This window comes from Gopherus flavomarginatus, chromosome 1 (genome assembly GCF_025201925.1).
Source record: "Gopherus flavomarginatus isolate rGopFla2 chromosome 1, rGopFla2.mat.asm, whole genome shotgun sequence".
NCBI classification, from domain to species: domain Eukaryota; kingdom Metazoa; phylum Chordata; order Testudines; family Testudinidae; genus Gopherus; species Gopherus flavomarginatus.
In genome coordinates, this window is record NC_066617.1 from 340,318,339 (window position 1) to 340,462,517 (window position 144,179).

The following is a 144,179-nucleotide window of genomic DNA, read 5'->3' on the forward strand; positions in this document are numbered from 1 at the left end:
CAAAGGTAAGTGTAATACAGCCAAGGAAATTCAAAAGCTAGGACAGTTCCAGCATTTTCAGTAAGAGGTGATAGAAGAGAAACCAAGAGAAGCATGAAACTGACATCAAACAGAATTGTTGACCGAGAAGCATAGACGAGTCTGTAGTAGTTTGGAGTGGGGCTATCAGATGAAAAATAAGAGATGCAACATTTACCTGGCTGCTCCATGGATTATTGATAATCAGATCATTTTCTACAACATACCTTTTACAAATGTAATAGAATTTATTAGCAAATCTGGAAAACCATGAAGATAGGAGATTAGTTTATACATAATCTTAACCTGAGTAGCAAAATAATCTCTTTTCCATGTCATTTTAATTAAATATACAGTACATTTACAACCAGCAATAGACTCATTAAAATGTGAGGTATTTCCATTCTTTCAAAATACAATATTTTACAGTAAAGTGCATAATAAAATGTCTTAAATGTAAATTAGTTAACTGACATTCATTACTTGTGTTACTGTTTACATCTTTACATTGTGGTTGATTTTATAGCGTGTAGTGTTTTGAATACAAGTATACATTACATAAAGAACACGAGGCGGTATTAAAATAAAATCCAGTGAAGCAGCCTTTGTTAGTCCATGTCAGTATCTTCTCTGTAGTCGTGCTAGAGTATCAGCTGACATACTCCGATACCGTCGCATGGCTAATGGAGGGTCCACAGAAGGGGAGGACGCAGATTGCTGAATGTTCTATAACAAATTGAAGAATAATGCTTTTATATGTGTAACATACTGCTGGGGATACCCAGAGCTGTGAGCTATTGTATTATCCCTCTGCCTCAGCAAGAGCGATTTTTGCTGGCTAGTAGACAGTGTGTCAGTTGCCTGCTAAACCAGTCTGTCTTCCTCCCGGCAAACTCCTCAAGGCTCTCCCAGCCCAAACCTCGCCTAGTACATAGTAATCAGTGAACTCTAGCCCCTGAGCTCCTCAGAGATGTTTCTCTGCAATGTGCAGTCCCTACACTGTGCATTCACAGAAGATATTACGTTTTCTGGTCTGTTAAAGAGTCAATCACACTTTATTAATTTAACTGTGGTAAATATAACTCTTCAAACACAGCACTGAATTGGTTTATAGTAAAAGTAAAACAAGTGTACTAACAAAAGAGCATGGCTTCTGACTCTGGCTTTGATCTTTGGTGTGACTCCCAAGTGCAATCCCAATGCCACCTCTGGTTCTGACCACTAGGTCAGACAGCCCTGTTATGAACACTATCCCATGCAAATGGCACTCTGAAATTCTAGCAACTCAGTTAATCCTAAAACAAATCAACGTCAATACTGTCTAAGTCAGAAAACAGTAAATCTAAATGCTTACCAAAGGAGAGATTATCTGTAAAACACTTGACGTGGATAGGTTTTTGGCAATGGTTTCTTGGACATCTAAAAAAACAGTACAAAACTATGATGCAACAATTATATAAAACACATGCTAGAACAAAAATATGAACAACAGTCAGCAAGTCGGTACCAGCCTTCCTAAAGATTGTGGAAAATACAACAATTTTATTGCAATTTAACAAGTTAACTATTTTTCTTTGGCCTGAGGGAGGTTGAAACATCTACTTTATTTGTATTTTTAAAATTTGAAATTGTAAATTAAACATTAACATCTAAAAAGAAATCCAAATCTGAAAAAGAGAAGGCCAGTTCCTCAGGGATGGAATATCAAAAAAACAAAACAAAACACCACTCAGAATGGGTTATCCATTTACATGGCCATGTTGAAGGCAAACTGTCTTGTAGTTTGAGTCTCGGATTTAGATTTTCTGTAAAACAAAACAATAAAGGGAGCGGATTCAACAAAACCCTGGCATCTCTGTCAAGAATGCTTTTTTTGCCAGCTAAACCTGGCCAGAAAGTTGTCACCTTTTCTTTCAGATATGGACTTTGACATTGTCATGGTACAATTCCCCACTCTGAACCTTAGCGTCCAAAAGATGGGGTACCAGCATGAATTCCTCTAAGCTCAATTACCAGCTTAGAACCTGTAGCGCTGCCACCAACCAGGAATTCCAGTGCCTGGTACACTCTGGTCCCCACAAAACCTTGCCCGGGGACCTCCAAGATCCAGACCCTCTGGATCTTAACACAAGGAAAGTAAACCCTTTCCCTCACCGCTGCCTCTCCCAGGCTTCCCCTCCCTGGGTTACCCTGGAAGATCACTGTGTGATTCAAACTCCTTGAATCACAAAACAGAGAGGACAATTCACCTTCCTCCCTCCTTCTCTTTCTCCCTCCCAGACTCTTCCTGAGAGAAAGTAATCCTGGCACAGAGAGAAATCAGCCTCTCTCTCTCCCTCTTCCCTCCTTTCTCCCCACCAATTCCCTGGTGAATCCAGACCCAGTCCCCTGCAGTCTCACCAGAATAAAAAAAAATTAGGTTCTTAAACAAGAAAAGCTTTTAATTAAAGAAGGAAAAACAGTAAAAACTATCTTTGTAAATCTAAAATGGAATAGGTACAGGGTCTTTCAGCTATAGACACTGGGAATACTCTCCCAGCCTAAGTATACAAGTACAAATTAAAATCTTTTCAGCAAAATACCAATTTGAACTCCTTTCAACCAAATACACAATTAAACTCCTTTCAGCCAAATGCACATTTGCAAATAAAGAAAACAAACATAAGCCTAACTCGCTTTATTTATCTAGTACTTACTATTTTGAACTTATAAGATCCTGTATTCTAGTACGTACTATCTAGTACTTACTATTTTGAACTTATAAGATCCTGTATTCTAGTACGTACTATCTAGTACTTACTATTTTGAACTTATAAGATCCTGTATCAGGGAGATTGGAGAGAAACCTGGTTGCACGTCTGGTCACTCTCTGAACCCAGAGTGAACAACAACCAAAAACTAACAGCACACACAGAAACTTCCCTCCCTCAAGATTTGAAAGTATCCTGTCTCCTGATTGGTCCTCTGGTCAGGTGACAGCCAGGCTCACGGTTCTTATTAACCCTTTCCAGGCAAAGAGATATGAAGCACTTCTGTTCTATTAACTCTTACTTATCTGTTTATGACAGACATAGTGATCCATGTCTCTGTCACCTCCAGAATGGATTACTGCAACACATTCTATCTAGAATTACATAACTTGGAGATAATACCACTTGGACATGCATCTGAAAAGATGGTTACTCACCTTTGTAACTGTTGTTCTTCGAGATGTGTTGCTCATATCCATTCCAGGTAGGTGTACGCGCCGCGCGTGCACGTCTGCCAGAAACTTTTTACCCTAGCAACTCCAGTGGGCCAGCAGGTCGCCCCCTAGAGTGGCGCCACTATGGCACTAGATATATACCCCTGCCGGCCCGCCCGCTCCTCAGTTCCTTCTTGCCGGCTACTCCGACAGTGGGGAAGGAGGGCGGGTGTGGAATGGATATGAGCAACACATCTCGAAGAACAACAGTTACAAAGGTGAGTAACCGTCTTTTCTTCTTCGAGTGATTGCTCATATCCATTCCAGGTAGGTGATTCCCAAGCCTTACCTAGGCGGTGGGGTCGGAGTGAGAAGTCGTGGCCTGGAGCACTGCCGAACCAAAGGCCGCATCATCTCTGGACTGCTGGACCAGGGCGTAATGGGAAGCAAATGTATGGACCGATGACCAGGTCGCCGCCCGACAGATCTCTTGGATCGGGACGCGGGCGAGGAAAGCCAGCGATGACGCCTGTGCTCTGGTGGAGTGAGCAGTCACACGGCCCGTCGGAACTTGGGCCAGGTCGTAGCAGGTCCTGATGCAGGAGGTAACCCATGAAGATAACCATTGGGAGGAAATCGGCAGCCCCTTGACCCGGTCCACTACTGCCACAAATAACTGGGGGGACTTGCGGAAGGGTTTGGTCCTGTCCACATAAAATGCTAGTGCTCGACGGACATCTAGCGAGTGAAGCTGTTGCTCCCTACGTGACGAATGGGGCTTGGGAAAGAAGACTGGGAGGAAAATCTCTTGGTTCACATGGAAAGCTGAGACCACCTTGGGAAGAAAGGCAGGGTGAGGTCTCAGCTGTACCTTGTCTTTGTGGAAGACGGTATACGGTGGGTCCACCGTGAGGGCCCTCAGCTCTGACACTCGTCTAGCTGAGGTAATGGCCACAAGGAAGGCGGTCTTCCACGAGAGATAGAGCAGGGAGCAAGTAGCTAATGGCTCGAATGGAGGGGCCATGAGCCGAGCCAGGACCAGATTGAGGTCCCATGAAGGGGCCGGAGGGCGAATTTGCGGATAGAGCCACTCCAGCCCCTTCAGGAATCTCGCCACCATAGGGTGAGAGAAGACCGAACAGCCGTCCACTCCAGGATGAAACGCAGAGATGGCGGCTAGGTGTACTCGGAGGGACGACAGTGCCAGACCCTGGGTCTTAAGGGACCAGATATAGTCTAAGAGAGTGGTGACAGGAGTCTTCGTAGGACGAAGAGCTTTCTCTGAACACCAGCAGGAGAAACGCTTCCACTTAGCTGCGTAAGTAGCTTTGGTGGAAGGCTTCCTGCTGCCCATGAGAACCTCGCGAACCGGGGTGGAACATCGCAACTCAGAGTCTGTCAACCATGCAGGAGCCATGCCGTCAAGTGAAGAGACGGAAGGTCTGGGTGACAGAGCCTGCCGTGGTCCTGAGTGATCAGGTCCCGATGAAGGGGCAGGGTAACTGGGTTGGCTACAGAGAGGTCCAGCAACATGGGATACCAGTGCTGTCTGGCCCATGCTGGAGCTATGAGGATCACCCGGGCTCTGTCTCTGCGCACGTTGATGAGAACTCTGTGAATCAGCGGGATGGGCGGGAAAGCATAACACAGGTGGGCTGTCTATGGGATCAGAAAAGCATCCGCTAGAGACCCTGGCTCCCGACCCTGGAAGGAGCAGAATGTTCGACACTTCCTGTTCACCCTGGACGTGAAGAGGTCCACCCGGGGACGACCCCACCTCTGGAAGAGTGAGAGGGCGACGTCCGGACGGAGGGACCACTCGTGTGAACGGAAGGATCTGCTCAGCCGATCCGCCAGGGTGTTCCGCACTCCCGGGAGATAGGAGGCGGAAAGGTGAATGGAATGGGCTATACAAAACTCCCAGAGACGTATTGCCTCGAGACAGAGTGGAGAGGACCTGGTGCCGCCCTGCTTGTTGATGTAAAACATGGTCGTTGTGTTGTCGGTGAAGACTGCGACACAACGACCTTGAAGGAGATGGACAAACGCTTGACAAGCAAGGCGGACCGCCCTCAACTCCCGTACGTTGATATGGAGGTTGATCTCTTGTGGTGTCCACAAGCCCTGGGTTCTCTGGGTGCCGCAGTGAGCCCCCCATCCCAGATCGGAGGCATCCGTGGTGAGGGATGCCGAAGGCTGGGGCGGATGGAACGGAAGCCCCGCACAGACTACCGATTGGTCCAGGCTCCATCGAAGAGAGTCCAGCACACTCTGAGGGACGGTGACGACTGTGTCCAATGACTGTCTGGCCGGCCGATACTGCGCAATGAGCCATGATTGGAGAGGTCTCATGCGGAGTCGAGCATATGCTGTTACAAACGTGCAGGCTGCCATGTGGCCTAGGAGGGCCAGGCACGTTCGTACAGAGGTCATCGGGGCCGCTCGCAAATGTAGAATGATGTCCGACAAGGACTGGAACCTGGGCAAGGGTAACAAGGCCTTGGCCAGGGTAGAATCTAGAACGGCCCCGATAAACTCTATCCGCTGCGTGGGAAGTAGAGTAGACTTGTCCACATTGATTACGAGGCCCAGGGTCGCAAAGAAGGTGCAGATCCTGTCGACATGGTCGCGGACCTGTAGCTCCGACGTGCCTCGGATCAGCCAGTCGTCCAAGTAGGGGAAGACGTGGATGCGGCAACGTCGAAGATGTGCGACGACGACTGCCATGCATTTTGTAAAGACTCTCGGGGCCGTAGAGAGGCCAAACGGAAGGACCGCAAATTGGTAATGGCGGCGGTCGGCCACGAAGCGGAGGAAACGCCTGTGTTGGGGGGCAATCGAGATATGAAAGTAGGCGTCCTGCATATCGAGGGCGGCGTACCAGTCTCCGGGATCCAGGGAAGGGATGATGGTTCCAAGGGATACCATGCAGAACTTCAACTTCACGATATACTTGTTGAGTTCCCACAGGTCGAGAATGGGCCTGAGGCCGCCCTTGGATTTGGAGATTAGAAAGTAACGGGAATAAAACCCCTTGCCCTTCTCGTTGTCCGGAACCGCCTCTATGGCTCCCTTGGCAAGGAGCGCGTGCACCTCCTGACGGAGGAATTGCTCGTGAGAGGGGTCCCTGAAGAGGGACGGGGAAGGTGGGTGGGAGGGTGGGGGCGAAGAAAATTGCAGGCGATAACTGGCCTGCACCGTATGCAAGACCCAACGGTCCGACGTTATTTGGGTCCACGCCGGGAGGAAAAAGGAAAGGCGGTTGGAAAACTGCAGGGAAGGATCCGGAGGGGAAACTGGTACTGCGCCCCCGGGCGCACCTTCAAAATGAAGGCTTAGGTCCTGGAGGGGCCTTGGTGGAGCCTTGGTTCTGCCCCGTTTGCCCACCAGACTGCCTGCGGCGGTTGTTCCTGCCTTGGCGCCTCGAAAGGTCCTGCCGTGGGCGGAATTGAGAGTATGGCCGCCGCTGCTGCTGCTGGTTTTGTTGCCTGAACGACCTACGTTGTGTCGCCGGGGTATGCATGCCCAGCGACCTTATGATGACCCTGTTGTCTTTTAGATCCTTCAATCTAGGGTCTGTTTTATCTGAAAACAGGCCCTGGCCTTCGAAGGGGAGGTCCTGGATTGTGTGCTGGAGCTCCGGCGGAAGGCCAGAGACCTGCAGCCAAGAAATCCAGTGCATCGTAAGCCCCGAAGCTAGGGTCCGAGCGGCCAAGTCAGCAGCATCAAGGGAGGCCTGTAGCGATGTTCTTGCTACTTTCTTGCCCTCGTCCAGGATGGTGGAAAATTCCTGGCGTGCATCCTGGGGCAAGAGCTCCACAAACTTCCCCGCCGCTACCCAGGAATTGAAGGAGTAGCGGCTGAGGAGGGCCTGTTGGTTTGAGACCCGGAGTTGCAGCACCCCCGCCGAATAGACCTTGCGGCCCAGGAGGTCCATCCGCCTCGCCTCCTTCGACTTGGGCGCTGGGGCCTCTTGCCCGTGGCGCTCCCTATCGTTCACTGACTGGACCACCAACGAGCAGGGCGTCGGGTGAACATATAAGTATTCATAGCCCTTTGAGGGGGCCATGTACTTCCGCTCCACCCCTCTAGACGTCGGAGGGATGGAGGCCGGTGACTGCTAGATGTTAGTGGCATTAGTCTGGATCGTTTTTATGAAGGGCAGGGCCACCCTGGTGGGAGCATCGGATGAAACGATGCTCACCACTGGGTCCTCCACTTCCGACACCTCCTCTGCCTGCAAGTTCAGGTTCTGTGCCACTCGGCGGAGGAGGTCCTGGTGCGCCCTCAAATCCAGTGGGGGGGGGGCTGGAGGACGAGGTGCCCGCCACTGCCTCATCCGGAGACGAGGACGAGGAGACTCCGGGCAACAAGGTGTCTACGGGGGGTTCCGTGAGGGGCTGCACCTCCGTTTCCGGAGGGAGCTCTGGGTCCCGGTGAGTACCGTCCATCTCCGGGGAGTGAGGGGGTCTAGACGCCGCTGCCTCCGGTGGTCTGCGCTTCGCCATAGGGCGGGGGGTAATGTGTTGTGGACCCTGGGCCTGAGAGTATGCCCATGGGGTCCAAAACCCCCACTGTGGAGGCCCTCGTTCTTGTGGCGGAGGGTCTTGGAACAGGGCCGCGTGCCTGTCCTGTGCCATGGCATAGACACTGTCAGTGTGGGAGGAAACCGATGGCTCCCTAGAAGGCCAGAGGGGCGCCGAGCTTGGTTGATATGCAGCCCTATGCGCCGTGACTGACGCTCCCCTCGGTGCCGAGGCTCGGTGCCGCGACCCACATCAGTACCGGGATCGGGACCGGGAACGGCGTGATGATCTGTGCCGAGATCCCGACCGGGAGCGGGAGCGATGACGGTGCCAGGAGCGGGACCGCGACCTTCTGTGAATGCGGTGCCGGGCCAGCAGCGGAGACCGGGACCTACCACCAGCGCGGTGCCGGGAGGTCGACCGGGTTCGGGACCTGCCACCGGTTCGGTGCTGGGAGGTCGACCGCGGGGCCGAACGCCGAGGCGAACGGCTCCTGGAGTCTCGGTGCCGGTGGTGAGATGAGCCTGACCGGGACCGTGCGGATGGTGATCGGTGCCGCGAGTACGACCGGTACCGTCTGGGCGACCGGTGCCGGGACTCCGAGCGGCGCCCCGAGCGTGAGCGTTCGCGCCTCCGGGGTGATCGGTGCCGGGACTCGGGAGACAGCGCTCGAAGCATCGGCTTACCCCTGGAAGTTATGCATCCCAGGGGTGCCGGCTGAGGCTGAGATGGCTCCGTAAGTGCAATTAAGTCCTGAGCCGAGGCGAAAGTCTCCGGCGTCGATGGGACCCTTAGCTCGACCCCTGATCTTACGGGGGAGCTAGGTGGAGCTGGACTCGACGGACCTTCGGGGCCCGGAGTCGACAGCAGTCCTGCAGGTGGTGCCGCGGCTAAGGTAGGTGCCGGGCGGTCCGCTCCGGCCTGCCTTGATGGTGTCGCAGACGCCGAGGGACGCAGATCTGTTCCCGGTGCCGGAGATGGTCGGTGCCAGGGAGTCTTGCCGGTGCCGGCGCGGTCCGGTGCCGTAGTAGAACTGGCTGACTGCACCGCCAGTGCCGGAGACAGGGCTGCTTCCATGAGGAGAGCGCAAAGTCTTTGGTCTCTCTCCTTTTTAGTGCGAGGCTTAAAGGCCTTGCAAATGCGGCACTTGTCGCTAATGTGCGATTCCCCCAGGCACTTAAGGCACGCGTCGTGGGGATCGCTCGTAGGCATCGGCTTTTTACACGCCGAGCACTGCTTGAAACCCGGCGAGCCAGGCATGGGCCCGGTGCCGGGTGCCGGGGAGGGCAACGTCCCACCCGCAGGCAACGTCCGATAACTATTTACAAGATTCTAACTAACTACTCGACTAAAGAACTATTTACAACTCAACTAAGAACTATCTACAATCAAACGACGAAGACGAACAGGAGAGCTAGGGACGTGGAGGTCAGCAAGCCGCACTCCACAGTTCCAGCAACCGACACGGCGGTAAGAAGGAACTGAGGAGCGGGCGGGCCGGCAGGGGTATATATCTAGTGCCATAGTGGCGCCACTCTAGGGGGCGACCTGCCGGCCCACTGGAGTTGCTAGGGTAAAAAGTTTCCGGCAGACATGCATGCGCGGCACATACACCTACCTGGAATGGATATGAGCAATCACTCGAAGAAGAAGAAGTGGGTATTCACCCACGAAAGCTCATGCTCCAAAAAGTCTGTTAGTCTATAAGGTGCCACAGGATTCTTTGCTGCTTTTACAGATCCAGACTAACACGGCTACCCCTCTGATACTTGGAAATGTCAGGTGGTGATGGATCGTACTCATACTACAAAGTGGCTGGATTCTGGCTATAAATTGTCTTTAGATAATTTGTCTTGTGGAGATGAACTCCTTGCTGAGGTAAAGCTGGCAGAGTCGACTTCTGCACCAGCCACCTTCCCCTGCCTCTGCTATAGGGGTCCATCAGGGGAGGGAAAGAGCATAATGTGGATGGTGCCGGGACCTGTCAGCTACTTAACCTACCACCCGTGTGGGTAGACTCACAATTAGGGAGCCAGATCTGAAGGCCACCCCCTTGTTACACCTAATGGAGCTTAGATAAAAAGGGGAATTGAGCCCACGATGTCTGATAAATTTGGAATACAATGTGCAGTAGTTAATTGCACACTAGCAATGTTTTACTTTAGTTTTTGTAATTGTATAGTTTGCAGTCATTACTTTTACATTTCTTTCATTGTTCCCTTAATATTCCTTGTTGGACTTCTCCTTTTTACTTTCTAGTTTACTTTACTTTTTCTCCATTTTAATTATCTTCTGTCTGTTGCTTTGCTATCTTCTTTAGTTTCACTGTCTCCTGTCTCTTTCCTATCTGCCTCTATGTGTGTGTGTGTCTTTCTTTTTCCTTTATAGTTCATAGAGTATTTTCTTTTCTACTTTTCTGTGTTTCTCATTTAATATCTCCTTCTGCCTAATCCAGAGGACATCATACTAAAACTGCCTCTTAAAACAGAGAAGTTTGAACTGGTGTTTTTCTGGGATCAGTGACTCTGTGCTACAGCTAAGCAGATTCCCAGTGATTGCAAGGTTACTCTCCTCTGCTTTTGCCACTCCTATGGGAAATGGGAAACCTGAATTCCTTTTCAGAAGTTGTATTGATATGTCATTCAGGCTACCATATCTTGTGGGACCAGTCAGCATACACAAGTTTAACGGGGGGACAAATCCAAATATCTTACTTAGTTTTCACTCAGGCAAAACTCCCATTGTTTTAAATGAGATTTGCCTGAATAAGGGTTTTGTACTACTGTTTGGTATGTTTACTAAATAACAAATGCAACAGGACAGAGCATATGCACCTATAGGTCTTTATAGCCACATAGTTTATGTTTATATATGTCACTCAAACCATTATTTAAAATGTAAGTTATTACTATGTTAATACTATATATCAAGGATTGGCAACCTCTGGCACATGGCTCACCAGGGTAAGCCAGGCCGGTTTGTCTACCTGCCGCGTCTGCAAGTTCAGCCGATCGCAGCTCTCACTGGCCACTATTTGCCGCTCCAGGCCAATGGGGGTGGCGGGAAGCAGTGGCCAGCACATCTCTCGACTTTCCGCAGCCCCCACTGGCCTGGAGCAGCAAACCGTGACCAGTGGGATCCCTGCTATATATTGTACTTACTCTGCAACCTTTGATTGAGACGATCAAGTGACTGAAGAATCTTCTGTTCTTCTAGTGACAGTGCACTCATGCCTCGTCGCTTGGCCTTGTTAAGCACCATGGTTTGTCCAGGTGGTTGCACTGTTTCCAAAGCAGCCAGGATTTCACCTTCTGTAACTGATGTACCTGCTAGATTTTCTGCCAGCAAAAACTGGGCAGTGCTTTCTGAAACTAAAGATTTTACAGAGCTGGTCACAGTCTGAACTTTTTCATGGATATACTGCACACAAAAAGCCACATTAAGACAATATTAATGTCGCAAAGTCATGCATTCAAAAGTTATGAAACACCAGAATTAAGGTTGCCTATGCTCCTAATATGGGGCAGAGGAAGATAGTTGGTGGAGGAGCCAGTCTTGCCAGCTTTACAGCCAGCTAATAGTGACATACTGTGCCTGTACATGTAGCTGTCATACACTTAAAAAAATACAACACTAGAGGAATAGAGACTTTATTTTTTTCATGATACTCTTCTAAATCTACCAATCAGATATAAGTGATATTGTGCTGTGCTGCATTAACTTTTAGTGGAAAGATCTTTATTTCCAGCTAACAGACCATACTTTCTGATTCAGAATAATTGATGCTACAAGGCAACAGCTGATGTACAGTGCAACTATTTTATCTATAACAAAGAATGGAACTGAAATGAACTACTGTACCTTCATCAGAATTAGGGATGCCACTCACAGTTTGCACTGGCTCAAATGCACATTGAAATGGACTTAGCTGGATAGTATGTACTGTATTCTGTAAAAATTGATCACTTTATCAGAATATTATTTAAAATAAGGTTAACATTTCTGGAGATTTTTAATATTTTAGTTAAGATATTTATGTTACTGAAGTTTACAGGCTGTGTGTTTTCAAGTTCAAAAGCTATTTTGAAAAATATGAGCAATTAATAAAGCTTTTTTAAAGCACACAAAAATATCTATAAACCTTTGTCTATATCAGGGGTCGGCAACCTTTCAGCAGTGGTGTGCCGAATCTTCATTTATTCACTCTGATTTAAGGTTTCGCATGCCAGTAATACATTTTAATGTTTTAAAAGCTCTTTCTATAAGTCTATAATATATAACTAAACTACTGTTGTATGTAAAGTAAAGAAGGTTTTTAAAATGTTTAAGGAGGTTCATTTAAAATTAAATTAAAATGCAGAGCCTCCCAGACTGGTGGCCAGGACCCGGGCAGTGAGTGCCACTGAAAATCAGCTCACATGCCGCCTTCGGCACCCATGCTATAGGTTGCCTACCCCTGGTCTATATTGTGGATTGCTAAGCAACAGTCTGCACTGGAGAAGTGTGGAGAGGATCCATAGTAGCAAGAGACCTTAGAGGCATTCTGATTGACTTTTGTTTTACACTCTAACTAGATTGTACTCACATAGTTTGGTATTTTTATAGTCTCTTTATTGTCATCATTGGCAATTTTTAAATCAAGATTAGATGTTTTTTCTAATTGATAGTGTATACAGGAATTATTTCAGTGAAGCTCCAGAACCTGTGTTTTGCAGGAGGTCAAACTAGATAATCACAACAGTCCCTGCCGGTCTTAGAATCTATTAATCTCTCCCGAATGTGCATTTTGTAAAATCCTCTGACTGATTTTGATTTATTAACACTTTTATTTATTCATTTCTTTTACAAATATTTAAAAACAAGGAGCCCAGTGACTATTAGAAATTTTATTTAAAAGTTCTAATCAAAACTTTGAGCATTTTTATATGCCTATCTGTCTAATGCATTTAGCTCTGAAATCAATGACAAGTAACCTGGTGCCAGTAACAGCATCCACGATGTCAATCATATCAGATGACCCTAAACTAAATCACATTCCAGTAAGCTGTCACTACCACTACAAGTTTTTACAGCCACAGCAATATTTAATTCTGCTGTGTATACTTTATGTATGCAAAATGATGAAAACAAAATGTTTTTATGCAAAGGAAACATTTATATTTGGCATAAACAATGATGATTAATGAATCTCATAACAGCTGTATGCCTTCTATAAAGATATTTGGTAACATTTGGTCTATGTATTTCTGGTGACTGGTTTATAGCAGTAAAACCCCCAAAGAAAATAATACATCTGTTGTAAGGGAAGATAAAGTATTTCACTGTGACAATACACCTCTACCCCATTATAATACCACCCAATATAACATGAATTCGGATATAACGTGTTAAAGCAGTGCTCTGGGGGTGTGTGCGGGGCTGCGCGGTCCGGCGGATCAAATCAAGTTAGATATAATGCGGTTTCACATATACTGCGGTAAGATTTTTTGGCTCCTGAGGACCACGTTATATCAAGGTAGAGGTGTAGTTAAAAACTTTTGAGAATGTGCAGAGAAATTATTTTTATGTTTGCAGGAATGTTGGACTTTCTCATTCATTTTCAGTGGAAGATTCTTTGCACTTGTGACTTTCCTTTTTAGTTTCCTGAAAGTGCTTGTTATTTTTCACTGGTGATGTAATCTGATAGACACGTAAGCCATAGGAAACTTCTGAGTTGATCCAGCCAAGTGATTTTTCTTTGTGAACAAAAGGTTCTCTTAAATTAACAATACATATAATCAACAAGTAACTAATTTTAGTACCTTGCATGTTGCTGGTGTTTTATAATACTCATGATAATATAAATCTTGGAAAGAATTAAGTAAGTTTGGCCTCAATCGATTTTAGGCCTCAATCCTGCAAGCACTTCCCACACTTTAACTTTATTCACGTGAGTAAAGTTAAACATGTGCAGGATTGGGACTTTGGTTTGGCCTTCTCAAAGTTCTCATAAATCTTATGACATGAAGTTCTATTATGTGTAACTAGTGCATGCAATTTCCATTCTCAACTAAAATTCAAGGTTAAGGTAAAATTCTCCTCTCTGACTGTCAATGTAGATTTCTGTTGTACATTCTGCATTTGTTTTGCAGGGAGAGCTCCCCTATGCCCATGGAAAATCAATGTGCAAAATAAGTGCAGATTATTCAATAGTGCTCTACAACAAAACTCAGATAGAATTTTTTTCCCCTAATATATTAGCTGCACACCAATTCAGTGCTCCAAATACACATGAATGCCATACAGGCTCTTCTTGGCAGCATCACATATCAGCACTCCATTTCTCTATCCAAGCCACTCTCTTGTTAGGTTCAAACTAGCATTAGAGGGCAGCAAAGGAGAAAGGCCACATGCCCCTAAGAAAAGTTCCAGGCTTGGGAACTGGACTATCATAATCATGGATAGCAGAAGGAGATATGGGTTGAGAGAGAGGGAAAAGTTGTGAGGAAGCAAAGAGATTTGAGGAAAGTAGGGAGAGAAACAGAGACTGAGGGAGAAATAGAGAGAACAGTAGAAAAAAGGGGAAAAGAGAAAACTGTGTGATAATAAAAGGGAAAAATTAAAGTGAGAGAGGAAAGGAGAAAAAGAAGGGAATAAGAAGTAAAAACAGAAAAAGAAAAAAAAACCACCCCAAAGACACACAAACTTTTGAATTGGTACATTTATATTTAATGTATTCATATTACATGCTTTCCCAGGCAAGAAAAAGAGACAAAGGAGGGAGAGGCTTCAGCTGTTGTCCTGAAGAAAAAGGCAGAAGAATCATGAGGATGAGCACAGTGCTGGGAGGAATGAGGGAAATGTAATTGCATTTTTAGTTTGTTAATTGGGGTACCGCATGAGTTGTTACACATATTTTCACATATTTGTCTATACCTCTTATTTAAGCGAGCTGAGAGTGTGCCAGGGGCAGCTCTAGACATTTCGCCACCCCAAGCACGGTGGCATGCCGCCCCAAGCACGTGCTTGGTGTGCTGGGGCCTGCAGAGGTGTAGCGAGCGTCCTCTGTACCCTCCGACCGGAGGGGGCCCCGCAAGGAAGGGGGCCCCTAAAAGTGGCAAAAAAAATGTAAGGTATAACTAGGTAAGTGACATTTATTGATGCTATTACACAGTCCATGTCGGTTTTACTGACAAAACTGTGAAGTCATTATGATAATGCTATTGGCTACATCAGTTGTCTGTCGGTCAGTTTCGAATTTTAGTTGGACCCATTCAAAGAACGTGTATTTGCTTTCATAATGGCGCTCGGCGGATAAATGTTATTAATTTAGTCATTTAGTTTTTTATCGTTTCCAACTCAGAAGCGTGCTTTGTGATGTCTAAGAGAATGTATAAGAGCAGAGCTAGTATACGAAAGGCAGCAAAAGATGCCGAGAAGGAACTTGAGAAAATTCCAAAGTTGTCAATGTATTTTGCGCTGCAATCCAATGTACAGGTACAGGCACATGAAACGAACAGCACTAGCAGCGACGAATCGTATCCAGAAGTATCCAGAAGTGCTTCAAGTGAGGTCGAAGGTGAAGCCAGCTGTTCTACCAAACAAACTGTGACAGATATACCAGCTGCTGCCGGGAAAGAAGTATCTGAATCTGAACCACTGACTGATGATCCATGAGATTGGCCGTCTATAATATCGGACAGGCAAGTGTGTGACATTATTGCACGTGGCCCACCGCAGCAGAATGAAAGTTACGAATTTCCATTTAACGAGGAAAGACGGAGGTTCACAAGTACTCATTTCTATCGAACCATGGCAAATGACAAGAAAATAAGACGTTCATGTTAATGTACTCAGTTCAGAAAGATGCCCTTTTTTGTTTTTGTTGTAAATTATTTGGCACTGGTGACATACCGCTATGTCGTGGAACATCTGCTTGGAAAGCACTGTCAAAAAGACTTCAGCAGCATGAAACAGGCAAAGGTCATCAAGACTGTATGGTGAAATGGTTTGACCTTCAGTCAGGCATAGTAAACTGTACATCTATTGACCAACTTGAATTGCAGGCTTTTCTGAAAGAAAGAGATTTCTGGAGAAATGTTGTCAAACGCATGGTTGATGTCGTTATTTTCTTGTCCGAAAGAAACTTGGCATTTCGAGGAAGTAATGAAAAGCTCGGCGATCCTTCAAATGGCAACTTTTTGGGACTGTTTGAATTGCTAACAGAAACCAGGGTGCAACGTAAGAAGAGAATGTTTGATTACGAATGTGCTGATGATTCGAGTCGTCTTTCTGCCGAAGAAAAATTCAAATCGCAGTTCTTTCTTGTTCTCACTGATCAGGCTATATCTTCTGTTTCGTCGCGATTTGACCAACTCGTGGAGTGGTATAAGTTGTTTGGATTTCTGTACAACGCTAACAGCCTGAAGCAGTGTCACAGAGAAAATGAACTGGAGAATCACAGCAAAAATTTTGAAAGAAAAATGGGAGACATTGATGCCAACGAACTCATAATGGAATTGAATTGTTTTATTTATGTCATCGAGAAAGAGAGAGGACCTGTCACGGCAAACAATTTTTTACCATACATATACAAGAACAGTCTTCAGGAGATATATCCGAATCTTTGCATTTGCATCAGAATTCTTTTAACCACACCAGTTACTGTCGCTGGTGCTGAAAGGAGCTTCAGCAGAATGAAACTGATCAAGAATATCCTGCACTCACCCATGACAGATGACAGGCTTTCTGCGCTTGCAGTTATCTCAGTCGAAAACAAGATTGCCAGATCTCTGGACTATGACGCATTGATTAACCAATTTGCGGAGAACAAGGCTCGAAAGAAGCGCTTTGCATAAATACGGAATACATGTACATTGTAGGCCTATGTATACATAATATGAACCCTGTATATTGTATAAAATAAATACCGCATTCCAGTTTCTGCATGTAAGGGGTCCCGGACATATGTTCGGAGGGGGCACGTTCTTTGTTGCTACGGCCCTGGGGGCGTGGGGCTGCCCCTGGAGTGTGCACCAGCCAGTTAGATTGCTATATATATATTTAAATTCAGCCAGGGAGTTGTATGGCTAGTCGTCTACTGGCTAAAGAACACTAAATATGTTCTTTAAGACAATCAGAATGCAGCAGGTCAATAGAAGGACATTGAGTAATTCTCACATTATTGTATCACTATCCATCAAACAAAGTCAATGTATCTGCATCAATCATTTGCTAAAATAACTAGTCATAGAATCAGAATTTCCTGTTTTAAAATTAACATCTTGACTTTACTTCAATATTTATTTTCCATTATTCCTCCAACAAGTATACAGCAGTAGGAAACTATTCTTCTGTGACAACCTTTGACTGACATTTGCAGTTCAACATCCCAGAAATTGATATCTACCTGCGCATGATGAGTGGGTCTCCTTCCTGCAGAGGCTACAGTTTGTCTTCTCTGTTCTAAAAGAGCTCTACGTTTATTTTCGCTGTTGTCAGAAATTTGTTTTCGTCTTGTAACAGGAACAGCACCTAAAATGAGAAACACAAAAAAGCATCCAGTATGTAAAGCCATGCTAAATAGAGAGGTGCAAAGATTATTGGCACTTTGATATTACAGTAGAACTTCAGAGTTATGAAGACCTCGGAAATGGAGGTTGTTCGTAACTCTGAAATGTTCGTAACTCTGAACAAAACATTATGGCTGTTCTTTCAAAAGTTTACAACTGAACATTGACTTAATACAGCTTTGAAATTATTATGCAGAAGAAAAATGCTGTCCCCCACCCCTTTTTATTTTAAGTCTAACACTGTACTGTATTGTATTTGTTTTTGTCTCTGCTGCTGCCTGATTGTGTACTTCTGGTTTCAAATGAGGTGTGTGGTTGACTGATCAGTTTGTAACTCTGGTGTTCCTAACTCTGAGATTCTATTGCAGGATTTCTCAAACAGGGGTTGCTGCTTGTGTAGGGAAAGCCCCTGGCAGGCCAGGCCAGTGTGTTTACCTTTTCCATCTGCAGGTCCGGCCGATCGCAGCTCCCACTGGCCGTGGATCACTGATCCTGGCCAATCCGCTCCCATTGGCCCAGAGCAGAGATCCGCGGCCAGTGGGAGCCATGATTGGCCAGAACTCCGGATGAGGCAGGTAAACACACTGGCCCGGCCCGCCAGGGGCTTTCCCTACACAAGCGGCAACCCGTTTGAGAAACCCTGTTCTACTGTATAGTGACTAATCCTCTATAAATGCCTAAGGTTGATGAAAATATAATAGCTAGCTAACTTCTGAGTTACCTTTGTGATATAGCATTGTCTAATGACATGCCAAACAATAATTCCATTTTATAAGATAGGCAATATTTAGGAAACTACCTTAGGGCCTAACTATCCAGGGTAATCAGTGCTTCCTACTAAAGGCTGCATGGTCTCAGCTCCCATTGGATTTAACAGTAATTACGAGAACTCAGCACATTGTAGGGGATGCTCACAAGTTCACAGAATTGAATTTACTTGACTAAGTTTCATTGCATGAGATTTTACTACACTGCTGTACATATTAGAGCTCCTTAGCTATATTTGTTTTTGCCTTGCTAATTTATGAGTATTTGTACTCATTTTAATGTATTTAAAACAAACAAACAAACAAAAAAACACTGAAGCAATTTTCTTCAGACGCATAAGCCTAAAGTAGATACTATAGTGCAAACTTAATTCAGTTTTCTTCAGTTTTTTAATACATTTTCAAAACTCAGCCTCTAACCTACACCTGCAGGGAAAAATACATCTGCACATGGAATTTGCAGGTGCAAATCAGGAACTTGCATACCCAGATATTATATGCCATTTTGTACTTAGTTACTTGATGTGAAAATGTAGGTTCTGCGTGTGCAATTACAGGTGTGCTTGACCATTTTTTGTGTACACAATTTTGTAAGGTTTTGAAAATTTGCCCCGGAATGTGTTTTGGTGCTTTTAACAGCATTTTCTCTGTCATTTTTACTACAGTGATATCTAACAAATAAGGTCTCTTACCATTTGATGAAGAGAAAAATCCATTCATTCTAGATGATTTAAAAGTGGTCAGAAGGTTGCCACCATCAAGAGTAACATGGGATACGTTAGCTTTAATAGGTTGCAAATTAGTGCTACAGGAATTATTGTAACGAGCATCGTAATGACGGAAATCACCTGAAACGAAACTGAATGTAATGAAGTTGCATTCATTATATACTGAGGAACATTAAAAATTTTAAAATGCTGAATTATTAATCAAGTAACACATTTCTGAAAAACAGTGAGAGTTGGAAGTGAACTTCTTGATCAGCACCAAGATTAGTTTTATTGGTAAGTAAGCCAAGATGTATTTAGATCTATGAAGAAACTATGGACTAAAGTTTTAGTGAGACTTACCCAACATAGTAATAGAATACGTTAGGACTCAATCCTTCAAGGTATTGAGGACTCTATCCTGATATAGCAAAGCACGTATGCAAGCATTTAACTCGGAGCATGTAAGTTAGTCCCACTGACATCAGTAGTACCATTCCAGTGCTTACTGTTAAGCATATGTTTAGTGCTTTGTTGGATAAGGGCCAGAGTGCTTAGCACCATGTAGGATCAAACCCTTAGGGAATACTATGCCTTGGTCAGTAAATACATCACTTGATGCTTCCAGTTCCATTTAAAACATTTAAAAAAAGACCCTGATAGCTGATCATTTTGTTTATGGAAATGAACATTTTGCTCCCTGACTGCTCTCCCTATTGTGTTTTTCTTTAATATACACTAGGTTGTATGTTGCAGTAAATAATATTTTTTGTTTTCTAAGCTGCTCACCCACACTGCTGAACTTCAGGATATTGTTGCAACACTATATGTCATTAAAGAAGAACAGTGCAGGATTTGTTCTCTCTTGGAAAGAGCTTTAGGACAAGGATTGTGTCTTCTCATATACCTGTCTCCTAGAACTGGAAGGGACCTTGAAAGGTCATTAAGTCCAGCCCCCATGCCTTTGCTAGCAGGACCAAGTACTGATTTTGCACCAGATCCCTAAGTAGCCCTGTCAAGGATTGAACTCACAACCCTGGGTTTAGCAGGCCAATGCTCGAACCACTGAGCTATCCCTCCCTGCATGCTTGTACAGTGCTGAGAACATTTTGGACACTACTGAAATATAAATAATGAGTCACTAAAACCAAATTTGGGTATTTAATATAAATAATCTGACTTAAAGAATGCAATAGACATAATGAATAGATACCGAAAGAATACCACCACTGATTTTCAAAGAAAAGGGAATGACTCCATCTATCCCTCCAGTATGTAGGTGTGTATGGTGGGGAGACGCAGGGGAAGAGGTTTAAAATATTTGCATGTGACATGTAAAATCTGTCTCTAAAAGTTACAGTGCTCAGTTGTATGAAGATACAGAAGGGTAGGGAAACAGAACTCTTCCCTCTCTCTCTTCTTGCCTCTTTACTACAAAATATATTCAAAGCACTCTGCTCTTCCCCAAAGATGTAGTTTTTGAGACATACAGCGTATGTACTGTACATGAAGTGACAGGCACAATAAGGGACATGGAAGCTCTTTATTTTAATAGAAGGGGGCTCTGCACCAGCTTGAGTGATCGTCAGGATGGTCACAACAGTATGGTAGGAGGCACAGACGTGGAGTTGGTGGAGTCATGGACTCTGCCTCTGGAAGAGGTTGCAAGGCTGGAAAACCATACAGCAGCTCAGCTGGGTACAGTGTGGGGACTCAGGATTCCATTATTGTTCCAAAGCACAGAACTTGGCTAGAGTGCAAAGGGGTTACTGGGAAAGCATTTGAAAATATAAATTAATCAGTCTGAAACATGCTTTAAAAGTTAATTAGCAGGAAGATATGATTTATTCTCTTAAATTTTCTTGTGTGTCTTTTGCTCTGTCTTGCCTATAGTTATTTCTACAGTAATGTTCCCAGAAAACGTTTTTGTAAAGCATGTAATGCTTTTATAAATTCTCTCTGACACAAATATTTGCCAGCACAGTGACATATGGCTGTCAGAAATTTCTTCCACTTTCTTTACTCTATTAACATGGGCAACTTTCTTTGAAACATTCCGTGTGTTAGCGAGACTGAGAGTCTTCCCAATACCAAATATTTACAGAGCAATCACTTTAAAAACATGGCAGATTAATGGCTCTTTCATGAGATCCTTTCAAAACACATTTTCTCAAATGACAGAGTCCTGCCAGCTGATAGTGGCTGGCAGGTGGTGAGTTATAGTTTACCATGTAAAACCCACTCATTTTACTGTTAACTTGTTCTCTGCCTTCCTCCTCCCACATCTATTTGTTTCATCCGCCTGTCTTTGGGGAAGGGATTTTCTTTTTATTTAATGCTTGTAATGTACCCAAGAAAATGGGGCCCTCATCTATGACTGGGGTCTCTAGGAGATAATAGATAACGATAAAAGTAGAAACTCTTCAAATTGTTGTGTGAAAGGGTGAAAACAGTATGTGTAACTGAATGCAAGATCCTGTTATCATTAAAACACCCTATTTTTAAAAAAACAAAATGATTCTTACCAGCAGCATAATCCTTTTGAGCTAGGGCACTGTGCACACCCTGCCACAAAAGATTTATTTCTTCATCAGTTGGTGTACGATCAAGACGTAGTCCATTTTCTGCACATACAAGTTTCCTTTTGGTACCAGTTATCAAGCTGTCTTGTTGGGCAATTGTCTGAATATTATTTACAGTATAATTTGTCTTTTCCAAAGGCTCACTTGGAGATACGTTGTAGGAAGGTGGGGGTACCAATTTCTCAGTGACCAAGTCAGAACTGCAAGTAATACTCTTATTATTTTCTATAGTGGTTCTATTTAAAACTTGATCTGCTGGCAAAAGGTGTCTTGCATTTACATAGTTACCATTTGTAGTGTTGGATTGACATTTGGAAGAATTTACTGGTTGACACATAGTGTCTGCTACATTCTGATCTGGCCTATTGCCTGGTACAGGTTTAGGTGGTGGATGAGGTACAATGATTTTATCCTGAGATTTTATAACCTTATGAACTTCACTAGCAGACTGCGGTCGGATTATAGTGCCCTTTCTATTCTTAGGTGTAAAACCTGATTGGGTTTTGGCAGATCTTGGTCTTCTGATTATCTTAGTCTTACCTTTACACAGATTACCTTTCTGAATTTTAGAGTCACCACTATATGCACGGGGTTTACTTTCATCACCCTTTGATGCCATCCAGGCTTGTTTAGCAAAGTGGTAACCTGTAGATACAAAACAACGCAGAGGCATACAATCTCTTTCTGAGCCTCCAGCAGCAACAATTTTTGTGGATATTGGGGGATAATCCTGGTGATTTTCTGTGCAGATAGACTCTGTAGTGCAAGTGGGAATACTTCTTAAATTATTGTTAGCATCGAGTTTACTTTGAACATAAGATGGCTGCAACTGTGTCTGAGATACTCCTGTGGTGTACTTTTCTGAACAATTTTCATCATCTTCTACTACTATTTTGTCAGTTTCATCAAACCATCTGAGTTTCTTATTGGTCTTTTGATTTTCTGCATCTTTCCCTTTTATTTTTGCCAATTCTAGACTGTCTCTGATAGATGATACAGTTTGATTCCCAAAACTGATCCTTCGGTTCAAAACTACTGCTTTGAAACAATAATTCTCATATTTAGATTCTTTCTTTAAAATGCTTTTGGGCAATTTCACTCTCTTTCGCTCATGCATGTTATTTTTCAGGTATCTGTGATGTTCAGACAATTCACCACTAAACTTTGCATTAGACAAAGGTGACATGGCTTCAGCCACATTTCCCTTTTCTTCTTTTTTGTCCTCTTCTTGATCAGTGTTGCACAAAATGGAAGCATTAGATGTGTCTTGAAATAAAGATGATCCCTGATTAATACCATTAAAATTTTTTATGTTTTCATCTTTTGTTTCTGACAAATTGTCTAGATTATCAGTACATGGCACTGTATTTGTATTTTTGCCCTTTTGTAAAGGATTAGATGAGAAAGTACTGTTGTGAACACCAGTTGAACTCCACTGTTTCGGAGGTAAGATTACAGGTGTTGCCATAGGCTGATTTGAGGTTTGTACTGATGAGGTGGTGGTTCTCTCTTGGGTCAGTTCAGAACTCTGCTCCTGTACAGAATCTAGAACTCTTTCTCTTGCAGTAGAATCAGAGGTGACCCAGGCTTTGCTGGATTTGAACACAGGGTTATCAGTGGCTAATGAACTCTCTCTACGAACCATTCCAGAAGATGGAACTTTCAACATATTGTTTTTTTCCTCTTTCCTATTTTGCATAAAAGTACACGGACTGTTTACAAAGGTTATTTGATTATCAGAAGTACACATGTCTGTTGTTCTTTTTTCTGTTCCACTAAGAACAAATGATTTCTGTTTTGGATTGTGTACATTTTCAGCAGGAATTAGAACATTTTGCTTAGCTAAAGTGTCATGAAAAGGAGTGTTTGGCTGGCTATTTTGGGTATCTAAATTTATCAGCCAATTATTTACATGCTGATTTTTAGAAAAAGTTAGCTCAGGTGTATCAAGGAAGCTCTTATTCATAGACTGTGAATTCTGTGAATTGTAGGGTATAGAGTCGTCCCACTGTGTAGTCAAAGATGTTTCACTGGGTGTTGTATAATTTTCATTTTGTTCTCCTGCCTCAAGACTGTCCAGGCTTGATGGGCTGTCAGAATTTGTTATTTGGTTGACTTCTTGGTGAAAATTCTGAAACACAGAAAAATAGGACTTGTTACAGTCATAATATGCTATTGTATTGATTGGTACAGTTTTGTTCTTTACATTAATTAAAGCTTAGGTTAAAATCAGATAAACACTACTATACTTTTCGTAATGGAGTAATGGAAGTTATTTTCACTCTTATGTTCACAGCATCATCAATTGCCTTGAAGTATTCTCATTCAAATCAATTAATATCTGGGCATTTATAACAAAAGAAAAGAATGAACTTTTGAGATCACATTCTAAGGAAACAGATGTCTAATTCAAGGATTTTATTTCTGTGTTTTTATATCAGTTCTTCAAGAGCAGAATTAAAAAATATATTAGTGTATTCATGGATCTATTGCCACTGTCTAATCCTCAAAACTTCCCTGGGTGCTAAGACACAAGGAGCATCCTGGAGATCTGGGCTTTATGGAATTGAAGGGACAATACACATAGGTTTCCTAAATTCTGCTGCCATCCATGCAGTGAAATCACAATAGTTCTGCTGTGGTCAGGGACATATACATCTGTGGGGTTGTGGGGCTACAAAATACTTAGTCTCTTGCACTGAACTGATCTCATTTTGTTTGACCCACAAATTACATTACTTTCCAATAAGATGGTTACTGTCAACACTAAGCAGTGAAATGCCAACAATTAGGCGTTTTTATTTGTTAAGATATTTTACAGTCAATACATGGTGAGAAATGCAGCTCCCATGTGTACTTTCAAACTGGCCCACTTAATAAAACAGATGCATGTTATTTTAAATATTCAAGCCCTGACTCTCCACCATGTTCAAGCACTATGCTGCCCCTGACAACTTTCACCTGGTACAGTGTTCCCCTATATGAAGGGAATGCTCTACTTGCTATCTTCATTTAGTGGACAGGAGAATCCAATAATCATTTTTTTCCACAGTGTGCAATTAAATTCACCTTAAAAGTTTATTGCTAATACCAAATATCTGATGGTAAAACCCTCATCACTTCTAATCCTAAGAACATAAGAACGGCCGTACCGGGTCAGACCAAAGGTCCATCTAGTCCAGTATCTGTCTATCGACAGTGGCCAATGCCAGGTGTCCCAGAGGGAGTGAACCTAACAGGCAATGATCAAGTGATCTCTCTCCTGCCATCCATCTCCATCCTCTGACGAACAGAGGCTAGGGACACCATTCTTTACCCATCCTGGCTAATAGCCATTTATGGACTTAACCACCCTGAATCCTCTGAAATTTTAGAATCTCTGCAGGGGTAGATAATTGGGTTGTGAATTAGGAATCATAACAGCAAAAAGCATAGCTTCTAACTTCTAGTATACTGTACTGTATTTATGAGGAAATTTTACTTAAGCTACCTTTCCATCCCCTTTACACTTCTGGAGCAGCACAAAGAAGACGGAGTAAGGCCATGGCTATAACTCAGACTGGAATTTGTCCATAATATTGGAATGAATATCCTTATGCAAAGTGTCATGAAATCTTTTCCCAATACTAGCGGTTAGAACTTAACCACCTATGATCTTATACAACATTCATCACTAGAGTATCTTAACACAACACATTTTAAAAGAAATACATAAGATCTTGATTTCTTTCTTTTTGTCTCTCAGGAGAAAGGAAATTACATCACATTCAAAAGCATACAGTAGTGCAGTGCCATCCACTTCCCCAAAACACCTTAGTGAGACACTAATACGGTAATATTTCAGAGGAAGGAGCGGAACCTACTCAATCATCAGTCATCTCTTTCAATACCTAGGTGTTCGGTGGATGTCTTTCATTTCAGTACTGCCCAAGCCTGAACATACATAATTTATGACATCTAATGGGATCATTACACAAGGTAGTATGTCTGAAACTGTACACAAACAATGAAAGAAAAATTGCATTTTAATTATTTTCCTATTTTCTCTCTACTTCTTTTTGTTATAGTCAAAATGTCCTGCAGGGCTGGTGCAAGGATATTTTGTGCCGTAGGAGAAACTTCTACCTTGCCCCCAGCCCCCAGCATCGCTTATTAAAAACTTCCAAAAATGAATACTGCATAATATGGCATTGTTCATTAGAATTAATACATGTTTTGATTGAAAATGTATTAATTTAATTATTTAGTCTACATATTTAATGAAAATAAATGAATAACCTGACAGTGCTGACATTGTTATTGTTTTCACTTTGCACGACATAGCATGGATCTTAAAATAAATCACATACGTTATACACAATACATTGTCACAGAGTAACACTAATAATTTAGAATTTATTTTTCCACGGGGAAGGAAAGCAGACCGGGTTCAGTCAGTGGGGGTTCAGGTTTGGCTGGGGAGTGCAAGGGAAGCAGGCCGGGTTCAGTCAGTGGCGGTTCAGGTTTGGCTGGGGAGTGCAAGGGGAGCAGGCCGGGTTCGGTCGGTGGCGGTTCAGGTTTGGCTGGGGAGTGCAAGGGGAGCAGGCCGGGTTCGGTCGGTGGTGGTTCAGGTTTGGCTGAGGAGTGCCAGGGGAGCAGACTGGGTTCGGTCAGTGGGGGTTCCGGGTTGGCTGGGGAGGGGAAGGGAAGCAGACTGGTTTGAGTCAGTGGGGTATTGGGTTGGGGGGGAAGAGAAGCACACCAGGTTCAGTCAGTGGCAGTTCAGGTTTGGCTGCGGAGTGCAAGGGGAGCAGGCCTGGTTCGGTCAATGGGGGTTTGGGTTTGGCTGAGGAGTGCAAGGGGAGCAGACTGGGTTCGGTCAGTGGGATATCGGGTCTGGCTGGGGAGGGGAAGGGAAGCAGACCGGGTTGAGTCAGGGGGGTATTGGGTTAGGTGGGGAAGAGAAGAATACTGGGTTCGGTCAGTGGGGGTTCAGGTTTGGCTGGGGAGTGCAAGGGGAGCAGGCCTGGTTTGGTCAATGGGGGTTTGGGTTTGGCTGGGGAATGCCAGGGGAGCAGACTGGGTTCGGTCAGTGGGGGTTCCGGGTTGGCTGGGGAGGGGAAGGGAAGCAGACTGGGTTCAGTCAGTGGGGGTTCAGGTTTGGCTGGGGAGTGCAAGGGGAGCAGACCGGGTTCAGTCAGTGGCGGTTCAGGTTTGGCTGGGGAGTGCAAGGGGAGCAGGCCGGGTTCAGTCAGTGGCGGTTCAGGTTTGGCTGGGGAGTGCAAGGGGAGCAGGCCGGGTTCAGTCAGTGGCGGTTCAGGTTTGGCTGGGGAGTGCAAGGGGAGCAGGCCGGGTTCGGTCGGTGGTGGTTCAGGTTTGGCTGAGGAGTGCAAGGGGAGCAGACTGGGTTCGGTCAGTGGGATATCGGGTCTGGCTGGGGAGGGGAAGGGAAGCAGACCGGGTTGAGTCAGGGGGGTATTGGGTTAGGTGGGGAAGAGAAGAATACTGGGTTCGGTCAGTGGGGGTTTGGGTTTGGCTGGGGAGTGCAAGGGGAGCAGGCCTGGTTCGGTCAATGGGGGTTTGGGTTTGGCTGGGGAGTGCCAGGGGAGCAGACTGGGTTCAGTCAGTGGGGTATCAGGTCTGGCTGGGGAGGGGAAGGGAAGCAGACCGAGTTGAGTCAGGGGGGTATTGGGTTAGGTGGGGAAGAGAAGAATACTGGGTTCGGTCAGTGGGGGTTCAGGTTTGGCTGGGGAGTGCAAGGGGAGCAGGCCTGGTTCGGTCAATGGGGGTTTGGGTTTGGCTGGGGAGTGCCAGGGGAGCAGACTGGGTTCGGTCAGTGGGGGTTCCGGGTTGGCTGGGGAGGGGAAGGGAAGCAGACTGGGTTGAGTCAGTGGGGTATTGGGTTGGGGGGGAAGAGAAGCTTACCGGGTATGGTCAGTGAGGGTTCAGGTTTGGCTGGGGAGAGGAAGGGAAGCAGTCCAGGTTTGGGTGTGGAGGGGGGCGGTGGGCAGGATAGGATTCAAAGAGCCGCAAGGTGAAATGGGCACTATCCTCTCCAGTCCCTGGCATGCAGCGGGCCAAGTGCACTTGCAACAGGGCAATGGAAGTGCGTGGCCTGCTTTGCCTTAACGAGTCCATTCTGCGCCTGGGATGGGGCGTTGAATGCTGGGCTCTTGCTCTGGCAGGGGGGTGTGGGGCAGGCAGGACTGTGAGGCAGAGAGTGCGCGACCCTTATGCCAAAGCAGGGTCGGGAGGGTAGAAAGCTGGGGCACAGGGAGATGGGTTAAAGCGGCTTAGCCGCCCCTCCACAAAAGAGAGCCCATAGAGCTGCCAGTCATGGTGTCCCTCCCTTCTCTCCCCAGAGAGCAGAGCCTCTGCCCTGGAAATCCTGCAGCCCGCTCTCCGAGGAGCATGCCATGTGCAAGCTGGCCCCGCTTGCAACACACTGATAGTACAGCTCAGCCCCAGCGGGGTGTCTTACATCTCCTGCTGCAAGCTGCTCCACTCTTCTTCGGGCTGCTGCTGTGCAATCTACAAGACCGAGGAGCTAGTACTGTAATAATGTACTGTGACAGACCCAGACCAGTGGGGTACAGGAGTCTGGTAGAGGGCAAATATAGTGGTCACTGGATGAGTAGTTTTCTGTTCCCTGAGTGACCAGAGCAGGGGCTGCACTACAGTAATCAGGAATCTGCTAGAACCAATTAAGATAGGCAGGATAATTAAGACACCTGGAGCCAATTAAGAAACTGCTAGAATCAGTTAGGGCAGGCTAGCTAATGGGGGCATCTGAATTTAAAAAGGACCTCACTTCAGTTTGTGGCATGCGTGTGAGGAACTGGGAGCAAGAGGTGCTTTGAGCTGAGAGTTAGAGGGTGTGCTGCTCGACGACTGAGGAGTACAAGCGTTATTAGACACCAGGAGGAAGGTCCTGTGGTGAGGATAAAGAAGGTGTTTGGAGGAGGCCATGGGGAAGTAGCCCAGGGAGTTGTCGCTGTCATACAGCTGTTACAGGAGGCACTATAGACAGCTGCAATCCACAGGGCCCTAGGCTGGAACCCGGAGCAGAGGGTGGGCCCAGGTTCCCCCTCAAACCTCCCAACTCCTGATCCGATACAGGAGTTGAACCAGACTGTGGGTTCCACCAGAGGGGAAGATCTCTGAGGTGCGCAAATCCGCCAATAAGCGCAGGACCCACCAAGGTAGAGGAGGGACTTTGTCACAGTACCTACCAACACAGCAATCTGTAAAATTATCGATTCACAATCAAAGGACTTTGCTGGCTTTCTAAATGGCAGGAGTTGGAGAGCAATTCACTGGGAGTGTGGTTCTTATCACCTCCCTATAGTCTGCGATCTAATCAAAGGACTTCCCTAATTGCTGGCTGTCTAAATGGCTGGAGAGCAATTCATTGAGAGCGTGGTTCTTATCTATGTCCTCCCTACAATCTGCGATCTGCAGCCTGCGTCTTGATTGCTATCTGGTCCTATTTTCAGGCACTGCTTTTCAGAGCCCCTCAAATCTCGGTGTCGTAGATGGCCGCCTAGTTTGCCTAGTGCTTGCACCGGCCCTGATGCCCTGATTCAACACTGTAGACTAGACAATAGATTTCAGAATCTAACCTGAATTAAATTTAGGGTTACCAACTTTCTAATTGCAGAAAACCGAACACTCTTGCCCTGCCCTTTTGCCCCTTCCCCGAGGCCTCACCCCACCACTTCTTTGAGGGATGTGGGAGGGGGATCTGGGCTGGGACAGGGAGTTGGGATGTGGGAAGGGTTGCAGGCTCCGGGAGGGAGTTTGGGTGCAGGAGGGGGCTCAGGACTTGGTTGGGATGCAGAAGGGGGTGAGGGGTGCGGGTTCTGGGTGGCACATACCTCAGGCAGCTATCAAGAAGCAGCAATGTGTCTCTCCAGTTCCTAGGGGGAGGGCCAACCAGGGGACTCTGTGTGTCATCCCCACTTGCAGGCGCTGTCCCTGCAGATCCCATTGACCGTGGTTCCTGGCCAATGTGAACTGCAGAGCCGGCACTTGGGGTGGGGGCAGTGTGCAGAGCCCTCATGGCTGTCTCTCTGCCTAGAAGCCAGAAGGATATGCTGGCCTGCTTCCGGGAGCGGGGCAGGGAGCTTGCCAGCTCTGCTGCTCTGGTAGTGCAGCCAACCAGTCTTTTAATGCCTCGGTCAGCGGTGCTGACCAGAGCCACCAGGGTCCCTTTTCGACTGGGTGTTCTGGTAGAAAACAGGATACCTGGCAACCCTAATTACATACTGGTGGGGAAAAAGGGTAGGAGATGCATTAAGAATAATAGTGCGAGCCCTATTTTTTTTTTGTCTTGTGACTTTAAAGGGAAACATTTGCAAATTGCAAGAAACAGGACTAACTGAAGTAAGAATTTATAGCTCCTTTAACAATTATGTTGAAAGTTGAATTTCTGAAGGCTTATTAAGGAAACCACAAAAAAAATCTGTTAATAAATAAGCACATCTTTTCCCATCAGAATGCTATTTAATTTAATATTAATGTTATTGTTAAACTACAATATTGCATATTTTAATTTAAAGTTGTTCAACGATTTTCAATTGTAAAATAAAAAAATTAGAGCGCTCTTTTGATACAAAAGTATCTTGAAAGACTTTTTATGGTTGAATTAAATCTTATCTTGCACTAAATGTTCAGATGTGGGTGCAGGCTTATATTATAGTTATGATCTGAGATAAAGAAACCAAATACAAGAACAAAGAACCAAAGTAAGACTATGCAAGCTGGTGTCTTTCTAGTAAAACAGAATATATAGAGCTTTGTTAGTTACTTATTAACGTTTCCTTTTAGCCAAATTATATTTTAACCTCTATTTGAGCTTCACAGCTGAAGAAAGAAGGGAAAAAATGGGAAAAAATTCCTCTCTAAATTTTCTACATAAGACTACACCTTGGGAATAGCTGTAGCGTTTCCATCTGGGAAAAATGTTGCACCTAAAGTTGCACCATATTAAGTAAAGGTGTATTTCTAAACTGATTTAGTTAAACTGAGGCAGAACTTTGTGTGGACACTATTATATCAGAGTAAACTTGGCTTACATCAATTTAGTTGCATTTGTAAATTTATAAGTTGCAAGCTAAGTAACTAGATGCAGTTTTAAACTGATACAAGTTTGTCCATACAGAGGTTTGCCTGAAAACTTCAAACAGGAATTGCTATTGTGTTTATATAAATGAATTATTTTCTCCCAGCCTGCAGAATAATTCCTTATAAAGAGCATCCATCTAATTCCAGTCAAATCAATCCCCAAGAGACAATTTAGTAGCTAAATAAGTTGAGGCTTTCTGATTTACAGACAGAAAATTTTACTTAGTTCAGCCTTGCAAAAACATCATGAAACTGTACCAGCCCAGGCATAACTTCTATTTGTCTACCTTACCCATCAAAATATATTATTCACTCAAGCAAGAAAAATTCTGCAAGTGTGACTTAAATTTAGACAAATCAAAGTATTATGTATCTTATAGATTCATAGACTCTAGGACTGGAAGGGACCTCGAGAGGTCATCGAGTTCAGTCCCCTGCCCTCATGGCAGGACCAAATACTGTCTAGACCATCCCTGATAGACATTTATCTAACCTACTCTTAAATATCTCCAGAGATGGAGATTCCACAACCTCCCTAGGCAATTTATTCCAGTGTTTAACCACTCTGACAGCTAGGAACTTTTTCCTAATGTCCAACCTAAATCTCCCTTGCTGCAGTTTAAGCCCACTGCTTCTTGTTCTATCCTTAGAGGCTAAGGTGAACAAGTTTTCTCCCTCCTCCTGATGACACCCTTTTAGATACCTGAAAACTGCTATCATGTCCCCTTCTCAGTCTTCTCTCTTCCAAACTAAACTAAACCAATTCTTTCAGCCTTCCTTCGTAGGTCATGTTCTCAAGACCTTTAATCATTCTTGTTGCTCTTCTCTGGACCCTCTCCAGTTCCTCCTCATCTTTCTTGAAATGCGGTGCCCAGAACTGGACACAATACTCCAGTTGAGGCCTAACCAGCGCAGAGTAGAGTGGAAGAATTACTTCTCATGTCTTGCTCACAACACACCTGTTAATGCATCCCAGAATCACGTTTGCTTTTTTGCAACAGCATCACACTGTTGACTCATATTTAGCTTGTGGTCTACTATAACCCCTAGATCCCTTTCTGCCATACTCCTTCCTAGACAGTCTCTTCCCATTCTGTATGTGTGAAACTGACTGTTCCTTCCTAAGTGGAGCACTTTGTACTTGTCTTTATTAAACTTCATCTGGTTTATCTCAGACCATTTCTCCGATTTGTTCAGATCATTTTGAATTATGACCCTGTCCTCCAGAGCAGTTGCAATCCCTCCCAGTTTGGTATCATCTGCAAACTTAATAAGCGTACTTTCCATGCCAACATCTAAGTCGTTGATGAAGATATTGAACAGAGCCGGTCCCAAAACAGACCCCTGTGGAACCCCACTTGTTATACCTTTCCAGCAGGATTGGGAACCATTAATAGCTACTCTCTGAGTACGGTTATCCAGCCAGTTATGCACTCACCTTATAGTAGCCCCATCTAAATTGTATTTGCCTAGTTTATCGATAAGAATATCATGCGAGACCATATTAAATGCCTTACTAAAGTCTAGGTATACCACATCCACTGCTTATAACAGAAGAGATTATCACAACTTTTCTATTAAAAATGCACACAATACTTTATTTACATAGCATCATAGAAACAGCTAGCATTATTGTTCACTCGTTTTGTTCCTGCTCAGAAGCTCATATTACAGTACACATTAATTAGGAATGGAACACACCTACTAGTTCATTTTCTGCAATGCAGGCTCTCCTAATAGAGGATGAACTATCTGTAAATCTCATGTGCATCTAATTGTATGGGTGACAATTTTCACACTGGCACTTATTTGATAGTATTTAGATGAGCACAGGGTATGAAATGTTTAGAAAATGTTGCCTTTGATTAGCTAACATTTTAAAATCAAATTTAAAAAGGCACTAAGTCTGGTAGGCATTAAGGTAGACAGGCCTAGATTCGCCAGTCAACCAAGTTTATTTTGTGCCATATAACTGGACCAAAGTGAACCTGAAATAGCTGGAGATTTTCACTGGAGAATTCCACTACACGGGGGGAATAGCCACATAAAGATGCTAATATGCCAGAAACTCTCTCTCCCTCAACATAAGAGAAGGGAGGAGTCTGTCAGGAGCAGACTGGGGGCATGGCAGGGTGTGTGTGGCAGAGTGAGGGTCTGCTATGCCTGACTGCCCACTGGGGTAAGGTCCTTAAGGGAACATTTCATCAATGGTGTAATTTAAAGCTACCCACCTGCAGCTGTAACTTGTGCTGAAGCTGGCCTCTGTCTTCCCTCATTCACTGCACCCAAACACAGAGTGAGTGCAGTGGAGAATTAAGCTCTCCATATTAAATGATTTATTCTGTTGCTTGTTCTGTTACATTAAGGCTTGGTCCTGCATAGACCTTGTGCAGAGATTGCTTATGTAAGTGCAAAGTAAAAAGCAATACGCAAGTCAGGGAATCCAAAGGAATCTGAACCTCTATTAACTGAGAGTTTTGTTGCACAACTACTAAGTTACACCTCCAAAGAAGAGGCAAATACATTTAAGCAGCTCATTACACAAGGACAGCACTTTAGCCTTTGATTCCTATGACATAATCATTCTCTTCCCATCATCTTCCCTGTCCATACAATGTGCACTGCAAGTAAGGGAAGAGGTAAAGGCAATCTGAGGCTTACTGCCAACAACAGTGAAGACTGTGTGTAGCATTTAATACTAGTTGCTTCCTTGTGAAGCCTCTACTTGTATTTGTTTTGTGGGCTTCTTTGAAATGCAAGATTGACTCTACAGTCTATATTGTACATTACATTTTTGATGTTTTTCAACACCGAGTACAATAACCATCACCTAACGCTAGCCTACTTTTAAACAAAAGTGTGTAAGAACTGAGAACCTACTGTTTATCATCTACTGAAAATACTATTCTTCTTTTCTCCTTTTTTCTAGCACTCTTCTTGCTTTCACTACATAACAGGTTCCAATTCAGCAAAGCACTTAAGCACATGCTTAACTTTAATCTCATGCGTAGTCTCTCTGTGCTTAAAGTTATGCATAAACAAATTAAGGAAATGCAACCTAGATGGAGCTACTATAAGGTGGGTGCAAAACTGGTTAGAAAACCGTTCCAAGAGAGTAGTTATCAGTGGTTCACAGTCATGCTGGAAGGACATAATGACTGGGGTTCCACAGGATCAGTTCTAGGTCTGATTCTGTTCAATACTTTCATCGATGATTTAGATAATGGCATAGAGCAGTGGTTCTCAAACTCTTTTTTTCTGTGGACCACTTGAAAATTGCTGAGGGTCTTGGCGGACCACTTAATGTTCTTTCCAAATGTTGTTTGCACAGTTAGTTAACTATTGTAAAGCACTTTGGATAAAAGTGCTATAAAAAAACCTTAATAATGAACATTTTTTTGTTCTACAAATAAAAGCACACAACTCATATTTTAATAACAGTTGTCTTACCTTTATAATGCGATGGATGTGCCCTCTCTCCCCCACTGCAACAGCTCCTGAGCTGGGGCTGAGAAGGAGGGCTGTCTCTCCCCGGCAGCTGCAGTCTTGGAGCTGGGGAAAGGAGCCTTTTTCTCTGGCCCTCGCAGCCCTGCATGTCCCAAATTCCCCCCACCCTGTCTTCTCATCCCACTGCCTGCTCTCATCTACTCCCTATTTTCTCAAAAGCCACCACCTCACCTTACATGTACATCTTTTCCAGGGTCTAGGCACTTAGTTAGTGGAGCCATGCCTGCGTGGCTCCACTAATTAGGTGGTTGGCCCTTCATTCTCCTGTATGTGGCGGCCCAGGCACGCACCTTAGAGGGAACTATTCACGGACTACTGGTTGTCCGCGGACCACAGTTTGAGAAACGTTGGCATAGGAAGTACACTTATAAAGTTTGCGGATGATACCAAGCTGGGAGGGGTTGCAAGTGCTTTGGAGCATAAGATTAAGATTAAAATTAAAATTGATCTGGACAAACTGGAGAAATGGTCTGAAGTAAATGGGATGAAATTCAATAAGGACAAATGCAAAGTACTCCATTTAGGAAGGCGCAACCAATTAAACACATACAAAATGGGACACGACTGCCTAGGAAGGAGTACTGCAGAAAGGGGTCAAAGTGGACCACAAGCTAAATATCAGTCAACAGTGTAATGCGGTTGCAAAAAAAAGTGATCATCATTTTGGGATGTATTAACAGGAGTGTTGTAAGCAAGACACAAGAAGTAATACTTCCGCTCTACTCTGCAATGATTAGGTCTCAACTGGAGTACTGTGTCCAGTTCTGGGTGCCACGTTTCAGGAAAGATGTGGACAAATTGGAAAGAGTCCAGAGAAGAGCAACAAAAATGATGAAGGGTCTAGAAAACGTGACCTATGAGGGAAATTGGAAAAAATTGGGTTTGTTTAGTCTGGAAAAGAGAAGACTGAGAGGGGACATGATAACGGTTTTCAAGTACATAAAAGGCTGTTACAAGGAAGAGGTTAAGAAAAACAATTTTTCTCCCTCCGAGGATGGGACAAAAAGCAATGGGCTTAAATTGCAGCAAGGGAGGTTTAGGCTGTATATTAAGAAAAATTCCTGTCAGGGTGATTAAGCACTGGGAGGTTGTGGAATCTCCATCACTGGAAGTTTTTAAGAGCAGGTTAGACAAACACCTCTCAGGAATGGTTTAGATAATACTTAGTCCTGCCATGAGTGCAGGGGACTGGATTATATGACCTCTCAAGTGACCAGACAGCAAATGTGAAAAATCGGGACAGGGAGTCGGGCGTAATAGGAGCCTATGTAAGAGAGAGACCCAAAAATTGGGACAGTCTCTATAAAATAGGGACATGTGGTCAACCTTCTTTCAATGTCCCTTTCAGTTCTATGATTCTAAGATTCTATGTGCTTCAAAGCTTTGCTGACCCAGGGCCTGATGGAAAAATTTTCACCAGCATCTAAGTCCCACTTTGAAAGATACCTAAGTTTGTGTTTCAAGCTTTTGAAAGTGTTATTCTTAATATTCAGTAAAAGGGCTAAATTATACCTTCAGTTTTTAAGCAGGACTCCCTCACTTTCTTTCAAGGGTAACTTCTCCTTAAATATCAATGAGCGCAAAGTGGTCCAAAGTTTGGAAGCATTCTGAGGGATTTTGAATCTGTAACAATTTTTCTTGCGAGAGCTCTGAAATTGTTACACTGTATTACTTCAAACTTCAGATACTGGACATACGGAATTTGAATTATCCAGAGTCTTCATAGTTCAGCCTAATCCTATTAATCTCATCATCCCAGACACATACGATGCACATTAAGTCAGGATTTTATCATTGCTTTGGATCTCTCTCTCTGATTTTAAACTTAACTGATTTCTCCTTCACCCTCTGCTACTTTTGATACTGCTCTGTTGCCTCAGTGGACCACCAAATGCACGGTAATTTAACACTAAGTGGTTTCCTTCAGTCTTCTAGGTTTGTTAAATAGTTTTTAATTAACTGAGTCACTTCCCTAATTTGCTGTTGCTGTGGTTAAGTAATCTGCAGGATGTCAAAAGCCTTTCTTGTATCATCATGTTTTTTTTCTGTCCATAAGTAACAATGTATTTTCTCTTCTTATATAAAAGTAGGCTTGGGAGAATTGGATTTTTTAAAAATTTTGAGGGATAGTATTAATTGTTGGAAGCATTTCATTCAGTTAAATTTTCACAGCTGCAGAAAAATATGGGGGGATCAGACAATAATAATTTATTGACAGTAGACACAGACTCAAAGTTAAAGCTTTATAACCATTAAAATATTAGTTGTCAATATCATGACAAAATATACAAAATAAATATTGGTAAATCAAACTCAAATTCTAAAGCAGCATTTTTCTTACTTTGACTATCTGTAAATTTCAGTTATTCGTGGAAATATTTTTTGTAAATTTCTGTATGTCTGATTAAATCAATGTTTACCAATATTAACCAATAAAAATCAAATCCTTCCAAACCTACATATAAGCAACTTAGAAATATGAAAACAGAATGTACGAATATTGAAAAAAAACTACTAGAGATTGTCTTAATATTTATTTTGATATTTGGAAAAGATATCCTGCACTGGGGAAAAGTTTGATTTTAACTACAGCATTTTCCAGTGAATAATTTCTACTAAGGTGAAACCAAATATTCAATCCCCATCATGTATGTTCTGGGACTGAGAATTTCATTAACAGTACTCAAATCCTAAATTCTTTTCTGCCTGGTTTGGAATTGAAAAATCCAATGTCTTTCCAACTACTGTCTCATTTTTGTACCACTGATTATATAAGTAGGATGGCAACAAATACCAAAGGTTGGGTCTTAAAAAGCACCTCTATGAGGTAGGTGCATAACTCTCATTGAGTGTTAATGGGACTTAAGTGCTTTTGAAAATTTTACCCCAAACCTATGTTTTCCCAGCTGTCACAAACACGGATATCCTGAAGCTTCTAAATTGATCAGAGATTTGAAAGGCTTTGGTCAGACCCAGTAATTCATCTTCTACACTCAGTTATGAGTATGCTTTCTATATTCTGCATTTGCTAATACCCTTTGTGGAATATATTTCATTATGACAGTGTGTAATGTATATGGAATTCAGTGCAAGTCTTAGAGGCAATGCCCCACAATAATTTAAATCTCACTTCAAAGGCTACTGCCAGTAGTTTTAGACTCTATTACCATTGAACTCCATGTGGTGTCCCCAAGGGTCATTCTGTGGCTCATGTTATTTGCTATTTACATATAACCATTTTCACAGTTATGCAAATGATTGATGTGTGAGGAGGTAAGGTAGTCTGTTTGTCCCTGTGGGATAAGACCTGCTATTGCAAATGGCTGTGAATTTCCAGAAGCACAATATATTATCCAACATTTTAATATTTACCCATTTATGTTTAAATTTAGCTTTGTAACTTAAATATGCATTTCAGATGGAACCCTACTTGAGGAACCCTTAGGGAAAAGTCCTACAGAACAAAATGAAATGAATATAAGTCTTATAGAAATGTGTCTAAAATCCTGTAAACCCTGTAAAATCTGGTAGAGAACAATATCTTTCATAAAGGTTTTTGGAATTACATGTAACACACATAGTAACACCTATAGTTAAAGCTATACAAAACTTTACAAGACCAGAGGGGAGGCAGAGGGTCAGGATTTGTGGAGTGGATAGGATAAAAGCAGGACCGCGGACCACAGTTTGAGAACCTTGGATATGGATGATAATGGCATTGTACTTCTACTAGTTTCTCCATTAGCTCAAGTGGTGGAAGGCTATACTGTAGATCTAAAGAACACAACCTTGCTAATGACCCATAGTCACAATATGGGGTCCACATGAAGACATTTATTTATTTTAATTTTGGAAAAATTTTAGGAAATCACATTAAATAAACTATATTAAAAGAATGTTAATGTTGCAAAGTCAAGCACTCAAAAGATAGGAAAAGCCAGAATTAAGGTCCCTTTGGAACCTTGATTTGGCTCTCTTGTGTGTATGCATTACTATACAGCAGAGATTCTCAAACTGTGGTCTGCGAGCTGCATTCACGTGGTCCACGAATAGTTCCCTCTAAGGTGCATGCGTGAGTGGCCGCACACTAGAGAATGAAGGGCCACCCACCTAATTATTGAAGCCACATAAATGCATAAAGCCACAAACTGAATGATGAGGATGGAAATACATATTGAATAGGTGATTATTCAGTCCATCCTGTGCACTGAATTAGGGAAAGCTCCTGTGGAAAAAAGTTTGCAGTCGTGTAATTGAAGACTGTATCATAATGCACATGCACAAAGAAACCAAACAGATTGTGTGGGCAACCTTAATTCTGATGTTTCCTAACTTTCAACTATCCTCCTGAATGCATTCATTTATAAAACTAACCTCTCCCAGCACAACTACTTCACCAAACAAACACAACTACTAGCGCTGGGGAAAAAATAATCTGGCAAATGGGAGTGTGCAGAAAAGCAAAAGGGATGGGGTGGTGGTGCACATTTAAAGTTGTGTTCATAATTGTTGTAAAGATAAGGTGTGTACTTGTGGGTGGAAGAGTTGACAGTTATGCACTGTTAGGTGTCTTAACTTCTCATTTCCTTGCTTTTGTAGTTTGTGCCAGGCATGTTGTGTAGCAACCATAATTTCTTCACAAGAAAGTGCTTTGAGGTATTAATTAATCTGTGAAGTAGATTCCTTTCATTTGTGGTTTGCTATGTTGTGGCCCCTACCCTCATAAGTATTTGCTAAAGTAGACCCCTGTTATCTATGCAAGGTACCCTTGAAATCACAAGCCCAGACTGTCAGATCTTGAGTGAAGGTGTGATTCCATTCTATGAATCAAGAAAGCACATGTTATTGGAACCAACTTTAATTTCACTAACATAAGAATAATCTGAGAAATACACTGGCAGCTATATTTTACTTTATATTAGTTATAACCCTTTATTAATCAAAGTTTACTTTAGCGTCATTTGGAATAGAAAAATAATCTGGTTTACATTGCTATATTGCAGGATTGAATGAGAGCCAACAAAAACTTGATGTCATTCACCTTCCTAAGAGGAAAATTAATATAGAGGTCACCTGATTCTGTCATATCACCAGCACATTCAATTTTAGCTATCAGTCTTAACCTATAAAAATGGCCATTTCTTTGAATGTAACTCTTCATCAAAATTAAACTTGATTTCTATGCAAATTCCATGTACTCCCTACCACTTCTTTTAAGAAACTGTTTTCCCTAATTAGCCCAAGAAACTATATGACTTCTTAGAAAGACAAGGTAGGTGAGAAAATATCTTTTAATAGTAATATTAATAAATTAAATTTAATGTAATATTTAATATATTTTAATATTTAGTCCAATAAAAGTTATTATCTCACCCACCATGTGTCTCTAATATCTTGGGATCAACACGGCTACAACAACACTGCAAACATACAACTTTTTGACACTCGGAAGAAAGGTATAGAATGGAATGCTCTTTTTTTTTTTTTAATCTCAGTCACGTCTAGATCTCTGAACAAGGCAGCATGATAGAACATGCACTGAAGATGCAACTGATGATGCAGGCCAACTCCTTCCACAGTAATGCAAAGGTACTGCAAAAATGAATTCAATTTTCCCATGAATTACTTTTAAAATGTTAGTTTTAAAGAAGTATAGTTCAATTCTGCAAATACACAGGAGAAACTTTACTAATGCAGTCAATGGCCACATGAATCAACTCAATGAGATGCAAGCAAGGTTACCCACATGCATAAGTATTTGCAGGATTGGTCTTCTGAAGGTTGAGTTTATCAACTCAACATGAAATAAAAACAAAACACGTTTTTCATTATTTCCCATATGTTTAATACAATGAAAATTTATATATGTGTAGTACAGATCAGGTACTATTTTTCTACAGGTTTCTGCCTTGTTCGGTAAATGGGGATTTAATTATTCAATATTTCTTTTTATTCCCCTCATTCAATGTGTGGACCATGCCTTTTTATGCACACCCTCCAAACCTGAGTTGAATGCAAAATTATTGATTTCCTAAAGTAGGGTTTCTCAAACAGGGGTCGCTGCTTGTGTAGGGAATGCCCCTGGTGGGCCGGGCCGGTGTGCTTACTTGCCATGTCCGTAAGTCCAGCTGATTGTGGCTCCCACTGGCCACGGATCGCTGCACGGGGCCAATGGGGGCTGCTGGAAGTGGCCCCAGCAGCCACCACTGGCCCGGAGCAGCGATCTGCAGCCAGTGGAAGCCACAGTCCCCATTGGCCTGGAGCAGCGATCCACGGCCAATGGGAGCCGCAATCAGCTGGACCTGCAGACTGGGCAGGTAAACACAGCGACCTGGCCCATCATGGACTTTCCCTACACAAGTGGTGACCCCTGTTTGAGAAACCCTCCCCTAAAAAGTGTTTTTATGATGCTCTCACAATTATAGCTACTTCACAAACGGGGGGCAGGACAGATAGCTCAGTGGTTTGAGCATTGGCCTGCTAAACCCAGGGTTGTGAGTTCAATTCTTGAGGGGGCCACTTAGGGATCTGGGGCAAAATCAGTACTTGGTCCTGCTAGTGAAGACAGGGGGCTGGACTTGATGACCCTTTGGGGTCCCTTCCAGTTCTAGGAGATATACCTAATGAATTTATCTTCATAACATCTCTGAGTCACATGGTATTATCTTAATTTTATAGCTGGCAACCCTGAGGCACAGAGTGTTAAAGACCAAAAGTGTTCACTAATTTTGGGTGCCCAAATTGAGACATCTTGGGCCTGGTTTTTCAGAATACTTAGCATTTTTATAGCCAGCACAGAGCCAATGGAGTTCAGTTGCAGCTGTGAGTGCTCTGAGCACCAGAAAATCTTATGTGGAGTACCAGAAAAAATGAGGAAAACACAATTAGCGGCCAATTGCAAACATTTTGGTTTAAGAAACTTATCCATTGAAGTCTGTGGCAGAGACAAAGACAGGATCCAATTCACCAGCATGACATTCAATTTCCTGAACAATGACATCACACCTATTTTTCCTGCAATCCCCTGCCTAATCCACTACACACCATCCAACTTCTGCAACAAATGAGGCAGGGTCCTGCAGACCATTCACTATATACACATTTGATAAAGCCCCAGCCATCCTGTGCAGTGAATGAGGCAGGGATCATGTGGAAAAAATAGTTTGTGAACATATAATTATAGTCTTTATCATATATAATACATATGCACAATCCTTAATACTGGTATTTTCTAATTTTTGAATGCTTGAATTGCCACCTACCATTCTTTTAACATAAGAAATTACATTAAAATAAATTTTCTATTTTTTGGTTAGTTTTTATTTTATCTGTGTCATTAGGGAATGGACTTTTACATACACAGCACAGACCTCTTCCATTTGATGTAGCAGGCTATCATCCTCTCTGTGGGCCAGCCACTAGAGGCAGATGAGATACACACTTTGCCACTGGGTTTCACAGCTATTTGCCACCAGCAGAGTAATGTAGACACTCAGGACTCTTGGGTTCAATTCATGGTCTCTAAGGGAGTATACTCTATTTCTTTTTACACCCCTTTGCCCAGGCTTTCTTTCCTCCTCTGCTCCTTTACACTCCCATCTTCTTTCCAACTCTCTTATAATTCCAGTTCTGCCCCCTTTCCCTTCTGTTGTCCCTTATGCTTTCTTTTCCCTGCTCCTATTCTCCCTGGTCCCCTCACATCCTGCATTACTCACTCCTCTGCAGTCCAGTCAGACTGTTTCCTCCTTCTCTTGCACACTCCCTGGATTGGGCCCCAGCAGCAGGAGCACTGAGAGCACAGGAGAGAAGTTACTCTCACAGTTACTGTGCTCAGCATTAAAGTGCTCTCTGGCTGCCAAAAAGAGCAGTTGCAGGGAAAAGCCTGCTCAGCCTCTGCACTGGAGCATGCTCATTACAAATGGAATATTTGTCAAATTCAACTGCCAAACATTAACAGGTCTCCTCAAAGCAGGTGCGAACTGAATTTTTAGAGGCTTATAACACAGACAAATTTTATATGGACTACAAAAGACACATCCCTGATATCTGGGCAACCTTCTTTCCAAATTTCAAGTCCCTGCTACAAAGCATGGTGGTGCTAGTTTATCTCAACTAAATGGCTGTAAGAATTTTTTAATGTGGAATGGACATGTGCAACACATCTGGAAGAACAAGTTATGGAGCAGGTTAGTACCTGTTTTTTGTCCTTCAAGTGATTACACAGGTCAATTCCACTTCAGCTGACTGAACAAGCAACTCAATCTGGAGATGGGATTGGAGTCTACGTGAATATTGAGTGAAGGACTACATGTCCAAATCTGGCATCATCTCTAGACTGTTAAGATAGCATAATGAGAAGCAAAAATATGTACTGAAGATCAAGGTGGGGCCCTACAAATGTCCAGAATAGGTACTTGAGCTAGAAAGGCTGTGTGTGGTCTCTTTCAGTGTGTTAGCACCGTTTGGCAGAGTTACGCTGGCCATTTCATAGCACAAATACATATGTGAGGAAATCCACAACGAGATTCTTTGGGATAAGACCAGAAGGACCTTCATCCTGTCTGAAACTGCCACAAACAGTTGCAAGGATGACCTAAACAGTTTAGTCCTATCCAAGTAAAACACTAACACCCTCCTAGCAGCCAGTGTGTGCCTGAGGTTTAGGGAAGAAAATTGATAAGTATATTACCTGACTGATGTAAAAGTGAGAAACTACTTTGGATGAGGGTGTAGGTGCATCTTTTTCTTGCAGAATACTGTATAAAGCCAGTTAGATACCAGACCTCTCAATTTTCCTATTCTACACAGGTAGTTGCCACCTTCATTAAAAGATGAAGCAATGAATAGGTAGTCATGGTTCAAAGGGCAGACCCATTAGCTTTGCTAACACCAGGTTTAAGTTCCAAGGGAAAATAGGATCCTCTACTTGAGGATATAACCAGCCCAGGCTCTTCAAAAACCGGAGGGACGTGCAATTGGATAAAAGTGAGTGATCACTAGTCATGGTTCAAAGGGCAAACCCATTAGCTTTGCTAACACCAGGTTTAAGTTCCAAGGGAAAATAGGATCCTCTACTTGAGGATATAACTGGCCCAGGCTCTTCAAAAACCAGAGGGACGTGCAGTTGGAGAAAAGTGAGTGATCACTGTAGATTCACAGATTTTAAGGTCAGAACCATCGAATCATCTAGTCTGACCTCTAGCACATTGCAGGCCACAGAACCTCACCGACTCCTGAAATAGATCCCAAGCCTCTGGCTGAATTACTGAAGTCCTCAAATCATGGTTTAAAAGACTTCAAGTTACAGAGAATTCATCATTTACATTAGTTTAAACTTGCAAGTGAAATGCGACCCATGTTGCAGAGGAAGGTGAAAAACCCTTGGGGTCTCTGCCAATCTGACCCGGGGGAAAATTCCTTCCCAACCCCAACTATGGCAATCAGTTCGACCCTAAGCATGTGGGCAAGACCCGCCAGGCAGATACCCGGGAAAGAATTCTCTGAGGTAACTCAGAGCCCTCCCCATCTAATGTTCTGTCTCCAGGGGATTTTTGCTACTGGCAGTTGCCAATGAAGCATGCCATCACGGGAAGTCCCATCATACCATTCCCTCCATAAACTTATCAAGCTCGGTCTTGAAGTCAGTTAGGTTTTTTGCCTTCACTGCTCACCTTGGAAGGCTGTTCCAGAACTTCACTCCTCTGATGGTTAGAAACCTTTACTAATTTTGAACCTAAACTTGTTGATGGCCAATTTATATCCATTTGTTCTTGTGTCCACATTGATGCTTAACTTAAGGAACTCCTCCCCCTTTGGTATTTATCCCTCTGATGTATTATAGAGAGCAATTATATCTCTCCTTGACCTTCTTTTGGTTAGGCTAAACAAGCCAAGCTTTTTGAGTCTCCTTTCATAGGGTAGATTTTCCATTCCTCAGATCATCCTAGTAGTCTCTCCTGGCTGCAGGAAGCTAAGCACCTTCGCTCCTCTTCTTGCCTCATCACACCCCAAGCCATGGGGGAGGTGTCACGCAGAGGGAGCAGCCGGAGAGCTTCTTGCAGCTGGGGGAAGTTCCCAGAGATGGGGTCTGACCTGGCCCTGTCTGCAGCTTTGAAGGTTTCTAGCAGTGCAGAAGTAAAAGTGGCAATACCGCGAACCCCCTACAATAGCCTCACAATCCCCCCGCAAACCTCTTTTGGGTCAGGAGCCCATAGTTATAATACCATGACATTTCAGCTGTAAATATCTGAAACAATGACATAGATGATTTTTAAAATCCTCTGACCATGAAATTGACCAAAATGGACCGTGAATTTGGTAGAGCCCTAATTATGAGTGCATGGTCCTGTTTGATTTTTAACAACACTGGGTAGGAGTGGAACTGGAGGGTATGCATACCTGAGATTGTCTTTCCAGGGCAACAGGAAAGCATCTGTCAGAGACTTTGGACTTTGACCTGCCTCTGAACAAAAGAGATGACATTTCCCGTTGTGTTGGGTTGAAAACAGGTCTATGTTGTAAATGGCCCAGACCTGGAAAAGGTATCTCACTGCGACTGGTGAAAAATCTGCTCAATCCATCTGCCAGATAGTTCTGGACACCTGGAAGGAGGCAGGCTTCAAGTGGACTGAGCTGGTGATGCCAAACTACCAACGCAGTACTGTCTCTTGGCATAGAAGTTTCGATCTGGCCCCTCCTTATTTAGTCATATATCACATCTCCACTCTGTTGTTGGTAATACCTAGTAAATTCCTTCCCTTGGTATGGAGGCGGGAAGCATGACAAGTTAGATAAATGGAGCTCAACTCTCATGTTTATATGGAGAGCTAAATCCTGGCCAGAATAAACTAAACACTGCCTGCAGCATTCCTAGCTAGCCTCCCCAACCTAGGGCAGAAGAGTCTATAACCAGAGTCAAAGTAGGCTGTGGGGAAACAAACCAAATTCCCACACATACTCTGGTCCATCCACCAATCCAAAAAGGCTAAGACTTCTGTGAGTACTCAAAACAACATGTCCAGTAGATCACGAATCAAAGAGCACATTGAGCTCAGTCTGCTCTGCAGACTCCTGAGAAGCAGCCTGGTATGTCAAACCATGTTAAGTACATGAGGCCATGTGCCTCAGAAGCCTGAGGCAATTCCATGTTGTCAGTTCTAATGAAATGGCAAACATTGTCTAGAATCTGGTTTGTGGGATGAATGCTTTGGCGTCCATAAAATTCAAGACTGCTCCTGTAAACTGTATTCTCTGAACAGTTGAGAGGACTGCCTTTCCCTCATTATTAGCAATCCCAGTGCTGGACTTCTGATTTCCTTAGGAACATAGCCACCATTCTCATGCACTTTGTAAAAACATGGAGGCTGTGGATAGGCCAAATGGCAGGACTGCAAACTGATAGTGGGATTTGTTAACCATACATCTGAGGACTCTCCTGTGGCTTTGAGGTATTGCTGAGGGCAGCATACCAGTCTCCAAGGAAGAGATCATGGAAACCAGACTGATTATGTGAAACTTTAATTTTCTTTATGTATTTGTTCAGCTCTCACAGGTCTAGCATGGGTCTGAGACCTTCTTTAGCTTTTGGAATTAGGAAGTAACCCCTTTCCTCTGCATAAAGGAAGAACTTCATCTATGGCTCCCAACAGGAGAAGAGATTGTACAGAGGAGAAGCAAACAGAGGGAGTTTGTCTGGGAGTTTAGGATTTGGTTCTGATCAATAGGGATGAATCAGTTGTGAATGTGAAGGTGGTCAGGAACTTGGAAGGAAGTAATCATGATCTGATATAATTCAAGATCCTAAGGAAAGGAGAACATAAGAACAGCAAAACTAGTACATTGGACTTCAGAAAGGCAGATTTCAACCAACTCAGAGAAACAGTAGGCAAGGTCCCATGGAAAGACCAATTAGGAAGAAAAGGAGTTGAAGGAGGCTGGCGGTTCCTAAAAGATGGAATACTAGAGGTTCAACATCCATCTATTCCAGTACAGAAGATAGATAATAAGAGCCACAGGAGCATAATGTGGCTTCACAAGGAGCTTTTCAGCTATCTCAAACCAAAAGGGAAAACAAACAGGAAATGGAAGAAAGACAATTCAATTACGAGCATGATACCAAGAGTGAAAAAAGACCTTCTGAAGTGGTAATGAGAGTGGCCCATTTCAGATAGTTGACAAGAAGGTGTGAGTAACAATAGGGGGAAATTAGTATTGGGGAAATTCTAATTCTAATTAATTGTTAATTGAATTGTCTCTATGTTTACTTGTTTCCATGTATTTATACCTGCTCGTGTATTTTCCACTCCATGCATCTAATGAAGTGGGTTCTAGCTCATGAAAGCTTATGCCTAAATAAATTTGTTAGTTTCTGAAGTGCTACAAGGACTCCTCATTGTTTTTGCTGATAAAGACTAACACGGCTACCACTCTGAAACCTGTTCTTCAAATATGTAAGACAAAAAAGAAAGATCAGGGATGGTGTGGGTCCACTGGTCAATGCAGGTGAGCTGATAACCGAGGATGATAGCTTGGCAGTAGCAGCACAACTGAGAAGCATCTGGGAGTTGTGGTGGATCACAACCTCAACATGAGTCAGCAATGTGATACTGCTGCAAAAAAAGCAAATGCAATTTTAGGTTGCATTAACGGAGGCATAGTATGCAAGTCACAGAAGGCGACAGTACTGCTCTACTCAGTGCTGGTTGGGCGTCAGTTGGAGTACTGTTTCAGCAACGTATAGAAAGGATGTAGAGAAACTGGAAAGGATCCAGAGGCAAGCAACAAAGATGATCAAAGGGATGTAATGTAAACCATATGAGCAAAGGCTGAAGGAACTGGGTATGTTTAGTTTGGAAAAGAAGAGATTAAGGGGAGATGTGATTGTAATCTTCAAATACTTGAAAGGCTCCCACAAAAAAGAGGGAGAAAATTTATTCTCTCTTGCCACAGAAGGCAGAACAAGAGGCAATGGGTTCAAAGTAGGGCTTTTGATTAGTCACCGTTAACTCACTCAATTAACAAAATTAATCACGATAAAAAATTGCAATTAATCAGTTTTAATTGCACTGTTGAACAATAGAATACCAATTGAAATTTATTTAATATTTTGGATGTTTTTCTACATTTTCATATACATTGTATTCTGTGTTGTAACTAAAATCAAAGTGCGAATTATTTTTTTATTACAAATATTTGCACAGTAAAAATGATAAACAAAAGAAATAGTATTTCGCAATTCACCTCCTACAAGTACTGTAGTGAAAGTGCAATTTACAAATGTAGAATTTTTTTGTTGCATAACTGCACTCAAACAATGTAAAACTTTAGAGCCTGGCATTCACATGGCATTTTTGTAGCTGGCATTGTAAGGTATTCATGTGCCAGATATACTAAACATTCGTATGCCCCTTCATGCTTGGGTCACCATTCCAGAGGATATGCTTCTATGCAGATCATGCTTGTTAAAAAAATTATGCATTAATTAAAATTTGTGACTGAACTCCTTGAGGGAGAATTGTATGTCCCCTGCTCTGTTTTACCCGCATTCTGCCATATATTTTATGTTATAGCAGTCTCGGATGATGATCCAGCACGCGTTCATTTTAAGAACAATTTTACTGCAGATTTCACAAAATGCAAAGAAGGTACCAATGTGAGATTTCTAAAGATAGCTACAGCACTCGACTCAAGGTTTAAGAATCTGAGGTGCCTTCCAAAATCTGAGAGGGACTAGGTGTGGAGCATGCTTTCAGAAGTCTTAAAAGAGCAACACTCCAGTGCGGAAACTACAGAACCTGAACAACCAAAAAAAGAAAATCAACCTTCTGCTGGTGGCATCCAACTCAGATAATGAAAATGAACATGCGACTGCTTTGGGCTGTTATCGAGAAGAACCCATCATCAGCATGGACACATGGAATGGTGGTCGAAGCATGAAGGGATATATGAATCTTTAGCACATCCGGCACGTAAATATCTTGTGACACCGGCTGCAACAGTGGCAAGTGAATGCCTGTTCTCACTTCCAGGTGACACTGTAAACAAGAAACGGGCAGCATTATTTCCTGCAAATGTAAACAAACTTGTTTGTCTGAGCGACTGGCTGAACAGGAAGTAGGACTGAGTGAACATGCAGGTTCTAAAATTTTATATTTTTGAATGCAATTTTTTTTACATAATTCTACATTTTTAAATTCATCTTTCATGATAAACAGATTGCACTACAGTACTTGTATTAAGTGAATTGAAAAATACTACTTCTTTTGTTTTTCTACAGTGCAAATATTTGTAATCAATAATAAATATAAAGTGAGCACTGTACACTTTGTATTCTGTGTTGTAATTGAAATCAATATATTTGAAAATGTAGAAAACATCCAAATATTTGAATAAATGGTATTCTATTATTGTTTAACAATGCAATGAATCGCACAATTAATTTTTTTAAGCGCTTGACAGCCCTAGTTCAAAGTACAGCACAGAAGATTTAATTTCAGGAAAAACTTCCTAACTTTAAGACAAACATGACAATGGAACAGACTGCCTAGGGAGGTTTTGGAAGCTCCTTCACTGTGGGTTTTCAAACGGAGGCTGGATAGCCATCTGTCTTGGATGGTTTAGACACAACAGATCCTGCATCTTGGCAGGGGGTTAGACAAGATGACCTTTGAGGTCCCTTCTAACTGTACAGTTCTATAATTTCTGAAGGACAGCTTCCTCATGAGAGTCGTCCCTGAATAGGAATTGGGAGGGGGAAAGAGGGGGAAATGGAGTTAGAAGTAAAATTGAAGACTTCCCAATTCCTCCATACTTAAGACCCACTGGTCTGTAGTGATATGGGTCCAAGAATGTCAAATTGAGTGTTGGCGTTCCTAGGCTGGCTGGATGAGCTCACAGAAGATAAAAAAGGTGAAGGTGGTCTCCTGCTGTAACCAGGGCCAGCGCTTCCATTTAGGCGACCTAGGCGGTCGCCTAGGGCACCAGGATTTGGGGGGGTGCATTTTGCCACCCTTCGCGGTAATTCAGTGGCGGGGGGGCCTTCCACGCTCCGGGTCTTCGGTGGCAATTCTGCGGCAGGTCCTTCATTCGCTTTGGGACCCGCCGCTGAAGTGCCCCGAAGACCGGGAGTGCGGAAGGGCTGCCCCCACCGCCGAATTGCCGCTGACTGGGAGCGCGGAAGGACTCCCACCTAGGGCACCAAAAACCCTGGCACCACTCCTGCCTGTAACTGTTCCCTTTTATCCTAGATTGGTCCTGCTGACAATGTGTAAAAAAGTATAATGGTTGGACTGCTGAAGGCTGAATTGCATCTTCTTTTGGGAGTGGAATTCTACAATCTATAAGGCTCTGAAGCTTGTAGTCGATCTGCTGAGAAAAAACCACTGTTCCTTCAAAAGGGTGGTCTGTTGGACTTCCTGAAGATCACCTGCTGACTGGAACAACAAACAGCTATGCATTGTAATGGCTGATTTATTGGCTCTGGCAGCAAAATCTGAAGCGTTCAATGCAGCCTGAAGCAAGGTCCTGACTACAATCTTTGCCTCATTCACTACACTGTGAGAAGCTCTTGTATGGCCTCCTCTGGCAACTCATCTGTAATTTTTAAAATATTATCCCAGAGGGAGAAGTCATAATGCCCAGCAATGCTCACGGATTATAAATCCATAGTTATAGTTCAGCTGTAGAATAAACTTTTCTCCCAAAAAGGTCACATTTCTTTGCATCTTTTGATTTTGGGGTAGACGCTTGTGGACCCTGATGCTGTCTTTAGTTAACAGCTGAAACTACCAAAGACCCCAGGGTAGGGGATGTATATAAAAATGTTCAAACCCCTGTGAGGGGACATACTACTTCCCATTCAGTCCTTTCAGCTGTGGGAGTCAGGGAAGATAGCATTTGGCCACAATATTTTTGTGAATTCCAGAATAGTTTTCTTTACTGGGAATGCCACTCAAGAGGGCCCCACAGATCCCAACATATCAACAATCTGTGTGAGCTCTTCTGAACTACTGCTATCTGCATATGTAGGGAGGAAGTCACCTTCTTCAGGAGGTCTTTGTGGGCCCCGTAATGGTCCAGGAGAAGTGAGGAAACACCAGACACTACTGCCTCATCAGCAGGGTCCTACCAAATTCACGACCATGAAAAAAACATCACGTACCCTGAAATCTGGACTCCTCCCATGAAATGTGGTCTTTTGTGTGCTTTTCCTCTATACTATACAGATTGCTGGTCTCCCCTGTGAATTTCTCAAATTGGGGGCCCTGACCCAAAAGGAAGTTGCAGGGGGGTCACAAGGTTATTTCAGAATTGCTACCCTTATGTCTGTGCTGCCTTCAGAACTGCGTGACCAGAGAGCTTCTCCAAGACTTCAGCAGACAGTCCACATGCTGTCCTGACTGGTACCACTAAGGGAAAATCTGATACTACTATCAGAGGGGTAGCCATGTTAGTCTGGATCTGTAAAAGCAGCAAGGAGTCCTGTGGCATCTTATAGACTAACAGACATATTGGAGCATGAGCTTTCGTGGGTGAATGCATCTGATGAAGTGGTATTCACCCACGAAAGCTCATGCTCCAATACGTCTGTTAGTCTATAAGGTGCCACAGGACTCTTTGCTGCTTTTACTGATACTACTAGTATACTGGGCACACACACCCCTAGAGCTGAATAGATATGTGCAATCACTTGAAACAGAATCAGACTGTCAGGAGGATAGCTGCCTATCTGACTTCCCATTTTTAGTAAGACACTTGAGAAACATTATTTAGTGAATAACTTCAAAGAATCCTACCGCCAAGCTGCTGAGATGCTGTTTTTCAAGGAGTCGCCGCATTTCCTCTAGATTTTGCTGTAAGAGAAGTTGGTCACTATCCAAGTTTGTTCCACTGCTTTCTTGGATCATTTTATCATAGCCACCATTTGTGGAGATCTGCTTTTGATGTAAGAAGCCATTTTTAGATTCTGATGAATCAGAGGAAGAATCTGTAATTCTTGGTATGAGAAAATAAAAGTTAAGCCAAAAGTAACTTAACTATGTATTTCTTGATCTAACTGTACAGTTTACAATACATAGCTTTTAAAATAAGAAACATGCTGAAGTACATGGCAAGAATATAATATCTCCCAAATAGAGGCAACATAATATATACATAATTATTGGTGGGGCTGATAGCACCAGTGATTATTAAGGTTGTGCAGTTGCTTTTAGTTTTGCCAAACTTTAACCATTTGGGTTGATATTTTTCATGCTTAATGACTGCCTCAGACTGAATTCTTTTGGAAAGCTTCTGACAAAATGGTTCAGCCATTTCCAAGAATGAGTCTAGGGTTTTGGGTTTTTTTGCCCATGTTAAAAAAATACTGGTGATATTTTCTTTGAGAAGCTCTAGTGCCCCCATGCCTTGGAAGAGGGATTTGAATTTGGCAAAGGGTGGAGGAGAGCTTTGTGTCAGGGATGTGGCTTTGCCATCCCATGAAAATTAAGCCAAATTTGGCCAAGTTATCACAAGCCTTTGAAGAACTGGAGATCACAAATGCTCAGTAGAGCCTTGCCAGAGCTTTGCAACTAAACTCCCCAAAGATAATGTGTGCACTGTACATGCTCCAGCCCATGGTTGAGAAAGATTTTCCTCACAATTGCAGCTCTGGGCTGCAGCAGGCTTGGTCCTGGCACTGAAAAAGGCAACGGGGAGCCTGTTTCTCCTATGCTCCAAATGAACCCCTGCTGGGCCTGAGACAGCCAGGAGGAGGAAGCTGCCCCATGTGAATGCAGAGGAGACAAAAACCAGACTGGGGGTAGAGGTGGGGGAGTACATTGGGATAAGGAGCCAGGGAGGGACAGCTAGGATTGAAGGCTAGTGGGGGAAGAGGAAAAATGGGATTGGGAGTTGGGATGGAGGGAGACTGATACTGGTTTGACTGGGAGCTGGGAGAAGACACTTTGACTGGAAGCCATGGAAGGAAACAGGTGGGAGATACCTGGGACCCAGTGAATGGGGTGGAGTGGAAGACTGACATCAGATGAGGAATTGACTGGCAGGGGTGAGATGGGACTGAGAACTGGTGGTGCAGGGGGAAGGAGAAGATAGTAGAGACAGCTTGGAGGAGGACTCATGGTGCATGAGAACTAGGATTGGCTGGGCAAAGACCAAGACATGAACACAGTGGTGGGCAAGGGACACATTGAGATTGGATGAGGAGCCAGTGAGGAAAACTGGAAGTCACTGAGGACAAGAAATGCGAGCAGAGGTGACTGAAAGGGAGAGACACAGATTGGATGAGAAGCCGGGAGGGTACTTGGTCTGGTTGGGCAGGACACTGAGAACAAGAAGCTAGGGGAGAGGGACTGGGAATGATTGGGCAATGAGACTGGGATAAGAAGCCTATGGAGTGGAGAAAGGACAGAACTGGGACAGGGGCAGAAGGGATCATGCTTGGGGGGGACCGGGCAGAAGAGTCTGTGCTGTCCACTAAAACACACACTCCTCTACAGCCTGGACTAGAACCAAAGGTTCCTGAGCCTCACCTTTCCTCTGCTGTCAGCAAATCACAGAAAAATCACAGAGTTATGGTTGGAAGAGACCTGAGGAGATCATCTAGTGCAACCCCCTGCTCAAAGAAGGACCAACCCCAAATAAATCATCCCAGCCAGGGATTTGTCAAGCCAGCCCTTAAAAGCCTCTAAGGAAGGAGATGCCATCACCTTCCTAGGTAACCCATTCCAGTGCTTCACCATCCTCTTAGTGAAATCCGCAAAATGTCCCACTCCCATCCAGTGCTGGTCCACAGAGAGAATGAAAACCTACCACTGTTATCAGTTAGCCACTTAATTCAAGTGGGAAAAGTCTATGCAGTGAATATAAAGATTCAAACCTTCCTGATGATCCATGTGGGTGTCAATATGGTGTCACATTATAGAGTTTCTATTTCTTCAGTTTGCTTTTAAAAAAAAACAAACAACTAGGAAACCACACACAATAACTATATTCAAAGAACATTAAGATTTCAAAGTCAAGGACACATAAATTAGGAAATACCAGATTAAAGTTGACTGTGCAACCTTAAATCAGCCCCCTTGTGTTGTACATATTAGGATACAGTCTTTAATTACATGATCACATACTATTTTTATAGAAGTTGGAAAGTATATAGTGGATGAGGCAGAAGATTTCAGAAAGGACAGTATCACAATTAAAGCAGTTGAATGCTTTCCTGGAGAACTGACTCTGCCACAGAGTTCCTGTGTGATGCTGGGCAAGTCACTTAAGTAAACATTTCATGGGAGGTCAATAATTATGTGTTCTCATTTTCTGGGTACCCATCTTGATACACTGGGGGTCTGATTTGCAGAAATGCTGTTCATTCACAGTTGCAACTGAAGTCAATGGGAACTCTGCTTTGACCACAGTAAGTACTTTACAATGGTAAGTATTCTGAAAAATCAGGTCCTAAGCGCCTCAAATTCAAAATTGATAGTCTTGACCTTAATCTTTGTACCTCAGTTCTCCATACATGAAATGGGAATATCTACCTACTCATACCATATCTTCTTGTGCTCCAGCAATCCAGGGTAGAGCTTGGTGACATTTTTTCAGCTAGTTTATTCACTGAAAATTGCAGTTTTGGATGACCCAGAATTATTCACTAAGATGTGTTGAGTTCGATGATAAGCTTTGACCGAACTTAAACTGCAATGTTTCAGAATGGTCAAAATGAAATATTTTGTTTCAACTCAACTTGAAATTGTTATTATGAAGGACTACAAAATGCTACTGGGAATGACAATGAATAGGCATTGGGACCAGAAAAAACAGAGAGAAAGAATCTATACCCTGGTGGTTAAGGCTCTTGTTTAGGATGTGGGAAACCCAAGGTCAATTCCCTGCTCCAATGACTATTATTTATACCAAGTGGAAGAGTTTCAACAGGAGAGATTACGAAAGACCAATGTCACATATATCCTATAGCCCAGCGGCTAAGATACTCTCTTGCAACATGGGAGCGCAAAGTTCAAATTCCTTCTTCACATCAGGCAAGGGGAAAGCAGGGGAATTAAACCTGGGTCTCCCACATCCCAGGTGAGTTTCCTAACCACTGGGCTAACGCTCATAAGTAGGGTTCCACCTCCTTCTCCTCCTCATTCCTGCTGTTTGTAAAGCTATTCTTCCTTTGCTTTCCTTAAAATGCGCAAAATTGAAACAAAAAATTTCAAGTTAGGTTGAAATAAAATGTTTCATTTTGATGAGACTTGAAATTTTTTAAATGTTTCAATTCCACCCAAAATGAAACTTTTTTGGAACTGCCCAAGAACAAAGAAAATTCATTATTCATCCCATTCTAATCCTGGGATGGGAAAATGGCCTTTGGCAGCCACTGCAACTGGTTCAGGCTAGAACAGTCCTGAGGCTGTTCTAACTGGTGATTGAACGAGCCCCCAGGATTAGGGGAGTGCAAACGTTTGCCTCCTTTCCTCTGCTTTTGTGCCATGTAGACATCAAACAATTTAAGGATATGGCACAACATTTTAATTTTAATAGTACTTGTAGCGGAACGGACTCACCCGTGGCGCCTCCCGCTAGTCTCTCAGGGAATTAGCTCATTCCAGCTCCGCAGCGTGCTCTGCAGGCTGGTGATCCACCTGTCCTCTGTCCCCCGTCCCCCATGTCCCTCACTGGACCCAGTGCCCTTTTACCTGGGATGCTGCCCCCTGGCAGTAACCCCTTTCTCTCAAGGTCTCCCCTCTCTGGGAAACCCCCACCTACTATCCCCAACTCACCTCAGTATCAGGCTACTGCCAGTCATTGTCTAGCTCCCGTGCCCTGGGGCAGACTGCAGTATCAGCCTACTCATCACTGGCAAGGTTGGGTTTGGACCTGCTGCCTTTGCCTACCCCTGGGCTGCCCTCTGCAACCCCCAGTACCTGTTGGCCTTATGCTAGGCCACAGCCTGAGGCTTTCCAGGCTGGAGCTCCCCAGCTTCTCAGCCTGTCCCAGGGCCAGCTCCAGGCACCAGCATTCCAAGCTGGTGCTTGGGGCGGCACTCTGCAAGGGGCAGCAGTTTTCGTCATCCCAAGCAGCGCGCCGAATTGCTGCCGCAGGTGGCGCGGGCAGTCCGTGTGCCCTTAGGGCGGCAGGCGCGTTTCCGCAGTGGTGGCAATTCGGCAGCGGCTTCTATGTTTAGCTGTCCGCGGTGGCTTCAGCTAAACGTAGAAGCTGCCGCCGAATTGCCGCCGCAGCGGAAACGCGCCTGCCGCCCTAAGGGCACATGGACTGCCCCCGCCACCCATAGCAGCAATTCAGCGCGCTGCTTGGAGTGGCGAAAACTGTAGAGCCAGCCCTGGCCTGTCCCCAGCCCTGCTCCACTCAGGTACTCTGTCTCTAGCTCCCTACACCCAGGCGCTTCTCCCTCAACGGGCAGAGAAAGACTCATGAGCTCCTGGCTCCCAGCCTCTTTATACAGGCCAGCTGGGGCCTGACTGGGGCGTGGCTGAGCTGCAGCCACTTCCCAATCAACCCAGCTTAGCAGCGTCCAGCCACAACCTTCCTCCAGGGCTGTTTTAAGCCCTTCAGGGCAGTAGCAGGGTAATTACCCTGCTACAATACTCATAGCAGCATTTTTTGCCGCTAGATAGTTTGCTAAAATTCCAGAAGAGTAGTGTCAATTATTTGCTGTGTACTACAATGCATTAGCTAAATAATTGAGTTTTTAAACACAATAGAATAAATAGAAATGTTTACCTGCAGCTACTTTTGTGCCTATTAGATGATGATAAATATAACCCTGATGTTAAAACGGATCCTTGAATTTGTTCAAGAGCCTCTTCTAATCGAGGAGCTGGTTTTCTCTGAACTATTTGGTTAAAGGGAAAGACACATCATCAGGAAACATTCTAATAAACTTCATCATAAATCGTTTTGGCCAAAATTTTCAAACTTGAATACCTAAAGTCAGACTAACAATAAACAGAAATGGTTTGACCATCACTGGGAGCTAGAGTTGCTCAATACCGCTGAAGACAAAAATCAGGCCAATTCTATTTAGATGCCTAAATATGGATTAATCAGGAGCCTGATCTGAATTTGAAAATTTTAGCATTTCTCTTTAGTCTACACTGCTGAAAGAAATATGTAATATACCACTCTCTTTTTGTTGTTGTTTTAGCCAAACTATATTATACAAGCTGATAAATGACTGAATAATTCTGTCTAGTAATTTCCCAGGGTGAATTATGGCTTACTTCCCACATCATAGGTAGTAGTGCAGGAGGGGAAGGACGCTCCACAGAACCACTACATCTCCCTTTGTGCAAGTGGGCAGAACAGGGTGGGGACTTGCTCCACCTCCCTAATGCACTAGGTGGTATAGCTATTGGCCGCTGGCACCATTTATTCCTGCCTTGACGCAACAGGGAAACCATGAGAGTGTTTGTGATTTGCAACCTGACCCTCACGGAAAAGCCATGATTAAGCCGTAAAGTATTACCATCCTTTTCAGGTTTTTTCACTTTGATAATGTCTCTGACTTTAAGATCAAATAACTCACAGTTGATGCTGCTGCATCTGTGACAACAAATCTGACAAAGATTATTTTAGTGATAGCCTCAAAAGCGGTATATGACTATACTACACAATTCTTTTGTTCAATACAGACCTAGTCTTTGGCTGGGTTAGAGTGCCCCCAATCCACTACTGCTTTAATAATATCATAGAATATTTGGAAAAGCTAGTCCACCCTGTTTAATGGTATCTTCTTTCTCTCCTGTTTTTTTCTTATTCCATATAAATTCTAACAGCATCTTCAGTATTCCTGCAACAGTTTTATCTAGGCTAATCACAGAAAGATTTTAAAATAAGAAAGATATCCTTGTCTGAATATTCATTTTGACTGTAGCTATTCTTCCCAATCAAAAAAAAAATTGCCTACTTTTTTCATTTGTTGAAGTAGTGTTTTGACATTTAACTCATAGAGTTCTTATAGGTTGTTTGAGATTCGAATTGCCAAGTATCTTATAGAATTTGTACCCAAATGTTTTCTGGAGGAGTGACTTTTCAGAGACTGGCAAACTGAAAGCTAACATTTGAGATCTGGCATAATTTACTTTAAATCCAGATGCTTTCCCAAAGTCCTGGATTTCCTTTAGAAACTCATTTTAGGGAAATACTTGGTTTAGATAAAAATAATATAATACCAGTGCATGTAATGCTATTTTCTGATGTGCTCCTAACTGTTTTAATCCCATGATAGATCCATTGTTCCTTATTCTCTTTGCAAAAGGCTCGAGTGCAAGAAAAGAAAAGGAGACAATGGACATCCCTGCCCAGTCCCTCTGTGTAATTCAGAAAGGGGAGCTTTAACTCCATTAACTTGCACAGCTGCTTTGGACAGGGGTAAAGACAACTTATCTTTTAAAGGAACGGGGGGCCAAAGTCCTTAAGGGCTAAGTTCTCTCTAAGCTTTGCGGCCGCACAGCAGGCTATCAAGGGCTGCGCAGCTGAGCAGCAGGGAGAGGTGCCTTTCCCCTAGCCCCAACAGCTGTAGCAAGAGAGAGCTGGGGGGAGTCCTCTCTCCTCGCCACAGTCCCGGGGCAGCCTGCACTCCAAACCCTTCATCCCAGCCCCACTCTAGAGCCCGTATCCTCAACTAGAGTCCTCACCCCCCCATGCCTCAACCCTCTGTCCCAGCCCTGAGCCCCCTCCCACACCCCAAACCCCTCAGCCTTGGTCCCACCCCAGAGCCCAGACCCTCAGCCAGAGCCCTCAATCCCCTGTACCACAACCCTCTGCCCCAGCCCTGAACCCCCTCCCCACTCTGAACTCCCCACCCCTATCCCCACCACACTATCACTTCCATATCGGTGCACATAACAAAATTCATTCCGCACATGGATGTAAAAAATTAGAGGGAACATTGCTTATGGAACAGGACTTGAAAAAGAAAGTTCCACTCTATTCTATCACAGGCTTTCTCTGTGTCTAGTAATAACAAGAGAAATGGATCTTTTTTGATCTGGCACTATGAATGGTTCAAGTACTCTCCAAATATTGTCTGACATTTGTCTATCCTTAATCCAGTTTGATCTGGCTTTATATAAACTGATCTGATTACAGTTTATGCTGTTATACTTTATTTTATATGTAACCATATCTGTTTCTATCATTATCCTTTTCCACTATCTCTTATATCTTAGCCTTCTAACAATAAACATGTTTGTTTTCACTATAAATATATCTTGGTGCTGCGAGGTTACATTGGGGCTGATCCTCAGCTAAATCAAACAGGCTGATGTTTGCACTGTTCCTTTACAGGATAATTTCTGTGAGTATCCAGCGGTTAAGGGCTGAACACTGCAGGGGAATACTTTAAGGGGGCTCAGGCACCGAGGTGAACCTATTGTTAACTTGCAATGCAAAGTGAGGGCTAGCACTGTCCTGAGAAGATTATTTGGGTAGCTGACAGACTGGTGGTGTTAGGGAGCTCTCTTAAGTTAAGTACAAGCAAATCTTCCTATCACTGGAGGCAGAAGAGTAACAAGTGGACTCACAGTCCTGGGCACTTTGAGGAAGCATTAGACTGACAAATACATACAATATGAGGATTCACTACATTGTGCAATGAATTTCCAAACCTATTCTCTTGCGTTGGGAAAAAGGGAGATGAGCACGCTGGAACTTTTCAGTTGCTTCTTGAAGTTTCAGTTTCCTTTGTTTCAGGATCTGTTCTCTAAATCTTAGTTCTTTTTCTTCTTTTGCCCTCTGTTTTTCCTCAAGTGCTCTATTTAAAAAGTAAAAACAATGGTTATTTTTCTGATGAACATAACCCATCACACAGAAATTATAATTACACTCAGAGAAATGGCTTCATAAAACTATTTGCATAATATTATAATATCTTGTTTAGTTTAAAAGCTTACTTCTCGACAGATTACAGTGCCACGCAAACTTCAGAGTTACTGGAAAATGAGGGTTCAGTTGAGAACATTTTTGAAATTGGACAATGTCCTACAAGTGCCAAAGAAGAGGGGTCATATTACAATCTTCCTATTTGCTAACTTTGATCAAATGATCTGATCGTCCCTTATGAGAGGAATATAGTAATCGCTCAGCAGATTAGACCAGTATCTGGTCTCTGACAGTGGCCAGTACTAGATGCTTCACAAGGAAGAGTTATGTAACAAGGCATATCCTCCCTATAATACACTCTGCTGGGCAAATGTGGCACTGCAGGTGCTCCCTGCCTCAGTTTCCCATGCCATCAATAAGTTTAAAGAGGCTTTACATAAGGAACAATGCCCCTTCTGAGGGGTCAAGTTTATTAACCAAAGACACATGGAAAATACAAGCCTAAGGGCCCTAGATACCATTTGACCCTTTCTCTCTTCACTGTGTAATAACAGAGCTGATTAAGACTCACCTGAGAGTCTTGTTACACTCTGCAGAGCTGAAGTTACTGGTAATCTAGGTCTAAGCATTAGACCTGCTTTGGGACAGTGTCTCTGATGCAACAGACTGCCCACTGTGCACCAGCAGTGAGGCTCCCCCACTAACAGCTGAAATCACTAAGAGCTGTGTTAAGAGGTGGGACCTAAAGACATCCCAGTGAATCAGTGATCAGCCGGTGAAGCAAAGCCCAGTGGAGAAGCATGGTGACTGGCTAGTGGGGTGGCTGGCGGAGAGGTGCAGCAATTGGCTGACGGGGCAGCTGGTGGAGAGGCAACCGGCGGTGGAGAAGCTGTGGAGAGGAACGGAGCTGCGACTAGGAAGCAGGGCAGCCGCGGAGAGGAGCGGCGAGTGAGTGCCCAGACAGAGGAATGAATAAAGTGCCTTCTTACCCCCCCACTACTACCCAGGGTCGGAGGTGAACTGAGCAAATGTACTTCTGAACTCAGGGTCTGCACTGAACAAGGATAACAACTGTGAGTGGGGTGCAGAGAAGGGATGAGCACGTTAAAAGGGACTTTTTTGGTGGCTGGACTTTAGAACCTGAGGAAAAGGTGGGGGTGGGTCTTTTACTCATGGTTTATGTTTATAAACCCTGTTTATGGCATTTTTCCAAATTAATGCTAGGTTACTTCCCTCCTTTTGTTAAAGTTTCTTTTCTACACTCAGATTCTGTGCTTGTTAGAAGGGAAGTATTGTCTCTCAGAGGCGCCCAGGGGGTGGTATGTAATTGTCCCAGGCTACTGGGTGAGGCTTGAGCCTGTTTTGTGTTGTATTGTTGAAAAGGAACCCCTAAATATTGAACCCGGCCCTTCTTGCAGCCAACTCCAACAGGCAGAAGGGTTACACAAATATTCCTGCAGCAGTGACTACTCTGATTAAATTTTTGAACTCTGCTGCTCAGAGATCACAGTGACTAGAAGCTCATCTCCCAGTTAAAATTCCCAGCATGTTTAGTCTAAATTCCCATTGAAATTGATGAAGACTTCTGTTTAAAAACAATATCATGAAATGGCCCCCAACAACTATCAGCAGGTTTGACTATGCAGAAAAATAATTTGTAATCCAAATATGTCAAATTAATACTGGATTCAGTACAAGACTGATATGATAAATGCCTTCTGCTTGCTTGAGACTGTAAATTATTGTGAAGTGTGCCCAGATCTGAATATAACCTACTGGAAAAGGAAGACATGTACAAGAAAACTATATCAGAGGGGTAGTCGTGTTAGTCTGGATCTGTAAAAGCAGCAAAGAGTCCTGTGGCACCTTGTAGACTAACAAACGTATTGGAGCATGAACTTTCATGGGTGAATACCCACTTCGTCAGATGCATGTGATGTTATATGCATCTGACGAAGTAGGTATTCACCCACGAAAGCTCATGCTCCAATACGTCTGTTAGTCTGTAAGGTGCCACAGGACTCTTTGCTGCTTTTACAAGAAAACTATAGTAAATTTTGATTTTAATTTAGGCCATGTAAAAACCAGTTACAACGTAAGCGCCTATCATAAAGGGCCTGTCCTACACTCCTTCCTCAAGCTACATTCCGTTGACCTCACTGGCAATTATGACTTCATAGGGAGTATGCAATCAGTCCATTTGTTTCATTGAAGGGTAGCAACATTCTCTAGTGGTTAAAGGAAGGTATTGGGAATCAGGACTTCTGGTTTCTACTCCTAATTCTGTCAATGGCTTGCTATGTGACTATGAGCAAGCAACTTAGCCAAAATTTTGATGTTACTTTTGTTCTGAATGTTGACATTGAAACACTTAAGATCTGATTGTCAGAGATCCTGAACATCCCAAAATACAATGGAAGTTGATGAGAGCTGCTCAGCATCTCTGAAAATTAGGCCTTTGGTGTATCAAACTGAGCTCTCAAAAGTTACTAAAAATAGTGGACACTTGGTGGTATGGGGGGCCCAGAGGGAGAACATTTCTGTGGCTCAATTAACCTTTCTGTAAAATTAGACTATTTACATACCTGACAGAGATGGTATGAGGCTTAATTAATGCTGTTAGAGTCTCAAATGAAAGTGAAAAGTATTATTATTATATTTGTTGCTTGTTTTATTATTTATAAAACAAGGGCATTATGAGGTATGTTTAATTATATTATACTGCTGACCTAAGTAATAAAGATTATTTTCATACAAACACTTGAAGGCATTTGTCCTTTATACCCTCAAAATAAACAACAAATATTGTATGAAGATGGTGTCAATAGAAGCTATGGCAGTGGAGGAGCATTATATATTTCTAGGTTACCCAACCCATTAAGGTAGTGAATATTGGATAAAGAACAGACAGACCTACTCAGCCTGAAAAACGTTTTTTAAAAATAACTCTCCATGCAGCAACTCAGGGAAAGGAGAGTCTGCTTGATCTACAAATTCATATGCTTGATCTGTCTTTTGTATACTTTAGATAACGGGAAATCCTACAACCCTACAGCTGGTGTATGTGGCTCAAAGAGAGAGAGGGCAAGTTCCATACACTATTGGAGAGGACATACACCACCCAGATTACAATAGGCAGATTTACTACCCAAATTTCAAAGTAGCTCAGATATTGGCCGTAAGACACCTGATTGTAAATTTTACTAAATGTGGCCCCTTCTATGAATAATAAACAGCGACATAAGGATACTAGAGGCAATTGCCCAACTCCAGCCACTAATTTGAACATCGTACATCAGGCATGTGTTTCAATACTTTTATGTTTCATCATTTGACTGAACACAAATGGGACATAAACAGTGCATTATATGATAGCTCATTTTTATATATATGACTTTAAAGAGAAAATTATAACTCAATGTGAAATTTCAGAAGTTAAGAAATACTATGCAGAATCAATAAACATGGAAAAGTTTGAAAAAAAAAGCTCAAACCTGCAAGCCCTCTATACAAGGAATTTTCACGGACTTCAAAAATAGTTCTCTGCACACTGGGCTATCTCAGACTGGGGCTCAAAGTTTGTCATATAATTTGCATTTCAAGTGTATGCTGGTAATAGTTATTGTGTTGCTAAAAAGTGATAGTAAAAATGTTAGGCCACAAGCTCCCCTTCCCTTTGCGATGCAGAACAAAACATAACAACATAAAAAGGCAGAGAAAGTAGAATAGCATCTCTGCTACATTCTGTAGGCCCAAACAGCACAGGGATCTTACTGCTGTTAGGAGCCGAAAGGAGGTAGAACTAGGTGCTCACCTGTATGCTCCTGTCAAGTCCACATGGATCTATTTTTTTTTTTAATCAGAAATAAATGTGAAGTTACAGCTAGCGGTACCAAGAGTAATTTCTGCTACATGCATTCAAACCCCTCAGCGATTAATTTTGGTGCAGCCACTTGGCAGTGTAGGCCCTGGGGAAGCCCAGATAGCAACACAGAGACTGCCACATTCATATGATTACTCATGCCCTTTGTAGGTGTTCTGAAATCCCAAGGGATTTCAGAATATCCCCAAATTTTATAGGCCTAACCCAGTGAACCACTCATGAGGAGGTAAACCACATCCCTCTCAATGGAACAATCGGGAAGAAAGAATGAGTTAAAACTCAAGGAGCTTCCCAGTCTCTACATTATTTTTCCCACAAAGAGGAACAGTGGCTCTTGAATTTCAAGTTTTCTATATTTTGTATATTTCACAGTTTATTCACACTAAGAACTTTACAACTTTCAGACTGCTGAGCAGAACAAAATAGGTACAGTTTCCCTTTCATTTTCCACTTGTTAACCTGTCACTACACACTTACAGTTCAACCACCGATAAATTATATCTCAGCTGCCACACAAATAAGCAATTATTTATTTAATATACATCACACCTACATTATTTAAGTAATAATTTTACCTGGATCATAATCTAGAAACACAGTATATTTCTTAAGGCTACTATGATAATGGAATTCTTATGCAAGTGCATATAACATCTATATGAATAACAATTTAATGACAGTAGTCCACTATTAATACACAGACTTCTAGAGTTTTTTCAAAGATAATCCGTCAAAATGATGTGTTTGATCATTTTTAGCCAACTATCATGTTTTTGCATACAACAAGTATTAGGAAAGGTAGAAAATTCAGAGTTGCCATTTGAAATACCCACAAGATGACTGTTACAAATAAAATAAAAAATGTCCAATCCTGCATTCTTTACAAACTCAGAGCTCCCACTAAAGCCAATGAGACTTTTGAGAACTCAAGGAATACAGATGGGGCCCAGGAGATGAAGAAATATTGCTAAAGGAAGGAAATTCTGATCAACAAAGCTAATTAAAGAAAAAAGTTTCCATAATAATGAGAAACTCTGAAGATGACTCACACAATTTTTTTCATATTTTGGGTGTCCTGTAACAACAAACTAATCCTCGATTTCTCTGGAATGGAGCTGTGCTACTATTTAGATCCATAGATTTTTTTAAAATGTGAGAACAACAATATCAATATATCAAATATCTAACAACTTGATTAAGTCCTTACAAAACAAAATACAAACAACCCTCCCAAACCAAATCTCAATTATTTACTTTCTTCTTCTGTTTGTCTCTATACAAAGTTTTCGTGCCCGACTCCGACATATTTTTTGATCCTCTAATAATGCTTCACGCTCTTCTTCTAAATCTCTTTCAAGAAGAAATTTCAAAGTTCTGACCATGGCATTATGTTAAAGACAATAGAAAATGTAGGTAAAATCCTTGAAATTCCTATGCAGTATTCTTATTAAGTTACAGAATGATTACAAAAGAGTTTCCAGTCTTAGGTACAGATTTAAAATTGGACTTTTCATGGGTATAATGGCATGTTTGCACGGATCCTTTTGCATGATGAGCCTTATGTACTTTGAGAAAGTGTAAACTATCCACGCGCAACTAAAAGGTGACAATTCCTCAGATTACTGGTAATTACACAATAGCTCCTTATCACAAATGTATAATTTTAAATAAAGGTACTGCCTTAATTTACATACACTAAGATGGTAACTCCATCACTTAGTTTCTATGACCATATCAACCCACTCAGGCTTTGCACTCTGGGTTTATGATGTTACGACATGGAATTACAGCTTTATTATGTAGAGTTGAGGATACATCATTCCTTATTATCTGAACTAGCTACCAGACAGCAAGGTTTTCAAAGGGAAAATATTTCTTAAAATATCACTAAAAAATCCCTACATGGTCATTGTTTAATCTGTAATGTAATGAGTAATTCCAACTCAAAATTCTTTAATATTCTTGCTTAAAATACATATCTATACAGTAAATGTCAAGCTGGATCCAATATTTGCCTTATCTTAGCATTGTGTCCGTTACTTTCCTGGGGCACCAATACACACACATTAATGTTTTGTTTAATATAATCTGTTTAAGGAATTTGTAAAGTGCCTGTCATTATAATACCGAGGCCTGGGATTTTCAAAGCAGCCCAAGGGATTGAAGCATCCAACTCCCATTAAAATTCAATGGGAGTTGAGTGCTTGACCACCTTAGGCCTCTTTGAAAGTCCTAGCTGCCAGTCTAAAATATAATCTTTGTATTTTGGATCATGAAATGTTTGGATCAGACATTGAGCATTTTTCTTTGTTTTATTCAAAACCAAGCACTTCACTACTTAACAAATAAATAATAATAGTATCTAATCAGATACTGCCCATATGCTTAGACACTACAGCAATGGGTGCCACAGAAATACAATGATTAGGCACAAAGATTATACAGACAGCAGGGAAACAAACACATAGGCTAGACATTTCTGGTAGTTGCTGGATTACCACTGGTATAGTTGCACCAAGGGTAGCAGTAGTTGGAGCAAAAATGCACACAGAGCACAGGCTCTGTTATTGCTATGTTGTCTAATCAGAGCAAGTCTCCCTGACACAGTAGTAAAAAAACTGCTGAGCATGAGTGTCCTGTCTACCCTAAGACACCCATCATTTCCATCACAGGTAAAGCTGAATTAAATTGTGCAATAGTGAGATATGTCCTCAAAATATCTACTGTATGCAAGACGAGAGAAAGAGAGAAAGTTCAAACCAAATGGTTTTAGGTACTGTTTTATTCTTCTTGATGTAAAAGGAGACTGCTTTTATGCCCATGTATCTTGCTGTAATATCACAACATGTTGCTGCAAGATGATCAAAATGGTTCCTTCCAGCTTTAGACTCCAAGAATAACTCCATATTGCCACCACATTGGGGAGCACCACAGGGACTGGGTACCTTGGGTACCCAGACAATAGTGTAAGCAGGCCCCTTTTGTAAAACCACTGGGGAGGATATTGCCCATCCATGGGACAAACCCCACCCACATCTCAACCTGAGGGCTGTTGAGCAATCCCGAGTCCCACCCATCCCTAAGGCGCCTGTCCTACCTATTCCTGAGGCAACCACCTCTCGGGACTTCTGAACCAAGCCTCTCCCGCTCATCCCCAGTGAGCCACCCCCGGGGCCTGTCCTCTCACCCCAGCCTCCCTCAAGGGACTCATTCCATGCCCCTCCTCCCCTTCTTCCCCAGACAGCCTGTCGCTGGGGCCCGTGTCCCCCTTCCCCAACGTTCCCGGGGGTGGGGCGCGTCGCGTGGGGCCCGCCAACCTCCCGCCCCCGCCGTGGCCCGGACCCGCGAAGGATACGCGCACGCGCTGCCCGCGAAGGTGCCGGCCTGGCTCTGGAGGGCGCTGTCCGGCTCGGGGCGGAAGAGGCTCCTCCAGCCGGGGCCGCCCGGGGCAGCAGAGCCCGGCTCCCGCTGTGCGGGGCTGAGGCCCCCCGCGGCCCTCATGCCGGGCTCCATTCAGCCCCGCCGGGCCGCCCCCATGACAGCTCCTGCCGCCGGCCCGCTCGGTCCCTCACGCGCCAGGTCAGTGCTGGGCGGGGGCGCCCACGGCTCCGGGGCTCTGCCGCCCCGCCGCCATCTTGGCAACCAGAGACGCCGCTTCCTTCGCAACGGAAACCAGGGCCGACGCGAGGGGAGGGGAGGGGGAGCAGCCTCGGCATAGTCGGCAAAGGAGAGGGGGGCGGAGCCTGAGCGGGGGTAAGGCTGGGGCAGGGAGGGGGAGGAGCTCGGAGTGAGGGCGGGGCCCGGGAAGGAGGCGGGGCTAGGAGCAGGAGGCGCTGGGACACAGGGTGGGGCCTGAGTAGCGGGCGGGCTAGGAGCTGAAGCGGGTTGGGTGAGAAGTGCAGGGAGAAGCATGTGGGAGGCTGTTGCTAACAGGGCTGGCTCTACGCACCAGCATTCCAAGCATGTTCTTGGGATGGCCCTTTTCAAGGGGTGGCGATCCAGCTCTTTTTTTGCTTTGGTAGCCGGCCCTGATTGCTAACCTGTTAAAAAACTTTAAACATCCAAAAGATGAGTTTTTAAAAAAAATGTGCATTTGGGGTTCTTTTTATTTCCTGTCTAATTTTTGAAGCTTTAAGGGATCATGTTTTCTAAGAAAATTACGGAGGCTTCTTTAAAAAAAATGAAAGGTGGATTTCAATGTGATTCTTGGAGCTGGGGCTTTACAAAAACACCAAACATGATGAGTCTTGTGATAAAATTGTGGGAGCTGGTAATACTGGGACACTTTTATGGGTAAATCATGTTAACAGTTTTGCCAGCTCTCATCATTTTCTCAGAAGTCTTGTGATGTTTTGAGTTCTATTTAAAGCCCTAGCTCCATGACTTGTATCTGGTAAGACTGTCTGCTTGTGTAACCCACACACCTCTTGGGAGTGGTGCTCTGTCCCATCTAGTAGCACCGAGACTATTTAGAGAAAGATTAATGAGTCTGCTCTACAGCCTTAGCTAAGAACATCATGTGGCTTTTAGCTCATGCAGCAGATGTTCATGCACTAAGCTCCAGAGGTCCCAACTTCAATCCCACCCTCCGACAACCGGGGTCTGTTGGTGTTAAAAGTGGGGGCTCATCCGGGCTTTCAACAGGGAAGTCTCTGACGCTCGGAACATGCTTCCTCAGCTAGGGGAAGTATGTAACCCACACGCCTCCTGGGTGTTCTACTCTGCCCATCTAGTGGCACCGAGACCACTTAGAGAGAGAGATTAATGAGTCTGCTCTACAGCCTTAGCTAAGGGCCATGTGGCTTTTAGCTCATGCAGTAGAGGCTCATGCATTTATGTCCACAGGTCCTAGTTTCAATCCCACCCACCAATGACCAGGGTCTGTCAGTGTTACACTTGCTTGCTTTCTGCAAGTTTCTAGCTTTCATGTTTGCTGAGAAAATCTGGAAAACCCGAGTGCACCTGGAAAAATGCAAGAATATCCTAAAGATGTTCCTATCCTAAAGATCCTATTCCAGGGGTTGGCAACCTTACACAAGTGGTGTGCCAAGTCTTCATTTATTCATTTTCATTTAAGGTTTCCCGTGCCAGTAATACATTTTAATGTTTTTTAGAAGGTCTCTATAAGTCTATATATTATATAACTAAACTATTGTCATATGTAAAGCAAACAAGGTTTTAAAAATGTTTAAGAAGCTTCATTTAAAATTAAATTAAAATGCTGATCTTACGCAGCCAGCCCACTCAGCCCGCTGCCGGCCTGGGGTTCCATTCACCTAGGCTGGCAGCAGGCTGAGCAGGGCCGGTGGCCGGACCCCAGCTGGCAAGGGGCCAGCAGCCAGAACCCCAGACCGGCAGCGGGCTGAGCGGGACCAGTGGCCGGGACCCCAGACTGGCAGGAGGGGGCTCAGCCTACTGCTGATATGGGGTTCTGTCCGACAGCTCCTGCCAGCCTGGGTCCTGGCCCTGCTCAGCTCGCTGCTGGTCTGGGGTCCCGGCCCTGCCCACATAGAGTGGGTACCTACCTTCTCCCTGGTTTTAACCCATTCTCTTCCTCTCTCTCTGCACTGAGCTGAGGGTGGGAGTGCACTGGGCTGGGGGTAAAGGAGCAGGCTGGGGGTTGGAGTGTAGGGTCTGGCTAGGAGCTAGAATGAGGGAGTGGGCTCAGGGTTGGGCAGGAGGTTTGGGTGTGGAGTGCTTACCTGGGCAGCTCCCATTTGGTGTGAGGGGTGCAGGTGGGAATGTGTGTGGGGGGGTGCAGGAGCTTCCGTTTTGTGCTCAGGTGGGGATGTAGGGGGTTCAAGAGTCAGAGCATGGGGTGTGGGGGGCTGGGTATGTGTTGGGGGTGCAGGAGTCAGGGCACGGGGATGGGGGCATGTGAGGGGGGTGCAGGAGTCAGGGCATGGAATGTCAGGAAGTTGGATATGTATGGGGGGTGCTGGAGTCAGGGCTGGGGTTGTGGGAGATGCAGGGCTCAGGGCAGAGGGCTGGCGGGGTGGGGAGGTTCTGGAGTCAGGGCAGGGGGTTGGGGAGGTGGGCTGGAGTCGTGGGGATGCTCCCAGCCCCCTGCCCTGAGCGGCTCACAGCACGGGGCTGGAGGGGATATGCCCTGATTCCACCCTCCTTCCCCAAGGCCCTGTCCCTGCCTCTTCTCTGGAGCAGCGAGCTTGCTACGGCTGCAGTTCTGGCTCCGCTTCTCCCCCTCCCTCTCCAGGGCCATCAGCTGTTTGGCCCAGGGAGGGAGGGAGAGGAGGAGGGGCAGGAACCCAGCATGCTGGAGGAGGAGGTGGGGGAGGAGGGAGCTTGGCTGCCGGTGGAGGCTGCCTTGCAGCAGCAGCCAGCAGGACCAAGCTTCTGCACTCTGCCCCTGCAGGAGAGAGCAGTGGGCAGGGGGTAGAGAAGAGCAGGCTGGACCGGACAGGATTTTTAATGGCATGCTGCTGCCTGCCAGGGTCCTGGCTGCTGTCCCCACCCAGCCTGGTGTCGGCTGAACCCAACCCTTGTTCTATCCTAAAGATTAGAAAACAATTTCATGATTTTAATACAATCTCATGATTCTTTGAGGCCTGAACTCATTTTTGAATGCTTGGAGTTGGCAGTACTGACGTTGTTTCAGTCAGTTGCTTTTTATTGGCTCAGAATGATGATATGGAGAACAATACTCATTGCTGCACTTTGCTCCCTTTTGGAGGCATTTGGGAGGATTTTGTTCTCCTTTCATTCCCTCCACACAGTACAGCACTTGGCATATAGACACTGTTCATCAGCACGCAGGACAGCCAAGCTAGTGATGTGGCAGCACAGGGTGTTAACGTGCTTAACTGGGAATGTTTACATGCTTTTAGAAAAATATGAATTTTTTCTCTAAAAAGTAAATAGCATTACGTGGGTTTCTATGTTTGTTGTCTCAACTATTTCCATATTGTTCTTGATTTATGGTAAAAGGATGTCATTTTCTACCTGTCCCCCAGCCCTACAAACTCAGGCTGGATTCTTTGCTGTCTCTTTACTGAAAATAAAGATTTTGCAGATCAAAACATGCTTTAGTGAGCCTATTGCCTTCAGTGAGTTTGCACAGATGTAACTGATTGCCTTAGTAAATAATTTTGTTTGTCGATGATGCAGAACATAAAATAGAATTCAGCTCACTTTCTGCTAGCTGTACTGACTTTGCAACGCTAAAATGAATAGACAGCAATGAACAATTATATTTGTAATTACAATATACAGTTATAACACATAATACAAAAAGGGAGCAGCTGTGTGGAATAAAAATGTACTGTTTGTTCCATTATTTTCAGAGAAGAACTTCACTTTAAGCAATAAGACAGAACAGGGTGTGTAATACTGGGATATTGCCACACCTTGGATGAGATGTTTGCACAAGGCCAAATGCCCTGGTGATTTCCTGGCAAGGCACTTCTTGGCAGCTATGTTTGTTTTTAAACCACTTCTTCTCTTTCATAATGTGCAGCTGTTCTGTGGCTGTGCTGATGAGAATAAAAATAATACTTTGCATTTGAGTTCTTTTTTCAAAACTGTTTTACAAGGCTCACCATACTTTCTGAGGTAGGCATTATTATCACCATTTTACAAGTGGGAAAACTGAAGCTCAAAAGGCTGAGACTTGCTTAAAAGTGCCCGGCGTATAAATGTCAAAGCTGAGACGAGACTCCAAGAATCCTGGCTCTCAAGCTAGCTAAACACTAGCGCAATAGTCACTATGTATGCTTTTCACCAGTACAAATTAGGTATAAAGCATTAACAAAACAGAATAGTAATATTTCACACCCACTTTTAAATTTAAAATATTGTCACATTTCAGGGCAACTGTACCTGTATTTCACCTCATTGTTCCAGCAAGGGTATCCACTCTCAGGCTTCCAGCTCCCCAGCCGCTGCTTTTCTGGGAGGAGTCCCATATCTCTGTCCCTTCTGAATGGAGTATTGCCAAGCTGCACAGTTCCCTACCTTTACTGGGTCATGTCCAACACAGCGGGTTTACCAAGGACATCTGCTTGCTTTCTCATCAGAGACAGTTATCAGGTGTAATTGCTACAGTTATAAGGCACCACACAGTTCTTTCTATGAAAGTCTATTTTATTCTTCAGGTAAAAGCATTACAGAGAAAACATAGTAAAAACAATTAAAGATCCTACTTGCATGCTAATAAGCTCACCAGAGTTCAACTTAACATGGATTCTGGCAGATGCAGTCCTTCAACCCTCCATCCAAGGGGATTCTTTGCAGTTACCAGTTCCTCAGAGCTTCCGCCCAAAACAAGCACACAGTCTTATGAGGCCTCAGTAGGCCCAGTCTTTCCATCCCTATCATAAAGATTGGGACCCTCTGTGGACCAGGAATCCTGTCCATTTGATTTATGAGGAAGAAGGCCATGAGCCAGTTTAAAACCAGACTATTTGTCCAAAAAACATTTCTTTGCTTGTTGGTCCCTGGAGAATCCAGTTTGAACTAGTGTATATGAACCTTAAACATCTCCATCTCTGGAGATATTTAAGAGTAGATTAGATAAATGTCTATCTGGGATGGTCTAGACAGTATTTTGTTCCTGCCATGAGGACAGGGAACTGGACTCGGTGACCTCTTGAGGTCCCTTCTAGTCCTAGAATCTATGAATCTATGAATAAACCTTTCCAGGGACATGGCTTCAAGGGCTGATAACGGTGGAAGTACATTAGCACCTCCCTCCCTACTAGAGAACATATACAATTGCATTTTTAATACAATATACCCCAAAAGGTATTAATCTTAATTCAATAAAGTTTAATGTAATTCAGTAAAATGTATCTTAATTCCTTAAGGTTTGTCCAGGATACTACAGGATATTGTCAATCTGTCACATATTTTGTGAAGTCCTGTCCCTTTAAATGTTTGAGTAGTGCCCCCCTACACAGTACAAAGCCTCATTTTTGTGGTATATTCAGTTTTGCAGACAGAACAATAAAGTGAGCAAAGCAGACATCTGTGTTTCTATCAGCTCCCCCTGTGTCTGTGTCTATCTCTTTCTCTGCTGGGTCCAAATGTATCATTTAGCGACACAGGATTTCTATCCCACAAGTGTCCACTGCTGTCTCTGCCTGAAGAACAAGAAAAAGTAAGAAAATAATACAATATAAAAAGGATGACATTTCACCTAGAGGAACAAGATAACAAATTGCTGCTTTTTGCGCTTGGGACAGCATAAGCCAGATAGCTAGAGAGGGGAAGTGGACAAATAAAGATAGAACAAAGGATAAGGGTACTGCAATTACTACCAGAGCAATTCAAACAGGAAACAGTGAAGGGAAAGTAAGCAGACATATTGATTGACCACATGTAAGCAGGCAGAGAGAGAAACAGCTTAGCCTGCACTGAGGATCTACAGTTAGCAGAGGGAGTCCAAGTAGAGCCCAAGGAAGAATTCTGACATCTGCAGTGTTGGCACACAGCCAGAAAAGGAAAATTGAGTACAGACAGTGCATTAACAACAATGAAAGTTTCCTGTGGCACAAAAGACATCCAGAGGAAATCCAATAGGAGAGCAGAGAAAATGGCAACTTTTCTAGGGACTGTTGGTGAATTCAGCCACAGCTGCAAATCATGGGTGGTGTACCTTGAATATTCTGAGTAATTTTTAACCTTCAACTCCATTCCAGATAGACAAAGAGTTTCAAGTTTGCTGACAATGATGGGACTGAAAGCATATGGACTGTTGTGTGACCTATTGGCTACTATGCATGGAACTGTCACATATGCTGAAGCTACTGCAACAATGCAGGAACATTTTTCTCCTACCCCACTGATTATAGTGGAACTATATCAGTTTAATTGGCAACATCAGGGAAGTGGAGGTCGATAGTGCAGTTTGTTGCTGCTCTAAGGAAGTTGTCAGAGCATTGTCAGTTTGGACAAACATTAAGTGATGTCCTGTGTAACCAGTTAGTCTTTGAATTATGCAATGATCAGCTCCAGAAGGTTACTGATTGTATTAGTGCTTACATTCAAGAAGGCCGTTGAAGTAGCAGTTGCAATGGAAACTGCAGAGAAGGATTCTATGGAAATTAGTGTGAACTGAGATGTTCACCTCCTGCATCAGCGTGACAGAGGACCATAAGAATGTAAAGAATTTCCATGTGGCTGTTGTGCACAACCTACACACACTGAGAAGGATTGCTGGGAATACGAGGCTACTTGCACAAAATGCCAGAAGAAAGGACACACTGCCATGACCTGTCGTACAGTTCAATGACCAGCAGCACAGAGTAACCATATCCAAGAAGACACCTATGAAGCCTGAATCTAAGAAAGGACAGAAATCAGGAATTCATAAGTTGAAAAAAGACAATAGCTTTAGTGACACTGACCAAGCCCTAGCACTATACATGTTATTAGAAGTTAGAGTCAGAAATGGCTTTGGGTCACACCTTTGTTCAAAAAATTTCCTACAAGAATAGAGCTTGATACTGGAGCTGCCATTTCATTGATTTCTGCCTGTACCTATCATCATTCTTTGTCACAATCGTCTCTGGAAGAAACCTCCACAGTTTTGAAGACTTATACCAGAGAAAATTTAGGATACCCCAAAAAGGATACCCCAGGTGAAAGTTAAACTAGATGGACAATCTGTTGTTTTACCCTTGAATGTGACTGAAGAAAAATATCCACCATTATTTGGCAGATCTTGGGTTGAGGAGCACAAAGAGAATTGGACTGAGATCAAGGTGATCACAAAAGCATCTCGAAATCTTCAAGAAATACTGGACAGACTGAAGTTTTTGAAAAAGAGCTTGAACAGATGAGCAATGTGTCAGTGAAGCTCAGTGTTCAGTCTGACAGCCAGCCAAAATATTGCAAGTCCATAGTTATGCCTTATACTCTGAGGCCTCTGGTAGAAGCTGATTTGCTCCATTTAGTAAACACTGTCATCCTGTCACTGGCTTCACACAGTGCGTGGGCTACGCCCATGTACCAGTGATCGAGAATGATGGCTCCGTTTAAATTTGTGGAGATTTCAAATTAACACTTAATGCAGTTTTATCTGCAGACCAGTATCTACAACCTAGTATGAAAGATTAGTTTGCTACTCTTAGTAGAGGACAATGTTTCAGTAAGTTCGATTTGCTCAAATGGAGCGTGATTCGGCATCTTGCAGATATCTCACAATCAGTACAGAAAAAGGCTAATTTTGTTACAACAGGTTGACTTTAGGTATCACATCAATACCTGCCCTGTTCCAGAAAGCCAGGGATGAGATCCTGAAGGGACTGAATGGAGTTCAGTGCTATTTGAATGACATTCTGGTTACAGGAAAGGATCAAGGGGATCATGTTTGAGAAGGAGAAGGCAGCTCTTGAAGTGCCAACTTCAGAAAATGTGTCACAATTACATTCATTCTTAGGATTGCTTCATTACTATAGCAAATTTCTGCCTAATCTAGGGACAGTATTGTCATCGTTACATAAACTCTTACAAGCAAAGAAAAAAATGGAAATGGACTAAATAATGTGAGTGTGCATTTAGAGAAGCAAAGAAACTGCTGATATCAGCCAATGTTTTTATGCACTTTGGTGCTTCACTACCATTACAATTGGCTTGTGATGCTTCATCATACGGAGTGGGTGAAGTTCTTTCCCATAGTTTTCCTAATGGCATGGAGAAACCAATGGGAGAAATTTTGGTACCAGATCCAGTTAATTCTGTACCAGATCCAGTTGATTCCTGTTGTTCAGGACACTTCAGTACCACAGTCACCATGTTATCCCAAGAGAGTTGAAAAACCAGTCGTTCACCTGAATTTATAAATTGTTTAGTTAGTGAGTTGCTATTTCAAGTAGAATACTCCCTTGCAGTTTAAGAATCTGTGATAGTCCACCTGCAACTTTTAGTTAGGCGACATAGTGTTTCATGTTAGCTATGTAAATGATAATGTATATGTGTTTAGAAAGCTTTTAAAAGTAGGATGAAGACATGTGATGTCCTGTCTCTTTAAATCTTTGAGCATCCCCCCCTCCCCAGTGCAAAGTCTCACTTTTATGTTCCTTTCAGTTTTGCAGTCAGAAAAATAAAGTGAGCATGGTAGACAGCTGTATTTCTATCAGCTCCCTCTGTGCCTAGGTCTAGGTCCCTCTCTGCTGGGTCCAAATATAACATTTGTGACTAAATAAAGTGTAATACTGAATAGTCCCTGCTTACTTGTTGCTTCTGTGAGGTATCTCCACTTATGATTTGACCCACAGTCCACTTCTTTAATCCATATATTTATTCTTGTTTGATAAAGTTCACTATGTCAGAAAAGCTTTATTAGCCCTTAATCAACATCTTTCATCGGAACAGAATTGTTAATAGGGCTGTAGAACAGTCTGGCTCGAACCCTAAACCTATCTGAAATCTGGGAAAATTCAAGTTTTAATCCTATCCATAAAAAAATCAGCCTAGATCTGTGAATAGTCACAGACCTGAACTGACAAAATTTGCACATCTCAAGCCTCCTGGCAAACAGCTGTCCCAGCCTGCAAGACCCCTAGCTTTACCTTTGTCAAAGTTCCTTCCCCACTCTGAACTTTAGGGTACAGATGTGGGGACCTGCATGGACACTTCTAAGCTTAATTACTAGCTTAGATCTGGTATCACTGCCAGCATCTAGAATTTTCAGTGTCTGGATCACTCTCTGTCCCCCCAAAACCTTCCCCTCCCTGGATAGCCTTGAGGGACTTCACCAATTCCCTGATGAATACAGATCCAAACCCCTTGGATCTTAAAACAAGGAGAAATTAACCATCCCCCCTCCTTTCCCCCCCACCAATCCCTGGTCAGTCCAGATCCAATCCCCTTGGATCTAAAAACAAGGAAAAATCAATCAGGTATTAAGAAAAAAGGCTTTTAATTAAAGAAAAGAAAGATAAAAGAAAACCCTCTGGGAGAGATTAGCATACCAGCTATTCTCACAGAGAACAGATTTCAAACACAGAGGATGTTCTCCTGGGCGCAAATTTAGTTATACAAAAAACAAAAAAAAATAATACCCAAATACCCAATTTGATTCTACCTCTAATTGCATAAGACAGGTTACGAAGAAATAAACATAAACCTATTTATTCCTTTCTAAAACTTACTACTCTGATAAGAGGCTGGTTCCTGGATCTTTTCACTCCGGCTGAAACTGAAACTCTAAACAAAGGAAAAACTTCCCTCCTTCCTTTTGAAACATTTTGTTTCCCCATTGGTCCCTCTGTTCAGGTGTTAGCTAGGCTAGGTGACCTTTTTAACCCTTTACAGGTAAAAGAGGCATTAACCCTTAACCATCTGTTTAAGACACGCCCCCCAAATCTCAGACAGTGTGGAACCACACTGGTGGTGTTTTCTTCCTAGAACTTTAGAATAAACAGATTAATAAAACACATGCACCTTTACATATACTACTAATTATGTAAAACTACAAGATTTTTCACATTCCAAGAACAATTTAACCAGTTAACTCTGGGAAACTTTCACGGGAGAGTGCATCAGCTACTTTGTTAGAAGCTCCTGAAATGTGTTGAATTTCAAAATCAAAATCTTGGAGAGCTAAACTCTATCAAAGAAGTTTTTTGTTGTTTCCTTTGGCAGTATGAAGACACTTTAGAGCAGCATGGTCGGTTTGTAGCTGGAAATGCCGTCCCCAAAAGTATGGGCATAGCTTTTCCAGGGCATACACAATGGCGTAGCATTCTTTTTCACTGATTGACCAGTGGCTTTCCCTCTCAGACATTCGCTCCAACTGCTAGTAGTTTTTTTCTTTTCTGCCACTTCCACTCATTTGGCTCCAATCTCCCCCGCCTCAGTTACAGTTTTGGGCTTCCCATCTAGGATGTACCTTTCTATTTCCTCAGGAACACCCTCTAAGAACTGCTCCATTTGCATTAGGAATGACAGCTCTTCCAGAGAGTTAGCACTTGCTCCTGATATCCAGGCATCCCAATTCTTTCCAATGTGGTAGGCGTGTCGGGTAAATGACACATCTGGTTTCCACCTTAGGGCTCTGAACCCGCCGACGGGCATGCTCAGGTGTTAGCCCCATTCTGATTCTGGCCTTGGTTTGAAAAAGTTTATAATCGTTCATGTGTTCCTTAGGCATTTCAGCCGCCACCTCTGCTAAGGGTCCACTGAGCTGTGGCCTCAGCTCTGTAGGGATGCTGTACCCTTGGCAGGCCCTTTTGAAATTTTCTAAGAAGGCCTCAGTATCATCACCTGCCTTGTAGGTGGGGAATTTTCTGGAATGGGAAACAGTACCTGGAGAAGGGTTGTTAGGGTTGGCTGGTAACTCCTGCTTAGCCCTTGCTAATTCCAGGTTTTGCTTGTGGGCCTCCCTCTGGATCTCCATCTCTTTTTCTTTTGCCTCCATAGCTCTTTTGTGGGCAGCTTCTTCTCTGGCCATCTGTCTGTCATGTTCCTTTTGGCGCTCCTCAGCCTGGAGTTTGGCCAATTCTAGTTGTTGCTGTATGTTTTTTTTCTCCTTGCCTGACATTTTCCCCTGCTCTGCATGAGCTATCTTGGTTTGCGAGGCAAAAAAAAAACAAACAAAAAAACCCCCACAGCTTTTAACTGGACTTCCCAGAATGAGAAGAAACCAGAAAAACTGGTTTGTAACTTGTCTTTTGCAAACTGTTAATTACTCTCCAGCTAAGCCCAGATGGAAATCCTTTCTAACAAAGCCTTGTTAGAAAAACCTTTATCTGTTTGCCTTCAGGGTATCTCTCCTTCACTGCTTCCCCAGCATCTCAAAGGAGGAAAAAAAAATCTCTCTTTTGGTTCCTAAAAAATCCCTCACTGCTGCTCACTGTGTCAAGGTTCCTTCCCCACTCTGAACTTTAGGGTACAGATGTGGGGACCTGCATGGACACTTCTAAACTTAATTACTAGCTTAGATCTGGTATCGCTGCCAGCATCCAGAATTTTCAGTGTCTGGATCACTACCTGTCCCCCGAAACCTTCCCCTCCCTGGGTAGCCTTGAGGAACTTCACCAATTCCCTGATGAATACAGATCCAAACCCCTTGGATCTTAAAACAAGGAGAAATTAACCATCCCCCCTCCTTTCCCCCCCACCAATCCCTGGTGAGTCCAGATCCAATCCCCTTGGATCTAAAAACAAGGAAAAATCAATCAGGTATTAAGAAAAAAGGCTTTTAATTAAAGAAAAGAAAGGTAAAAGAAAACCCTCTGGGAGAGATTAGCATACCAGCTATTCTCACAGAGAACAGATTTCAAACACAGAGGATGTTCTCCTGGGTGCAAATTTAGTTATACAAAAAACAAACAAAAAAACCCCACCCAAATACCCAATTTGATTCTACCTCTAATTGCATAAGACAGGTTACGAAGAAATAAACATAAACCTATTTATTTCTTTCTAAAACTTACTACTCTGATAAAAGGCTGGTTCCTGGATCTTTTCACTCCGGCTGAAACTGAAACTCTAAACAAAGGAAAAACTTCCCTCCTTCCTTTTGAAACATCCTGTCCCCCCATTGGTCCCTCTGTTCAGGTGTTAGCTAGGCTAGGTGAACTTTTTAACCCTTTACAGGTAAAAGAGGCATTAACCTTTAACCATCTGTTTATGACAACCTTATATACCTTCTGGGGCTTGCAGGAGAGAGCAATGGTGGGGATTTACATGTCTTCTGGACCTCCTCTTCCTATTTCCTAATGGCTTGGATGGCCCCTTGTAGAGAGTCTTCAAGGTCTTCCACAGGTGGCTTCTTCCACATTGTTTAGTTTTGGTGGGGGTGGAGGGGAACGAGGACTCTCTCCAAATCCATATAGTTCTTGAGGGATAGGAAGCAGCCTAATCCCAGCCCTCCACAAAACAGAAGGAATAGGGAAGTGCTCCCAATCTTCCTTCAGTAGCTAATATACTAAGTCATGGGAAGGTACAGTCCCCATAAACTTTAGTGTGATTGCTAGGGCCTCAACCTTCAAGTGAACTGGCAGGATTTGTTTTAATATCCAACCCTATGAAAGGAGCTACATTATCCAGTTTGTGTAACCCACATGAATCAAACCCAGCAGGGCTTATTTACTTATAATTATTGAAAATCAATTGTTTATTTAATAAAGTATTTGTTTTATTGTTTTATTAAATCTAATTATCTATAATTGCAATGAGGCTGGTGGCAATCACCATTACTGAGTTTGCCTAACATTTCCAGTTACAACCCTCTATTTTCAATTGCTTACAACTTTTCTAAACTTAAACCATTCAGGCTAAAAATGTCCATGCTTGGTCTCTGTCTCAGGTTTATTTATTTTTATGTTTTGGCAAAAATGGTTCACTCTTTTTTTAGTGTGAGGTTAAGGGAAAGTAGATTGTTAATTTTTTTTTAAGGAAAAACTAGAGTGCCTCAGGTATTTTCATCAGGAACCTAACATTTGTCCTAGGATCCTAGAGGACCTTTTCCTGTATCTATGAAAATCCATTCTGATTGGGCCAGATTATAACAGCTACATTAAATCACATTTGCACACATGCACTGGAGCTTGTTGGAGGCTGGATGTCAAAATCGCCGAACACTGCATCTGCACTGAGCATGCTCTCCAGTACTCTGAATCAGCCACAGAGACTAGCCCCAAACCCCTGTTTGGGACACGACAAAATGGATTGTCTTTTAATTCTGGCATTTCCTAACTACTGAATCCTTTACTTTGCAACTTCATTTCATAGATAGATTCCAAGGCCAGAAGAGACCACTGTGATCATCTAGTCTAGGGATCAGCAACCTTCGGCCCACGGCCCACCAGGGTAAGCACCCTGGCAGGCTGGCAGGGCTGGCTCTAGACACCAGCATTCCAAGCATGTGCTTGGGGAGGCACTTTTGAAGGGGTGGCATTCCAGTCCTTTGGGGCAGCACTTCTGAAGAAGCGGCACTTTGGCCTTTTTTTTTTTTGCTTCAGCGGCGGCACACTCTTGTCTTTTTTGTTTTTGCTTGAGGTGGCAAAAAATTTGGAGCCAGCCCTGCAGGCTAGGCCAGTTTGTTTACCTGCCGCATCCGCAGGTTCGGCTGATTGCGGCTCCCAGTGGCCGTGGTTCGCCACTCCAGGCCAATGGGAGCTGTGGGAAGCAGTGCGGACCGAGGATGTGCTGGCCGCTGCTTCCTGCAGCCCCCATTGGCCTGGAGCGGTGAACCACAGCCAGTGGGAGCCACGATCGGCCGAACCTGTGGACTTGGCAGGTAAACAAACTGGTCCGGCCCGCCAGGGTGCTTACCTTGGTGAGCCCCTTGCCAGAGGTTGCCGATCCCTGATCTAGTCTGACCTCATGTATAACATAGACCGCAGAACTTCCCCAAGATAATTCCTAGAGCATATCTCTTAGAAAATCATCTGATCTTTATTTAAAATTGCCACCGATATCCATCACGACCCTGGTAAACTGTTCCAATGGTTAATTACCCTCAGTATTAAGAATACATGCCTTATGTCCATTCTGACCTTAACTAACTTCAACTTCCAGCTACTTCCACCATTTTAATGATGTATTAATTAACTTCAAATGTTGTATGTAACATGTTATATACATCAGACATCATATATATATACACACACGCTTGTAATACATATTTTCCAATAAACATGTCTCCAATAATCCATTGGAACTTAGTCAACTCTCTTATTAAATATTTGAATTTAAGTTATGGGTCGGTACTTCAATACTTTTCTGTTCCAATGAAGTCAGTGGGAGTTTTGCCTGGTTGAGAGCAAAGATGAAGATTGTGGTTTTACAGCAAGCCTTGAGTAAGAGGTAGCTGTGCTGCTGCAGGAGCAGACCAGTCTGGTTCCCCATTTCTCTATGGGGAAATAAATCTGTTGCAGTCATTTACCTTGTGTATCTTACTTATCTCTATGCTCCAGCTCAGTGGTGGTGACTGGTGCTTGGAGTGGGGGTAGAGTAAAGACTCTGCCTACTTCCCCCCTACTTCCCACCCTCTGAAGAAGGAGTAAAATGCTATCTCCCTCCACACATTCTACTCTGGGCGAAATTCTGCACCAAAAAACTACAAATTCTGGGCACAATATTTTAAAAATCTGCATTTTTATTTTTTAAAATAATACTATACAATCATGCCAATTTCAATTATTTTGGTAATTTATTTCAAATACCTATCAGCAACTATGTTTGTAACAATACAGACATAAAAAAATTCCTCCTGGAGTAGAGAATTAAGGAAACCCCTATGACAACCCAGTTCCTATTTCTCTGCCCCCTCCCTCCAGAGCCCAGCAGCGGGGCCAGATATCCATACCCCCTCTCTCCAGAGCTCAGCTGGGGGGTGCTCCTCAGCCCAGACACCTGCACACATCCTCTACCCCTGAGCCTAGCTGTGGGGCACCCCCCAGCCCAGATACTCATGTCCCCTTCCCCTATCCCTCAGAGCCCAGCTGTGGGGTGCCCCCTAGTCCAGACACCCGCAGCTCCTCCCCCTGATTCCAGCTGCAGGCCTCCTGCCCAGACACTTGCACCCCATCCCCCACAGAGATCCAGAGGGAGAAACAGCCTGATTCTGGGTCCCGAGCTTGTGTGGATATTCCTGCATGCCACCTCCTTCCTTGAGGGCTTCCTTCCCATCCCCTGGCAGTGTGCTCTCCAGGTCCAGCAGACTCTAGTGACAGTCTGCAGCTCATTTCTGTGGAGGAAAAGGAAATTCTGCTCAAAACCCATTAATTTCTGTGCAAATTCTGCATGTGCAGTGGCACAGAAGTCCTCCACGAGTAACATTCTCTGTAGTTAGCTGATGCAGGGGAGTAAGATGCAGTCTTTCACTCCCTTACTTTCCTGTGTGGGCATGTTCTGTGGGGCACAATTTACCTCTGTAAACCATGAGCAAGTAAGTTATTGCTGGTCTGATTAGATATTATTGTATCCTACTGACACTGTTACAGGGATGCTCTGAAGCCCATTTGAACAAATTAGGGTCTGATTTTGTGAGATGTTGAGCATCCGCAGCTGCTATTGACTTGTGTCATAAACAGATAGCTAAGGGTTAATGTCTCTTTCACCTGGAAAGGAGTAACCTGAAACACCTGACCAGAGGACCAATCAGGAAACAAGACTTTTTCAAATCTGGGTGGAGGGAAGTTTTGGGTGTGAGTTCTTTGTCTTGTGTCTGACCCTCTCGGCTATGAGAGTGATTTTTCTATCTCCTGGCTTTCTAATCTTCTGTTTCCAAGTTGTAAGTACAAAGATAGTAAGACAATAAGGTTTATATTGTTTTCTTTTGTATTTACATGTGTGTAGTTGCTGGAATGTGTTAAATTGTATTCTTTTTGGATAAGGCTGTTTATTCATTTTTTTCTTTTAAGCAAATGACCCTGTATTTGTCAGCTTAATACAGAGAGACCATTTTTATGTCCTTTTCTTTCTTTTTATATAAAGCTTTCTTTTTAAGACCTGTTGGAGTTTTCTTTAGTGGGGACTCTAGGGAATTGAGTCTGCAGCTCACCAGGGAATTGGTCGGAGGAAGAAGTCAGGGGGAAAATCTCTTTGTTAGTTTTACTAAGCCTGACTTTGCATACCCTCTGGGTGAGGGGGGAAGAGAGATAAGCTCTCGGTACTTCTGTTTTCCAGGACTGGAAACAGGGAGGGTGGAGTCCCTCTGTTTAGATTCACGGAGCTTGCTTCTGTATATCTCTCCAGGAACCCAGGGAGGGAACACCTGGAGGGGAGGACGGGGAAGGGAAATGGTTTATTCCCCTTTGTTGTGAGACTCAAGGAATCTGAGTCTTGGGGTCCCCCAGGGAAGGTTTTGGGGAGACCACAGTGCGCCAGGCACTGTATAGATTCCTGGCTGGTGGCAGCTTTACCAGGTCCAAGCTGGTAACTAAGCTTGGAGGTTTTCATGCTAACACCCATATTTTGAACGCTAAGGTCCAGATCTGGGAAAAATGTTATGACAACTTGAGTGAGAGTTATAGGTTCTCCTGTCAGAATCAGGTCACATACAGTATATTTTCATGTTGAAAAAAAATCATTGGTACAAAATGGAATTTTTTAATAGCTATTTTCAAATCTTACTCCAGTCAGGGTTACTACAGCATATACCAATTTCTCACTAGCCATGATGTTCTCTTAATACAGTACTGCAGGCTGGAGATTTTCATGTATTGAACCATATCATACCAAATATCAATCCTCACAGGTACTTGGATCACAGAAAATAGTCAAGTGGATCTTTACTAAACTTTCAGAAACAGTTCAGCTTTGAGGTGAAATCAAGCATGAGGAATTTCAGGTCCAAATTGTACTGTTCGATGTAAAAGATGTAAGTACCTGAATATCGGTCTTATAATTAGGGATTAATGGTTTAGGTGCTTAGTTTTCCTGTTTTTCAGATTTTTAGGCACATCCACTGTGGGAAATTTTTTAGGGATAAAAATTGTTTTTCTTGAATTATTTAAAAAACTAGTCCATTCGAAGTCCCTTTAGTCCTAGAGATGTTCTATCATTGAGTTTGAGGGATCTTTAAAGTCTATTAGTCCCCTCTATAAACAATTTTCAATATAGCACAAATGGTAAGTTTTTATAAAAATGCCAATCTCAGATTTTTAGCTGCAGTGCATTTTTATCAGTTTCAATTTAAAACCAGAAAACCTACATACTGTATTCTGAAACTGCCTCCTTACCCATAGGTATAGCCCTGCTAGTACAAAAATATGGACAGTTTTTTTTCTAGGTTAAAGTGTTTCTAAAAAGATTTAGACACTAATTAATCATTTTTTCTTTCAACCAGTCCAGCCCACTAAATACAAATGAACATGTTTGAAGGGCAACATTTCCCAAGACCTATCACAATCTTTATACAGTGTAAATGTTAATACATTAGTTGTGTCATATGCCGGTCCTCAGCAGTAATTGCTTTCAGGGTCAAAACATTATATTAAGTGCAGTATATAAATCTTCTATTCTATGAATAAAATGTGTTTTGTTAAATCCAGGCATGAAAGGACTAATGGGCTGGCTGCTATTTGTGCTGTACACATTCCCAAATGCTTGACTCAGGACTTCATAATGAACAAGCCTTTCCACAGAAATTTGAAACCTGTTGAAGCGTTTGCATTTCTTCAAGTAAAAGATGATCCAGTTTAGTCCAACTTCATTGATCTGTCTAAATATCATTTTTTTCACTGGGGCTGAGACTGTGCTAGGCAATGTCAGACCCTGTTCTACTAAGGTAAGGTTTTCAATTACATTGATTTCATAAGATAATTAATGCAACTGAATAGAGGTTCTGAACAGTGAGTGATGCTTTTAAAATGTAGATTGTTTTACCTAGATGGACTATGATGTATAGAAAAGTTTCCTCTGAGAAAGGAAAAAAAAACTCTGTTAAAATTGCAGCAAGAAAATTAGTTCGTTAACAGTGGAACACAGAAGCTTTCTTCTTAACAAGTGTTATTTGAGTTTTGAATCTTTTAATTTTATATGTTCCAGAGTAACTCCATTTCTTCGGTAGAATTACACAGATATTTATAGCCATATAATTGAGATCAGAATCTGACCCTTTGTCTTTTAATAATTGTTTGCTTTTGTTTTTATATAAATACTGGTTAAAAATAATAGATTGACCCTGTGCAATTGAACAAGGATGTTGGTTAATACCAATAGCCTGGTTGGTAGCCAGGATGAAACCCTGCTCCGAAACTCTGTTTCAAGTGGTCTGGTTTTAACTGTTACATAAAATTTCTTGCTTGGTTTGTGATTATTTTCAACTGAGAGTGGAGTCTGCAGTCCAAGAAAGATACAAATTTATCTGCAGAGGAGACACAAGATACTCCTAGTAATTCAAGAGATTTTCTAAACCCTGTTGGTTCACAATCTTTTGTAATTTTTGCTTTCACTTTTAAAAATGAAAAACAGGTGCCAATGAAAAACTTATTCAGTATTATGCCACTGTTGTCCTAGTGCCAGAGGGAGGAATCTGGAGCAGGAGGGGAGGACCAAAAATGCTTTAGAAATATTCAGGAATAAATTTGGTTTTCCTTTTAAAATCATAATACTATAAGAATCATGCTTCAGTTTGCACAACACAATAGACAATCACTATACAGTGTTGTAACAAAACAATGACATTTTAAAAACATCAGTCTTTAGTGGGCAAAAAAAGAATCTGGAGAAAATGTTTGGAAAGTCAATTGCATTTTTTCCTTTCAGCAAGGGAGAAACTAGTTTTTGAGTTTTTACCTATATTGTTACAAGTAACACCCCTGGTTATCACAGCCCAAAGGGATCAGAGAAAACATTTTCAATTTGTTTACTTTGACAGAACTTTGTGAATAATAATTTTCCCCTGTTGATGGTGTGGGTTTCACACAGCAACAGGGGAGTGAAAAACATTTTAAAAGTGTGAACATGTTAATGTATAACCACAAAACCCTATGGGGGCAGTGCCTTGAAACTGTTTTTGACCCCCTTTGTTTAGAATTGGCTAGATTTCGAGTTGATAGTGTCCATTTAAACTTTCTCCTCAGGGAAATTAAAGATATCTTGCTGATGTGGTATTTGATTGTAAATATGAGCTGTCTATGTGGTTAGAGTTTATTGACTTCTTAGCTGGGTAGAGTTATGCATGTATCTATATGTCAGTATTTGCCAGGTTGGGGTCTACCTGATGAATTTGTACTATGTACTAGGCAGAGTGAGACTACAATTGTGAGTAAAAAGGGATAAACCTGAAGACCTGCTTCTTCACCACAACATAAATAATTTTGTTTAGTTGTGAGGCTTAACTGCTAACAAGGACTATTGGATGTGATAGTTGCTATATTGTGAGCAGTCCCATTCACTCTAATGGGATTGCTCATGGTAGCAAGCTCTAAGCCTAGCAGTGACTATTTGCGAGTTCAGGCCTTAGGTTTACAATGCCAGGAGGTGGAAGTAGCTCACCAGCCAGTTCTTAGGAGTCTTTTAAGATTGATCCAGAAGTAAATTAGCCATTTAAAAACAATCTTCTTGGGGGATTTCTGAGTAGGTAACACTCAACAGTACCTGGGCTCAAACCTCTATGGTCTTTTGAGTTACTAGCTGGCAATTATTGTCTTTAATTTTTTAAGACAAGGATAAAAAGGCAAATTCAAAACATAATCTGTCTTCCATTATTTGGTATAACAGGGTACACTCAAGGGCAGTGCTGTGGAAACACCACCCAAGACTGCAGAGAAAAATACACCAACAGCTATTTCAAAACAAACGGAACAATGCCTTGTGCCATGTGAAATTAAAGCTAAAATGTTACGAGGAGAAAAACATTACATGTGCCGTATGTATTCATTAAGAAAAGCCTTTGGGTCAGCAACAAACTCACTTATGCTCTATGCACCTATAGCAAACTATATTTACTTTGATTCTTCCCAGGCACATGGGCCAGCACTACACCTAGCTACTCAGTTTGGGCACCATGCAGAGGATTTACTGATGGGCATAAAAGGGCTGAGACAGTGGTTATCCTTTGTGCAGATACCCAGGTGGAAGAGGACTCCTTGTGCTCTCTCCCTGGCCTTGTCAAACCCCTCAAAGCCTGCTACAATCTGCCACAGAATATTCTAACAAGTTGCTTATCTTTTCTGTGTCTCTTTTAACATGCATTATTAATCTTCTGTCTGTCTTACATTTAGGTCTATTGGCATGTGAGCAAAGCGCAGAAGCATGAGTGTTGGTAGATGAGCAAAAGATTTGAAGCTGTGGTGACAGAAAACCTTAGATATCTATCTGTCTTTTTTATTTGTATTTCTAAGGTATCATTCAGATTGGTACCTACGAATGCTGTAAGAGGCTGAGATTCATCCTTGTGCAGAGAGCCTTTCTGAGGGGACAGATCTTCTGCAGAATCAGCACAGCTCCACTGAAGTCAATGGGGCTATGCCAATTCATGTCTCCTAAGGGCCTAGTCCAAAGTCTATGCAACCACTTAGTCTCACTTAAGCCCTCTAATATAAGACATCTTTGGTGTTCACTTAAACTTCATAAAATAAGCATGAAGTTTATGCAGCTTAAAATGGTTCTACAGTTTTAATATGATAGTAGGTGACAATCTCTTCTTTAGGAAATTTGCAGAACTCTCTTGTTGAATATGCAAGAAGTACAAAAAAGCTGGTAAGAAATATGATGGATGACCAACAGTCTTCTTTGGATTATCTTTCTAATCAGGTATTAATTTTTATTTATAACATTAAATTTATTTTCACTTAGGACACACATTTATAGTTATTGTGTTACTGTGGTAAATCTAAGTATTTATGGCATGTAAAACGCTGCCATTCTTCTTTGATAGTGTCTAACAACCATTGTGCACTCACTTTGCACAGATATAAGGCTCCAGCCCAAGTCCCATTGAAGTCCTTTGAAAATTTTCTCTTGACTTAAGTGGCAGTTGGATCAAGTCCTAAATGATTGCTCAAATACAAGGCAGTGGAAAATCAGGCACTCAGCATGGCCTATGGATATGTAAAGTGTGCATCACCATGCATCATAGAAATTAACTACAGGACATCTATATAAGGGAAGAAGGAAGTCATAAGACTTCAAATCTCAGTGCTCCAGTCTAAGTGTATTTAAACTCTTGTTTACTTCTGAATTTACAGGTGAGTGAACTTATGAACAGGGTCCTTCTTTTGAATGCAGAAGTTTTGAGAAAACATTTGGATCCACTTCCTTACAAAGCAGTTCAGTCTCATGGTAAGTATTTTTCTTATCTAACCTTTATATCTTTTCTCTTTATCTTTATAAGTGTCCTGGTAAGGAAATGAGAAAAGCAAAGTCAAGAAAATATGAGATTTACAGGGCTGGTGCAACCCATTACTTGACCTAGGCGGTCTCTTAGGGCGCTAACATTTGAGGGGCAGAGGCCTCCCTGATCGTCATCGGTATTTTGGGGTGGGACCTTCCGCCGCCTCTGTCGGGGGTGCCATTTTGTGGGGGGGACCTTCCGCCGCCTAGGGCGCCAAAAAACTGGCAACGCTCCTGGGGATTTATAATAGCTACTCAGAAGTGATTTGTACTGCATAAGCTTTGGAAAACTTATGAACTGTTCTAAAATCTTAATTTTGCAAAAGTACTTTGGATTCTTTTTAAAGAAAACTTATGCCAGATGGATGATATTTGTGGAAAATATCAGATTAGCTGTCACACAGGTGCTGAGTCCCTTCTGAATTGAGGATGCAGGGTTGTTCAGCACCTTGCAAAATCCTGCTTCCTTATTCACACTGGGTGAATTTCATGCCTGTGCATCTGATAAAACACAAGACCTGTGTTACACTTTAAGCCCTCCTTGTTCTGATGCTTCCAAGGAGAGGAATTTCACCTCTAAGCAGTCCCATTGGGTTCTATGCGGCCACTCACTTGAGTAAGTCAAGCAGAATTTGTCCTAATACTTTTAAGCAAAATATTTTTGATATATGGTATGATTTAAAGGATTCTTAAACTGTAAATCTAAATCTTTACAAGAGGGCGTCAGCAATCCCTTTACATAAAGGGATTTATCTTGCAGTCATTACTCAGGCAAAGCTTCCATTGACTCAATATGATCTTTGCCTGAGTAAGGTTTGCAGGATCAGATCCATGATGTGTAATCTTCTATGCAGTGCTAGTTATGGTTAGAAAGATCAACTGCACCTAATGCTTTTTTTATGTGTGGAAAGTTCCTTTTTCTCTATTCTCTGCCTATTTCTGACCTTACCACATTCCAGAGAATTCACATTTTCAAAATAAATCTGATTAAAGATAATTTTATAATTTACTTGACAACGAAATTTAATTTGAGATCATTCATACATTTACATTTAAATGCTTTCCTTTTGTTGCAACCTGTATTTGTTATTGCAATGTTTAACCTAAATTATATTGAATAATTTTGTTCTCTAGGGCTGGATTGCACTGATATTAAAGACACTATAGGTTCAGTTGCAAAAACCCCCAGCGGTCTGTACATAATCCATCCAGAAGGATCAAATTACCCTTATGAGGTAATAAAATTATCTCACATAGTGGACAGACTTTACTTAAAAATATGTTTAATAATTTTAAAGTATTTTTTCCTTGGATATTTCTCATTGTGTGAATAAGAATTTATATTAAGAGCCATCTAAGTGGCTCTGCCATAATTACAATTTTGAAATCTTTCCCAGTTCTTGCAGAGAAATATAATCTCAGATACAGAGCCATATTCTCTCATTTCAGATACAGTGAAACCACCTGGAAGAAAACTTACTATCTAAGATACTTTATATGGCCCCATCAGGATAATAGCCAAGTGCTTTATAACACCCCTTGTATGCAATGTTGTTGTAGCTGTGCCAGTCCCAGGATATTAGAGAGACAAGGTGGATGAGGTAATATCTTTTAATGAACCAACTTCTGTTGGTGAGAGAGAGACAAGCTTTTGAGTTGACACAGCACTCTCTTACCAACAGATGTTGGTCCAATAAAAGTTATTTCCTCACCCACTTTGTCACCCCCATAATGCACCTTTCGGTGGGGGAAGTGCAATTCTCCCTATTTTACAGGGGGGGAACTGAGGCACAGAGATGCTAAGTGACTTGCCTAAGGTTTCTCAGAAATCTATGGTAGAGCAGAACCTGATCTTGAACATTCTAGGCTAGTGCCACTAACCAATGAATCATCCTTCTCTATAAAAACTCCACATCATTCAGTGAGTGGAAAAGCCATTGCTTTTTTGCTCTCCTCTCATGAATGTGAATAAAAGGGCCATGGTAGGGTCATGGAGCATGACTAGACAATGGCACACACCTGCACAAAGACTAAGGAACTGAAAGAAATTCTGTCCCCACACCCAGAAATGTCTGGGTATTTTCTTGTAATCCTTATTCCCTCTATTAGTTTCTCAAAACTGACAGAGATACTCTCTTGCAACATGGACACTGGGTTCCTCACTGTGGCTGCATAATCTTTCCTTATCTAAGGGCAGGGTACAGGAGTAGAGAAAGAGTTAATGCTGCATTAAGCTATGTGGCCTTTTGCTAGAAAATATAGAGCCTCTTTCCTTGGGAGCATATAGGCTGCAATTTCCTAGCTGCACTGTCCTTTCCCCCCAGCAATTTGAATTTTAAAACCCTCATCAGTACCTTGAAGCCTATGTATAGTTGGATATGCCATGCAAACAGCTGTCACTTCCACCCAATTCACATGTTTCCACACTTTTGCTCTCCTCCGTGTCAGCTGGGGAGGTAGTGGGTGAGGAGGATAATGATCTTAGTTCTGATTCTGACCTCAAAGTCTGGGTAAAATTGGAACTATTCATACCTTCTCTAAAATCAGGTGTTTACTATAGGAGATCTAACTATTACCTTTCAGTGAGAAAAGAGATTGCTCAGTCCATTTGCTGTAACTTTTGGCTTCAAGTGGTTAAATTATGACCTTTTCAGAGCACAGTGCAAACACTTTTGAAATGAAAAAGTTCTTTTCACTTCAAAAGCATTTTTGACACTTTTCTACATTTTGTGCTTATGCCAATATCTGGAGACGTGGGAGACATCAAGTAAGTGAGGAGATTCCTTAAAATACTGACAGAGTAGAAGACAAAGGGAAAAATAGTCATAAATTAATTATAACCATGAAGGAACAATAAATAATGAGAACAAAACCTCCACTTACAGAAAGGTATCTCATTTCGTGTCTAATAGATGTCACACAGATCTGAATGCAGATCATGCTGACAGGATCTCCCTAAGAATGTCCAAAAGTGTGTGTGTGTTTTATTAAAGAATGATATTAAAGGGAAAATATTTTAATGTAAAACCACCAATGTGATAAGGCATAAAAAGAGCAAAAGACAAACACACGTGTTTATAATTAAAGCTTAAAACATAGTAGAACAAAAGTCTCAAGAAATTAAGACATAAACATGTAGACAAAATAACTCATAATTCATTTCTAAGGCACTCATAGTCAAGAGCTGTGGAAGGCTTGTAAAACATAACTAAATGAAAAAATTACAAAAAAGACAGTATGTCCCAGTAAAAAAAACAAAACAGCCAAAGCCAGCATAAAAGTATTAATTTCAGTAACCAACTGTCCAACGAAGTAAACAAAAAGCCCCTCAAACGAAAAGGAACTAAAATAAAAACAAAATAACTTTAGCCTTGTCACAGTTTCTGGGGTGACTGTACTTCGTTTCCCTCCTGTGGTCTGCTCTAGAAATGCCATTAAGCTCTCAGGCCATCACCTCTCTATGGGTAGAGAATTCAGCAAATCCAGCAAAGAACTTTAAGCATGTGAGTAGTCCCACTGCATTCAATGGGACTACACGCTTGCCTATGTTAAGCATGTACTTAAGTGCTTGATTGGATCAGGATCTATTTCATGCAGAGTTTTCCATACCACTAGGGTGAATTAGTGATATGTCTGAAAAGAAGCTCTTTCTTTATTTCCTATACCTAGTGAGTCCTTCACTTATGAGTCTGTGTTTCCCATGCATAATAAACAATATTGGAAAGGAAAAAAAAATCTCAGATAAGAAGTTGTTGTTTGGAAAACTAAATTAAGAGGAACAGTAGGAAGCAAAAGAGGAAAATGCACAAAATGGTGAAGTAGAAATGTAATACTGTATATTCTTGTACATATATGTAATTTTGAACATTATTAATACATACCCACAGCAAATGTTTCCAATTCAAATGGAGACAAATATAAACATAGTATAATGTTTATTGGTGTGTGTGTCTGTGTCTACACACATACTTCCCCCAACACATCTGATAATATATTTATTCATACATATATGTAAGGTGGTTCCACTAGTTCAGTAATTCTCCAATCAATTAACAGGCAATATAGAAATATCTTGTAACATTATTGGTTCCAGTCATTTATCTTAGAATACTTTTGCTGATACATTTTAAAGGGATGTTATTTTGGAAAATGTCCTGGTTTTTAAAAGTTATTTTCCATGTTGCAGCTGCATCAGTAAGTGGTTCATCAGAGGATATTCACTAGCCATTCACATTTCTGTTTTAGGTTTTGTGTGATATGGATTTTAAAGGAGGTGGATGGACTGTGATTCAGAAAAGAACCGACGGGATAATTGACTTCCAAAGAAATTGGTCAGAATACCTGGATGGATTTGGAGATCTTTCAGGTACTAATTGAATATGTTCAAGAGATAAATGTTCTAAATTTTCCAGATTCTAAGTATATTTTCTATTGTAAAAAAGGGCTTTGGACCCAATCATGATGTCCTAATGCTGGCGACACTCCTATGACAGGTCCCCCCGGGGTGCAACCTGGAACTGGGGTACCACTGAATGCTCTGTCTCACCAGCCTGGGTGCCCTCTCACACTGTGCTGCTGGGACAAGCTGCAGACTGTGCTGAGTCCTGCGCTCACACAAACTTTTACACAGTCAGGGACCCACGCAGCTGCAGTTACATGAAGGCTTCTTCCCAGCTCCACAGTCTAGGACCCCAGAGCTGTATTGTCTTGCCCTGTTCAAAAGCCGGACCAGTATACATTTATTACCCAGTTCGCCCCTCCCTCACTGTGGAGAGGAATGTGTACAAGCCTTTGTTAACTGAGCTGAGATTTTCCCCCAAGCACTTCACTCAAACCACACTGTTTTTAGGTAAAATATAAATAGATTTATTAAGTACAGAAGATAGATTTTAAGTGATAAGTGTACAGATCAAAGAAGATGACCTAGGAAATAAACAAAAACACAATCTAAATTATCTAAATTGGATAGGATTTGAATCAAGCAGTGTCTCACCCTGTTAGATAGTACAAACAGCCCACCAAGTTTCCTTACAGAGGCAGGCTTCCTTCTTTCCCTCCTGGGGCCCCCCTTCTCCAGTTCAGTCTTTGTTCCTGAGGTCTTTTCAGGTGCTGTGTTGTAAGAGGAGTGAAGCCAATTCATGATGTCACTTCTCCCTTTTATATATTCTTCCAACTTGCTGGAAAGATCGTTTGCTGTGACACATGTCAAATAGTCTCCCTTGGGTATGTGCTATCTCTGAGAGGTTTGTATTGTATGCCAGTAGCAGATTTAGAGTTAGTGGGGCCCTGTGCGCAGCTTCATTTCCCGCCCTCCCCCGAAACCCAGCCAAGAAAAAGAACATTCTCTCTTCTCTCCCCACCCCGTTTTTCATTCTTTTTTCCTTCATCTTCCGCCTATATTATAAGTAATAGGAAGTAAATGAAAATAAGTGAGGTACCTTGATTATTTTTTGTAGTCTAACTTTTTTTCCACAGACCACTTGGAAATTGCTGAGGGTCTCGGTGGACCACTTTATGATCTTTCCAAATATTGTTTGTACCGTTAGCTAACTATTGTAAAGTGCTTTGGGCAAGAGGGTTTTATAAAAAAAAAAAAACTTAATAACCTTTCCTCGTTCCACCTGAATGGAGTCCTTGGAGCACAGTTTGAGAACTTCTGGTCTATGTGAAATCTTGTATTTGCATTATGCTAATGTGAAAAATGGGTAAAAATAAAAAGTATAGATGATGCATGAATGGAAAAATAAAAGTTAACTTCCTCTGAAGAAATTTTCAATTTGAAAAAAAAATTCAGATAGCTTTTTTTCTACACTTTTTCTTTACAAAATTGTCAATTAAGTCATCGTAAGTAATATTTTGTAAAGACGCACTTTCAATTGTCAATATTGCCAAACTTGTCAAATGTTCCTACCTCATAATATTTTGCAAAAACTTGTTAACTCTTTTCAATACAGAAAAAGAATGTTCACTAGAAGAATTTGTGACTGGTATTTTTAAAAATATTTTCAGAATGGTTTCTATATTTGGAAAGGTTACCTGCAAACCATCATGTTCAAGTCTATACAAATCAACTGGTGATCTCGAAGCACAGACCTCATCATTTTCTATAAAATGAATTAAATGTTTCACTTCATCTTCAAAAAGATTTGTGTATATGTCCTCTGGGTAGAATTCACTTAATTTCTTACTGTAGTGGCTTTTAGCATTTTCATTCCTACTTCAAAAAACAGGCAAAATAAATCAACAATTTTCTTTAGAGATTCACCTCTACTCTCAATTGTACTATTATTGTGTTACAAATAACATTGACATCTCAACAATGATCTTTTCTTTCCCTTTTAAATTGATTTCATTGTCTCTAGTTTCATCGAAAAATAATTGCCTGGTTTTTTTACGCTTCTCGTCAGACATATCAGAGGAACCTATATTTTCTGTTAATGTTAGTGCCTCTGCTTCCACCGAGCTATAGTCATTTCGAACTTCCATGACAAAACTTTTAACTGAGGCTAACAATTGTGCAGCATTGGGTAAATTTGTATCAACCTTTTGCAGGAATTTTCTGACAGCATTCATTCTTTGAAGTAAACAATTCCACAAGAGAGTGAAAACAGCAATAACATACTTTTCAAACTATATTGCTAAGGATTTTGTTTCAGTTTCTTCACTCGTTTTTTCAGCATTTGATGTGATTATGTCTAATAAGGTTTTCTTTATATCATCATAGCTCATTTTCAAAGCCAAACCAGCATCTTCATGAGCAGACCACCTGGTGTCACAATTTCTTTTGACTGTCAAATGTTTTCCATTTGCCTGCTCCAAGCGTGATTGTAGCATACTCCACCGATGCGTGGAAACTGAAAAAAAAGGCATACACATTTTGAACAAAGTCAATAAAATGTGTAGCTCCCTCACAAGATTTGGCTGTAGCATTGCAGATTAAATTTAACAAATGGTTGGAAAATGGTATGAATAAAGCACAGGGGCTTGCATTGTTCAGTCTTGCCTATAGACCTGAATATTTTCCTGCCATATTTGTGGCACAACAGTTTTTCATGTCCAAACCCAAATTTGCAATGATTTCCAAAACGGTTGTCTCTAGACATTCAAAAGTGTGGGATTTTAGCAGGACAAAACAAAGAAATTACTCTACAATTTCACCACTGGTGGTCACATATCTTAAAATTAATATTAATTGGTCTACATGACTCACATCTGGTGTTGAATCGACTATTATGGAATTGTATTTGGCATCCTTTACTTTATCAGTGAATTGGTTTCTGAGCCGCTCTTCTATTATAGTGATGAATTCATGTTAGGTTTGATGTGTTAAAAAGTTGGATTTCCCTGAGCCACAAAACTGATAATTTTTCAAATATTCTTTGAGAAAATCATCAGATTCACTAAGATATTCATGGCAGGTTAAAAAATTACCTTTTTGATTTGACAATGATGACTCATCATGTCCTCTTAGAGAGAGTCCCAAAGAAGACAGCAGAGTGATCATGGCAACAACACGTCTCAGCACTTTCCTCCAGTAAGAATACTCCTTTTCAAACTCTGCTGATAAGACAGAATCAAGTCTTCCAGATAATTTACACCTTTGAATGAATTTACACATAGCATTAATATGAGCTTCGGGAGTTTCATGATCAGCAATATGTCTTGCAATGTTTCTCCAAGTAGAGTGCCCGTGCATGAATGTTTGCTTTCCTTTACTATGGTCAGGGAATAATCTGCCAACATAACAGTAGACTGCCTTAACGGTTTCAAAACAAAATAAAATAAAATCAACCAATTTCTCAGTTCTGTCATCCCATTTTTCTTCATCCTCAGAAAATGGGACTCATGAAGACCTTTAATTGCTTTCGACCTCCAACCTCATACTCTTTTCTCAAATTTTCTACATTATCTATATTTTTTGGTTTATTTTCTAAGAAATATTCTATCATATCCAGTGAAACAGATTTTGGCCATAATGAAATGTCTTCAGGGTAGGTTTCTTCCCTTACTTTGGCAAAATTACCAATATATTGTAGTTCCATTGTCACTTCAGAGTCCACTTGTTCAATTTTTGCAGTCGTCGTGGTATCCCCACAACTTGGCAAGTGATCATATAATTCAGATGTTTGCTCACCCATACTTTTTGATGAATGTCCACTATTCAATACTTGAAGCTTTTTAAAATATGATGATAAACGGTCGCTTAGTTTAGTCTTCTTGCGTTGCCTTCATTTTTTTGCGTTTTTTGACTGCCAGACTCATAGTGTCACTTCATTATTTCTAAAAAACTGACCTCAATTTTAGGCCGATTAAAAATGTCTGAAAGAGCCAGGGCATAGCCATGGGGGGCCTGGGTGGGCCTTGGACCACCCAGTTAGGTTTAATGCCAGTGGCACTGGAACATTTTTAATAGGGGAGGTGCTGAAAGCCAGACCTCTGTCCACCCCAGGCGCGGGTCCAGACCTGGGCATGGGCTGTGGGGTGGCAGTAGAGCCTGCAGAGCCCTGAGTGTGGGGCGGCAGCTGGGACCCCGGGTGCCCTGGAGACATGAGTGAAGCCACCATGGGGCTGGAGAAGGAGACATCAAGATCTTCATGGCCAAGGACAGCTTCAGGCACAGGGCGGCCCCGCGCTGGCTGGTCCGGAGAAGCGGGCAGAGTTCCATGTAGGCTGAAGACCCACCTGAAGGTGAGGAGGGGGGATACAGCTCCATGAGCAGCCACCTCGCTGCCTCTGCACACTGATCTCTGCTCGCCTCCCCCGGCTGCTGGGTCCTTGCAAAGCAGACAGCTGTGATCCCCCTTAGCTGTGGCAGCTGTGCTGCAGCTCCAGTGGCTGGGCTCGGGCCCTACCTGTCTCCCCAGGAACCCAGGTGGTTCTGGGCTCCTAACGATATGTTTTAACATAAGTGGCATGGGGCAGCCGGGACCCCGGGCGTGGGGTGGCAGCAGAGCCCTGCATAAAATGTGGGGGTGCTATAGCACTGCCCACATCCCTTGTTCCTGCACCTATGTTTTGGGGCCCCCTGTCATTGGGGGCCCCGTGCCACAGCATGGTATGTTTTGGGGTAAATCCGCTCCTGTTGTACACAGTTCCTGAGGTAATCCTTGTGAGTGTTTGTATTCTCCTCAATGAGACAGCTGTGTTGTTTGGCCTTTTTATTGTTGTACCTGAAAGGCTGCTTGTGGGTGTTCCTAACCTCACAACTTAACAGGATATTAATTTTCAACATTAAGACTTTTAAAATGATATCTCACAAGGCATACTTTGTATAAAACATATCACAATTATGTATTAATATGGTGAATTTGGGGTGCAGAGTGTCTCTTTGTGCACACTCTGTCACAACTCCCACTGAATTCCATGGGATTTTTAGCTGCACAAGGGCTGGAGGATCAAGTGTATTTTCCCCCCATTCATTTCATACTTAAAAAGGCTCTACTCTTTTTGCTTATACTCCAGTTTTTTTCTCCTGAAGCAGAACCCAGGTCCTGTAAAATTTCATTCCAATAACTGCAAGTTTCTGAAAGTTGTGAGCAAATGGAAAGATCAGAAAATGAAAAGTTCTGTGTAAGGACAGCTCCTCCTTCAGAGGAGTACCGGGGCTTGTTCAAGGAAGGAAAGCTCGCAATTTTTCAGCTTCATAAACAACCACAACCCATGCTGGGCAAGCTTTCATGGTCTGAGGCTCATAAATGCATCACACCTCAAACACGTTCTTATCAAGAGGGTTTGAGATTTGATGTGGCTCTAATTAGCAATGTTACTATTAAGATTGACACTGGATTATGTGTGGCCAAGCAGACAGTCCACCCAATTTTTTGTACACCTGCAGTGTATGCTGCAATTTAGTTGTCGCTTCTGAATATATGTCACTGAGACCATGTCTACGCTACTGGCTAAATTGGCACTGCTGTGATCGATGCAGCAGTGTCAATTTAGCGGGTCTGGTGAAGACACACTAAGTCGATGTGAGAGCACTCTCCCGTTGATGTCAGCTTCCGCCTCTCGGGGAGGTGGAGTACAATGTCAATGGGAGAGTGTCTGAACTAGCGTAAATTAGATCAACTCACAGCGTTAGTGTAGACCAGCCCTTAGTAAGGACATGTGTACAAGAGAATCCAGTTTATAGATTTTCACAATGAACTAGAGACCCTTCTCCTCCTTCCTAAGCCTTTTAAGTAAGCATGTTCCTTTCAACCAGCACAATATTCATTACTTTTGGTCTAGGAAGGGAAATAGAGTAGGGAAAATGGAAGAGATAATTTTGCTTCTATAGATATTTTTTACAAAGTTCATGTGATTTATATTATATTTTTTTCACAGGGGACTTTTGGCTTGGACTGAGGAAAGTTTTTCATATAGTAAATCAGAAAAGAACAAACTTTATGCTTTATGTGGGTTTGGAATCTGAAGATGATACATATGCCTATGCATCTTATGACAACTTTTGGCTAGAGGATGAAGCGTGTTCCTTTAAAATCCATTTAGTGCATTATTCAGGAACTGCTGGTAAGACCACGCTCTTAAGTATTAAAATAAGTGTCTAAAAAAGGTGGAGATGATGAAATATTTAGTTACGATAATATGAAAAATGTCCATTTCTAACTTGTGTTTTTCTGTAAAATAAATTATTTCTGTGCATGATGAATTTTGAAGTTGTGGAAGTGAGTGACTATTAATGCTGTGGTGATTGGTTGGATTAAGGTTTATTTTTTGTTTAGGCATAATCCCCCCCATCCCACCCCAAGAAGGAATTTGAGTAAATTCAAGTTAAGTGTGAGATATATTATGCAATAAGGGTCTGGTTCTTTAGCTGCTCAGGGCCTGATCTAAAGCCTACTGAAGTCAATAAGAGTCTTTCAGATGTTAGTCACGTTGTTTATTGGACTACTGGAAGATGCTTCGATGCCATGCTGATGAGGGTGAAAAAAGAAACTGAACAGAATAAATGAAGCCCAGAGTGTGCAGAACTTCCATTGGTATCACTGGCAGTTCTGTAAATGTAGTGGATGAAATCACAATTTAAGTGCTTGTATTGAAGAAGAGTTAAGACCATTCCAAACGGGTAAAGGTATTTCAATTTTCTATTATTGAGCCTACAGTACCCTTCATCTCATTTCAGCCCTTTTGTTTTCCTGTCACATTTATTAAAATGTATCAGTATTCTTCCAAAACTATACTAATGGTTGCTCATTTCTCTTCACACGTTGTCTCTTTTGGTAGCAAGCAGTAGACAGTCCTTTGTCTTATTTAACCTGATGTACTTCTTTGTGGGAAGTAGTATTTCCTGGTTAAAGTACAGGACTGGTAGTCAAGAACTCCTGTGTTATAATGAACATAGTTTACACATTGCCTGTCTCTCGGGGGCCTGAGCCACTCACAATGGACCAGATTTCAAAAGTAACCTCATAATTTAGATTCCAACTTGAAACAGCTCATCTGGAGCTGTGGTTGCTCAGCACCTCTGAAAACCAGGCCTTAGGTGTCTAAAAATGGGCAATCAAAATTAGAGGCCACCATTGAAAATCTGAATCACAACCTCTCTCTTTTCTGTTTCCCCATCTTTTGTTTCTATTTTTGAGGACAGAAAGCTCTAGATTACATGCATGCTAAGTACTTATTGTTAGAAAGCCACATTAAAGCCATGGTCTGTTCTGACTCTTTTAAAATTCTCCTGTACTTCTCAGCATTCCTCCTGGTTTCAGTAATAACTATTCCTTTCTCTCCCTCTCTCTCCAGCACATAACTCTATCTCTTCCCCTCTCTCTCACACACACAGTTGTGGTGTCATGCCACAACACATCACCCTGGATGTTTGAAGAAATGCAGCTCTCCAACAAAAGAGGATAAAAAAATGCAATTTATGCATTAATTAGAGGGCTTTGGTTTTGTACAAAAAATAATTATCTTAACATTTATGGCAGTTTTTTTCTGGTCTGTTTCACTCAGGTGATGCATTTCGAGGATACAGAAAGGAAGATAACCAGAATGCAATGCCCTTCAGCACTTTTGATGTAGATAATGATGGATGCAACCCAGTATGCTCTATCCAAGAGCAGCCTGTGAAGAGCTGCAGTAATTTCAGTGATAACACTGGCTGGTGGTTCAATCAGTGTGGCCTTGCTAATCTCAATGGTGTTCATCGTTTCACAGGAAAGTTTCTTGCAACAGGGATTCATTGGGATACATGGGCAAAGAATAATAAGCCAATCAGAATTAAATCAGCGTCAATGAAAATTAGAAGAACCTATAATCCGTATTTCAAATAGCAGCTTATTAACATATAATTATATCTCTTCTAGCAATTATGCTGGTTGATATATCAGCATAATCTTAAAGCCTCTCACTTGTAGTTAAATAATTCAGTCTTACGAATTATGTTAACTATTTACATACAGTACTACTTTGTTAACTGCACTTTTCAGCACCACTTAATCAATTTTATTTCCTTTATGAAATTATGCCTGATGATATTATCCTACTGTATGTCAGTATAGCTCATGGGTTAGCACCCTCACCTCTGAATGAGAAGGTCCTACGTTTAATATTTATCATATGAGCACAAGGCTTTTCACATTCATTAATCTCTATTCAGCTGCCTCTTATGAAATTTTCAGAACTGGTGGCAGCATTTTAACACACACATCTTTGCATTTTACATTTTTTTCAAATAATAAAGTGACAGTAATGCTGACTTTTGAAATTTGTTTCTTGGCAACTCAGATATGCAGAGAAACTATCAGAAAAAAAAATCTATCATCAGTAAAATGCAGCAAAACACATGTATGTCATTAAGTTAATTTAGAAAAATACATTTCCTTTATCTGGCATAAACTTCCAGACTCCTGCAATCCTTACTTAAGGAAGACACTCACGGATTTCAATAGAAATCCCATTAGAGTAGGGTCAACATGGTCAAGGATACTTTCAGATCTGATTTGTAAACTAGTTAGCCATGCACTTCCACGCCCCAAAACTATAGCTCTATTTTACACTCAGAAATGCATGGCTGATTTCTTTAACAAGTGAATCCTTAATATGTAAAACAGATGTGGGGCTTTCTAATGGCCTAAATTATGAATTCACTAAAAATGAATGCATGCACAACATGCCTGATCACCAACAGAACTTGTAGAAATTTCAAAATGTCTTTGAAATTGTAATTTTTGGAACTATGGACCTGATCTTGCATCTCTCACTCTATAGAAGTGCCTATTATATTAAGTAATCTGGATTGTTTGTATTTTTTTCTGTCAGTAAAAATGCAGGGCTATCAATAAAAATATGAATATTGTCAGAGAAATTGTTGTTTCAGAGTGTGGCATCCTTGTTGCACAAAGTATTTGTCCCTGTTTCGCCCGTCTTTTGCTTCAGTTTTAATCAGGAGTAACTGTTGTAAGCAAAGTTGTAAATCTAAAAAGGGTGTCTATGGGCCACGTTCTCCACAACCTCGCACCCTGGTTATCATTTACATCTGTAAAAGGTGAGTGTGAAACGTGATCAGTTCAGAAAGGTCATGTTTTATACCTTCTTTCCACAGATGTAGATAACTACACAAAGGACAAGGCAGTGGGAAATCAGGCCCTGTAGGTGTAGAGAGCCACATCTAAATGCCAGTCATCTCCAGTACATTTTTAATCCAAACCTTACAGTGGATTCTGATCTCAATTACACTAGTCACCTGTCCCACTATATAAACACAGAACTGAAAGACAAGTGACAACAGGTGTAGACAAACAGATGGAGGAACATAAGAATCAATGAGACAATACTGGTCAGCACACCAGTATTGTCTCATTGATTCTTGTCTAGCTGGGTGTCAAGTTTTTTGTAGACAACATGGCAAAAGACAGGTTTGAGGAATGATTTGAAGTGGGGCAATGAGTTGGCTTTGCAAATATTTACAGGGAGCTCCTCCCAAATGCAAGGGGCTTGCATGGGTGAAAGCACAAAGGTGCTTGTTTGAAACTAACAAGTGGGTGATGAAGGCTGGCAACTTTGGGCAGCGTGGAGGTGGGTGTTAACCTTCATAGATGAATAGAATTTAAAGCCAGAAGTGACCATTGGATCATCTAGTCTGACTGTGTGACCCAGGCCATTACATTTCATCCAGTTACTCCAATATTGAACCCAATAGCTTATGTTTGATTAAAGCCTAATTTGTGTTTTGGCTAAAGCATCTTCCAGAAAGAGAAAGCATCTTCTCTTGAAGACATCAAGAGATGGAGAATCCACCACTTCCCTTGGTAATTTGTTTTGATGGTTAACCAGCCTCATTTAAAAACTATTCTGCCTTATTTCTAATTTGAATTTTTCTGGCTTCAGCTTCTAGTCACTGGTTCTTGTTATACTTTTCTCCACTAGACTAAAGAGCCTCTTAGTATCCAATATTTTCTCCCAAGGACGGTACTTATACCCTGTAATCAAGTCACTGCTCAATCTTCTTTTTTTTTTTTTTGATGAACTAAACAGATTGAGCTCTTTAAGGCTGTCATGGTAAAGCATTTTCTCCAGCCCTTAAATCACTTTTGTAGCTCTTTTCTGTACCTTCTCCAATTTTTCAACATCCCTTTTAAAATGTGGACACCAGAACTATATGTGCTATTCCAGTATCGGTCTCAGCAATCACCTCCTTATTTCTGCTTGCTACTCCTCTTCTTATACATCCAAGGATCCCATTATCCATTTTTTGCCACAGCCACAAGCTCAAGTGTTGTCACTCGTTCACTGTGACCCCTAAATCTTTTTCAGACTTCTTGCTTTCCTCATCCTCTAGGTACGAACTGTATTCCTTATTTCTAAATACATTTGCATTTGACTATGTTTGTGACGGGATGCTACCTGATGTGCTGAGTTACCACTGAGTCTATCTGTTCTGCCAGAATGGGTCCCCTTTAACCTGTCTTGCTGAGCCAGGCTATTAAAGCCTCCTCTAACACACACACATGCAGGGCCACAGCCAGCTGCAACTCAGCTCTGGGAAGACTCATCTTAAGGTACTTGCTTCAGTACTCAGGTGTCCACCTCCCTTGGAGTGCAGACCCAAAGGTATATTATGAAATCTGCTTCCTCCCTCAATGTGGAGGAAGGTATGCACACCTCCTCTCGTATTAGAAATTACAGAAACTGGGTTATATTATAAACAAAACAAACGTTATTAACTAGAAAAGGCAGATTATAAGTGTTTCAGGGCAAACAGAACAAAGCAGATTACTAAGCAAATGAAACAAAAGCTGCAGACTGAGTTTAACACACTAGATAGGTAAAATACAGATTAACAAAGTCTCACCCTGAGTGATAAACAGGCTGGCAGATTCTTAAGGCATAAATTGCCTTGGCTTTCCCAGGTTTTCAAACACTGGCTAAAGATCTTAGCCTGGGACCATCACTTCCCACAGTTTCGTCTTTGTTCCTCCAGTGTTTTCATGTATGTTATTATAGGGAGAGTGAGGACCTCTCATGTTGTCATTGTCCCTCTTTTACATCTTCCCCCCACGTGCTGGAAAGTTTTTTTTTTCTGTGACCTGTGTCAGACATTCCTCATTATGTAGAGCTGTCTCTGAGAGCTTTCTATTGCACACAGTTCCTGGGGTAATCCTTATGCTTGTGTGCATTTCTCCGCTAACATTGTTTGGCCTCATCCAACATAGCATATTTGAAATACAGAGACATGGTCAATATTCCCAATTTCAGATACAACAACGATACACACATACAAATTGGATAAACACATTCAGTAATTCACAACCTTTCCAATGATACCCTGGATGAGCCATCTTGCATAAAGTACATTTCAGTTATGTCATATCCATAACATAACTATATTTCCAGTAAGAATATGGGGTGTAGTGTCACAGTGTTAACATGCACTTTGTTTGAATGAGTCCAGATTACCAAGCAATCCAGAGCACTCTGTATGATTGCCCTATGGTCATCATTATTTACTTTTCTGCAAGTCTTTGTGTCACCTGCAAATGTTATCAGCAGTGAATTTATATATTCCCTTCCAGTAATAATCCCTGAGAAATCCCACTACAAGCACCTCCATGTGTTGATGATTCTGTATTGACAACTGCTTTTTGAGTACTGTTAGTTAGTCAGTTCTTAATCCATTTAAAGTATACTCTGTGGATATTATATTGTGCTATTTTTTAAAATCAGAATCTCATGCAGCACTAAGCCAAATGCCGTACAAAAGTCTAAGTATATTACATCTATGCAGTTAACTTTATCAACCAAACTTTTAGGCTACATCTACACTATTAACTGTACTATGTGCATGATTGTGCCATAACCCCCCTATTGTCTATATCGAAACCCCAAAAGCACATGTGTGAGGATGAGTCGAGGACAAGTAAGCTAGCATGCCTAAGGGATCTGGGTAAGCGCTGGTCTCAGACTGTGGCAGAGCCCTGTACCCATGTGCACTTGGTGCACTGTACCAGGTCTCTAGTTTCCATAACTCTCCACCCCCATTCCCATAATGCATGGCCTCCTTTTCTGCCTGACCCTTACCCAATCTATAAGGTCCCTGTCCCCCTGTGTAGCGAAGCAAAGACTCACTGCCACAGCGCCTCCTGCTGGTCATCCAGGGAATTAGCTCTCCAGCTCCAGAGCACCCTCTGCAGGCCGGTGTCTCACCTTGCCGCTGGCCCTGTATCTCTCCCGGACCCCGGTGCCCCTTTACCTTGGGTGCTGTCCCCAGGCAGTACTCCCATTCTCTGGGCCTCCCCACCCAGGGGAAACCCCAATCATCTACCCCCACCTCACGTCAGTGGCTACTGCCAGTCACCATCTAGCCCCTGTTCACTGGGGCACACTGCAGTCTATATCACTCATCATCTGCAAGGGGAGTTTGGACCTGCTGTCTTTGCCTACCCTGGGCTGCACCTCTGCAACCCTAGTACTCTTCCCAGCCTTTACCAAGGCCTGCAGCCTGGGGGGTTTCCAGCCTGGAGCTTCCCAGCTTCTCTGGCCTTTCCTCAGCCCTGCTCCACTCTAGGTACCCTGTCGAGCTCCCAAGCAGCCCAGTCTGTCTCTCTCCACAGCTAGGGTGAGACTGCCTGAGCTCCTGGCCCACAGCCTTTTATAGGGCCAGCTGTGGCCTGATTGGGGCGTGATTCCAGCTATGGTTGCTTCCCCAATTAGCCTAGCCTTTTCCTCAGCTGCAGCTCTCTCCAGGGTTGCTTTTAACCCCTCTTAACTGGAGCGGGATGACTGCCCTGCTACACCCTGTTTTCACCAGTAGTAGTGAGCTGTGCTGACCACATCAGCACAGTTTTTCATTGCACTCTTGATCAGTACAGGTGAACAATGGATCCTGTTGTGAAAGCAGTTGCTTGGCTCACCAACCACACCCGGATGCTGATCAACATGTGATCGGAGAACACTGTCCTCCACGACTTCGCTCAGAGTGCCAGGAACATTCACCACTACCAGGACATTTCAAAGAGGCTGGAAAGCATTGGGTGGACTCTGGCCCAGCAATGCCAGAAGTGCATCAAGCCCATGAGGCTCCTGCCCAGGAGGGCCAAAGACTCCAACAGTCACTCTGGGAGGACTCATTGTACATGCCCCTTCTACAAGGAGCTTAACTGGGTGCTGTCAAGAGCCCCCAGTACTGAGCCTGAAGTGGCTCGTGACTGCCTCTTCAAACTCATTGGCCTTATTGCCAGGATGCCAATCAGGCCCAGAGACAGAAGGCAGCAGAGACTATGGAGAATGTCTAGGACAGGGGTAGGCAACCTATGGCATGCGTGCCAAAGGCGGCACGCAAGCTGATTTTCAGTGGCACTCACACTGCCCAGGTCATGGCCACAGTCTGGCGGGCTCTGCATTTTTATTTAATTTTAAATGAAGCTTCTTAAACATTTTAAAAACCTTATTTACTTTACATACAACAATAGTTTAGTTATATATTATAGATTTATAGAAAAAGACCTTCTAAAAACGTTAAAATGTATGACTAGCACATGAAACCTTAAATTAGAGTGATTAAACGAAGACTCGGCACACCACTTCTGAAAGGTTGCCAACCCCTGGCCTAGGAAGACCCGGAGGACAAGCGGCATGTGATTTTGCACCCCTACCTGGAGAAGCTGGTGGAGGAAGACACAGCCAGCGAACCTGAGGAGAACACCAAGCCATGGCTGGACCCCCATCCTCCCCACCGATATCCCCTTTTGCTCTGGTGATACATTCCTGATTTTAACCCCAGCCACTGCTCTACTTCAACCCTTAGAAGGTCCCCCAGCAAGACACGGATATAAATCAATGATTTTATTGATTTTCAATGAACCACTATTATGCACTTGGTAGAAGCTATGAAACAGAATATTGATGAATAATCATTGTGCCTCTGTGTCTGTGCATTTCTCAGTCAGCATGCAGGCAGTGATGGTCCCAAGGCCATGTCGACAAGAGGAAGGGCGAGGCCAGTTTAGAAACATCCCAGTTGGGGATGGGACAATTGTCTTTGAAAACAGGACCCTGGCCTTCCGTGTGCCAAATCTCGAAAGCTGGAGAAATACGCCCCTCTGGCCGACACCTTGAGAGCTAGGGACTATGAGGTTCACACTCACATGCGGATCGTCGGAGCCCTGGGCACATGGGATCCCAGTTACGAGCGAATGCTGAGAGACTATGGATTCGGTCAATGCTATGCTTGGCTGATGCAACAACTCATGGTGTCGGACCCCATCAGGTGGTCAAGGGAATTCTACCTAGAACACATAACCGGACATTGGCAATACAAGGAGGGATGAGCTGGAGTGTCAATGAGAAGCGCAGTTGGGAAAGTAACTCAAATACTTTCCGGATAGATTGTATTTTCTAACTGACAACCTACCCTAAATTCTCAATTACTGAGGGACAATCTTCATTCATTGAGATATTTGGTTTCCACAGTCAGCTCTCTGTATAACTTTTAATGACTAATGTACCTGAATAATTGGATGCTAACATCTAAACTATATTGTTAAATTTATTCATCTAAATTTGGGTTATTGCTGATTATGTACTATATGTATCTTATCACTTTTAAAACAAACTTTGTATTTGTGTATAATCTAAGCACTATATCCAGATGTACAGACACTTTTTTCTTAGCCTGTGTATTATATAATTGATAAAAATTTTAAATCTGAAAACTCACAGCTGGTTGCCTAAAGTTAGTTATAGCTCTTTTGTTCCTTTGAAGACACAGAGCTTGAGTGTTTTCTCCCCGACCCCTGATCTTACTATCCCCTTACAGAGGGTGCCAGGTGGAATGGGGTGGAGGAGGAGTTGGTCAGGAAGGGGAAGGGAACACTTTGGTTGTCTGAGGAAAAGTTAGTACAGCACTCCTTTCTCCCTTGGAAGATTACAAAATTGTTACTGTCCCTGTCCCGAGTGTTTAGCCTCTTCCTGTACTGAGCCATGCGGGACAAGCTGGGGGAAACAGAGATGGGAGAAGGATCTGATCTGGCAGTTGGATAAACAGTGTGATGACCCTGTGGAGGGGAGAGGTGAGGGCCTTGTGGTGCTTATCTGAAACTTCAGAGAAGCTGTCATGGGGCCAGTATCCCTGTCACCCTGGGGTGAGGTACGTGTGTGGTAGCCCTGGGGTTAAATCAGTATGGTTGAGCTCAGCCACTGGGCTATATAGTCCAATGGCGGGAGTCAGTAGGACTCCCCTAACTGCAGGGGAGTGTGGCCCCATGGCCAGAGTCAATAGTGCTTTTCTTGTCTGCAGGGAAGTGTGGCCCAATGGCAGGAGTCAATACAGCCACCCTTGATTATAGGGTAGCTTTGTCTAGTGGCCAGAAGCAATATAATCACTGTTGGAGGCAGGATAGGATGGCCTAGATGCCAGAGTCAATACAGCCACCCTTGGAGGCAGGGTAGGGTGGCTTAGTGGCCAGTGCCTGGGGGCCATCAGCAGGGAGTGGCAGCCCTGGTAGGGGGACACGGGCCTACCTGACTCTACTGAATCCCAACCTAGGGCCCTAAAAGCATCGGGAGATGCAGAATCTCCATGTGGGAGCTTTTTAAGAATGGGCTGAACAAACATCTGTTAGGGATGGTCTAGATAATACTTAGTCCTGCCTCAGTGCACTATCAAGGGATCTTCCAGTCCTTCATTTCTATAATTCTATGTAGTGGGGTCACCATTAGCAGAAACATCTCTCTGACATAGATTGCTGGATCTCCTCTATAGGATTGGAAAGTCACCTCTCTTTTCCATTCCGGTACCTTGAAAACCACTTTGTTCTCCAAATGTTGGCCAGCCTTTAAAGAAGAAATTGCAGTCTGGTGACATAGCCCCTGAAAGGAACTACTTGTCCACCCTTTGAGACAATATAGCTGTCTTCTTCTTCTTCTTCTTCTTCTTCCTTTATGCTGCTTTTCCTGGTGCAGGTCATGGCAGCAGCATGAAGAGTAGGGAAGACCAGACCCCCCTTTCCTCTGCAACAGGTTCCACCTCCTCCTAGGGTATTCCCCAGCCTTCCCAGGCCAGCTGAGTGATATAATCCCTCCAGCGTGTCCTGGGTTGGCCTGTACTGCCCAGTGAGACATGCCCAGTAGAGTTCCAAAGGAAGCCTCCCAGGGGGCATCCTTATCAGGTGCCCAAACCACTTCAGCTGGTGCCTCTCAATCCAGGGGAGTAGTGGCTTTACTCCAAGGCCCTCCCGTACAGCCAAGCCCCTCACCCTGTCTCAGAGAATAAGCCCAGTCATCCTGCAGAGAAACCTCATTTCCACCACTTGTACCTGCGATCTTGTCCTTCAAGTCATTACTCAAAGTTTATGACCTCAGGTGAGGATGGGGCCATAGATCGTAAACTGAGAGCTTTGTCCAAGAACTCAGCTCCCACTTCACCACCACTTGGTACAGCTTCCGCATCACTGCCACCACCACCACACCAATCCGCCAGTCGATCTCACTCTCATGCTTACATTCACTTATGAACAAGACCCCTAGAAACGTGAACTCTTCTACAAAGGGCAACTGCTCCCCCGCACCTGGAAAGAACAGCCCAATTTTTTCCAGCCACTTCATGCTCAGCAGAGAAACTTTCAAGTGCATGTCAGAAACCATAGTCCAAAGAAGCAACAAGGACAACATCATCTGCGAACAGCAGAAATGCCGCCTCTGAGTCTCTGTATCAGATGCACTCCAAAGTTTGGCTGCACCTTGATAGCCTATCCATGATAATAACAATACCAAGAATACAAACACAACTTTCACTCTGAGAATAGAGGGATCAGATAGCATGCAAAAGCAACACCAGCACTCATACTCCCGCAGCACTTCCCACAAGACATCTAAAGAAACATGGTCATATGCCTTCTCCAGGTCTACAAAACAAAGGTAGACCAGAGTAGCAAACTTCCATGACCCCTCGAATATCTGTGAGAGAGCAAAGAGCTGGTCCATTGTTCCACGGCCAGGACAGAATCCACATTTTCCTCCTGAATCTGAGGTTCAACTAACGGGCATAACCTCCTCTCCAGAACCATGGCATTTGCCAGGGAGACTGGAGAATGTGATACCCCTATAATTGGAACACAAACTCTTGTTTCCTTTCTTAAAGATTGTTACCTCCACCCCTGTCAAGGTTTTTTCCCCCACTTTGAACTGTAGGGTACAAAAAGTGGGGACCTGCATGAAAACTTTTAAGCTTAATTACTAGCTTAAATTTGGTACTCTGCCACCAGCCAGAATTTAGTGTCTGGCACACTTTCTGTTCCCCCAAAACCTTCCCTGGGGAACCCAGACCCAAACCCCTTGGGTCTTAAAACAAGGAGAAATTAACCATCCCCCTCCTTTTTCCCCCAGACTTTCCCCTCCCTGGGTTGCCTTGAGAGGCTTCACACTGATCCAAACTCCTTGGATCTTAAAACAAAGAGGAATTAACCATCCCCCCTCCTTTCCCCCCACCAATCCCTGTTGAGTTCAGACTCAATCCCTTGGATCTTAAAACAAGGAAAAATAAATCAGGTTCTTAAAAAGAAAGCTTTTAATTAAAGAAAGAAAAGGTTAAAATTATCTCTGTAAAATTAGGATGGAAAATGCTTTACAGGGTATTCAGATTCATATAGACCAGAGGTACTCCCCCCTAGCCTTAGATTCAAAGTTACAGCAAACAGAGGTAAAAATCCTTCCAGCAAAAAGACGCATTTACAAGTTAAGAAAACAAACATAAGACTAATCCACTTTGCCTGGCTATTACTTACAATTTTGAAACATGAAAGACTGATTCAGAAAGATTGGGAAAGCCTGGGTGTACCTCTTGTCCCTCTTAGCCTCAAGAGCGAACAATGAACCAAACAAAAAGCACAAACAAAGACTTCCCTCCACCAAGATCTGAAAGTATCTTGTCCCCCTATTGGTCCTCTGGTCAGGTGTCAGCCAGGTTCACTGAGCTTCTTAACCCTTTACAGGTAAAAGAGACATTAACCCTTAACCATCTATTTATGACAACCCCGGTCCAGAGGTACTGCACCAACCTTCCAAGTGACATTTAAGAGATACGTTAACCATAACACCCAGCATTGTCCAATGATTTCAACATCTCTGGACGAATCTCATTCACCCCTGCTGCCTTTACTGCCATAGCGACCTCATCAACAGAAATAGATCCAATCTCACCAGAGGCTTCCCACATTGCTTCCTGAAAGGAGGGCATGTCCACTAGATTGAGGAGTTCCTCAAAGTGCTTCTTCCACCTCTCAACAAGCTCTTCAGTTGAGGTTAGTGTTTCACTTGCTGAGAATAGCCCGGGCAATATGCCGCTGACCCCTCCTAAGGCGACTAATGGTTTGCCAGAACACCTTTGAGGCCATCCAGTAGTCATTCTCCATGGTCTTTCCAAACTCATAAGCCCAGGCTTTTGCTTCAACAGTCACCCAGAGCCACAGTCCTCTTAGCCAGCCAGGACCTTTCAGCTGTATCAGAGGTCCTGTTCATGAGAATTTCTCAGAAGGCCTCCTTCTTCGACATGATAGTTTCCCTTACCACTAGTGTCAACCAGTGAGTCCTAAGGTTGCTACCATGACAGGCACCCAACTGCCTTCAGGCCACAGCTTTTTATGGCTGCCTCAATGATTGAGGCCCTGACCATGGTCCACTCAGACTCAATATCCAAGACCTCACCCAGAATGCAAGAGAAATTCTTCCAGCAGTGGGAATTCAATTCTTTCCATGCAAGGTCCTCCACCAGCCATTCCCAGGCAACTTGCACTGATCCTTTGGGCCTCCCATGTCTATCCGTGCATCGGATCCAACTCACTACCAAGTGGTGATCAGTTGACAGCTCTGCCCCTCTCTTCAACAAAGTGTCCACAATATATGGCCTTGGTTTGAAGAGACAACTATGAAGAGACAACGATCTTTAGCCCAAGGTACTCTGGTTCCAAGTACATTTCACAGCAACCTTGTGTTTGATAAAGAAAAATAACCCCAGGCCCAAAAGCCAGGTCTTGATGCTGCTATAGATTGCATCAAGACAGTGGGCCTCAATCGTACTGGCATGTGGCAGGGTGAGAGGGGTTGATTTTCCGCTGACCCTCCTGAGGCTCACTCTCTGATTTCTCTATACACTACTATTATCACACTATTATGCTATTAAAATGCTGCCTTTAAGGGATTAAACTAATATAAAGTCCCTTGTATTACTACTGAAATAGACTAACAACTGCTAGGTCACTATAGTTTATTAAAAAGCTTGTGCACGCATAAAAATAACCCCAATGTACTTGGCCAAAGGAACAAACATGTATTTTTGAACCCAAGTTCCTCAAATTTTGCTTGGGAGCACAGCTGCAGAAACCGCAAGTAGGTGGACACCAGGTGCCAAGATCCTGACAAACACAACAACCTGTAAAAAGGGGAAGTTGCAAAGGGCAAGCTTGCAAAATTAGCTTATTTTATATATTTTTAGGAAATGGTGTCATTGTATTAACCAAATATGGTATATTTGGATGCATGAGTTCATATGCTAATGTGCGGTTTTTGGCTATATAAACCCAGGTACCACTGCTGTAAGGTAGAGCGACTCTCCCAGTCGTCTCTCCCTGCATATATGCTTGTATTCTCTGATTAATCAATAAAGGAGCCTCAGGCTGTCTGATCAACTCAACTGAGTGGTGGTCCTTTTCCATGACAATTTGGTGCGTTGGCCGGGAACCCACAAGAGGGCTTCTCCTGAATCGGAGGACCGCAGGCAGTCTCCTTCCAACCCCCGGGCCCAATTAAAAGGTAAGAGACCTTTTGAAATCTCTATGGGGCTTGGCAGAGGACTGGTCTGTAGGCTCCGGTTTGGGTAAGTCACAAGCTGGGTTCGAACTTTTAGCCATCAGACAGACCAGATGCCCTTTCTCTAAGGCTTCCGAGATTCTGAGGTTTCAGAGCCTTTCTAAAGGCTCCGCTCCCAAGGTTTCAAAGGTACCTTCGACAGCCCACGGACCGCGCTCCTTTTGGTCCGTCCTGATCCGGGGGATCAGGGGTCCCCTTCCTACCAGGTCTGAGGGGGATCCGGGTATAGCGTTCCAGTTTTTTGTGATTTCGCCTTGACGACTGTGTCAAGAAAGTGCCTGTGTCTGTGTGTGTGAGGGCCAAGCGGCCAGTGTGAATGCAGCTGTGGGAAGACGCCCCGAGCCTCCTGCGAAGCAAAAGCTTGTGACCGGGAGTGTCTCGAAAGCAAGCCCCACAGCTGAGCTTCTGTGTGTGAAGTGTTTGTATAAGGCTTCCCAACTGGCAGGCCTTGGTAAGTGGCTAGCCTGTTGGGTGCTTGTGTGTTTCCCCGTCCCTTTTCCCTTCCCTTCCACGACCTATGACCCTGTGACCGCTCCTCGAGCACTGTCCTTTCAGGACCGCAGAGTCCCTATTCTGCCCCCCTGGAGCTGTAAGCTCCCTTCCCTTCTCGGAGAGGAGGGAAGCCCCTAGGAAAACCGTACCGCTAAGTCCATAGCTTCAGAAGCATCGTTGGCTTAAGGCTGGTGCTCTGGGCTGACGACAGGCGTGCGGGGACCGCGGGTTCTCCGGAAGGAAGCCCGTCCCATCCTCTACCTCCTTCCTTGTAGGTACCTGCTGTTTCAAGGCGGGTCAGTGAAAACCTACTCCACCCAGTTCCCCTGCCCAGGGCAGGCATAGACGCCATCGGTATTAGAACCGTGGTAATCCTGATTAGCGTTCCCCTGTGTGAGTGGCTTGTGTGACAGAGGGCTGAAGTGAAAATGGAGTCTGGTTCAAAAGGCACTCCTGCTGCTTATATGTATGTGCACCGTGGCCCTTCGACATGTAAATATTTGCAAAAATGAAGCTGGTACACTAGAAATGACCCAAAACTGCAATTTCCTGTAGAGGGCAGTTTTGATCTTGACAGGATCGTGCACCTTCGGGGTGCCCTTCTTGCCAATTCTGTGGGACGAGGACAGTTTAATGCTTATTTTGAATGGTGTGATGAATCCCAAGCGAGGGATCTAAAAAGTACCCAAGAAAAGTTAAAAACTCAGTTTACAGCACGGGAAAAATTCACTCCTCGTTCTGCTTTGTGTAGCAGACAAAACCTTGCTACCGAACAAAGAGGAAGAGTAAAAAGGTCTCAGGAAACCTCCACCGTTAAACCAAAGACTCTTACTATAGAGGACGTTAAAAATTGGCCATGGTATAAAAGACGTTACGTAATGTGGTATCAGGGAGGAACTTGTGGTTATGCAACATGGCCTTGTGGGATACACTGGCTATTGGGATTTATCCCTAGTGCAGGTCAATGCCGCCCAGGTCAGGTCCCCTGGCCATGTCACATTATTCCAGAATTATTAGACCACCCCCACACCTCCCCTGTTCCCCCCACGGTCCCTCCTCTGAGTAATCCACCCATAATAACCCCATCCATTAATATCTCGGACAGTCGTACCCCTCCTGAGCCCCAGACAGATCCATACTTACCCAAAACCTCAACTGTTAGACAGTGGCCTAGGCCCTCTTCCACTGGTGATTTATTTTCCTACTGTTTAACCAAGTTAATTTTCTACTTGCAGGGTCAGGTATATGAACGATATATTAAGTGGAATGCATTTGGTATGGTGTATCTTAGTTATCGTAATGTAACCTCTTATATTAATTATACAGGAGAGCCTGACCAATCTAACATTTTCATAGATACATGGGACACTGACCATGATATAGATCTTGTACTAGTCCCAGGTACATGCTGACCTCTTTATGGTAAAGGTCCCGAATGTTTTGTAGCCACTCATGCCACCCGAACTAATGTTACTGTTAGCAGAATATGTTTAGCCACTGTAGGGTTCCTTTGTGTTCAGGACGTTCCCATCACTGAAAATTTAACTTGCACTTTACTTCAATACACCCCTTCACACTCAATTAACATCACCTTGGCCAAAGAAGGCATTCAGGTTCAGAACCAACAATTATGGTATGAGCCTACTGAAAACCCTCATTTATCAGGGTTCAGATGGACAATTCTAAATGCTACCTTGGGAACTGTCCATTTCTCCGTACCCCTTACCCATTTCCAAATTACAAGTACTTATTCTAATTGCTCTAAGGGTGCTGCTATACGCCTGTTGGAGCAACAGGCTAGACTTGCAGAAAGTAGAAAAAGAAGGGATATCGTTGACACTCTGCTGCATGGTGCTAACACTGCAGCATCAGCCTGGACTATATACAAAACGCAGGAACATAAAAGTCATCTGGGACAATTAGACCAAGCTCAGGGGTTTATTTCCGGGGCTCAAATTACTGAGGAGAAGGCCGGTGTAGGCGCACTCCACACTATTTCGACACTGAGTATTGTTACCCAGACTCTACTCACACAAATGGTCCACCAGGTTGCTACGACAGGAAAGGCATTGCAGTGGGATCAAGCATGTTCAGAAGTACAAGACTATCTCAATACTATCCTTTTCTCCTTACGAAAGGACCTTGAACAGCAGTGCTGGCCCACTGCCCTTACCAATACATCTGGTATCCCCCTCGATTTGTGGCCATGGAGGTTTACGTGAAAGTTCTCTAGATGGAGGTGTTGGCGCTCACAGTGTTCCTTCCGGGCTTATGGACCCGTGAAAGGATTTTGGGCCCCCACTTACCGTATCCTTCCAGGCCCCTGGGGTGGTTGTTTGTGGGACTGGGTAATTCATCGAAATGTTTGGGAAATTAAACCTCCTGGCGGTCCTAACCGCTTCTTAATTGGTGCCCCGGCTATAGCCCCTGACCTTTGGATAGGTCTAGGTGATCTCTGGACCTATTGGCCTTTGCAGCCCCCGCAACTGCAATGCTTTAGGAAACTACACCCAGGAGAGGTAGTAACTGTTCACCACCGAATATGTTGGGAGGGCCCTGGCACTTTACAAGATCTAGCTTCCCATAACTTACTGTCGGCTAACAGCAGCTGCGTTCATGTTAATTCTTCAATCATACATGATGTGGCTTTTAATCTCCACACTAGCTCAGGCATTCACAACATTTACTGGCCCGCAGAAAAAGACTATCAGGTTTATTTAGAATTCCAGGTTCCCTTCAACTGGACCTCTGTTGTCCCTGACCTATTTCACTCATTGCTATCCCTCCTACCAGAAATTCAATCTATTTCACATTTACAAACCCAAATCCACTATTTAAAAACTGTCTACCAGGAAGCTTTAAATGCCCTTCAAACGGTTCATTTAGTCTCTACCCTCTGTGTTAAAGGTGATGTTCTGTGTCAATTCACAAAAAGTTTTCAATCACCCCAAAAACACCCTTGGTATGTATGGCTTCTTTTCACCATTGGTACAATTGCCTTTGTATGTATTTGCTGTTGGTGTTGCTGTAATTGCTGGGCGCATTGTACTTGCCCTAGTACCCCTTCCCGTTCCTATCCCCCTCCACGATTGGTTTCTCTTCACCCTGTCAGACCCGAACCGTATTACACACCCACCAATGTCAATAATGATATTTGTGTTACTTTCAGAACTAGCCTCTCTGATAACATTCAGACCCCTTCCCACGCTCCCCAGGAAGGTAACCCTGGCCAAGAAACAGTGGATCAAGAAACAATCGAACAAATTGCCCAGGAACTTATGAATATCCCCCTATCAGATATTGATGAAGTGTTTGCTGATGTGGGGGGCCCACTAACAGCAAACAAAGGAGGGAATTGATAAAGAAAAATAACCCCAGGCCCAAAAGCCAGGTCTTGATGCTGCTATAGATTGCATCAAGACAGTGGGCCTCAATCGTACTGGCATGTGGCAGGGTGAGAGGGGTTGATTTTCCGCTGACCCTCCTGAGGCTCACTCTCTGATTTCTCTATACACTACTATTATCACACTATTATGCTATTAAAATGCTGCCTTTAAGGGATTAAACTAATATAAAGTCCCTTGTATTACTACTGAAATAGACTAACAACTGCTAGGTCACTATAGTTTATTAAAAAGCTTGTGCACGCATAAAAATAACCCCAATGTACTTGGCCAAAGGAACAAACATGTATTTTTGAACCCAAGTTCCTCAAATTTTGCTTGGGAGCACAGCTGCAGAAACCGCAAGTAGGTGGACACCAGGTGCCAAGATCCTGACAAACACAACAACCTGTAAAAAGGGGAAGTTGCAAAGGGCAAGCTTGCAAAATTAGCTTATTTTATATATTTTTAGGAAATGGTGTCATTGTATTAACCAAATATGGTATATTTGGATGCATGAGTTCATATGCTAATGTGCGGTTTTTGGCTATATAAACCCAGGTACCACTGCTGTAAGGTAGAGCGACTCTCCCAGTCGTCTCTCCCTGCATATATGCTTGTATTCTCTGATTAATCAATAAAGGAGCCTCAGGCTGTCTGATCAACTCAACTGAGTGGTGGTCCTTTTCCACGACATGTTCTAACATAGTGTTCATTATGGACAATCCACAACTAGCACAGAAGTCCAATAATAACTCACCTTTTGGGTCCAGGTCAATGAGGCCATTCCTCCCAATCACTCCTCTCCAGGTATCTCCATTGTATGCCAATTTTACATGTTTAAAAACATTAGTATAGGTATCTTATCATTATTAGCCCATGCACTTTCCACAGAGGCTAAAAAAGTTATCTGGGAAGCAAGGATGGTCTAACAGTTGCATTTCTGGAATGGTGAAAAATATCAAAATTGTGGCCTACTACAGCAAAGTTATGTTATAAAAACATAAGAATGGCCATTCTGGGTCAGACCAATGGTCCATCTAGCCCAGTATCCTGTCTTCCGACAGCGGCCAATGCCAAATGCTTCAGAGGGAATGAACAGAATAGGCAGTCATCAAGTGATACATCCCCTGTTATCCAATCCCAGTTTCTGGCAAACAGAGGCTAGTGATACTCAGAGTATGTCTTATCTACCCGCTGGATCTGCAGGCAGTGATCAATCCATTGGGGGTTGATTTATCGTGTCTAGTCTAGACTCGATAAATCGACCCCTGAGCACGCTCCCATTGACTTCTGTACTCCACCTCCGTGAGAGGAGCAAGTGAAGTCGACGGGGGAGCGGCAGCAGTTAACTCACTGTGGTGAAGATACCACAATAAGTTGATCTAAGTACATCAATTTCAGCTATGTTATTCATGTAGCTGAAGATGCGTAACTTAGATCGATATGCCCCCCTAGTGTAGACCAGGCCTCAGATCATGCAGTTGCATCCCTGACCATCTTGGCTAATAGCCATTGATGGACCTATCCTCCATAAACATATCTAGTTCTTTTTTGAACCCTGTTATAGTTTTGGCCTTCATAACATCCTCTTGCAAAGAATTCCACAGGTTGGCTATGCATTGTGTGAAGAAGTATTTCCGTTTTTGTTTTAAACTTACTGCCTATTAATTTCATTGAGTGACCCTTGGTTCTTTTGTTATGTGAAGGAATGAATAACACTTCCTTATTCACTTTCTCCACAGCAGTCAAGATTTTATAGACATCTATCATATCCCCCCCTTAGTCGTCTTTTTTTCCAAGCTGAAAAGTCCCAATCTTTTAAATCTCTTCTCATACAGAAGCTAATAATTTACCCCTAATAATTTTTGTTGCCTTTCTCTGTACTGTTTTCAATTCTAATCTATTTTTTTTTAGATGGGGCGCCCAGAACTGCATGCAGTATTCAAAGTGTGGGCATACCATAGATTTATACAGAGGCATTAATAATATCTTATTATCTATCCCTTTTCTAATGGTTCTAATGTTAGCCTTTTTTGACTGCTGCTGAACATTAAGTGGATATTTTCAGAAAACTATCCACAGTGACTCCAAGATCTCTTTCTTGAGGGGTTAATGCTAATTTAGACCCCATCATTTTGTATGTGGGATAATTTCTCAGCCTCTTCCAAAGGAAAAAAATAATACTACAGTTGTCTTTGAATTGCCAGGACCTTTTGCTCCTGAGAGGGAAATCATTCCACCAGAAGGGCAGGACATCACCGCAGAGGCAGATGGAGAAGGACCATGGAGGACCTGCTCATTGGTGTGGACAATTGGAATCAGGAGCAGTTTGAGTTCCTTAGGGTATGTAAGGATTGGGCTCTTCAGCAGGAAGAGATGCTGATGAACTGGTTCATGGAGAAGGAAGCATGCCTTAGAGCAGGGGAGCATGTCCTAATGGAAAGGCTCATAGAATTACTGGACGAATTAGTTTAGGGCTCGCCTGCTGCCATGTTCTCTGCACCTCTCCATAAACCTCCAGCCCTGCCTACTCTTGCTCCAGCTGCTGCTTAGGGTGGTTAGCAGAAACATTAACATTTGGCCATATTTCACCGTTTCAGTCCCTTTATGTTTTGTTGGTTTACATTTCTTTTTAAAAATATTCCAATTACACCTTCCACATACTACTTTGAATAAATATTATAATTTCTTTGACTTGTGTGTGGAACCCCCTTCCTAAGTATGTGAGATGTTTTCAGGTTGGAATTTACAGCAAATGAAGAGCAATGGTGTAACTCTCTGGTGCCATCATACTGCGAACACCTTTCTGTCTGTCCCACACCATAGCCCTGCCCCCCAGGTTAAGAAATATTTGAAGTCCCAAGGATATGGGAGGGACAGGGAAAGTACAGTTAGTGTTACGTGCCTACAGAAAGCACTACTTGTTCTAAAAGCAGCTGAATTCACAACCCAGGAAATGGGTAGATAAACATCTTTATGGCTTGTTTCACATGCAGAAAAATGAAACACAAATCAAATATCAATACAGGCATCTGATACTAACCTTCATTATTGTGTCCCCCACCTCCACAAAAACACTTGACCTGTTTCACCCTTGTGATTAGTGCTCCTTAACAGTTGCTAAGTGCAGCTAGCGTTGCTGAAAAACAACGGTTATAAAAATAGAATGAATGCACTCCCCAAAAGCAAATGTTGATAAGGTCGTCAGGAGAGATTGAGAGTTCTCAATAACAGAGATTTGCAAACAAGCGCGAACAGTTATGACACAAGCCTCGCACAATGACCGCAGTAAGACTTGGCTGCCACTCTCAACAGCACTAATCCCACCCTAAGGTAATAACTCAGTGGAGAGGCCATGTGAATTGTCACAGGAATAAACAGCTAATGACCATCAGCTACAGGGAATTGTAGCTTATAGGGCTAGCCTGCTTGCTTGCTTATATATCTTTTCTTATGGGTTTAATTATTTGTTTTATTACAATAGGTTTATAGATTTGTATTAGAGTATTTCTGGCTGTAACACAGGTAACCTACAGGCTAGATCCTGTATGTTGAGCTAAGGCAAGTTAGCATACATATGTTCGAGACCTTTATCCTAGATAGGTAATGATGAGCTAAAACATAAAGTCCATCTCGAGGGTCTTTGCAAACTCTGTGTAGCCTGATTTTGGGACAAGACCCTCATTGTCTTCTGATCAGATTAATTGGAGAGCCTATAACCCATATTATCTAAACAATAATATTAATCTCCTAAAATCAGGCAACAGAACAAAACCGTCATACAGCTATGTAGCCCCACATGGATATGTCAATGTTCCCCTATGTGCTTTTCCAGTAGCAGCCCAGAGTGTGAAGGTGTTCCTTGGCACAGGGAGATGCCACCCTCTGCCTCCCTGCTGTTCCATGATGTGTGCACATATGGCATCCCTGATTTCCCATGCCTGCTGGGAACCAGGACCAGAGTGCATTTAGGTGGGATCCAGCTACCTGTACAGAGTTTGGAAGCCATACTTGTCCTATGCCAAATTAGGACTCAAGCACTCCCTGTTATCCTCACAAACATTATGGAGTGCACAGCATATGATAATTATGTCAATGGCGTTGGCCATACTGGCATCCAGATAGGTGCCCAGAGAAGTGCCAGTGAGATGTCATCCCACCCTGCATTTCAGCCCACTCAACTTCACACTGAAGCACAAGGGGTTAAGAAGCTGCTCTGGGCTCAGACAGCTCCATCCTGCCATACCTACTGGACATGCATATGCTGGAGGAGGAGCTTAAAAGGGCAGCATAGCAGCTCACTTGTCAGCAGATCAAGGAAGAGAACAGCCCTCCAACCCTCACCTTCTGAGGAAAAGGCTATCTGAAGGCAGGAGCATTGCAGATGACTGCTTTCCAAAGGCCCCTCTATGATGGGAGGGAGGACCAGATTCTGTTGCACCTTAGGAAGGAATCATTCCCCTCTATTTCCTATGAACTCAGGTTTTTTGTATTAATTCTCCTTGCATTTTGTTTGTGGAAGGGAAGAGACTTTAAAGTACTCTGACTGGAGGTCCAAGTCACAGGAAGAGGTAGAGGAGAAGTGGCCATTGGCAGGAGTCATCCATTGGGGACAGAGTTGCTATGCTCTGACTGGCCCAAAGAAGGCACCAGCCCTGAGTCAACTCCTTCACAACAGGTGGAGAATTCAGGTACACTTCCCAACCTGGGGAGGGGGCAGGATTGAATGACCCTGGCGGTTGAATACCTAGACCTAAGGGTGTAGGTTGGTAGGACAGGCAACATGGGTCTTGAGCGACTTCTCAAGTGTCTGACTGAATGAGGGTTTGTTTTTCATGTGGGTGCCCGGGTCATCGGTATTATGAATGCCCCTATATGGAATGTGGTTATGGACAGGTGTGGACCACTGACAGCCTCGCCCATAAGTGAACCCCAGCTAATATAACCTGTTTGGATAAATGGAGCAGAGGTGATGGACCTGATGTATTCTGGACCTGAGCAGACCCTGGACTAGCACAACCTGGTCCCAAACACTGAGAGCCCTGGAGAGACTATTTTTCTGAAGTGTATTCACTGAGATATCAAACCTTTTCCCAGTGCATAGATACAATTGGCTGCAGAGGAAAATACAAAGTTCCCTGTAGTGGGGCAGGCCTTAATCCTAGCCTAGCCCTTATCTTGCATTGGGATTGGGATTTAAAACAGCCCTAGAGTTCCCAAAGGGATTAACTCAAGGGACCATAGGAGTCAGGGTTTCAAACCTGCAACACTGGCAGGTGTAGGTGAGCAGTTGGATCCTGGAGAGGGAGGATCTGGCCAATGGGAAGTTCCCTCTGAAGGTTTTACCTAAAAATGAAATGGTGTCCCTGCCCAAGGAGGGGAACATTCTAATTAGAGTGACTAACTTCATCAAGGATCAGAAGGAGGATAAAACCTTGATCTGGGCTAATGACTAGCCGCCAGTGGCTAATGGGTAGGTGATAGACCCACAGTGAGCAGAGCACTACCTCGCTTTGAGTTCCAGGCAAAGTGACTGTACTGGCTGGAGAAAGACTGACAGATAGGGGGATTTTGGTCACAACTCCTCATTCCCTGGCCTCATAGGCACAAGGTCACCTCACTGGCTCATGCTATTCCCTCTGTGGGCCACTTTGTTCATGGGAAGACCCTGGCCAGGACTCTGGGCCACTTCTAATGGGGTATAATGCCATAATCACCCCAATTGCAAGGACTGGCACAATGGCCTTTTTGGACTCCCTGGACTCACCAGTCCCAGAGTATCTTGTTCAAGGGCTGCTGGTCGGTGGCATCTGAGCCCAGGCTGCCAATGGCGTCGACCAGCGACCCTGCACCCGAAGGTGCTGAAGGGATTCCCATTACAACACCTTCACCAGCACAGACCACTGCCCCTATGGTGAAACAGGGGATCATCGACCCGGAAAAGCAGGTCGATCAGGAGGTCCCAATGGATCAACAGGCCCAGGATGATCCGGTTCCCCAGCCTGCATCCTCTTCCCTGGATAAGGCGGTAGTGGGAACTTCAGTCTCAGGACCATCACCCATAGATAGTCACACCCACCAGGACCTACTCCTCAGGGTGGCATGCAACATGGGCTTGCAAGCCGAGCAGGTGGCGGAACAGGACGATCCAATGGCAGACATTTTGGCCCCAGAACGTCCATTCTGAGTGGTGCTGCCACTCATTTGGACCATTCAAAGCAACACCAAAACTGTGTGGCAAACCACGGCCTCCACTCCTGTTACCAGATTTGCCCATTACTTTGGGATACGCTCATTTATTCAGGTTACTCTTCTGGGGAAGAGGATTCTGTACTTCTGTCAATGTACTGTTTGTGTCACTTGTGTTTTCATATGGAGCTCTACTTCTCCCTGCTGCAAGTCCCCTCCCAATGGAGCTATCCTGCAGGACCTAGGCTGGGTTTTTTCACCCCCAAAACCGGATGAACACACCCACACATACATTAACAGAGCAAGTCTGAGTGGACCGGATCAATCAGCACTGTCAAGCTGACCTCTTATTTGTCTCTGGACTCACTGGGCTGAATGAAGCAGCACTTTCAAGCTGACTTTCCTTATATGCCCCTGGGCTCCATGGACTAGGTCAAGCAGCACTTTCAAGCTGTTACCCTTATGCGTCCCAGATTCAGCACGTCCCTATCCCCACTTTCACAACACAATTGTACTGGCAGTAATCTACTTGATGAGCAACCCCACAGTATTTTGGGCGCTGCAGGGATCTTTAGCTTAGGTAAAAGAAGCGTTGCTGCAGAGTAAATGGGGGAAGCTAAAACACAAAAGAGTAAAGTTCAGCAAGAGAGAGAGAAGCAACCATTTTAACCATAAAAGTTATTTATTGAATAATAGTGATAACTACTCAAGGAGAGCCTAAACCAATATAACATACATTGTTAAAGGTTAATACCTAAGGTAGAAAGGAAAACTGAGAGAGAGGAAGAGAGAGAGGTCTCACCCACTCCATGAGGCTTGAACTGGTTGGGGTTCCCAGGTGATGGTGGTAGCGGAGGGTCCTGAATTCTGGAGTCAGGCAGAGCCCCCAGCACGATCCGTCAGGAGAAGACGGAGTTCCAGTGGAACTGATGCCTAGTTTGGATCTAAGCATCAGAACCCTGACTAGAGGGTGAGAAGGAATTTTTGTAGAGAAAATACAATTGTTCAAGGGAGAACAATTGATTTGTTTATAGGTAAGCTGATGACTCAAGGATTTTCTTTAGATTAGACCAGGGGTCGGCAACCTTTCAGAAGTGGCATGCCGAGTCTTCATTTATTCACTCTAATTAAGGTTTCGCGTGCCAGTAATACATTTTAACGTTTTTAGAAGGTCTCTTTCTATAAGTCTATAACATATAACTAAATTATTGTTGTATGTAAAGTAATAAGGTTTTAAAAATGTTTAAGAAGCTTCATTTAAAATTAAATTAAAATGCAGAGCCCCCCAGATCAGTGGCCAGGACCCGGGCAGTGTGAGTGCCACTGAAAACCAGCTCGCGTGCTGCCTTCGGCACATGTGCCATAGGTTGCCTACCCCTGGACTAGACAATAGGAGCTTATCACTCTTGGTTACGGGTGGTTTTTTCTTCCAGGGAACTCACAATGCAACTAGGCTGCTGCAGTATTTGGATATCAATTAAGGATTCATTACTAGAATTGGTCTGATAATTGCTGAGCTGGTGTGTGCAGACATAGATTCATTAGCATCTGGAGCAGAGATTCCCATGATGCAGTGCTTCCCTGCTTTTTCTGGTCCCAGAGTTCAGTGTGGTTCTGTGTTCTCCATTCTGTATGTAAATTGAGATGTTTTCCTGTCCCATCTTTCATGCAGATGAGGCTAGGGGAGTTGTCTCTGCTCTCCATTCTATATGCTAATGGAGATGTCTTAATCTTGTCACCCTTGTCAGGATGGGTGTAGGTGTGTCTTCCAACATCCATCACTGCTCTCTGCAAGTTTTTTCCTCTGATGGGTTTTGGTTTAAGCAGAGGCTGGGGGTGGGGGAGGTGTCTTTCATGAGTCAGACTGTATACTACATTCTGGTTCCCCAAGAACACAGAGGTGTCTGGTATCACTCCCCTGATGGCCAAGTGAATAGAACACAAATACTTCACTCCCCCCAGGGGTTACGAGTATCTATACTCCCACCCGCAGCCCTGCTGGTTGGTAGTGTCTGCAGGTAATGAATGTGAAAGGCAGGGGCAGCAGGGACCCATGGCTAAGTCCAAGGACTCTAAGAAGCTTGACCTTTTTGGTAGAAAGGTCTACTCTATGAGGGGCCTACAGCTCAGGGTTGCTAGTCAGCTGGCAGTCCTGAGCAGATATAATTTTAACTCATGGAACTCTATGCTCAGATTTAAGGAGATAATATCATTGGAGTCCAGGGATGAGTCTGAGGCCATTGTGGAGGAGGGCAAGATTGCATGTGGGTCTGTGACTGGGGACTCCTGGTGATCACTTCACCTATCCTCGTCACCACTCGCCCATTGTCACAGGACTTTTATGGGTAGGGGTGGGGAAACAGTTTTTCCTGTGAAAGAAGCTGGTGCATGAACAGTTTAATGTGGGGGAGCTGATGCGCACCAGCAGCCACACAAACCTTGGTGGAAGAGTGACCTGTGTTCAGTGGCAAGGTGGTCCAAGATGACAGGGGGTCTCCTCCATTGCAGGCTTCGTCCACCTTCGTAGCTGCTGAGAGGTGATCCTGCTTCATCTGCCTGTTCTGCCATTGAGGTCTTATACCAGGCTGCGTTGTGCTGGGCTGCACTTTATCTGGTACCTCGCCTTCGAGCTTACTGCCATGGGTGACCCTACCAGGAGTACAGAACTCCAGATAGCATCGCTTTTAGGGTCTTAAGTATATGCAAGCTTCTCCACCATGTCCAGGTGGCAGCCCAAGTAGAAGTTATCCCTAGTAGACATTATTTAACATCCTGTTTGGTTATCAATGCACTAGAAAGTACTACCTCATTTTCCTGTGATAAAATACATCTTCCTGCTTCTTTCCAAATACAGAACAGAAATATTTATTGAACCCTTCTCTGCAATGTTATTAACAATTTTACCATCTCGATCTATAGGCCTATATCAGGGGTGTGCAAACTACGGTCTGGGGGCTGCATCTGGCCCTTCAGATGTTTTAATCTGGCCCTCGGTCTCCCACTGGGGAGCAGGGTCTGGGGCTTGTCCCACTCTAGTGTTACAGCCAGATAGCGGGGTAGGGGGGCTTGCCCCGCTCTGTGCATGCCGTGGCTCCGCGTGGCTCCTGGAAGTAGTGGCATGTCCCCCCTCCGGCTCCTACGCATAAGAGCAACCATGGGGCTCAACATGCTACCTCTGCCCCTAGCGCTGCCCCCACAGCTTCCATTGCCCAGAAACCACTGCCAATGGGAGTTGCAGGGGTGGCACCTGCGGATGGGGCAGCGCTCTGAGCCACCTGGCTGAGCCTCTATGTAGAAGCTGGAGGGGGGACATGCCACTGCTTCCAGGAGCTGCTTGAAGTAAGCGCAAGCCCGGAGCTTGCACCCCTGAGCTCTCCCCCTCATACCCCAACCCCCAGCCCCAGCCGCTATCCCCCTCCCGCCCTCTGAACCCCTCCATCCCAGTGCAGAGCACCCTCCTGAACTCCAAACCCCTCATCCCCAGCCCCACCCCAGATGTTGCCCTCACCCACCCCACGCCCCAACACCCTGCCCCAGCCTGGAGCCCTCTCCTGCACCCTGAACTCCTCATTTTTGTCCCCACTCCAGAACCTACACCCCCAGCCAGAGCCCTCACCCCCTCCCACACCCCAACCCCCAATTTTGTGAGCATTCTTGGCCTGCAATACAATTTCCCTACCCAGATGTGGCCCTCAGGCCAAAAAGTTTGCCCACCCCCGACCTATACCATTGCTAGGATTTCTTTTGTTCCTAATGTACTAAAACCTCCATTTTTTTGTTTTAGTCATGTCAGCCATGGATTTTTCTCTGTCTTTAGCTTATCTTATTCATTACATACACTTCATAACTTGTATTCCTTGCTATGTATTTCCCCTTTTTTCCATTTGCTGTATTTTTTTTTTATTTCTAATTGCTGCCTTAACTTTGCCACTGTACCAGAATGGGCTTTTAGCCAAAGTTGTTCTCATTCTTGATTGTGATATTGTGGCTTTTTGGCCCTCTAATAGACTCTTCTTAAAGGATTCCCAATTTTCATTCTCATTTTTCTGATTAAATATTTCCTTTCAGTCAGTTTTGCTCATAGTCTTCCTCAAGTTTGGGAAATTAGCCCATATGAAGCACCAAGGACATATATTACTGCTTGGGGCTGTGAGACATCATGATAGCATAAGAGAGATGAGCGATTCTAAATGAGATGCATTCTAAATTCCTTGGCCTGTTTTTCTTGCACTTATCTAGCATGGAGACTAAAGGGGCACAAAACTAATTCCAGTGTTTTGTGTTTAGTATTAAAAATGATGGCTATTAACCATACCCAAGTATTTGGTGGCCAGATATTTAAAGCCAGTGACCAAATGGCCATCAGCCCACATACTGAATTGTTTCTCCTGAACAGACAGTAAAATACATTTCAAGGCTATGACACATTCGGAGAAACCAGCTTTAATGTTCCAAGTCAAATGAAGCTTGGTAATGATATTTAATATCTGTTCCAGGAACGACAGTCCAGACTATAAAAATCACCTTTAAAGGACATGTAGTTTGTGCTGGTATGAACAAATGGAATTAAACTGGTAAATCTCACTTTGGTGAAAGCAAAGGTTTTGACTCAATTTGTGCATGCTTTGGTTACATAAAAAAGTGACAACAGGGATTCCATAGCAACTAGGTAGCTTGAATATATCTGACGTGGCAGTGTAGCATTCAGTGTGTGTTAAACATCTGGAAATAACAGTATAATCAAAGACCTTTCATTTTCCGCTTAGGAAAGCTTCTAACTGGACAGTAAAATGTTTGCAAAATTACTTAGATTACTCATGTTTTTTCTTTGCTGTAAATTCAGACGTTATAAAATAATCTTGAATTATCCAGTGTATTCCATTAGAGTGAATTTACATTTAAGACTTTATTAATGACCTATGTGTGTATATTATGCTGGATTAAGGAACAGATTCATAAAACAGTGCAATGAAATTGTGCAAGTTATACTGAGACTTTATTATTTTTGCACAATATTCTATAGTACACTTACCTGTACATTATGAAATGTTATAAAAGAACTACAGTTATAAAGATAAATTAACAAATACATTTTGTGATGCAGAATTCTTGATTAAAAATTTATTCAGTTACATTCAATAATTTGCACTCTGTTTCCCAATTATGCAATGTCATTTAATGACAGTCTAATGTAATGTATTATTCAGTATTAATTAAATTTGTTATTATTAAAGTGGCATGCAGAGGTCCTAATCAATATTGGGATGGCTACTGGGTACTATATAAACACATAGTAAGAGAAAATCCCTGCTCTGAAGAGCTTGCAATCTAAAAAATCTGATGTCAGGGCATAGGGAGTCTGAGGATGCCCCTCAGATTGTTTCAGGTGCAGATGAGAAGTTACACTGAGAGAAACTTGAGCTGGCATTTCTTTTCTGTTGCTCTTCCAGATCTTATCCAGTTTGTCTGACAATACATTGATTCATCTCTACCCATGGGCAAGAAATGGGTGCGGGACCCCTCCTACAGAGAGAGAGAGAGTAAGAGAGGAGAAGCTCCTTTACCATACCCATGGGGTGGGGACATAAGTGGAGAGACTAAGGGTAAAAGAAAAGCCTCTGGAATTCCAGACAATCTAATAGGACAGAGAGAGGAAAGAAGCTCCTAATCTCCCCTGGGGAATATCTAGAAGGGGATGTCCCCACCCACAGCAGAGAGTGAGTGTGAGGAGATGTCCCCTGAAGATGCAGAGGGGCACCTGGCCTGCTGTCTGGTTGGTGATGCTACTGGCAAAAGCTCCTAGGTGTCTATGTAAAAAGCAGTAGCAGGAAGAGGTGAGAGGGTAGGACCTCAAGGAGGTTGTAGGAAGGTGAACTGCAAAAATGGGAGATTGGACCCTACATACTTTTGGGTCAACATTTTTGAATGTGGGTGACTGAAATCTATATTTTGGAACATAAACAAAAGTGGCCAGATTTTCAGAGGTGCTAACCAAGCCTGGCTCCCAGTGGGGTTGACAGGAAGTGCCAGTGCTCCACACCTCTGAAAATCAGACTACTTCCATTTAAGTGTCTAGGGAATTGTCTACATGGGGACACTTAGGAAAATTAATCCAAATTAAGTAAAGATGTGAATTTAAAGTAATTAGTTAAATTGCATTAAACCTGGGTGAACACTCTCATTCAGAATTAAAGTGGCCCAAATTTGAGGGACTCTCTCTCCATAAAAGCAAAACATTTTGGTAAAGTTGTTAGTTCAGAAAAATGACATCAATTTTCCATCATTCAGTCCCCTGACAGAAGCCAGGGCAGTTCTGCTGCACATGGGTGGTAGGATCTATGTAAGGATGTCTCCACCCATGCTGGGGCAGAGGTCCATAGATGCTAGAATGCACTGGGTGAGCAGGGGTAGAAATGGAGATATACAAATAAGAATAGCAAGACAATCCAAATGCAGAAAGGCAAAGCCCCAAATGATCCAATCATCGGTTCTCAAACAGTGCGTCGGGACGCCAGAGTCTGTCACAACCCCATTTTAATGGGATCACCAGGGTTGGCTTAGAGTTGGTGGGGTCCGGGGCCAAAGCTGAAGCCAGATCCCTACTGCCCAGGGTGAAGCCCAAGGGGCTTGGCTTTGGCCTCCCAACCCTCGGCCACGGGGCTCAGGTGGGCTCAGGCTTCGGTCCCCACTCCTGGGGTCATGTAGTAATTTTTGTTGTCAGAAGGGGGCCGCGATGCAATGAAGTTTGAGAATCCTTGTGTTAGTTGATGCAGCCCTATTTCCATTTCAACATATTTAGAACTTAGAACAGAAAAGCTCAGTAAAATAAAATTAGTCTTGAATACTCAAAAGAGATTTTGAAAATTAAAATATATTAAAAGGTGGATATAGTATTTAAAAGAGTGAGAAATGTCAATTCCTTTAAAAAAACTTCCTATTGAGTATATTTAATAAGTAGGCTTTTTGGCAATGTTTGTATTGAAAATTTTGGTTTGTTCCTCTCTCTTCGTGTGTGTGTGTGTGTATAATATTTTAAAATATGACTTCTGACATAATCACTGTAAGATTAGCTTCAAAATGGTGACATAGCTGCAAGCATTTTTGTGACACAGATATTAGCAAAAAGGCTGTTAGGCTGTTGATATAAATGGGCAGCGTGGGTGGAATTAAGTGACAGCAGAATGGCAGGTTGGACATAACTGAGTCTGTTGTGATTTGGGTTTGGCAGGACAGGCTGACTATGTTTCCTTTCTTCCATAGCACTTCTCATTCATTCTCTCAAATTCAAAGGGATAACACAGGAGAGAAAAACTGAACTTGTGTCTCATGTTACAATTGTAGTACAACTACAACTAGTCAGGTGAGGTGTCTCAAGGCATAATAAGTTTGAAGATGCTTCCTAACTTATTTCAGAGTCAGGTGAGTGTAACCCCAAGGATCAAACCTACATCCCTAGGACTCTGTGTGCTGGTAGCTCAGGGAGAGGTGCACTACCCTGCTAGGAAAGGGGAGCCCAGAGCAGACTCCAAGTTTTTGAGGCAACCAAGAAGGAGAGAGGAGAGACACTATTAAGAAGGACCAGGGCCCTTGTTGACTCAGGGGAGGATAGCAGGCATGTCTGTATAACCTTTGGGTGGGCTAGAGTTTACTTCACTACCCTTCTCCGGTGCCTAAAACCACCCAAACTCCCACAGAAAAGCACCAGGAGACCCAGAATTCAGACACTGAGGATTTTCAGCAAGGATTGCTCAGAGTCAACCTCCCCCTATCCAGGTTCAAAGAGAAGAAAAAGGAATGAAATTAATTCTTAAGTCCCAACTTTATAAAGATAAAGAAACATAATAGTAATAATAACAATAACAATAATAACAACTTAATTTCTACAACATAACATGGCTACTTTATAATCCACATACATTATCGTCACATTTGTACATAAACAGAAATAAAGAAAACAATTTAAATCTAAAGAGGCCAGTCCCCACAGAAACACATTGAGAAGTAACGCAGAGTTCCCAAAAGCTTAGGCTGAGTTCACCAGAGTCTCAGTTACAGTGTTTGATCACCAAAATCTATACAGTCTGCTGAGCCAAATGCACCGCAACAACATCTTCCCACAGCTTGCTTTTAAAAATCTTCAGCTGGAATCCATGCAGATTCTCTCTCCTCCTCTGCTGAAATCACCCAGTTAGCTAGTCAGCTACCTAGTTAACCAACCACTCAGTGAAGTGTTTAGATTTAAAAGCCCCTGCTGCAAAATGCTTCAGAGTTAGGAGAAAACAGCCTGCTTTCTGATCCTATGGCTCAGCTTCTCCCAATCCACAAAGGGCACATAGCCTTTTGTAAAGCAGTTGCCCTCACTACTTGCCCTCAGGGTGTCTGAGTCAGCCAGGGGACTGGTGAATCTAAGAATAGTGTTTAACCCAATTATATTATATTTACTGCCTGCTTAATATTAATTACTGTGTTGAATATATTGTATGTGTTTGTATTATTTCTTGGGAGTCTCCAACTATCTGGCAAGTAAGTGCGGGTTACCCTGTGTTTAGAATTTTCCTTCCAAGTTGCCCTGGTGACCCTGCCAGGAAGGAAAGACAGGGGTGGATGCACCACTAAATAAATTCACGTGGGAGGACAATAAAGAAATTACACCCTGCTGAGCAGGAGGCTGGATCCAAATGAACCCAGGCTTGTCCATCAAAACCTGTAAGGAGCTTGTCACTAAAGGAGGAAACCGGGTGGATACGGGGTGCTACATGAGCATTTACATTGAAGGAGAAACTTGCTCTGAAGTCTATTTGATGTCATTCTTGAAGATTTTTTCCTGACTGTCTGAGTATCCCATTTGGTCCTGAAGCATCATCCACAACCCAGGCTAAAGTGAGAGGGATTTCTGTTTTGTAACTAGACTCATTGTTATTCACAACTTTCCTGTCAGCCTCTCATGTTACTGATGGGGAAGAAGATCTGAAATGGGCCAAATAATGCTCAGAAATAATGGCAAAATGCATTCCTTGTGCATGAGAATGATACATGGTGATGGTGGCAATCTCTGGTGTGAAGGAGCAAATAATATTGCTTATAGACTTCCAAAATGTCAGGATGCAAAGAGGCACTAGACTCAATTGAGGTGATGCATCCCCTTTGGCCATGGGATCTGTGCTGCAATCTAGAATACAGTTAAGGAAGTAAGAAAGGGGAGGAATAAGAGCTGGGATAAAGGGGCAGGATCCCCCTTCACATATCATTCTCCTTGTGAGGATGGTGAGTAAAGAAGACCTCAGGGTTAAAAGCCTGGTAGCATCTATAGAAAAAGAGATTATTATACCCCTATGCCTAAAAAAGAAGGGCCCATTCCCTGACTTCTAATGAAAGTCCTTGGGGATCATGGGATCGCTGCTGCCTGTCTGCTGCCTGCACTTAGCTGAGGTGTTGCAACTCTGAACAAAAAAGATAGCTGGATTGTCACATTCTGGTTTCTAATAAAATGTCTTGATCTCCAACATAAGCTGATTTGAATCTACACCCTGGATGCATCAGTGTTGGATTATTTTTTAGGGCTGTCAAGCAATTAAAACAAATAATCGTGATTAATCTGTTAAATAATAATAGAATACCATTTATTTAAATATTTTTGGATGTTTACTACATTTTCAAATATATTGATTTCAATTAGAACATAGAATACAAAGTGTACAATCCTCACTTTATATGTATTTTTGATTACAACCTAATACAAGTACTGTAGCACAATCTCTTTAAAAAGAAAGTTGAACTTACAAATGTAGAATTATGTACAAAATATAGCTGCATTCAAAAATAAAACAATGTAAAACTTAAGAACCTACATGTCCACTTGGTCCTACTTCAGCCAATCGCTCAGACAAATAAGTTTGGTTATAATTTGCAGGACATAATGCTGCTCACATCTTGTTTACGATATCACCTGAAAGTGAGGACAGGCTTCCGTATGGCACTGTTGTAGCTGGCATCACAAGATATTTACATGCCAGATGTGCTAAAGATTCATGTGCCCCTTCATGCTTCAGCCACCCTTCCAGAAGACATGTATCCAAGCTGATGATGGGTTCTGCTTGATAATGATCCAAAGCAGAGTGGACTGATGCATGTTCATTTTCATCATCTGAGTCAGATCCCACCAGCAGAAGGCTGATTTTCTTTTTTGGTGGTTCGTGTTCTGTAGTTTCTGCATCGGAATGTTGCTCTTTAAGACACCTGAAAGCATTCTCCACACTTCATCCCTCTCAGATTTTTGAAGCTGCTTCAGTTTCTTAAACCTTGGGTTGAGTGCTGTACTATCCTCAGTAATTTCACATTGGTGCCTTCTCTGCATTTTGTCAGATCTGCTGTGAAAGTGTTCTTAAAATGAACGTGTGCTGGGTGATCATCTGAGACTGCTATGACATGAAATACATGGCAGAATGTGGGTAAAACAGAACACGAGACTTACAATTCTCCCCCAAGGAGTTCACTCACAAATGTAAGAAAGCTTTTTTTTTTTTTTTAGTGAGCATCATCAGCATGGAAGCATGTCCTCTGGAATGGTGGCTGAAGCATGAAGAGGCATATGAATATTTAGCATATCTGGGACGTAAATGCCTTGCAATGCTAGCTACAAAAGTGCCATGCGAAAGCCTGTTCTCATTTTCAGGTGACACTGTAAATAAGAAGCAGTCAGTGCAGTCAGCAGTATCCTCCGTAAATGTAAACAAACTTGTTTGTCTTATCAACTGGCTGAACAAGAAGTAGGACTGAGTGGACTTGTAGGCTCTAAAGTTCTACATTGTTTTGTTTTTGAGTGTAGTTATGTAACAAAAAAAATCTACATTTGTAAATTGCACTTTCACGATAGAGAGATTGCACTAAAGTACTTGGTGAATTAAAAATAGTATTTCTTTTGTTTATCATTTGTACAGTGCAAATATTTGCAATAAAATAATAATATAAAATGAGCACTGTACACTTTGTATTTTGGGTTGTAATAGAAATCAATATATTTGAAAATGTAGAAAAACATCCAAAAATATTTAATAAATGTAAATTTGTATTCTATTTTTTTTATCACAATTAATTGTGTGAGTTAATTGCAATTAATTGACAGTCATAATTATTTTTATTCTGTGTGACTGAAATCTCTCTAACATTTATCATCTGCTTAGGCCTGACTGAGTAGTGGGACAGGGAATAGTGGGTGGATTTTCACTGACTCCTCAGTTTTATAGACCCTGATATCAGGGCTCATTGGATGGGGGTACCCTGTGATTTCTACTGGCCATTTGCCAAATGGCTCTCGGCTTTCAAGTTTCTCAGTTTTTGTGCTGTTTCTGTTGCTATCCAGTAGATGGTGTCAGTGTATAACAAACTTCTTAAATGCTTGTTTTAGTCTGAGGATTTAATTAATTTCATGTATTGTAGTTCACTTTCCCTAACTATTAACTGGGATCCCTCTTTTTAAACAATGGCTCTTAATATTCCAAAGTTATACCCTGGTTAAGTGATTATCTTTCAACATTCCTTTTTCCTTCTTGTGCTATCCCATTCCTATCTCTTCTGTTTATGACTTGCATTAGAGAGCACAAAGTCTTTTACATAGTTCCTCTAAATGCAGTAGACACGATTCATATATTCTTTCATTATATCTAACACTCATCATATCTATCAAGGCTTATGATAGACTGAGACACTACATTAGAGGAACAAGACAAATAACTGAATGAAGAGAGATGTCTATCTGATTAATCAGGCAAACAAAATGTGTATCTTCTTAACTGAGATGAAAGATAGAGTCCTGCACTTAGGATGGAAGAACCCCATGCAGTGCTACAGGCTGGGGACCAACTGGCTAAAGGGCAGTTCTGCAGAAAAGGACCAGGGGATTATAGTGGATGAGAAGCTGGATATGAGTCAACAGTGTGCCCTTGTAGCCAAGAAGGCTAACGGCATATTGGGCTGTATTCGTAGGATCATTGTCAGCAAATTGAGGGAAGTGATTATTCCCCTCTGTTCAGCACTGGTGAGTCCACATCTGGAGTATTGCATCCAGTTTTGGTCCCCCCACTACAGAAAGGACGTGGACAAATTGGAGAGAGTCCAGTGGAGGGCAACATAAATGATTAGGGGGCTGGGACACATGACTTATGAGGAGAGACTGAGGGAACTGGATTTATTTAGTCTGCAGAAGAGAAGAGTGATGAGGGATTTGATAGCAGCCTTCAACTACCTGAAGGGGAGGGGTGGGGGTTTCAAAGAAAATGGAGCTAGGCTGTTCTCAGTGGTGGCAGATGACAGAACAAGGAGCAATGGTCTCAAGCTGCAGTGTGGGAGGTCTAGGTTAGATATTAGGAAAAACTATTTCAGTAGGAGAGTGGTGAAGCACTGGAATGGGTTACCTAGGGTGGTGGTGGAATCTCCATCCTTGGAGGTTTTTAAGGCCTGCTTAGCAAAGCCCTGGCTGGGATGATTTAGTTGGGGTTGGTCCTGCTTTGAGCAGGGGGTTGGACTAGATGACCTCCTGAGGTCTCTTCCACCCCTAATCTTCAATGATTCTATGATACATAGAGACTTCTTGAGGCATCAGGAAGTTTAACCTCTGGAACTTTCAGGTTTTTGGGTCACCAGCTTCTAACTGGTTTTTGGGTCACCAAATCCTAACTGGTTTAAACCTACATTTAGTTTTTCCACTTCTCTGGTTCTTAATTAACATATAGGAGACAATAGGGCTCTATACAGGAAATTGAGCAGGTATTCTTGCCTGTCACCTTGCAGTGGTTCTCCTTAGCTAGACTAAGGGAGATGGAAATTTTGCCCATAAGTAAATTATGGTAGTTTTTAATTTGAGAAAATAACAATAGCAGGAAACTTACATGTCAAGCATCAGTGATTTCCTTTCCTGGGAATTGTATATTTTAGCTTTAGCTTCATTAATGCATTGGCCTGGGACGGCGAACCGCGGCCAGTGGGAACCATGATCAGCCGAACCTGTCGACGCCGCAGGTAATCAAACTGGCCCAGCCCACCAGGGTGCTTACCCTGGTGAGCCGTGTGCCAGAGGTTGCCGACCCCTGTGTTAAAGGGACATTTGTGTGTCAGACTTTCCCATCAGTGGGAAACTGAGGCAAATGACATTGCTCACCTGATGGTGGGGTTGGGCTTTTGCTTATGGCTGCATGCGTTTGAATGTGGTTGTGGTGTTTTCCCGTGTTAACGCTTGGTTCCCTTTCCCTTTTATTAAAAGTTCTTAGAGAACATGCACGTAGAGCTGAGCATTGACTTTTCGTAATATCTAAGGTCACTGTATAAAAATAAATCTCACTGTATTTTACAACCTGCAGGAAGAGTTACAAATGAGAAAAGAAAACCAGCTTTTGAAATACAGTCAGTGCATTAGAATTAGGTTTAGCCATAATGATTTATTATTATCCATCATGAGAAGTTCTTATTATAGGGAACAGTCATAAATCCTTTATATCATGAGAAATCACAAAGCAGCAGTATTCAGGGTTGTATTTCATGCATCAGTCTTTTCATGAAAATATAACACCTGCTCCTTTGATGAGGAGAGTATGTTCCATGGATTCAAACTTCGGCAAAGAAACTTCTTTGAAATGTTTGATAACTGTTACTCTTCAAACCTGAGCAATTTGAATATTTATATTTTGCTTTGATCTAGTTATTTCTTTCAAATGTGCGATGCACAAAGAGAGAGAGAGAGGGAGAAACTTGATAAGACCACAATAAAATTGACTCGTGTGCTTATGTTTTCCGTGTAGTTTTCTGCTTTGCCTAAGTTTTTCGGTTGGTTCACAAGCTTTGTACATTTTAGTTTTTATTTTATAAAAGTCTATGCTCAGCAGGTAGTTTGCATCACAAGAATAGGAGAGCTCAGAACCAGTTATTAGGCTCCGCTTGCTGGCCAATCTGGTTTTGCCATAAAGACCATTCAAACTGGTATCAGTTTGCAGAGGAGAAGACAGAAAGGTTTGAATGTACCTGAGAAACAGCCAAAATGACTGAATTTCACCTGGTTTGAGGCTGAAATTAATGTGATGCTGGGGAGCTCTGCAAGGCTTCTACACAAATCTATAAACCAGGATTGTAGTATGATGAGTGGAACTGGAGTAAGGGGGTCAGGTCTGAAGACGGACTTAGTTTGCTGTGATACCAGGACCCTCAGGAATGCAAACAGGCATCAAGCTGCTCTGTCTCAAATCGTAGGATCCCAGCCTGTATCACTGGCCATTCAACATACTCCTACACCTTTGCCTGCTGGTCACACCGTTCATGTCTATTAAAACAACTCTTTTCTCCATAAAGCCTCCATACCTCCTCAATAGGCCCAAGCTTTCCCCAATACCTCTTTATGACTTTGTTGTGGGATGGGGGTGGGGAGGTCACTCATTCCCTTCATAACTTAACATAGGACCTAATTCATGCATGATAGCACAGTACATTTTGAAGCCTCTTTTAGGTCTTGCTACTGCTGCCTGCTTGAAATGAGAAAATAGCCTGTTTCCCTGAAGATCCAGCAGGCAGGCTGCACTAGCTCTAGGGTGGTCGGTGATGGTGAAGAGGTTGGGAGTGGGTCAGCTAATTACCTCTTAAGCTAATAGCAGAGAAGAGCTGCAGGACACCGGGCACCCAAGAACTCAGCAGAAGATAAAGGGTGTGGAAGGAATTGCATGGGGAAGGAGTGAGCAGACCAAAATTGGAATGTGTGTCCAGGGTTTCCCAAAGCTTGAAGACCCCAGAAAACCTGGATCAATTTTTGTTTGGTAACGTTTCACTTGGTTTGCGTCTTTAAATCCAAATAGTTTGCCCAGCTCTTGTTACCATATACAATTCCATTGCTAATAAGTTAACCAGATGGTGGCAGTACAACCACACAAATTAATAATTAGATAGTAAGTTATGACCAAGCAACTGGTTTAAGAGAGAATCTGATGAACATAGAGACAGAATGCTGACCAACAGTAATAAGTGGAATAAAAGAGAAAAGGCTACGTTAAAATTAATAAATTACCTTGCTGACATTTACGAGTATGGTAGTGATGGACACTAATTTTTTTTTTAGGCATGGGATTTGGAGTCTAGAGACATGGATTCTGTCAGAGACTTTGTGTGTGATCTTGGACTTAAACCAGAGGCTGCTCTGGGGAGTGGGGGGGGGGGGCTATAGCCAACCCAAAATTTGCCTTAGCCTCCCAGTTGCCAGTGCAAAGATCAAATGTTAGGCAGAAGTAAGGGTGTCATGGTATGGCCACTCTTACGTCTGCGCTGCTGCTAGTGGCAGTGCTGCCTTCAGACTGGGTGGCCTCAGAGCTGTGGCTGCTGCCTGGACACCCAGCTCTGAAGGCAGTGCCACCACCACAAGCAGCACAGAAGTAAGGGTGGTGCAGTATGGCATTGCCACCCTTACTTTGCAGTTCTGCGCTGCTGTTGGTGGCCGTGCTGCCTTCAGAGATGGATGTCCGGCCAGCACCCACCACTCTCTGGCTACCCAGCTCTGAAGGCAGCATCACCGCCAGCAGCAGTGGAGAAGAAACAGTGAGAGGAAGCAAGCCAAAACTATTTCAGCTGAGAAGGCTTCCCAGCTGGCTCACATAGAGGCACCTAGCTCAGGGATTTGCCAAGCACCACAGGGGAGCTATTGGGATCCTCATGGTAAAATGCACAGTTGAGCTACTACTTCAGGGTTTGTGCTTCCCCCCTGCTCTGTGTCACTGAAGGAGAGAGCTGGAGAACAATGCTGGGTGAGTGTTCGGTGAGCTGAGCTCTCCCTGAGACTGTAGCACCCTTCCTCTGCAGCTCCCTCAGCTATCACTCCCAACTCTCCCCTCTCGCTCCACCTCCTCCAGTGCCCAGTGGCTAGCTCCTCCCTGGCTGGCCTCTCTCTCACTATCTCTTCAAAAGAAACTTACAGCTGTGCTGGGCTGTACCTGTAACCAGCCACCTCATCCCATTTATCAACAGCAGCCTAGCTAATTGCATCAATATAGCACAGCTCCCTCCAATTTTCTGTCTATCCCACCTCAGCCCCCCTACCGGAAGAGGCTGGTGCTGCCTCTGACTTAAATCAAAATTTTCAAAAGTGACTATTAATGTAGTGTGCTTAGATATCTGAAATCCCAGCGTGAGACACCTTAAATCTGAGTTTTAGCAGTTTTAGAATAAAAAACACTGATTTCTCAGTTGCATCCCTCAGTTATAACTGTTTTGCATAAATACAGCCACATGGTTAATTATATTTAGTACCAGTATTCTTTATTGATGCATAAGACTGCTTTACACAGCTGCTTTTATTTCCAGGACATTTGAGGAGTTGACATTGGGTCATTATATGGCATTTTGTTTTGCAATATCCAAGCCTCAGTGCAAATGTTTCTTTTAAATAATAATAAATTCTGCAGTGTAAGCTTGGATGGAGAACCATCCAGAAAATCTAACAGATGGTAAGTTGGCAGTACTAAACCTGATTGAAAAGTGCAATGGTGTAAATAAATCTCCCTCACTTGTAGCTTCAGGGCCACATCAGTTTTTTTTAGGTATGCAAGTACATTGCAACTCAGCATAGACCAAACTGACAGTGGCTTTAGTTTTGCAAAACTTTTCAGTTGGTTATTGGTTTTGCACAGCCAATACCAATGGGGGTTTGGAACTGGGTGCCAATTTATCCCAACTTCTGAAGATTGCCATTAGGCATTTCAGAGTTCATTCCTTATTTTGGCTCTTCTTTAATTAGTACACCATGGGGAGGATAGCATTCCGCTTGATGTATTGCTTAAAGAACACAAATGTAAAATGTTTTTTCTTGATTCGTCCGGTTTTCAGAAGATTCCATTTTCTAATAAGTGTTTTTAATTTTTTTGAACATCATTTGGAGTTTGGCACAAATTGTCCTCCCAGTTGCCTTGACATAGGTTGTGCTTACGTACCATATATTGCATTGGCCTATCATACTTGGAAGTTAATGTTTCCATAGAAATTAATGGCAACAAGAAGGGACAACCTGTTCCGATCAACACAGTATTGTGTTCCTGTCACCTTCCGCTACTGAACACACCAGTACTTGCATTTCATCAGCAGGGTATTTACAAAATAGAGTCACCACTAATGATTAGTTAATCAAAAGCTTTAATATATTGTAGTTTGACTGTGTATTAGAATTGCTATGGTTTATATAGTTTATTTTTATATTTACTCTGTACAGTGCCATGAGAAGCTCACACAAAGTGTGCTTTAGAAAGGTGGGTTTGCCTGTATAAGCTGCTTAAGGAATAGGGGCCCATTACTGTAACCATTACATGAGTAATCTCATTGAATTTTATGTGAATATAATGTAAAACATACACACAAGGTTAAAAGATGAAATAGAGAGGATATAAAAATAAATGTTGATAAAACATTTCTACCATAAGTAGAGGTGCTCAAGTACTATGGTGACAAAGGCCAAATAAGCACCTACATAGATTAGAGACACCCACAAAATTAAAAACAAGCTAAAAAAACCCCACAACCTCCATCCCGAAACTCCCTACTCCAAGAAAAGTCTCAATAACTAGGGACAGGAGAAGAATCCCAAGAAATCTAATAGAAAACCTCTATGCCCATCTAGTTGATCTGCTAAATTCTTATGTTCTATGATGATGGGCACGTTAGAAAAATCCTAAAATAGACATTCCCCAATGAGTTATTCACAAAACAAAATTATACAAGAAAGAATCAGAGAAGGTACATTTTTCTTATCACATAGTCTTCGTTTAAGATAAGAATGACTAGAGTGAGTTGAATTATGATCAGATTAGCTCAAGCATCCCAATGAATCTGAGACTCACCTTAGTTCCTGTTTTAATTAACCAAGTAATTTCCCATAAGCTAACACACAGACACATTCTTCTGAGTCAAGAGCCCCAAATCTGCATTAATATTAAGTTACAGTTTTGGTAGATAATATAAGGTTCATTGAAAATTCTTTAAGTTTTCAGTGGCCATTAACTTTCCATTGAGGAGGCTAAAATATTCTCACTATCTTTGCACTTACAGGCAGGCAAATGTAACTGTTAGTGCCTGTACATCCTTGTAAGGAAGGTTTTTTCTGATTGTTCTGATCTGTCCATATACAAGAAGTCTATTTATAAATGATCATATGAAAATATCTTACTTCACAAAGGACTCTGCCAATCCTCTCTCTCTTGATTTTCATCTCTCCTCTTCCCTTTTTCTTTTTCTTCACTTTATAATTTATTTCCAAATTCTCTTTAGATAGTCAACAAACTAGAAACAAATGCTCATTCTGCCACTTACTGGTAAATTGAACCAGGGACAGGTCAACTACAGCTAAAACAGCAAATGCAATACATGCATTTTTATAACCATGTGTCATAGTATTTTTCCCCAATTTGAACCTTAGAGTTCAAAAGTTGGGGTACCAGCATGAATTCCTCTAAGCTTAATTACCTGCTTAGATTTGATAAGCTGCCACCAATTAGGAATTCCAGTGCCTGATACACTCTGGTCCCCCCCAAAACCTTCCCTGGGGACCCCCAAGACCCAGACCCCCTGGATCTTAACACAAGGAAAGTAAACTCTTTCCCTCACCCATGCCTCTCCTAGGATTTCCCTCCCTGGGTTACCCTGGAAGATTACTGTGATTCAAACTCCTTGAATCTTAAAACAGGGAGGAATGTCCCTTAGTATTTTTCCCCAATTTGAACCTTAGAGTTCAAAAGTTGGGGTACCAGCATGAATTCCTCTAAGCTTAATTACCTGCTTAGATTTGATAAGCTGCCACCAATTAGGAATTCCAGTACCTGATACACTCTGGTCCCCCCAAAACCTTCCCTGGGGACCCCCAAGACCCAGACCCCCTGGATCTTAACACAAGGAAAGTAACCCCCTTTCCTCATCCGTGCCTCTCCTAGGATTTCCCTCCCTGGGTTACCCTGGAAGATTACCATGATTCAAACTCCTTGAATCTTAAAACAGGGAGGAATGTCCCTTAGTATTTTTCCCCAATTTGAACCTTAGAGTTCAAAAGTTGGGGTACCAGCATGAATTCCTCTAAGCTTAATTACCTGCTTAGATTTGATAAGCTGCCACCAATTAGGAATTCCAGTACCTGATACACTCTGGTCCCCCCAAAACCTTCCCTGGGGACCCCCAAGACCCAGACCCCCTGGATCTTAACACAAGGAAAGTAACCCCCTTTCCTCATCCGTGCCTCTCCTAGGATTTCCCTCCCTGGGTTACCCTGGAAGATTACCGTGATTCAAACTCCTTGAATCTTAAAACAGGGAGGAATGTCCCTTCCCCCCTCCCCTTTCTCCCTCACCCAGAGGCAAAACAGATTCAAGCTCCGTGAATCTAAAACAAAGGGATTCCCCCTTTTCCCCTCCCTTCCCCTTCCCTGTTAAGTACAGACTCAATTCCCTTGAGCCTCAACAAGGGAAAAATCAGACAGGTCTTAAAAGCAAAACTTTTAATAAAAAAAAAGGAGTAAAAGTTATCTCTGCAATTTAGATGGTAAAAATTACAGGGTCTGTCAGCTTATAGAAACTGGAGAAAAAGCCTCCTCCAGCAGAAATACAATTTAAAATACTTCCAGCCAAATACACATTTGCAAATACAGAAAACAATCAAAAGACTATAACCACCTTTCTTACTAAAATACTCACTATTCTAAATATATAAGAGACTGTAGCAGGGAGATAGGCAAGAAACCTGGTTGCACGTCTAGTCCCTTCCAGGACCCAGAGAGAACAAAGCAAAACCCAAAAACACAAACAAAGGCTTCCCTCCACCAAGATTTGAAAGTATCTTGTCTCCTGATTGGTCCTCTGGTCAGATGTTTGGTTCCCTGTTTGTTAACCCTTTACAGGTAAAAGAGACATTAACCCTTAACTATCTGTTTATGACACCATGATACACTCCAACTGTCTTCTGATAGGTGACTGCAGCTAAGAAAATTCAATATTTACACTGGCTAATTTTGTTCAACTGGCAGATAAAGAATATCAGAATCCAACAATTGTATGTTCTTTATAATCAGTAAGCAAAGATGAACAAAAGGGTCAATTATTGAAAGCAATTGACTTTAGCACTTGGGGCAGACCACAAAATTACCAACTTATGGGTATAAAAGGCTTGGTTGATTTTATACATTTTCTATTCTGCCTGTTAATAAATTAATTTGTTTGTAGAAATCTTTCAATTCTTCTTTCAAACATGAAGTATTGGAATCAATACCTTATATAGTCTCTGCATTATAGAAGTGTGTGGTATATCTTTGAGCTTTATAGTACTCTTTAAATTAAATGGTTATTCATTTCACTGGTCCTTAGGTTTATAGTCAAGGTAACGTGGAGAAAAGACATAACATGTCCAGAATCCAGCCAATGAAAACTCTCAAGTTTGAAAAAGTCAAAGAAATATTATGATTCACAAAGTGCAAATAGGCTTTAAAATTTTGATAACTTTTTTCTTGTGACAGAAATTGTAATAGAAAAGAAAAAAGAAAACATTTTGATTTGCTTCCTAGACAAATATTTAAAGAGACAGTCAATTTTTAAATGCTTTTTTATTTGTTTTACACTCTGTTGGTTAAACCTTCTTAGAAGCTTGGAGAAACTTTTTGTTCCTCTAACTCTGTCCTTTTTATTTCATGAGCAGTTTTTCCTTTCGTCTGATCTTTCATTTGAATAAAACATGGTTGCTTGTATGATTACATTTCTATATCCAGATCAGTCTCAAAGAGCTTTTCAGATGCTGATTGAACAAATGACTGCTTTTGCCATAATGTATATTGAAGAATCACTTTGGCCACTATTTAAATACAGCCATCCTTGAAATGTGACAGTTGTTTAAGGGCCTGATCTTGACTCCAGTGAGCAGTCAAGGCACTCAGCACCTTGCAAGATCAGAACCTGGATATGCAGAAAACAAACATAACAATTTAGCATTTATCACTGACAGTGAAGAAAAGCAGAGACTTGGAGTTCTCAGATATGTTCACTGAGGATCATATTTTAGTAGAGAGAATGTGTCACAATCATCTTCCCCTTACTTGTAAGCACACTGACCACGTTCTCCGATCTTCGAAATAAAGAGGAGCTATCACTTTCTGATCAGCTAGCTATCCACAGACCATGGTTTAAAATAATTGGGAATAAGAGAAGATAAATCTCTGGCACATATGACTGAAGATATATGGGGAATTTTTAGTAGATAGGCATGATGTAACTGCCCAAGTAGAAATTTGAGAAGGACATCTGCATTAATATTCATACTCTTCTGAAAAAATTCATCATATTTTAATGACTGCAGATGGTCAGGACCTTGGTTTTATATGTGGCTGGTGGAATATTGTGTCAAAACTACTTTTACATGGAAAACTGGGTTTTTGATCAAATGAATTCTTTGCAAGAAGTGTATTTGTGGAAAATCTTGACCGTTTGTCAAAAAAGGGAACACCTAGAAACAAAAATACTTATATTGCAAAGTCACCGTGGTGTCCCATGGGAGTTTTAGTTTGGTTGCTTCATGCCTTCATTCTCCTCTGTGGGCTAGGTTCCCTGGCTAGATTATATCTCCCATGATGCACTTTAGCCAGAGACTTCCATGATGAAATGTGGTGGCTCAACAAGACGGGAGACTGCAGTGCATCATGGCATCCATAGACTGGCCAGGGAGCCCAGTCCATAGAGACGAAGAGTGTGAGATAACTGAATTTCAACTCCCATGAGGCACTGCAGTAGCATTTCCAAACTGAAATTTTTGGTTTTAATTATGATGAATTTAGCTGTTGATGTGTGAGGCAGAGTATAACCCAACTCACTCTTCTCTGGGGCTAAAAGGTGTCCAGGCTTGTTGTAATGAGTAAAGTAAGCAGATTTAGAAACTCTGGTAAGTGGGTGCTGCTCCATGGACATCAACTGAGTTTTGCCCATTTACAAGATTAGAGAATTTGGCTCACCAATCTTGTTTTAGCACAGCTGATGCCAGGATGGGATGCAGAGGTGCACCTTGCTGTGTCCTCTGCCACAGGATCTTGCTGGCTAGGGTAGGATTCCAAGAGGAAGGATGGGGCTTTGTGTTGTGGGGTTCTATTGCTGCTCCTGTGAACAGCAGCAGTATATACACTCACCATCTACTGGTTAGCACATGCTGCTTCTCTAGGGTATGTGGTAATAATCTGAGGGGCTGGACATAATCCCTGACTTGCTGACACACTTCTTTGGGGAAGCAATGTGCAGACTAGCATGTTAGCTGGGCATATTTCTGCAATGACTGGCATGTGGGTGGTCAAAGCCAAGAATCAAACCCTAAGACAGAATGAGGTGCCACACCAAGAGTCAGAGCCAGAGATGGAATCAA

At 42.9% G+C, this 144,179-nt stretch overlaps 2 protein-coding genes across 6 annotated transcripts; one reads left to right on the top strand and one right to left on the bottom strand.

Moving 5' to 3' along the window:
- Window positions 1-282: 282 nt before the first annotated feature.
- Window positions 283-66,360, bottom strand: CEP126 (centrosomal protein 126). Of its 5 annotated transcripts, none has more exons than XM_050940379.1 (12): window positions 66,026-66,358; window positions 63,925-64,044; window positions 58,574-58,719; window positions 55,686-55,797; window positions 50,741-50,939; window positions 21,891-23,466; window positions 18,739-18,894; window positions 17,117-17,241; window positions 11,590-11,677; window positions 10,890-11,099; window positions 1,373-1,437; window positions 283-744 (listed from the first exon to the last, which is right to left on the bottom strand). In XM_050940379.1, exons 1-12 carry the CDS (start codon window positions 66,181-66,183, stop codon window positions 637-639), a joined length of 3,063 nt encoding a protein of 1,020 aa, XP_050796336.1. In that variant the 5' UTR covers window positions 66,184-66,358; the 3' UTR covers window positions 283-636. The 5 variants fall into 5 exon arrangements, with proteins under 5 accessions (XP_050796336.1, XP_050796328.1, XP_050796322.1 ...); XM_050940371.1 differs by having other exon boundaries at window positions 21,876-23,466; XM_050940365.1 differs by having other exon boundaries at window positions 21,279-23,466.
- On the top strand, window positions 66,210-100,718 carry ANGPTL5 (angiopoietin like 5). Its single transcript, XM_050942046.1, has 10 exons — window positions 66,210-66,249; window positions 82,841-82,963; window positions 83,637-83,872; window positions 85,810-85,957; window positions 86,741-86,844; window positions 87,279-87,372; window positions 88,558-88,658; window positions 91,669-91,789; window positions 97,750-97,935; window positions 99,376-100,718. Exons 3-10 carry the CDS (start codon window positions 83,774-83,776, stop codon window positions 99,693-99,695), a joined length of 1,173 nt encoding a protein of 390 aa, XP_050798003.1. The 5' UTR covers window positions 66,210-66,249; window positions 82,841-82,963; window positions 83,637-83,773; the 3' UTR covers window positions 99,696-100,718.
- The last annotated feature ends 43,461 nt before the right edge of the window (window positions 100,719-144,179 follow it).

What these genes read in the sequence shown, in the direction of transcription:
- CEP126 (XM_050940365.1), bottom strand. Translation starts at nt 66,183, where the DNA reads ATGGAGCCCGGCATGAGGGCCGCGGGGGGCCTCAGCCCCGCACAGCGG. An exon ending in AGGCACAAAAGTAGCTGCAG is followed by an intron (nt 50,940 to 55,685) that starts GTAAACATTTCT and finishes TCTCATACCAAG; the next exon opens with AATTACAGATTCTTCCTCTG. An exon ending in TACAGATAATCTCTCCTTTG is followed by an intron (nt 745 to 1,372) that starts GTAAGCATTTAG and finishes AATTTGTTATAG; the next exon opens with AACATTCAGCAATCTGCGTC.
- ANGPTL5 (XM_050942046.1), top strand. Translation starts at nt 83,774, where the DNA reads ATGATCCAGTTTAGTCCAACTTCATTGATCTGTCTAAATATCATTTTT. An exon ending in TCAGACCCTGTTCTACTAAG is followed by an intron (nt 83,873 to 85,809) that starts GTAAGGTTTTCA and finishes TTGGTATAACAG; the next exon opens with GGTACACTCAAGGGCAGTGC. An exon ending in TGGATTTGGAGATCTTTCAG is followed by an intron (nt 91,790 to 97,749) that starts GTACTAATTGAA and finishes TTTTTTTCACAG; the next exon opens with GGGACTTTTGGCTTGGACTG.